The 142610-nt window shown below is 39.7% G+C and overlaps 11 protein-coding genes across 25 annotated transcripts in view; 3 read left to right on the forward strand and 8 right to left on the reverse strand.

Annotated features, from left to right (window-relative positions):
* Positions 1-28691: 28691 nt before the first annotated feature.
* LOC116192282 lies at positions 28692-32898 on the reverse strand. Of its 2 annotated transcripts, none has more exons than XM_031520786.1 (9): positions 32736-32898; positions 31632-32192; positions 30685-31214; positions 30353-30403; positions 30151-30258; positions 29604-29699; positions 29371-29469; positions 29219-29278; positions 28692-29125 (listed from the first exon to the last, which is right to left on the reverse strand). In XM_031520786.1, exons 2-9 carry the CDS (start codon positions 32155-32157, stop codon positions 29060-29062), a joined length of 1536 nt encoding a protein of 511 aa, XP_031376646.1. In that variant the 5' UTR covers positions 32158-32192; positions 32736-32898; the 3' UTR covers positions 28692-29059. The 2 variants fall into 2 exon arrangements, with proteins under 2 accessions (XP_031376646.1, XP_031376647.1); XM_031520787.1 differs by having other exon boundaries at positions 32701-32890.
* Positions 32899-42603: 9705 nt separating this feature from the next.
* Positions 42604-43296, reverse strand: LOC116206341. The gene is made up of 2 exons (XM_031539186.1): positions 42984-43296; positions 42604-42929 (listed from the first exon to the last, which is right to left on the reverse strand). Exons 1-2 carry the CDS (start codon positions 43294-43296, stop codon positions 42604-42606), a joined length of 639 nt encoding a protein of 212 aa, XP_031395046.1.
* A 190-nt stretch (positions 43297-43486) lies between these two features.
* Positions 43487-46164, reverse strand: LOC116206350. The gene is made up of 3 exons (XM_031539196.1): positions 45940-46164; positions 45535-45751; positions 43487-45054 (listed from the first exon to the last, which is right to left on the reverse strand). Exons 1-3 carry the CDS (start codon positions 46162-46164, stop codon positions 43487-43489), a joined length of 2010 nt encoding a protein of 669 aa, XP_031395056.1.
* A 2430-nt stretch (positions 46165-48594) lies between these two features.
* Positions 48595-50662, reverse strand: LOC116207629. Of its 3 annotated transcripts, none has more exons than XM_031540850.1 (3): positions 50254-50658; positions 50030-50138; positions 48595-49068 (listed from the first exon to the last, which is right to left on the reverse strand). In XM_031540850.1, the coding sequence occupies exons 1-3, from the start codon at positions 50621-50623 to the stop codon at positions 49026-49028; spliced, it is 522 nt and encodes a 173-aa protein (XP_031396710.1). In that variant the 5' UTR covers positions 50624-50658; the 3' UTR covers positions 48595-49025. The 3 variants fall into 3 exon arrangements, with proteins under 3 accessions (XP_031396710.1, XP_031396640.1, XP_031396562.1); XM_031540780.1 differs by lacking the exon at positions 48595-49068 and adding an exon at positions 49164-49470 and having other exon boundaries at positions 50254-50661; XM_031540702.1 differs by lacking the exon at positions 48595-49068 and adding an exon at positions 49630-49944 and having other exon boundaries at positions 50254-50662.
* A 21628-nt stretch (positions 50663-72290) lies between these two features.
* On the forward strand, positions 72291-86507 carry LOC116192388 (endoribonuclease Dicer homolog 1). 2 transcript variants are annotated; one of them, XM_031520928.1, is made up of 20 exons: positions 72291-73790; positions 73898-74011; positions 77268-77478; positions 77589-77983; positions 78063-78285; positions 80298-80470; positions 80559-80681; positions 80756-80916; positions 80994-81227; positions 81313-81463; positions 81552-81734; positions 82012-82173; positions 82253-82348; positions 82457-83085; positions 83406-83506; positions 83656-83846; positions 83923-84840; positions 84937-85101; positions 85197-85570; positions 85977-86136. In XM_031520928.1, exons 1-20 carry the CDS (start codon positions 72759-72761, stop codon positions 85999-86001), a joined length of 5661 nt encoding a protein of 1886 aa, XP_031376788.1. In that variant the 5' UTR covers positions 72291-72758; the 3' UTR covers positions 86002-86136. The 2 variants fall into 2 exon arrangements, with proteins under 2 accessions (XP_031376788.1, XP_031376787.1); XM_031520927.1 differs by having other exon boundaries at positions 72294-73790; positions 85994-86507.
* A 3702-nt stretch (positions 86508-90209) lies between these two features.
* On the reverse strand, positions 90210-93396 carry LOC116192389 (soluble inorganic pyrophosphatase 1-like). Its single transcript, XM_031520929.1, has 9 exons — positions 93270-93396; positions 92448-92591; positions 92311-92339; positions 92097-92162; positions 91467-91574; positions 91303-91368; positions 91060-91180; positions 90859-90940; positions 90210-90525 (listed from the first exon to the last, which is right to left on the reverse strand). Exons 2-9 carry the CDS (start codon positions 92587-92589, stop codon positions 90483-90485), a joined length of 657 nt encoding a protein of 218 aa, XP_031376789.1. The 5' UTR covers positions 92590-92591; positions 93270-93396; the 3' UTR covers positions 90210-90482.
* A 10709-nt stretch (positions 93397-104105) lies between these two features.
* LOC116198668 (probably inactive receptor-like protein kinase At2g46850) lies at positions 104106-106662 on the reverse strand. Its single transcript, XM_031528874.1, has 2 exons — positions 105757-106662; positions 104106-105341 (listed from the first exon to the last, which is right to left on the reverse strand). The coding sequence occupies exons 1-2, from the start codon at positions 106508-106510 to the stop codon at positions 104221-104223; spliced, it is 1875 nt and encodes a 624-aa protein (XP_031384734.1). The 5' UTR covers positions 106511-106662; the 3' UTR covers positions 104106-104220.
* A 2713-nt stretch (positions 106663-109375) lies between these two features.
* Positions 109376-116142, reverse strand: LOC116197866 (protein LHY). Of its 11 annotated transcripts, none has more exons than XM_031532725.1 (10): positions 115897-116142; positions 115672-115693; positions 115171-115360; positions 114972-115083; positions 114654-114715; positions 114225-114311; positions 111784-112008; positions 111490-111678; positions 110256-111401; positions 109376-110142 (listed from the first exon to the last, which is right to left on the reverse strand). In XM_031532725.1, the coding sequence occupies exons 3-10, from the start codon at positions 115207-115209 to the stop codon at positions 109726-109728; spliced, it is 2277 nt and encodes a 758-aa protein (XP_031388585.1). In that variant the 5' UTR covers positions 115210-115360; positions 115672-115693; positions 115897-116142; the 3' UTR covers positions 109376-109725. The 11 variants fall into 11 exon arrangements, with proteins under 11 accessions (XP_031388585.1, XP_031386406.1, XP_031385629.1 ...); XM_031530546.1 differs by having other exon boundaries at positions 115672-115755; XM_031529769.1 differs by having other exon boundaries at positions 115672-115774.
* Positions 116143-122466: 6324 nt separating this feature from the next.
* Positions 122467-126420, forward strand: LOC116204224 (conserved oligomeric Golgi complex subunit 4). Its single transcript, XM_031536577.1, has 2 exons — positions 122467-124240; positions 125565-126420. Exons 1-2 carry the CDS (start codon positions 122642-122644, stop codon positions 126192-126194), a joined length of 2229 nt encoding a protein of 742 aa, XP_031392437.1. The 5' UTR covers positions 122467-122641; the 3' UTR covers positions 126195-126420.
* A 417-nt stretch (positions 126421-126837) lies between these two features.
* Positions 126838-137639, reverse strand: LOC116197030 (vacuolar protein sorting-associated protein 8 homolog). The gene is made up of 19 exons (XM_031527399.1): positions 136117-137639; positions 135221-135532; positions 134777-134995; positions 134543-134663; positions 134303-134460; positions 133549-134182; positions 132891-132955; positions 132714-132815; positions 132478-132620; positions 131815-131870; positions 130914-131551; positions 130628-130818; positions 130153-130459; positions 129198-129485; positions 128986-129095; positions 128232-128559; positions 127535-127948; positions 127184-127427; positions 126838-127102 (listed from the first exon to the last, which is right to left on the reverse strand). Exons 1-19 carry the CDS (start codon positions 137554-137556, stop codon positions 127077-127079), a joined length of 5796 nt encoding a protein of 1931 aa, XP_031383259.1. The 5' UTR covers positions 137557-137639; the 3' UTR covers positions 126838-127076.
* Positions 137640-140084: 2445 nt separating this feature from the next.
* Positions 140085-142610, forward strand: part of LOC116187670 (heterogeneous nuclear ribonucleoprotein Q) — a 4595-nt gene continuing 2069 nt past the window's right edge. The window contains exons 1-5 of the mRNA XM_031516555.1: positions 140085-140506; positions 140719-141152; positions 141249-141365; positions 141456-141596; positions 141692-141868. Of these exons, the coding sequence (XP_031372415.1) occupies positions 140754-141152; positions 141249-141365; positions 141456-141596; positions 141692-141868 (834 nt within the window). The 5' untranslated portion in view covers positions 140085-140506; positions 140719-140753. The remainder of the gene's footprint in view (positions 140507-140718; positions 141153-141248; positions 141366-141455; positions 141597-141691; positions 141869-142610) is intronic.

Below are 142610 nucleotides of genomic sequence, written 5' to 3' on the forward strand. Positions count from 1 at the left end.
TACAAATCAAAATTTGAAATAAAACTGAGACTTTTCTGAAAATTTAGGTTATTTTTGTAAAGAAAAGAGAGGATGATCAAATGACGTGTAAATTTTGTAGGTCCTGTGAAGTCCACATAGGCAAATAGACGGCAAGCTTAACAGAATGGTAACGGGAGATCAAATTTGAGAGGATTCTCAAAACATATGGTTTTTTTGTTACAAAAAAATTTAGGACAAAACTGAGACGTTTTACAAAATTTAGGTTTTTTTGTGTAATTTGCCCTAATAATTTTGCATTTCTAATCCTACAAATAATTCTTTAATTTTGTTATTTGTCAAATGGTTAAATGCAATACTTTCTTTATATTTTCTTCTTGTTTTGCCAATTATTTATGTGCAAATTGACTATTCTAATCCTATTTAATGTTCCCTTATTTTAATGCAAAATCTAATTAGTTTTGCAATATAGTATAGATTCTCGAAGAAAAAAAATGAAAGAAGCAGAGCTTAATCCAAAATTTTAAAATAAGGCCACAAGGCGATCCCAATTTATTGGTTGAAACCATAAATGGAGCTAGCTGAGCTCCAATTATATCTGATCTCGTAGATAAACTAATATTTCTTAATGTAACTAAATATGTTTACTAATTCTCTGACTACTCTCCTTCCCAATTTTCCAACATAACTTCATTTTTCATTATTTATATATTGTATACAAAAAAATTCTTCGGCGACCCTCTATCGGCACTATTTTTCATTGTTTTTATATTTGAAGAGAGATTTTGTTGATGAAATTGTGTGTTTAGATGATGCGATTGGTCTAAATAGACTTAATTTAGGTGAAAAGGATTGTGCGGTTATATGGAGTACAACTGAGTTATACAAGAAGGGATATAGATGCATGCTTTTTAAGTTTCAAGAGCATTTTGGAAAAGTAAATGTGGAAAAACACAAGAGCAGGCTCTGTTATATTTGAAGAGGGGATATTGAATGAAATTGTGTGTTTAGATGAGGTGATTGGTGTAAATTAACTTAATTTAGGTGAAAGGTACGTGTAATTATCTTTTATAGGAATTGTCAACACCTCATTGTGGTCCACCGGCTCCAAGACAGGACACCAGCAAAACTCCCGATTAGGATTCCAGACCTCTAACAAAAATGGCGAGGGCAACATATGAAATTTTGTGGCATACACAGTTGATCCCGAAGAGTAAGACACGAATGATCAACATTCAAACCGAAAGCAGTGGAAAAAGAAGAATTCACATCACCGTATCGTTTTCTTCGGTGAAAACAGCTATCTTCATGGGTCCTAGAGCCAAGTTCAGTATTTTTAGATCAAGGTTTGATGAGTGAGGGACATTTCAACACAAAAATCACATCAAAAGCCCATTCGAGCAAAGAGATAAAATTCGTGGGAGATAGGGTGCCCAAACAGTGAATACAGCACATCAAGCATGGGATTTGACGCATCATATCACGATCAATCTTGAACCTAAAAGGAAGAATCTCATATGCTTGACCTATCAAATTGAGTTAAGTTCGATTTGACGGGTCACTCATCCCAAGATTCGATAGGGAGAGAGAGTTATGAATTTTTGAGCGCACCATGCGCAAAACAGTTAAATCGGGACAGACTCTGCTAGCCGAGGGAGAAATTCCATAAAAAAAATTCAATTCTTCGTATTTTCAAGCATGGCCAACGTCATTGGATTCCTAATTCACTGAAGATTCAAAAAATCAAGAAAAACGGGGTGCGTTTTAGGCTAGATTAGTACAGAATTGGAGATTTCCCCACAGATCATAACCAAATCTCCCAGTTTTGGCCATCTGTTGGAGAAAAATTATTTCGGGTATTTCGCGAGGTTGAACGATCTTCAAAATTTTCAAGGATGCGCCTAACTCATGTAGGGATCAAGGAAAAATATCACATAGACCGAAAGGTTCATGAGCAATTCAAGAAAAATTCGGATGTTCAGGTCAGCTCATGGACTGCTGGTCACAACCCTGCACTTTCTGCTTCTTCTGCTGAGCAAGGTGGAGTGCAAGAAACGTTTTCCTCCCTTTCCCTCCTTCCACACGCCATCCCTTTCCTCTGCTGCAGCTGGTATATGAAACCAGCAGCTTGTCATCATCACCACGTTCTACTGCCCCATCTCCAGAAGCAACCCTCACTTCTCTAGAACCTTTTCACCTTTCCATTCTTCTTCTTCCTTTCTTCCGCTACTCATCACACGGGTTCCCTGCCTTCTTCCTCTGTTTTCTTCTTCTGTTTGTTTTCTCGGACACACGAAAAACTCCAGCTGAGAAAACGGACCAGAGGACTCTCCCCTCAGTTCAACTCCGATCCAAGCTAAGCCCCCATTTTCTCTTTTCACTCTGGTGCTCCTCATTTGCCTTTTTCAGTGTATGGTTATTAGCTTTGACTCTTCCTTTGCGCTATCCAGTTCTTTCCATTCGCAGGATCGGTCCTCGTCGACCAGCCCATCTCTTGCCTCTTCTTCACGGCAGCAGCAACCTCCATCAGTGGGACTCTCCATCATCACCACTCAGCTTCTCTGGAGCTAAAAAACCCAGACCTTTATCACCTCATTCAAGGACCTTCCCCCTCTCAACCACCTCCTATCTTTCCTCATCTATGCTGCTCCACGTTGCTGCTCAAACTCACGCCCTCATTGCTGGTACCCGTTGCCATCGAGTTGATGATCGCCTTCGAAGCTAAGTCTCCCCCTCTCTCTCGTTTCCCTTTGTTCATTTTTTTTCTTTTTTCTCTTGACCACCACTAACTGTGCTATGTTATCTGTTCTATTGCCTTTTTTTTCCTTCTATAGGTACAGTTGCTCCCCTCCCCTTTGCAGCTGTGGTGGTTTCGGGAAGTTTAGTCAGAATTCGATTCCTGATCGGCTACAGGACTTACGAGTTCCTCTCGATACTTGCTTAGGGAGGTACAAAAATTCCGAACTTAGTGGCATGTTTAGGGATTCATTTTCGAATATAAATGTTTGCTTGGATGGTGATGACGTGAAACGAGTGTTTACGGACTGTGTGGATGAGCGAAATTACCTCGAATCCATTTTTTTATAAACTTTTAATTTGTTTCAGTTTAGTCCCTGTGACATTTTTTGCTTTCTTCAAATAATCCTAAGCTTCCAAACTTGTTTCAGTCAAGCCTTGAGCCATTTTTAACTTTCTCTATTCAGTCACATAATTTCTAGATGATTCAAATCATTCTAGAGAACTTTACTATTTGTTTCAGTTTAGAACCTGGAACGTTTTCCACTTTTCATATCAGCCCCCAACTTCCAAATTCGTTTTAAACAAGTCCTGGGCCATTTTAACCTTTTCCGAGCGGTCCCTGAATTTTTCGAAATTTTTGAATTATCCCAAGGAACTTTTCGATTTGTTTCAGTTTAGTCCCTGGAATTTTGACCGAATTTCTAAACCAGCCCAGTTCTTTGAAATTGTTACAATTCGGTCCTTGGACAAATTTGTGAAATATGTATTATGATTGTGAGTGATATATGATTACGTGTAACCATACTTTGCCCATTTGGCTTTAATCGATTGATGAATTGTAGGTTAGGTGTATTAATTTCTAAATAATACGTGTAGATTTACGTATCGGTGACCGTCTTGGGCCCGCGAGGATCCAAGAGTATTTCAGCCATCATCAACCGAATATTCTTGGTCCTCAGGGACCCGTCTCGATTTTCGTGTCACAAGTCAATTCACAAAACTATAGTACCCAAGGCAAAGGACAATAATCATTAAAAGAATTTCACATACGAGGAAAGGGACATGTAACCAGGCTAAATACATCATTCGACCATGAGCAAATGGCATAAATTGGCAAATAACTGATAACTGCGTCAATGATTTAAGAACGAGTGATCTCCCCCTTTTTCAAACAATTTTCACAAAATTACCGAGGCATGTGGTCTGATGTAGCATGGATATTCGAGGAGAACTCGCGTGTCTTGACTCAGCGATCGCCTGATTTTAGGCAACTTGGGACGAGATACGAGAATTCTCTTCGGACCACTTCTGGGCAGATCGACCGGTCTTTCGGCTCCTTCGAGGTTCACACATAACCTTGAAGGACCCAAGAGATTGGTTGGCACCGGCTACAGGCCGTGGTGGCTCGCATCGTGGAGTCTCGTTTTTCTCAAAATCGTTTACAATACAAGGGGCAATATCATCTGTTTTTAACTTACCAACAACCCTAAAGTTAGGATAATTGAAACACCTCGGGTCGTGGGCAAAGACGAGCAACCTGTGTAGGTGCAGGTTCATCTACAAAGCCCGCTTTACCCAACTGAAGTGTTTCCATTATCCTAGCGTAGCTCCGAACACTTAGAATGGGTTTATTTGTAACAAAACGCAAAATTTGACTAATCATACACTTGGCATAATCAAACATGGGAAAATGGGTAAAAGGGGATAGGCTAGGGGTTTCAGGCGAAAAAAAAAACACTCTTGGCATAATTTGTTAAAGCCGTAGCGTCACCATGATAGAATAATTTAAAACAAACCCATGCATCCTTAGCTGAATTAGCACCACACCTAAGCATGTTCTTTCGTTTGTTTAGGCTAGGAAGTTGAGGTGTCAAATAACTCTAGTCCATAATCGGCTAATCATGTAAACACTGCATTTAAAATACAACTTGTCTGTATGTGTTTGTTTTTATCTGTCTTTGTCTGTTTTCGTCTGTTTCTATCTGTTTCTATTTGTTTTTTTTCCTTTATTGTTGGCTGTTTTATCGCAGGTCGAGCTCGATCCTTTAAGATACGATTCACATAGGGTCCAACACCCCTAACCATCGATCACGGGGTCCAATGCCCCCATACACCGAGCGCGTATCTTAATTTCATTTTTGGTTTTTCCAAACCTTGCGATGAGCACGAGTGGAATAATGACCGAACGCAAACCAATCGGGATCCAATCGTTGTAATTTGTATTTTTATTTATTTGAGAAAATAGTGTAAGGATTTATTTTGTATATTTATTCATGTAAGAATCCCGGTCGGAGAATGAACGGTTCGAGTATTGAATCGGTCGAGTCGGTCTACCTACCTAAGGACGAGTAAACCCAACGCTTCGCGGTTTCAGTTTGCGCGGGATGTCGACCATTACGGTTCGATGAACCGTTTTGTGAGGATAGCGAACTGATTCCTCAATATGCGGGCCTACTCTTTTCTCGGGTTCTTAGTCCGAATCGATCGCTTCTTTCAAATTTACGGTGTCAAAATGAGCAAGACGAGTGAAACTTAATTAAGCGGTAAATAAATAAAAATGGCAAATCCTAGACAAACTAGAGTACCGATAGGGCGTGCGGGACTCCGGGTTCCACAAGACCATATTCCTTAGCAATTAGGTGTACCATGTACCCCTGGACTAGGGTAACTCATCGACTCTCGACCTTCGGGTCGTAAACAAGTAGTGGCGACTCCTTCTCACGCGTGTCCGTCACACGTCCCCATGGGAAGGTGGATACTCCCAAGCCGTGCGCATTAGCGCGCGCATGCGGGCCCCGACGAGATGCAAATTCGGGTTCGCATAGCGGCAAATAAGTAAAAGCGGCAAACCCTAGACAAATTAGAGTATCAATAAGGCGTGCGAGATATAGGCCCGCACGTAACAGAACTCCCGAATTCAGAATTTCAAGTTCCGCAAGACCATATGCCTTAGCAATTAGGTGGATCCTATACCCCTAGACTCGAGCAACTCACCAGCCCTCGACCTTCGGTTCGTAAGCAGGTAGTGGTGACTCCTTCGGTTCGTATGCGGGCCCCAACAAGACAAAATTCGGGTCCGCACAGCTTGGCAACTCTACTGGGGAGATTTAGAGGGTTCGGACTCAATTTCGTTTGTTTGTTTGCTTGTTTATTTACCGCTTTCATTTAATTTAGGGATAATCACACCAAATAACATGAACTTGCACTGTTTTCCCATTTATAATATCAACTCTCAAATATAGCAGGACGTTACTCTCGTCAGACCAAAAATGTCACCTGTTAATAATTTCATCACTGTTCGTGACATGGCAATAAACGGTAGCCTAATGATTTTTAAGCTCCAATAGAATAACGACAAGTAGCCCTCTTCACCCTGGCGATTTTTCAAAAAACCCATACTTTTTCTTTTTGGAAATTTTGACCCAAAACTTTTTTGAAAAAACCGGGAAGGGGAAGAGGGACGCGAGGGAGGAATGGGCAGGGGCTTGACCCAGCTGAGGGCTCCTCGTCTGCCCACGACTCCCCAAGCAAGGTGACCTGAGTTCGGACACCTTGCCGAAGGGTTTAAGGGCCGACGGGGGAGCCCCTAACCGGGTCGGGACCCCTTCCCTTCTTCCCTTGTTTTTTTATTAGAAAATCAAGGGACGAGGAGAGGCCCCCCCGACCTGTCTAGGGCCTCCCTCGCCGGCCCTCGACCCCTCGGGCGAGGTGGCACAGACGTCCGAGGGGTCGAGAGCCGGCGAAGGAGCCTCCAACGGCGTCGAGACCCCCTCTCACCTCTTCCCCCGTTTTTCATTTTTTTTTAAAATAAAAACAGGGGAAGAGGGGAGGGGCCCCCCGACCCCGCTGGGGGCTCCCCCGCCGACCCTCGATCCCTTTGGCAGTACAGCCACCTCGCCCAAGGGGTCGAGGCCAGCGGGGGAGCCCCCAGTTAGGTCAGGGGCCCCTCCCCTCTTCCCCTGTTTTTCTATCAAAAAACAGGGGAAGTATGGAAGGGCCCCCAACCTGGTCTGGGCCTCCCCCGCTGGCCCTCGATCCCTTCGGCAAGGTGGCCGGACTCAAGCCACCTTGCCTAGGGGCTCGAGGGCCGGCAGGGAGCCCTTAGTCGAGGTCGGGCGCTTGCCCACACCTCCAAGAAAGTTTTGGGCCAAATTTTCAAAAAAGAAAGAGTATGGGTTTGTCTAAAAAATCAGCTGGGTGAAAGATGGCCACTTGTCGTTGTTCTATTGAAGCTTAAAAATCATTAGGTCACGTTGACTACCGTTTATTGCCACGCCACGAACCGTGACAGAATTATTGACGGGTGACATTTTTAGTCTGACGAGAGTAACGTCCTGCTATATTTGAGAGTTAATGTTATATTTAGGAAAACGGTGCAAGTTCATGATATTTGGTGTGATTATCCCTTTAATTTATGTTCATTCACTTTTCGCACCTTTATTTTCTGCACCATATAGTGCATATCATACTAGCTTCAAGTACCTATGGGTCGTATCCCACGACCGGTAATAGGAAGCATAGGTTAGATAAGGGTTCCGAGTAAGGGTATGATGCTCGGCTGGGCCGATGACACAGCCCCTAAAGATCCCCCCCGATTTCAAGGAATTCGCACCGTTGAATCGGGAACCTCCATCCTTAGATAGCACGGTCCCTGTAGAACCGAACCCTGCATTATACTATGCCTCCATGCCAGCCTCCAATCTGGCTTCAGCAACTGCCCTTTGGGTCGGCCTGCATGCCATTTGAGTCTTTTCCTATTTTGAGATAGATGTACATGTACCTTGTATCTTGTATATTAAGCCGTTGGCATTTACTTTTTCACAAACATGCATCACATGTTTTTAAAATTAGGGTGTCATCCACATTGACGAGTCTTAAGTCGGTTTCCTGTCATCTTGGTAAAGGATGCCGCGATCGGCCTCTTGTCCGTGCCTCGACCGTGTCTTGCCACCGCTAAACGACATCAACTGCATCTGAACTAGTCTTGCACATAGTCAACCACGACCACATCACCTCCTTCATCGAAGACATCCCTTTACTAGTCACTCATCGGATATACTGGAACCTCCTTTAAGTTGTTTAATTCTGGGATCCTGTCAACGATGTCTTCGACATCCAAGGCACCGAAATCCACACCAATCATTAATAGATATTAGACCATCATCTAACCACGCTCAAGAATCTCACCGAGCCTTCATAAAGCGAGGTCGGCACACCTATCAAGGCATCTTCCTCTTTTGATGCAACCGCCTTGGTCGGCTCACCAGCATTAGAGTCGAGGCAATTCATCTTTGTCGGGTATAGACAAGAAGGATGAGGAACTCACCGACTAGCATCAACTCCGAGGAAACTCGTAGGCGCCCACATCGAGCTTTCGAGACTTAATCAAGAGTTGGCCCAAGCGAACACTGCCTTGAAGAGGTCTCGGCCCAGAACTGGTGCTTTCCAAAGCGGCATAGGCTCGCGCCTCGAGCGCAGTGGAAAATCAACTTAGAACTTTAATTTCAAAACCTGCATTGTACTTTGAACCTTCCTAGTCAATGTGAATGACCGCATTAGTATTTTCAATACTCATGCATCGTATGTATTCTGTTTATTTATTATTTTGCAGCTACCACGCATTCCCGCATGACAGGTAAGTCGTGCCAAATTTTGCCGGTAGACAACCTACAGTATTCACCATTCCTCTACGCCTCCACATGTCCCGACATGTTTCTTGGCATGTCCTGTGCACGTCCCTCAGTGCAACAGAGCGCGTCACTAGGTATCGTGCGAGCACATCTCTCCTTGCCCGTGCCGAATCCTCAGCATACGTCCCTCGGTGCGCTCGCACGACGCCTACCAGGCCAGTCTGCTCCCCTTCGCCCTCGCATTAAAACTGCAGATAGTCTTCTTGCTCTTTCATTGTTTTTCTTATCTCATTGCAGGAAGTACCCAACAATAAGGCAGCATGAATATCAAACGTCTAGGATCAGGAGAGCAAAACCATTTCGACTAACCCCCGGGATTTCGACAATAAGGCCCAACCCTCCCTCCGTAAAGATCGCAAGCAACTAGTCCGACAAACAAAGAATAGCCCAACCTACCCACCACAGGAGTTACTAGCACAGTTGCTCCTCAGACCGAAGAATGAGCCCACCTTACTCTCCGCTGTGGCCATCAACTAGCCACTGGGGCAACATGCACTCTCCCTTAAACTCTCCCATAAATTCATTTATATGCATTCCTAAATGGGTTCCCGCTCAGAACAAACCCCCCTGGGGAATTAGGATAGTCCCAGCGATGCCCTATCGGCTTTTATCGGGCCTGTCGAACTCGTCTGTCCCTGTGGGAGCCAGCTCCTCGAGCCTTCCCTAGGATGGCTGCGTTTGCCTACCCGTGCCTGGGGAAAGTACACCTAAGCGAGTTCTAGTCACGGTCTAATTGCTCTAGGGTGGTAATGACTAGGCCCCGAAATTGATTGTCCCCCACGCGCGACACCCCATGGGTCGCGCGCTGGATGAAGGGATTTCCCATTGGTCCATTCGATATTTCTTATCGCATATTCCACCACATAATTGCTTAATGCATCATCTCCTTTGTCATCATTCACAGGAACGCGCCGGTCACAGGCGAAGAGTGATGCACGGGTCACGCCTCTCTGAGAACTCCTTTCGAGCCTCCTTCCTTATACTTCGATGGAAAGGAGCTCGACGCGAGGTAACCCCCTACGAAGCCGAAGATGAAGGTAGTATAGCAAACAATGTAGCTTCGACGCAGCGATCTCCTTCAAAGGTGAACAATGCCCCGGGGCAAATCAGATTTTCACCTCAACAAAGGCCCACCAATGGCCATCAGGTGATGACGAGCCCTCGGGGTCATACACGTCCATCGGCTTTAACGGTGCGCGCCTCTAGAAGACACCCGCTACGGGAGCGACAAGACGCGGTTGGGTACAGAGGTCGTGCAAAACACCTGCCACCGGCGAGAGTCGCATACACCGGGACATCCTCATCCATCACTATTGCCAAGGCAACCGTGGTCATCCAATTCCTAGGGCATAATTTTGTATTTTTCTCTTTTTTAAACAATAGGGGAAAATCACTTGTAAAGTTTGCAATGGAGAAGAAACAACTGGTTCGATTTCCAAATGTACAAGAACCAAATTCCCAAGAAAATTAGCCCTCTCAAAATGGGGGTCTAGGACAAAACACACACCAAGTCTCTACAATGCAAAGCACGTCAAACCAACCTCGGTACCACAAAATTCGAGGAAACTCAAGCAAATCCAAGGGGCATAAACAAACTTTAGCCTCAAGAAAAAGAAGTGGAAAAATCTCGCTAATGAAGCAAACAAGGAAGCGTCATGGTTTGCCAAACAAGCCAGCGGCGCCGACAAAAAAAAAATCAAGAAACCCCTTCAAAAAAAGGGGGGAACATATGCGACTCAACGATGGATACAGAGCGCAAAGCAACGCCTATTCGGAAGTCGAACTCCCCGAACCCTTCGTCTTTGCAAACTCGAGAGATAAAATAATCGAGCCCGCTAGATCGAAAACCCCTTTTGGGGCAGCTTAGGCAAAAACTATGGCAAAAGAGAGGCATGATTGAAAATCCCGAGATGGGCGGTCGTGGCAAAAGGAGAGCTCATCCCCTTTAGGTTGAGAGGTGCAGCCGAATCTCGAGATGGGCGACCGTAGCAAAAGGAGAACAAAATGAGAGATAAATAAATCAAATTGTCACTCTATACTATCACACCTCGTGCGGACTAGGGATTCCCCATGGAAAGTGGCCAGCTCATTTACGCCAATGCGATCCCCGACCAACTCTCATGCACAAATCAACTGTCCAAGGTGGATTCCTCTTCACAAGAAATAGACAACCAAGCAATCTACCTGCGTAGTTTGGGACAACCTACACAATAGAAGGGCGGAGGACAAATGGGGGTACATTTCGTTGCAAGCGTGAACCCGTGTATCCTTTTAGCCTGGGATAACGTAGTCCTCAAACTTTCTCTTTTCTCTTGTTCCATTTCATAACTTCAAATAGGTTACAGTCACCCTTCAATCGGCTACCACAAAGCTCAAAATCCCAGACACTCATCTTCGGGAGTCTAGTCATAATACTCCAGAAATGACTAGATCGAGGTCTGACCGAATCTAGATAGAAATCCCCTAGCATATTACAAACGCAATCACCGTACGGAATCTCGATGAGAAGGGTCCGAAGCCGACAAGCATGTCGAACAACCGATACAGCTGTTAAGACATCATTGAGGACATCTCGATATGTCCGTACACGGCCAATGGGAGCTCCTGGGAGGCCTCATACCAAGGCCTTCGAAAATAGGACCCACTCGCACGGTTAAAACAAAACTCTTCACGGGTCGTTCATGTGACTCGAGAATGAATGACCTCGCATCACATAACGTTATTTTCACAGCCCTTGTGTGCCTATACATCGTAGTAACTCACCAATGATTTTACTGATGATATTAGGACCACAGGTACCTCGTCTCAGGCACGCACCAGCAAGAACTACAGCAAACTCTGATCCCTTGTCCAATAGGATACGTAGGTGCCCCGTCCTTGAGCTCGAGTCCCGCAACACAAGATGCCGGTCCCCAGTGAACCAAAACCGTCCTCAAGGTAAAGCCGACCACCAGCGAAGCAACCTAATCTTTCATCACAAGGCGATGGCCTCCGAAAAATTTACAAGCAACCACCCTGCGACGAGGCTGGACTCTGACAAATCAACAAGCAACCGCCCCAGCGGCAGGGCCAGCCTCTGGCAAAGCAGCATCACCTAGCAATGACAGCGATCTCTAACAAACCGCGCGCTAGCATAACAACGTCTCCCCCAAGCATCTGGCGCGCATCGCCGTCCGCACGACCAACTGTTAGTTGTGCCTGCCTTTGCAGGTGAACCACCCGCAATTCTCACTTTCCCCCAAGACAAGGCGAGTCACGGTCTTGAGAACCAGTGCAACAGTCAAAAGCAACCGGGGCACCCCCGATTGAATACAATGACCAGGGCATCCCAACCAATTGCAATAGTGGCCTGTGCGCTTGGACTTTGAAAGGCATCTCCTCCGAACGGATTCACGTTTTCCCCATGCAGCAGGTAACAATCCAACTCGAGTGGAAGGCCCTCAAGGCAACACACAACGCAATCACCAGATATATGCCCCAATCGTGCGACAAGTGGCACACCGCGCCTACCGTCGTATCACCCCAGCAAGGCCCTGATCCGAACACCAAGCAGACTAGATCATCTTCCCTCCGTGCCTGGCGCAACTCCCTAGTGCTCATCCTTCTGCATCACCCTTCCAAACAAACATCTTTAAATTCTTGTCCGGGGTTCATCCCCCGAGTCCGTCCCGAATTTTAAATTCCAGCATAGGGGTCCGCCCTCCAGGTTCGTCCTGAACTTTAAATTCCTGTCAGGGTCCGTCCACCGGGCTCGTCCCGACTTTAAAATTCCTGCACAGGGGTCCGTCTCGACTTTTAATTTCTTGCACAGGGGTCCATACCTCGGGTTCACCCCGAGTTTTAATTTCTTGTACAGGGTTCCATCCCCCGGTGTTCGTCTCGATTTTTAATTTCTTGTACAAGGGTCCGTCCCGATTTTAAATTCATGTCTCAGGTCTATCTTGCGGGTCCATCCCAACTTTAAATTCCTGCTCCAGGTCCGACGTGCCCCACACTATGTTCCCAATATATCCACAGATGAGAGGAAAGAACGGTCATTGGAGGTACCGTGATGCACGTCGGGACCAAACATGGTGTTTCTCGTAGTCTTTGGCAGCATATTCTATCCGAACAACCAACCAAAGGCAAACAGTGCCTACCATTGCCCTGTCATAAGCATAATCTGAACTCAAATCCAACGAATCAGAATCCCCCATTTTCGTCGCCCCGCGCCATTGCTTCTGCATTCCCTACACTTTCGCACCATGCCCACATTCACTACTTTCCAGACTACGCGTCCACATTTACCGCTTTTCAGACTTTGCGTCCGCATTTACCGCTTTTCGGACTTCGCGTCCCCGTTTACTGCTTTCCGGACTTCGCGTCCGCATTTACTGCTTTCCGGACTTCGCGTCCCCATTTACTGCTTTCCGGACTTCCTCGTCCGCATTTACTGCTTTTTGGACTTCGCGTCCACGTTTACTGCTTTCCGGACTTCGCGTCCACATTTACTGCTTTTCGGACTTCACGTCCGCATTTACTGCTTTCCGGACTTCACGTCCACATTTACTGCTTTCCGGACCTCACGTCCGCATTTACTGCTTTCCGGACTTCACGTCCCCATTTACTGCTTTCCGGACCTCACGTCCGCATTTACTGCTTTTTGGACTTCCCGTCCACATTTACTGCTTTCCGGACTTCACGTCCGCATTTACTGCTTTTTGGACTTCGCGTCCACATTTACTGCTTTTCGGACTTCACGTTCGCATTTACTGCTTTCCGAACTTCAAGTCCACGTTTACTGCTTTTTGGATTTCGCGTCCACGTTTATTGCTTTCCGAACTTCGCGTCCGCATTTACTGCTTTCAGTACTTCGCGTCCACATTTACTGCTTTTCAAACTTCGCGTCCCCGTTTACTGCTTTCCGGACTTCGCGTCCACGTTTACTGCTTTTCGGACTTCGCGTCCACGTTTACTGCTTTCCGAACTTCGCATCCACGTTTACTGCTTTCCGGACTTCGCGTCCACATTTACTGCTTTTCGGACTTCGCGTCCACGTTTCCTGCTTTATTCGCTTCCTTGCCATGATTCCTTTATTTTTCTCTCGCAATAGGCATGTACACTCGCACGGTTTTCTCCTATACATCCAAAAAGATAGAGCAAGCGGCTATTGGGAGAATGTCCAAACTGTCGCCGGGACCAAGCATGGTGCTTCTCATGGTCTTTGGCTATGTCCTTTATCCGAGCACGCAGCCAAAGAGGGGCTAGTTGTCAGCACCCCATTTTGGTCCACCGGCTCCAAGACAAGACATCAGCAAAGCTCCCAATTAGGATTCCAGACCTCTAACAAAAATGGCGTTGGCAACATATGGAATTTTGTGGCATACACAGTTGATCCCGAAGAGTAAGACACGAATGATTAACGTTCAAATCGAAGGAAGTGGAAAAAGAAGAACTCACATCTCTGTATCGTTTTCCTCGATGAGAACGACTATCTTCATGGGTCCTAGAGCCAAGTTTGGTATTTTTAGATCAAGGTCTGATGAGTCAGGGACACTTCAACACAAAAATCACATCGAAAGCCCATTCGAACAAAGAGATAAAATTCGTGGGAGCTGGGGTGCCCAAACAGTGAATACATAAGCTCAAGCATGGGATTCGACGCATCATATCACGATCAATCTTGAACCTAAAAGAGCGAATCTCATGTGCTTGACCTAGAAAATCGAGTTAGGTTCGATTTGACGGGTCACTCATCCCAAGATTCGATAGGGAGAGAGAGTTATGAATTTTTTAGCGCACTATGCGCAAAACAGTTAAACCGGGACAGACTCTGTCAGCCAAGGGAGAAAATCCATAAAATGTTCAATTCTTCATATTTTCAAGCATGGCCAACGTCATTGGATTCCTAATTCACTGAAGGTTCAAAAAATCAAGAAAAACGGGTTTCGTTTTAGGCTAGATTAGTACATAATTGGAGATTTCCCCACAGATCAAAACCAAATCTCCCAATTTTGGCCATCTGTTGGAGAGAAATTCTTTCGAGTACTTCCCGAGGTTGAACGATCTTCAAATTTTTCAAGGATGTGCCTAACTCATGTAGGGATCAAAGAAAAATATCACATAGATTGAAAGGTTCATGAGCAATTCAAGAAAAATTCGGATGTCTAGGTCACCTCTTGGACTGCTAGTCACAACCCTGCACTTTTTGTTTCTTCTGCTGAGCAAGGTGGAGTGCAAGAAACGTTTTCCTCCCTTTCCCTCCTTCCACACGCCATCCCTTTCCTCTGCTGCAGCTGGTGCATGAAACCAGCAGCTTGTCATCATCACCACGTTCTGCTGCCCCATCTCCAGAAGCAACCCTCACTTCTCTGGAACCTCTTCTCCTTTCCCTTCTTTTTCTTCCTTTCTTCCGCCACTCATCACACGGGTTCCCTGCCTTCTTCCTCTGTTTTCTTCTTCTGTTTGTTTTCTCGGACACAAGAAAAACTCCAGCTGAGAAAACGGACCAGAGGACTCTCCCCTCAGCTCAGCTCCAATCCAAGCTAAGCTCCCATTTTCTCTTTTCACTTCGGTGCTCCTCATTTGCCTTTCCGATGTATGCTTATTAGCTTTGACTCTTCCTTTGCGCTGTCCAATTCTTTCCATTCGCAGGATCGATCCTCGTCGACCAGCCCATCTCCTGCCTCTTCTTCACGGCAGCAGCAACCTCCATCAGTGGGACTCTCCATCATCATCACTCGGCTTCTCCGGAGCTATAAAAACCGGACCTTTATCAGCTCATTCGGGGACCTTCCCCATCTCAACCACCTCCTCTCTTTCCTCATATGTGTTGCTCCACGTTACTGCTCAAAATCACGCTCTCAATGCTTGTACCCGTTGCCATCGAGTTGATGATCGCCTTTGAAGCTAAGTCTCCCCTCTTTCTCGTCTCCCTTTGTTCATTATTTTTTCTTTTTTCTCTTGACCACCACTACCCGTGCTATGTTCTCTGTTCTATTGCCTTTTTTTTTCCATCTGTAGGTACAACTGTTCCTCTCCCCTTTACGGCTGTGGTGGTTCCGGGTAGTTCAGTCGGAATTCGGTTCGCGGACGGCTAAAGGACTTACGAGCTCCTCTCGATACTTACTTAGGGATGTACAAAAATTCCGAACTTAGTGTCATGTTTAGGGCTTCATTTTCGGATATAAATGTTTGCTTGGATGGTGATGACGTGAAACGAGTGTTTACGGACCGTGTGGATGAGCGAAATTACCTCGAATCCGTTTTTTTTATAAACTTTTTAATTTGTTTCATTTTAGTCCCTGAGACATTTTTCGCTTTCTTCAAATAATCCTAAACTTCCAGACCTGTTTCAGTCAAGCCCTGAGCCATTTTTAACATTCTCTGTTCAGTCACATAATTTCCAGATGATTCAAATCATTCTAGAGAACTTTACAATCTGTTTCAGTTTAGACCCTTGAACGTTTTTCACTTTTCAGATCAGCCCCCAACTTCCAAATTCATTTTAAACAAGTCCTGGGCCATTTTAACCTTTTTCGAGCAGTCCTTGAATTTCGAAATTTTTCAATCATCCCAAGGAACTTTTCGATTTGTTTCAGTTTAGTCCTCGGAATTTTGACGAATTTCTAAACCAGCCCGATTCTTTGAAATTGTTCCAATTCGGTCCTTGGACAAATTTGTGAAATATGTATTATGATTGTGAGTGATATATGATTACGTGTAACCATACTTTGCCTGTTTGGCTTTAATCGGTTGATGAATTGTAGGTTAGGTGTATTAGTTTTTAAATAATATGTATAGATTTCCGTATCGGTGACCATCTCGGGCCCGCGAGGATCCAAGAGTATTTCGGCCATCATCGACCAAATATTCTTGGTCCTTAGGGACTCGTCTCGATTTTTGTGTCATAAGTCAATTCACAAAACCATAGTACCCAAGGCATATGACAATGATCATTAAAAGAATTTTACATACAGGGAAAGGGACGTGTAACCAAGCTAAATACATCATTCGACCTTGAGTAAATGACATAAATTGCCAAATAACTAATAACTGCGTCGATAATTTAAGAACGGGTGATCTCCCCCCTTTTTCAAACAATTTTCACAAAATTATCGAGGCATGTGGTCCGGTGTAGCATGGATATCCGGGGAGAACTCCCGTGTCTTGACTCAGGCAACCTGGGACGAGATATGGGAATTCTCTTCAGACCACTTCCGAGCAGATCGATCGGTCTTTCGGCTCCTTCGTGGCTCACACATAACGTTGGAGGACCCAAGAGATCAGTTGGCACCAGCTACAGGCCGAGGTGGCCCGCATCGTGTAGTCTCGTTTTTCTCAAAATCGTTTACAGTACAAGGGCAATATCATATGTTTTTAACTTACCGACAACCCTAGAGCTAGGATAATTGAAACACCTCGGGCCATGGGCAACGACTGGCAACCTGTGTAGGTGCAGGTTCATTTGCAGAGCCTGCTTTACCCAACTGAAGTGTTTCAATTATCCTAGCTTAGCTCCGGGCACTTAGAACGGATTTATTTGTAACAAAACGCAAAATTTGACTAATCATACACTTGGCATAATCAAATATGGGCAAATGGGTAAAAGGGGATAGGCTAGGGTTTTTCAGGCGAAAAATAAAATAAAATAAAATAAAAAACAACAACAACATACTCTTGGCATAATTTGTTAAAGCCTTAGCGTCACCATGACAGAATAATTTAAAACAAACCCATGCATCCTTAGCTGAATTAGCACCACACATAAGCATGTTCTTTTGTCTGTTTAGGCTAGGAAGTTGAGGTGTCAAATAACTCTAGTCCATAATCAGCTAATCACATAAACACGGCATTTAAATCACAACTTGTCTGTATGTGTCTGTTTTTATCTGTCTTTGTCTGTTTTCGTTTGTTTCTATCTGTTTCTATTAGATTTTTTTCCTGTGTTTTTTGCTATTTTATCACAGGTCGAGTCCAATCCTTTAGGATACGGTTCACATGGGGTTCAACGCCCCTAACCATCGATCACAGGGTCCAATGCCCCCATACACCGAGCGCGTATCTTAATTTCATTTTTGGTTTTTCCAAACCTCGCGGTGAGCACGAGTGGAATAATGGCCGAACGCAAACCGACCGAGATCCAGTCATTGTAATTTGTATTTTTATTTATTTGAGAGAACAATGTAATGATTTATTTTGTATATTTATTCATGTAAGAATCCCGGTCGGAGAATGAATGGTCCAAGTGTTGAATCAGTCGAGTCGGTCTACCTACCTAAGGACGAGTAAACCCAACGCTTTGTGATTTCGGTTCGCGCGGGACGTCGACCATCATGGTTCGGCGCACCATTACGCAAGGACAGTGAACTGATTCCTCGATGTATGAGCCTACTCCTTTCTCAGGTTCTTAGTCTGAATCGATCGTTTTCTTCAAATTTACAGTGTCAAAACGAGCGAGATGAGCGAAACTTGAATCAAGCGATAAATAAGTAAAAGCGGCAAACCCTAGATAAACTAGAGTACCAATAGGGCATGCGGGATATAGGCCCGCACGTAATAGAACTCCCGAATTCGGAACTTCAGATTCCGCAAGACCATATGTCTTAGCAATTAGGTGTACCATGTACCCCTAGACCCAATCAACTCACCGGCCCTCGACCTTCGGTTCGTAAGCAGGTAGTGGCTACTCCTTGTCACGCGTGTCCGTCACGCATCCCCATGGGAAGGTGGACACTCCCAAGCCGTGCACATGGGCGAGAGCGTGCGGGTCCCGACGAGACGAAATTCGGGTCTGCACATGAATACAAATGAGTTATACAATGAGGGATATAGATGCGGTTTTTTAAAGTTTTAAAGTCATTTTGAAAAAATAAATGTGACGAAACACAATAGTGAGTTCCACACTTTATACATGTAATAGATTTTAAAAATATTTTTATTTCATTAATGATAGGTCATTTATTACGACGGGAGTCAATCTATACATCTATATATAAGGTGGTATCACATGCAATAAACAGTATTAGAGAAGTAAATGTGAAGATTATATAAGGACACAAATGTAAATGTCTGAGTAAGATTTACATTTAAAATATCATTTATAGGAAAAATAAATAAAGTTCTTGCATTAAATACATTAAATAGTAAAATAATTAATAAATATTAAAAACTATTTATTAATTATTTTTAGTTAGCAAAGAAGTATCGTATATTTACTCATAATAATATATTTATAAAAATTTCTATAATTTTTTATCTATTCAACTTTTTACGCTACTAGAATACCATGCATTTTGTTAATATTTAATATATTTGCAGCACCCAACAATATATTTTCACTCTAACCTAAAAGTGAATGTTTACTAATATAGAGTTAGAAAGGTCAATACCTAAATAAAATTTACTTATATATAAAATTATAAAAATAAAAATTCGAAAATAAAATTTACTTGAATTGTTTAATTTATTTTTACAGTGAATTTAAAAATAAAATTTATGGTATGTGAAATTTAGTTTAAACATATCAGAGTTAGAAAAGAAACTTACTTGCATTGATTCTTTTTATTTTTATAGCAGATCGTTTAGAATAAAGAACCTTGTATTAATAAAATTAAAGTCTATACTATTTAATTTTTGTTTATTGCATGTTAACAGTCACTATATAATTAATAGGATCAGTTTGAGAGATATATTATAATATACTTTAAATAGGAAAAAGAATTCTATAAATTAAGAATAATATACATCTATTCTATTAAATTTAGTTTAAAACTAAGAAAATTAAAACAAGAAATTTTACTTAGTGGATATAATAAGTAAGCTATGGACTTCTATAAAAATTCAGTATACAGCATAACATCTAATCTTTAAAGCATTTAATTTATACTCATTCAAGGATAATAATAGTAACGGTTTTTCAAAGTAATTCGCTATAAATTCGTTATGATCAAACTAATAGCATTCTGAAACACTTATACATATATAACCAGATATAGAGAAGCTCAAATTGCGAAAGAGGTAGATCGTGGTAATTCATATTTTCTCATATTTTGTCTCCTTCTATGGTGGAATGTATTACTTTCTCATTACTGATTGTTTTTTCTTTTTTTCTCCTTTTGCTTTTATGTCGGTGTTATCCTAGAAAACAAGAAGAATGAAGACTTCTCATAGTGGAACATGTGTTATCCTTCTATAAGGTAATTTCACTATATGCGAGTATAAAAATATTAATTTATGTTATTCTTTAAGTGTATTTATCTTCGCTAGATTCTTTCATGCAATTATCTTTTAGCTAACAAGATGGATGAAGCCTAGCTTAATATGATTTAGGTTATTTATAATTTCAATATGTTTCAACAAATTTGTACTTTCAAGAGATTTTGATAACAAAATAGATCATATCTTATATAAAGATATGATCAATAATGGTTTATTTATCTTTTCTTCTATTTTATACTTATGCAATTACATTTTAGGTAAGTCTCAAATACATATATATATATATATATATATATACACACACATAGCCCTTCAATCTACATCATGTTGCAACACTATAATAAAGATAAATCGAGTAGTAAAATCTGGAGAATGCTATATAATACTTGACTTTTAACTTTCTTTAGCTAAATATATATTATGAAGGACATATAATCAGATTATTTTCATGCATTTATATTAAAACCTGTAAAATATAAATTAACTTTCAATATTTAACCCTAAAAGACAATTTTTATTTAATCAACCCATGCAAAGCATAGGCAAACAACTAGCTTTACTTTTATATATCGATGGATGTAAGAAAGTATCATTAAGATTATATGAAATATATATATATATATATATACATATGAACGAGTGCTCATCATGCAAATAATATGAAAAATTACATCACGTAATGCAGTTTGGCAAACTCTTTCAAGTTGCAGCATAAATGAAAATAAGTTCGCTATATAGCACGAAAAACCGAAATTCTTTCATGCCACAACACGCCATCTATATTTTGTCGTAAATGAATGGAAAGCTAATGCGACAACTTTCGTGGGGGAAGTTTGGCTCAAATTGAAATTTGTGAGATTCAAAATAAATTAAATTATAATAAAATTAATATAAAATTTTTATGGGATCCCTCAAATTGGGGTAGAAGCGCCCTTGCCGACCAACCACCCCCTAATTGATGTTGCTAACCTAATCTGAGCCGGCCGGCGATCTCGATCGAGGCGTGGGTGGCTAGCGAGGGCGCCCCCACCCCCTTCTCAGATCCCAAACTCTTTTTTCTTTTTTTATTAAATGTATATTATTTATTATTTTATTTAATTAGTTTTGGGGCCCCTCAAGTAATTATTTTGAGAAAACTATCAATATGGTTCTTCAAAAATCATATTGCCATCAATTTGATCCTTCAAAGATTTTTGCCATCAATATGGTCCTTCAAAGATCTTGTTGCCATCAATTTGGTCCTTCAAAGATTTTTGTTATCAATATGGTCCTTTGAAGGTCATATTGTCATCAATTTGGTCTCTCAAATATCTTTTGCCATCAATATGGTTCTTCAAGGATCATTCCATCCATCAAATTAATCCTTCGTTAAAAAAACCGTTAGTATTGCTTAACTCCGTCAAATAATTTCTATAAAATATAAAAATAAAAATAGAAAAAAGTCTATCTACTAAAATAAAAAATCGATAATATTTCTCATTCCAACACATGCGTTGTGATTATATCAACTTCCTAATAGTCACCATAGAGTAAACTGGCAATTTTGTCCCTGACTTGCGCAATTGCATCATCTAAGTCCTTAAAAAAAATTACATCAAATTCGTCCCTGGTCACGTCAAATTCGTCCTTGGTAACATCGAATTCGTCCATGGTCACATCAAATTCGTTCCTGGTAACATCAAGTCCGTCCCTAGTCACATCGAATTCATCCCTGAGCACATCGAATTCGTCCCTGTTAACATCAAGTTCGTCCCTGGTCACATCAATTCGGTCTTTCGTCACATCAATTAGGTCCTCCGTCACATCAGTTTGGTCCTTGGTAACATCTAATCTATCCCTCCGTCAAATCTAGCGTTAATAATGGATGGAAAATATCGTATTCATCAATATCGTCATTCTATGTAATTGTTTAATTTATTGCCAAATTTGAAATTGCCTTAATTTATTCCCCTTTTTTTGTCCCCTCTTTTATCACTCCCTCTCGTCTCTGGTTCATAACTCCCGCTATCCCTCTCTCTCTCTCTCTGCTCTCTGCTCTCTCTCTCTCTCTCATAACACCCTCCAAGCGCGAGTTAAGCGACGTTGTTTGCTCTTGGAAAAAGATCATTTTCGCTCTCTCTAAGCTCTCTCTCTGTTTCGTCATGATCATTGATGGAGACTTCAGATCCATCCACGAACCAAGGTATGTCTCCGACTAACTGTCACAAGCTATTGTTTTAAGCGAAAAGATGACATTTTTGTTGATGATCGGACCATGCATTACAGTTTGGTTACTGTTTACGCATTCGAATTTTCTAAGTTGAGACATTGCTTTGGCTAACAAAACAAAATGGGGGGTTTTCTAAGTTTTGGTTTTTTGTGGTCTCTGGCAATGGAAGCGCGTTTAGGACAGTCGATGTGGTTATGCATCATGGCGGAAAGTTTGTTAGAGAGCTCATTTTGCGATATGAAGGTGGTGTTGTGGAAGTGAAGAAGGACGAATACATAGATAAGTTCACTGCTGCAGGGGTTTTAAACATGCTTGGCAACACATATAGGACCAAACCTACTGTCTGCTTCTACAAAAATCCAATCTTTAGTGATTTAAATGTTGGACTTGAACCTCGAGCTAGTGATGATGATGCAAGATTGTTGTTTTTGTAGAGAGGTTCACTTGTACTTTAAGCACAATGTAGTAGATGTTCCTGAAGAAATTTCTTTAGATGAGGTTCGAGAGCTTGAGAGAAAGAGAATGCAAGAGGAAAGTCATCAGGGAGAGATAGGTGATCAGGAAGAAGATGATGATCAGGGATAGAAAGATGATCAAGGATAGGAAGGTGATCAGGAAAAGGAAGGTGATCAGGAAAAGGAAGGTGATCAAGAAGATGACACCACAGATGATAGCAGCTACAAGCTGGGACCAAATAACAATAATTCATGACACCACAGATGATAGCAGCTACAAGCTGGGACCAGATAACAATAATTCAGAGGAGTTTGATGAGGGAAGAGTTTATTCGGGTGGAGACGAAAGAGTACAAGGAGGTGAAGGAGAAGTGCAGGGAGGTGAAGAAAACACACTGTCTAGGAAGAGAATGAAGAGAAAGTGCAAGGAGAAATCAAGCTATTCTACCTCAAAATCCATTAAGGAAAGAGGATATAAAAGCAAAGGAAGGTTCAAGGACAAGACAACTGCTGAGAGGGAGCACATGTTTGCAAGTACTTTCAGCTTTGCACAGGAGATGGAAGGAAGCACTGCATATGGAATATACAGAGGTCCTGCTACATCCTCATCTGTTGCTGCTAGTATTGTTGGTGGTGTTGCTGCTGGTGCATCCACAGCTGATGCTAACCTTGAAGAAGAGCATGTATGTGAGAGCTATGAAATAGATGAGATAAAGTCAATCCATGATGAAGATTCAGACAATGAGCGAATCAGGTATCCATGTTTCAATCTAGAAGATGAAAGTAGTGTAGTTATCACTAAGTCAATTGAGTTTGAGAGTTTGGAGCAGTTCAAAAATGTTGTGAGAGATTTGAATATCTCCATTGGGAGGGAAGTTGATTCTGTGAAAAATGATAATGAGAGGGTCAGAGCTCTGTGTGTTGAGAGGGATGTAGGTGGTAACGGTAAGGGATGTCCTTGGGTCATACTATGCTCAGAAAATAAGGCATAAAGTCTTCCAGGTGAAGACTTTCCACTCTGAGCACACATGTGGTAGAAGGATGACAAACAAGCTTGCAACAAGGGAGTGAATAGCCCCTAAGTTGGTCCCACTTGTCAGAATCCAACCAGACATAACTTTACTTGTTAAATAGAAAATTGGAAAATGAAAATAATTTTAGTAAATTGAATCTATATATAATATATTATTCCTATATATCAATTTATTTGCTTGTGCATTAATTATCAATGCATTTATAAGATGGTAGAGAAGATTATTAAAATGGGTAAATAGAGAGTTGAGGCTTCACACATGACATTACCTTGTTGATCTTGGAATGACACGTGACGTAACTTCGTTAAACCTACTTTTTCATTTTACTATTATATATTATATATAGATCATGAGATATTTTTTTATATTTTCCTCTAGGTCAGTAAGGAATTTTCTCATGAATTTATTGGCCAATAGAATTTATGGGCCATCATGTTAGATTAATTGCCCCGACTATGACCATGCATGTTCGCTTTTTATTATTATATTATTTTAGGAGGTTGATGAGTTTAATACAATAAAAGAGAAATTTTAATACATACTCCAATCGTGAAAATTAAATCTATAATCTCTTGATCACTAAACGAGGGTGTATGTCACTTTGTTACGCCCTCTTTTTTTCCATGCATGTTCTCTGTTTTTTTTTTTCAATTACAAAGAGACTTGTGGATCTAATATATTGAGATATACATGGTAGGAAAAATAAAGTGTACCAAAAGTTTTAGCAATGAAAATTAAAATAAAAATTAGTTTGCCCCCAACTTTAAGGGGTTGGTAACATTTGCCCCCAACCTTTAAAAATTTGCAAAGTACTCTCTAACCTATATGAAAATAGGCACTTTACTAACTTTGGTTAATTTTTCGGTCAGAATGAGCCACGTGCCATGTACGCGTCATTTTAGCTGATTAAAATATAATAAAATAATAAATTCTAAAAAAAAAAAAAGAATCTGAGATCGGAGAGGGGGGGTGGGTGCGCCTCGCTGCCTGACCACCCCACCTCACCAACGAGGTCACCCCACAATTTGAGGCCTAGAGGATGGCTCGAACCCTACTGCATGCCTCAGGTCCCAACTACGTCCATTCCTATTTAACTAGGCTTTGTGCACTTGATCTATGGTTGATGCGTCTGGGATTGACCGGTATAACTCGGCCTAGTTCAGCATAGAGGCACTTGCATATACTGACCTAGCCAAAGTGATATGTCATATCTATGTCTCTCGAGCCCTTCATGATTCGTGTGTATGCAACATACCATAATGCGTTTCGGTGCTACTTAGGTCGACAAACATGAATTCAGTCGTTTTCCAGTCTTAGTCAACACCTGCGCTCATTTTTTAGAGATTCTAGCCGTATGCAGTCTTAATATTCATTTGTTAATTTAGTTCCACTAAAATCCTAAGCCTCTACCGTAATTGAAAAAGATCTCCAATTTAAGATTAACAATAGGAATATTCAACACTAGTGCGATAACAAATAGTTCAAACTCCTGATAATGACATTAAGGGCCTGCGACTCGGGGCCAGTGTGGGGACCGAATCGATGAGGGAAGGAGATGACCACAGGGTGAATGTGTTAGTACAGTCGACTTCCACGATTTCTTACGTACATAATGACTGTAAAAGATCGATTAAGGATGGGTAGATAGATTCTAAAGTCGTCATATGGGCCGGGTATAAATTTTGGGTCATTTGCACAGATGGGCATGGGAGCTTATATGGAACTCCATGCGCCCACGTCGACCATTGATGAGGTGTCCAAGGAGGGATTCAAGAGTCATGGAAGGTCGACTACGATCAGGATGATGCATTGGTAGGTAACACGTGTGCTATGTTACATTAGATGTTGAGGTAAGTCGAGCTACTTATGAATGGCCAATTCTAGATTGATTCTAAAAGCATGATCATTGAGTCGACCACGTTGCTAGCGGATTCTGACTTGACCCGTAAAAAGCAGCCGACCTTGGACTTATTTGCAGAAGGCATCCTCGATCGTATGTTTCTACTTTTTTCGAGCGAAAGCGATTAGTCCTGCCTATTGCATTTGATGGAGAAACCTTTAAGCATCAACTTATCTAGGAATTCAACATAATTTGTGAAACTGTGTCGTACTATTTATATTGCGTTTGGTTTTAGAGTTTGGTAGAGTTGATGTTTGATTTTGTTTTAATTGATTTGTAATGACTGTATTGTTGAATTATAAGAAAAATTGTGAAAAAATAATGAATAGTTGAGAGAATTTAGTATTAAAAATTGAATTGAATAGTTAAAAAAGTTGAAGAAAAAGAGAAAAGTAATAATTGTATTGTTGAATTGAAAATAAGGAAGTAGAGTTAAAAATTGATTGTAAAACCAAACAAAGCTCTCTGAAATAGTGTTCAACTATAGTATTGATGTCTCTGGAATAGTGTTCAACTACAGTATTATTTTGCGCAATGCCACGGACTTGAAAATCTTTTATTAATTTTTTAGTTTATCGTGATAGTTTGCGTAATAACTAATATATATAGAGAGTATTATTGAAACTAATAACAAAACTATTTATGTGTGACACTTATGAACTCTAGATTGATACTAAATGATTCATATTTTTCAAAAGAATGCACTAATTAATATTTCATATGGTATGAAAGCTAATATTTCTTTGCATTAATCTTAAGTTGAATTCTCAATGTTTCCAATTAGACTATGATCACAATATAATAGGCCTTGAGTGGTCTTCTAAATTTAAGTATACGAACTTTACTTGTTGTAGGGGTTTGGTATTCATTAAAAGTATTTTGTGATTAGTGTAACCTTGTATTTCACAAAAAAAATAAAGATATTTTTCAGGTTACGGTCTTATTATGAAAAAAAATAAAGACGAAAGACATTTTCAAAATTCAACGTTAAATAAAAAGAGACTACTCAAATTAGTGATAAATGGAGTTTTTACTAATGGATTGGTTTTAGGTGTTTCAATGTTTGTCCCCTAAAACGAGGTCTCGTGCGAGAGTCTTGTGATTAGAGAAAATTCACTATGACAAAGCTTTAACCCTTGAATGGACTGACATTGCTTGAACCTAAATTAATCGGACCTATTGAAATTCTGAATCTGTGCCTTATGCCACTACTTCACATCAATTTGGCTTTAAAAAGCAAAAAAAAAAGTAAAATCTTTTTCCCTCACTTTCCTTTTATTTTTTTGGCAAAAAATAACAAAAAATTTAAAAAAGAAAGAAAAATTATGGGAGAGCCACATGACATAATGTGCTAGAGATTTAGTTTATTTAAGGAAAAGTTAAGAATCGTCTTCCATATCTAATCCAATTATGTACATATTTTCACTCTAAATAATTAGACGTGGATATGAACATGAATTGATTTAAGCAGTTTGACATTTATTCTCCTTAAGTAAGGTCTCAGGTTCGAGTCTTGTAAATTGAAAAAACTCATATTGTGAGAGCTTTACCTCTTAGTAAGCTGACTCAGCTCGAATTAGATTAGTCGGGGTTCAATGGATTTGCAGATACTAGAGTACACGTCGAAAAAAATTATTAGACGTAGAGATGGCCGAGAAAAAAAAATGATTAGACATACACCTCCACTAGGCATGAAATTATTAAATAAACACTTTTGATTAATTAATTGAGATAATACATGAAATCTATAGAGATATCCATATCTATATATCTATAGCATAATAAAGCCAGCAATTATCTTTCGTCTCACTTTCATGTTTGTGAAATACCCATATTAAATATACGTGAGTTGTTTCAAGCGGTTTCGACAATTATTTCTTTTAAGTGAGATCTCGAGTTCAAGTTCTGTAAATGGATAAAATCTACGCTGGAAGAGATTTATCCCTTAGTGGGTTGACTAAGCTCAACTAGATTAGTCGGGGCTCAATTGAGATTTCCAATACCATGATGCACACCGAAATGTCCATACTAGATATCATTCAATTTATTAGAGCCATAAAATTAGAGACATAACTGTAAATCCAACAATATAATTACCCCAATTCCCCTCTCTTTTTCTCCCTCTCGCTTTTCTCTCACTCTCTTTTTCTCACTCCAAAAAATAATGTGAAGCACATTTTTTTCCTACCAAATAGTATTAATATTGCAATAGTAGTTATAATTTACTATATAATTGCATTATTTATTAGTTTATATTATAAAAAAAATCACTTGAAATTGATTGTGGTGGGAGAGAAATAAAATAAGAAAATTTACGATTACGGATTAAATGAGTTTACCGAATCCTGTGCGTAGTGAAGCAATTATATTAATATTAATATTTTTAAGGTCTATTATCCTCATTTTAATTTTATTGGCCATCTATTATCCTCATTAGAATATATTTTTCCAGTAACAGGCAAAACCAGAAGTCTAGAAAGAGACTTGTGGGGAAGTCTCACCGGTGAAAAACGAATCGAGAAATTCTTAACCGTAGATTGAGGCATATAGGCAATGCCGCTGTATGAAATCTTTTTTCTCCGAGTATACCATAACAACACTTCGAAAATGCATAATTTGCAGAATCTTGCGGACTAACCAAAATCTACTACAGGTGCCTTCCACCATATTCATTAATAGCTTCAAGAAATGATGAAACATAATTCACATCAACATTTCTATGTAATTTCATCAATTCTAGGAAAGGCATTAACATTGTTCTCGTCCCTTGTCATTCTAAAACTTTCTGAGCTAAACATAATTATATAATTCACATCAATATTTCTATGTAATTTCATCCATTCTAGGAAAGGCCTTAAAATTGTCTTCAATTTCGTTTCTAGGCTTTAGCCCATCTGCGATATCATATATACTATAACCATAGGCTAATTATAGGCCCAACCCACTAAGAACATAGGAAAACGAAATAAAACATTAGCCCAGCCTTTAAAAAAAAATCCTATAGTAAACTAAGTTTCACGTGTTGCACGGATGCGTAAAGAAATAAGCAAAAGTTTAATTTATTCTATATTTATCGATAAATTTTCTATTTTATCAGGAAACTTTCTATAATTTTATTCAAGTTTTACAATGTAACAATAATTGTCATATGGTTACAAACATTAAAATCCAAAGAATTTAGTAAGCTGAGAGTAGTAAAATGAAGCTTCCGACTCATATGTGATAATCGATAAATGAGTAATCGACTAATTTTGATTAAAAAAAAAGAATTACAATATAATATATAATACATGCAATGTGATATTTTAATGTTAAAGAAAGTAATCGTAAAGATAATCTATTTTGATATATACTTGTTTGTCGAATTTTATACTAAGCTAAATAGATGTGTCCACGCTCGGGGAAAAAGGGTCAAATTTAATTATTGGTCATATCAAGTTTTTGCTAATATGACTCTATATCATCGAAACTAAGCACACTAATCTCTGTATCATCAAATTTAATTATTGGCCACGATGTGAGGATGACTTGCTCTCCAAGAATAAATTATCTCGGGTTCGCATCTCCCGTGATTTAGCCTTATTTCTGGATCGACCCAAACATTATCTTGTCAACTAAAAGAAGCAGAATCTTACTTTGAGATGTAACCATGCATTCCTCAAAAATAAGCGGCAGGAAACCCGAACCACAAGTTCCCTAAAACCCCGAATTAGTACAAGGCCAACCGTCCAACCAAACTTTTCTTGCACGTCCTTGCCCAACCGCCGATGCAGACTTATCATAATAAGTACTTCTCCACAGCATCCAACCAAACTTTTCCAGCACATCCGTGACCAACTGCCCAATGGGGATTATTATAATAAGTACTTCTCCACAACCGTCCGACCAAACTTTTCTTGCACGTCCTTCGGAGTTTCAATCTGAAAAAACAACCGTGTGTGGTAAGATCAGCAACGGAAGAAATTGCAGTCTGAAATCATTGAGCGAGATGGAAAGGGCCATTGAAAACTTACTGCATTCAAAGCTTTGAAAAGGGCTTTCACTGTATTGTGAGGATTCCTGGAGCCAACAACCTTAGAGCAAAGAGAGTCGGAGATATTATCACACCAAAATAGAAGAATCAAATCCCTCACCACCTCTGATTTCGGGAAAGATAAGAAGGTACCTTGGATTTTACATTCTTGAATCCAGCCAAATTCAAAATCGTTTGAACTGTTCTACCAGCTTTCATACCTGTCCTAGTCGAAGCGGGCCATAGGTACACCTAGAAGGAACAAATTCTCAAACTGAGAGAACTTTCGAAGAGAATTTGCAGGGGAAAGCCCAAGATAGACGTTGCATAAATGCATGAAACTCTGACATTAGTTCACATGCAAACAGAGACGAAAACTAAGGAACCTTGGTTTTCTTGTATGACGTTTGCACCGCATGGGCAATTGTATGCTCCTCGTGCCGTTCCACATGATGGAGATTCTGAAAGCATTTCTCATAGGCCTGATCAATCAAGACAGATGAGACATATCTTTAAAAGCTGCCTGCTGCATAAAACTTAGACATCCAAATCCCAAATAGCTAACTTTGATGAAGTTTACGAATATTTAAAGGTACACTAACCAGAAAAATGAACACAACTCAATGATTTATATAGAAGAATTCAATCCTTTCATCCAAAGATCACATAATATACCCCATCTTTTTCAAAACATGAAGTCGAACACATTTTCAGGTGCTCATGAACTGTCCATTTGGCAAAGACAGAACCAGACCCTTCAGTTGTCATGACTATCCACAACTTTTAACTTTGCTTCTAGTAAAGAGATTAACAATCAAAGACATACAAATCTTTTTCCTATTCCATCCATAATATGATCATCTCAAAAGAATATCATCAAGGAATAAAAGTTTCATTCATTAACGAAAGTAAAGAAACCAAATAGATGAATACCTTCTGGAGGGCGATAGGAACTGCAGGGCCTTTAGCTTTTGCAAAACCCACAACACCATGATAATTCCCACAAGCTAACATAGCAGTGTACTTGACTACTTGACCACCCTGACCATTAAAAAAAAAAAAGAATCAAGGTGTCCATCAAAATCAATAACAAGTGAACTAGTTTACTTTTCCATTAATTTACAATCTGCGATACCTTAGTAACTTTACAAGTCCGATTCACGTTGATCAGTTTCACATCAAATCCCTGCCATTAATCATCAATGAGATCAGACGTTTTATCAATAAAGCACCAAGTCAGACCAACCTGATTCAAGAGGCAATTACATTCTCTAAGGAAACAATAAGCACATGCCCCCGAAATGACCAACTAGGATCAATGCATATATGGTGGATGATAGATAATGCAAAATTGCCAGTTGAGTTCCCAAGGCCGTAAGCATCACATTAGAACCCAAGGAAGAGAAAATTGCATTTTTGCCTGTGTTTTTTCCAAGCGATTAAAAGGAGAGTGCCAAATTTACTTACTTTACGATACAGTGGCTTCCTTTTCTTTTCTATCAAAGCATTTCTTTCTTCAGCGAGGTCTCTAATCTCCTCCTCCAAAGCTTTTCCCTTTCTTCCAAATGTGTGGTCCAAATCTGCTAGCTTCTCTTCAAGTTTCCTGTCAATTTCGTTAATCTGTGCTACCAATATGTCATCCTTCTCTTTCATATCATCAAACTCCTCTTCATCATCCTCATTTGCTCGTTCAGCTTGTATACCTTCCTCTGCATTCTCAGCCTCAGGATCTTCTATAAGATCAACAGAAGGGTCCGCTTGGTCTTGTTGAATGATCCCGTAGTTAGATGGATTATTTGGATCATAAGCTTCCTTCCACTGGACCAATCTCATAGCTCTATTCAGTTTATGCTGAAGAATAAACTTGTCCTTTCCTTCTGCCACCTTTAGCCGATTTATCAACTCACCAATCACTCGGTACTCAAGGCGAAGCCGAAAATGCTTCTGCTCAAATTTGTCGATTTTGCTCATCCATTTGAAAGCCTCATGAAGTGTCTCTGATAAAAGGGTAAAGAAAACAGCAATAAGACCTAAAGACTTCAGGTAGAAAGCAAAATCTCAGGAAAGCTAGTTTGAGTAACCATATGACAAAAATGCTCACTTGTACCAACTACAACAAGAAACTACTGCAACAGTGCCTGCATTCTTTTTCCCCTTATCTGCAAATTTGAATAGAATTGATTCAATCGTCGGAATACTAGGTGATCCCGGATCCCGCAACTGGCTTACTATCTTTCACCCTTTCCTTTATTGAAGGGAGATAAATCGAATTGCCTAACTCCTACATGCTTGAAACTGAATCCCAGAGACTTGCCGCTTACAACAGAGAATCAAATCATAACGTTTAACCAGGGCTTATCAATGAGGATCGTGAACAAGAAGAAATGAAGACAAATGGACAATAAGGATTATACCACTCTCAACAAAGTTGTTAAGCAACTCCTCATGGCGCTTGAACTTCTTCTCAAACAATTCGAAATTCTTCCTCATATTTTCCGGATTGAGCCTCTCATCATCCTCATCCGAGTCAGAGTCCGTGGGCTCCTCGAACATGAAGGAGTCAGTGGAAGAAGTGTCGTTGAGCTTCTCCTTCTCAAGCTTCTCAATCAGCGGGCCCACACCCATGTAATCCTCTTCCTCCTCAGCATCGATGTCTTTGGTGTCCAGACCAGCCCTCCTCCTAGCTTCTCTTTCTCTCTGCCTATCCCTCTCCACCTCCGCGAGCAGATCCTCGACAGCTCTCGAGGCCGCATCCGGTTGGTACGTGGAGAAGCGGGATCTATGAAGCTGAGGGACGAAGAGGATTCTGCCACGGGAATAGCAGCCAGGGGAGTAAAGCAAGGGTCTGCCAGTTGCGGGCGTATGGAAGAGGCTACTTTGTTTGAAGATAAGACTGGACCACGAGAATGGCGCTTGCCGTGAAATCCTCCGGACACTCATAACTCTTCTCCTTCCACTACTTTTATTCTTATCAGCTGCTCATGTAATGTAATTAAGAAAATTATCAATATTATGAGATATAATAAAAACTACAGCACACTGCCTACACAAACAACTCCAATCCCGAACTTCATAGGGAGTCAAAAGAAGCTCGGAAAAGCATCTCACAGGGTTAACCAGTCATCAAATTGAATTATTTGCTACATTTCCAGAGCAGACATCAAGAAAAGCAGGATTAAATGACAAATGTTCGTCGTCGAGAAAAACCTAGAGGAAACGAAACATGTTCGTATCAATGCATTAGAGAATTGGGGAATGAAAATATGCATGTGATGAAGATAAAAATACGAAATGTGGAAATATCTGTAACAGGATAAAACCAAAATGCAGAGCAAACCACCGAGCAAAGCAGGAGGCTCCTATGTCAAAAATGAGCAAAACGAATCATTCAGTCAAGTAAAAGCTCAAACCTAATCCCCATTCCAAGCAGGGGGGGAAGACAAAAGCCTTAACAGTCTCTAACTAGGCCGGAACTGTACGTACTGCAAAACCATGGGATGGGAATACGGAGACTTTACTTTTCACTTCATTCGGCACGGCAGCTCAGCCGCTGCAGAGGCGGAAGAAGCTCTGGCGAAAAGCAGAGCAGAGATCACCGAGGAAGGCTGAGTAGAGGCCGAGGCGGAGGCGGAGGTTGTCGGAGGTAGAGCAGAGGGAAACCTCAGAGAGGAGAGAGGGTGAACGTGGACCGGCTAATACGGCCGAAAAATAATGGGCTGGGCCATCAATAAGATGTTAAAATTGGGCCGGTCCAGTAGAAAATTTACATGGGCTTTCAGTCCCAACTGGATATATTGTCGATGATTTGCTCGAAACTTCACGAGCTACTGAATTCGAACGTTACGTTACTGGAAGGCGATTCTCATCTGATCCGAACTCGAGCCCGAAATTGATAGTTTTGCTTTGTCGACATTCCGTTCATCTGATGCGAAGACCTTGGACATCATTCATTTAGTAAAAAAGTTTAAAACAAGAGTGCCTACCAGCTGTGCCCTCGACTACTCGCTTTACCCTACTCACCATCGGTGCATCGATATGGATATAGATATTTCGTTTAAATTCACAAACCTCCTCTCCAGTTTCCGCATCACCATGTGGCAAATCTCTTACGAGTTATGTGAGCGTGAAACCACCAATCAACCTCAAAACTAGAGCGTAGCTCATTCTAAGATCCAAAGGTCTAGTCGACTGTTGAGTTTCAGGACAAAATAGGTCAAGTGATATTAGCGCGATAAGATAATTATGGGCTCAACAATTTGGCTGCTTAGATTCTTCCCAAACGAACACAACCTACCAATTTGATGAATGAAATAGTCTGAAAGTCGGTTCGAAGGGTGGTAAGCTCAAGGCTGTATTTGGTTCGTAATCACCGTGCTTCCAATTACCTGAAAGTAGGGAGTTGTGATATGGAAAATCTTACCTTATGGAAGCCTTCTTGATTTGGAAACCAAGGTGGGCAGAGGCCGACGGATTGGCACCGATAACCCCAGAAGGTCGGTGTGGTTTCGCTCCAGAAAGCGAGGTTAGACTACTTAAAGTAAAGGTACGGGAAAAAAAAGTGTAGGAAAGTAAAGATAGAAAAGTAGTTTGCACAATTAATAGTTGTGTCGAGAGGGGCTTACAAGAGAGGACGTACTCGGTATCTATAGGCCTTAATTTAGAATAGGTACAGTACAAAAATCCCTTTATAATTTGAACTTGAGGCAAATTAAACTCTGTGATTTTTTGATGGACAACTAACACAATGTGGTTTACTTTGAGAGACAAAAGGGACCTCACCATTAGTTTTTTTCATCACTTTTGATCTTCAAATTTTACCATTATTACCCACAAACTTCTAACTTTTTTTCAATTTGATCCTAAAATTCGAAGGAAAAAAAAAAGGAGGGATAGGGCATTAGGGCCGCCAGTTGGCGACCCCGACCCCACCATTGAAGTCGTCTGCACCCACGGAAGATGCCAACGACCATGGAGATGGGGTCAAGGTCGCCGATTGGCAACCCCAGTTCCTCGATTCGACCGGATCTCAAGTTTGAGATCCCGGTTTATTTAGGGGTTGGAGCCACCAATTGACAACTCCGATCCCACCTTTGAGGTTTTCGGCATTCTTTGTGGGTGTCAACAACCTCGGTAGTGGGGTCGGAGTCGCCAATCGGCGGCCCCAGCCCCTTTCCCCTTTTTCGAAGCTCAAGACCAAATTGTAAAAAATTAAAAGTTTGAGGGTAATAATGGTAAAAATAAAATTTTGAGAACCAAAAGTGACGAAAAAACTAGTGGTGAGATCCCTTATGTCTCACAAAATAAACCACAGAGTGTTAGTTGCTCATTGAAAAATCACATGGTCCAATTTGCTTCAAACTCAAATCATAAGAGGATTTTTATTCTTTTTCCTTTAGATGCCCATGATACAAAGATTGAGAAGTATCGCATAAATTAATGAATAGTGTTTTATTTTATATATATTTCTATACTAATATATAAAGTTAGGTATAGGATTAATTGTACCGGTGGTCCAAAAGGTTTCATGAATGTTTCAAGTTGATCTAAAACGTTTTTTTGGTACCTTGTTAGTTCATTAAATTTCAAAATCATTTGGATGTAGTACATTCCGTCAATTCATAATTGACACCGTTAGCAAAATGCTGATGTGACAAGAATATTATAATAAAAAAATTAATTTAAATTAAAACTCCAAACATTTTAAAATTTCAAAACAATCTAGATTTTTTGAACATTTTCAATTTTACCCCAACCCTCTCTCTCCTCCACTATTCATCGTCCCCCCCCCCCCAACTATTCATCGTCCTGAGACCCGCCCTCTCCTTCGACCCGGCAAGTTCCCGTCCAATTGCCCCTCTCCTTCTTGACTTTCTCTCTCTCTTCATCTCTGCTAATGGGCGAGCTTCAGTCTCATCATCTGCTCGGCTGCATCAAAGCTGCTCGGGGAGCCCGAAAGGGGCGACATGGAACCCTCAAAATCGTCCGAGTGGACGAACTTGCAGCCGTTCCCGTTCTTGTAAAACCCTCTCGCGAAGCTGCCGTCCCTGGACCCACCGGCGCTGCCGCTGCTATTCCCCTGGTAGAATGAGAAGCTGCTGCCGAAAGGAAGTGAGGGGCTGCCGAAGAGAGAGAAAGTCGAGAAGGAAGAGAGAGAGAAGGTGTGGTACATTTTGAAAATTTTAAAAATTTTGAGTCGTTTTACAATTTTAAAAATTTTGGAATAAAAACGGCGTCAAATACAGATGACGAAATGTATTATATCGAAACGGTTTTGAAACTTAATGTACCAACAAGTTACCAAAAAAATATTTTGGAACAATCTAAAACATTCATAAAACCTTTTGGACTATCACTGCAATTAACCTATTTTTGATATCACCCATGACTCATTATGCAACCTTTAAATTTAGGACAAATTAGTAATTTCACTTAAATAACTTTTTACCCTTACAGCTCCTCTCTTTTTGGTTAAAAAGCGCCACTGGTATCAAAAACTTTTGCAATCATTTCATGATTGGTACAAAATTTTTTTTAACAATTTTAATATAAAATCTTTCAAAATCTTGCAATTAAGTGTCTGTCAATTCTCCATTGACGCCAGTATTTTCCAACAAGGTACACTATGTGTAATTTAAGCATATAACGTGGTGCAAATAATATAATAAAATATTCTTTTTCAAAGTTATAATTAAAATAAATCAAATCAAATCACAAAAGAAAACACTCTCTCTCCCCATCTCTCTTGGCTCTCTCCCGTCTCTTTCTCGTTCCTCTCCCCCTTCTCTCTCTTCTTTCTCTCTATCTCTCTCTCCCATGTAAAAGTTGTAGCAAGCAGAGAAATGGAGATTGAGAATATAGCAATTAAACTAAATTCCAACAGTAGAAACAATTCAAGATTCTAAAACGTAGAAGACTCTTACGTGGCATTTGGTTTGTTTGAATATTAAAATTGAAAGTGGAAGGAATTTAAATAATTAAAATTGAAATTTTTATTCAAACTTTTTATTTGATTGAATCTCAAAATTAGCACGGAATAAATCAAAAAAATTGTTTAACAGACTGAAATTGCCTACCATTTTAAGAATAAAAAATTTTAATAATATAATAATAAATTAAAAAAACCCCAGCGAAACGGCCACTGCCCCCAAGCATCAGACTGCCATCTTCCGGTAGTTTCGACATGATTTGAGCCCATCAGCTAGCTCAGTCGAAGGATGATTTTGCCAAGAATCCCCGATTCAGTCAAACTTTAAAAAAAAAAAAAAAAGATGGAGGAAAAGGACGAGAGAGGGCGCCAAGCTTCGGATGAGTTCCTCTGCTTCTGCGGTGATGGGAAGAAACAATCTGGATCGGGTGACAGGGTGCAAGAAGAGAGGGAAGAGAGAGGAAAGGGAAGAGGAGGGGAGAGAGATGAGGGCCTTTTAAATTAATTTTATTATTTTTAGTTAAAATTTGAGAGATTGAAATTTTTATTGTATTATTTGTGCCATATTAGATAATATCTAACACGTGAAGTGTCACGTTAAAAAATGCTGACGACATTAATAAAAAATTGACGGAATGTACTCTATCGTAAAAATTTGGAAAGATTTTATAATAAAATAATAAAATTATTATAAAAATTGTACCGATCGTAAAATATTGCAAACGGTTTGTACCAGTGATACTTTTTACTAGGGGTGATCGGTTCCGAATACCCTGTATTTTTCACGATACCCGGACCCTGACTTGTAAGGGACAGGTTCCAAGATTTTGGAACCGAACTCTACCATGTTGAATCCTGGAACCGGAACCTGTATTATACTATAGGGTTGGAACCTGTAAATTTTTTTCTCTGACAAAATAAAATCGAAAATTTCACTGTAAATTTTTTTCTCTAGCTAAATAAAATTGAAAATTTCACATTCATAATCAGTAATTATGCAAAATACAATAAAGATTTAGATTAATCCACAATAACAAAAAAATAATATGTTTCATCAATCCATCGACAAAATTAAACATCCATAATACGATTCTACACAACAAAGTATCTCTGTTCTGTTTCATTAGAATAGACAGTAACTTTACTCTCTTTTTTTTTAATAAATAACTAATTTCGGGTACCCTATAGGCAAGAATCGGAACCGGAATCGAAACCGATTTTCACCGGTTCATGATTTTAATACTCGGAACCTACCCTATTTTCAATAAGAGCTACCCGGACCATACCTTAACGGTTAGGTTCCGACCGGTTCCGGGTATACCCAGTACCCGTACACACCCCTACTTTTTACCCCAAGAGTCCCACCACCAAAAACCAAATGACATTGTCTTCTAATTAAAACAGCCATATAACACCCCAAAAATAAAACAGGTATATAGCATCAATTTTGCCCAGTTCATATCTGACAAAACTTACAAATTGGTCCACGAAAGATACCTCACTATACAAATCGTCCTCGAAAGATTTGTTTTATATAAATTAGTCTTGCCTTTTGAAATATTAGGACAACTTAGTCTTTCCGTTTCAGTTTTCATCTCATCATTGATGGAAAGGGTTGACATGGGCCATTATACTTTGATTTGGCCTATTAAATTCCAAGTTAGATACGAAATTCCCCAAAACAATGTCATTTTTTTGGCTAAGTAATTAATTTCCAATCAAATATTTAAAAAAAAAAGAAAAAAAATTCGGAAAACATATTAGGGGCAGATCGAGGGCCCTTCCATTCCGACGACTCTTTCTTCTAGTTCTTCCAAACCTGGAAAGAGAGAGGGAGAGGGTAGATCGAGGGCCCCATCTCGGCAACCTCCCCTCGACGAGGTCATGACAAGCATCAGGGGCCTCCCTCCCGACGACCTCTCCCCTCGAACGAGGTCGCTTCGAGAAGAGAGAAAGAGAGAGGGAGGGGGTAGATCGGTGGCCCCCCTCCCGATGACCTCCCCCTCGAGCGAGATCGCTTGGGTTCTTGAGCAGTCAATCACTAAATTCAAGAAAATCTCAAAAATCAGCTCATGGTACATCGGTTTCCAGATCTCTAGGGGCCGTTTGGTGCTCAGATTATTAGATTATTGAGATTTTAAGATTGAAAGAAAAAATTTAACCATGAAATCATTTTTCGAGGAATATAGGAAGAAAAGTGAAATTGTTATGTTAGGTAAGTATCGTGAATTACTGAAAAAATTAGTAATAATATACTATTTTTTTTAGTTATATGAGTTGATTCGCCAGACCCACCATGATATTCTAAGAATAACATGTGTCACGGAGGGAAAAACTTCCCAATCAGAGGCTGGAAAATTTTAACCCCTGAGCATTATCTCGAGTTAAAACTTTTAAGCTAAACACTCGAAAATAGGTTGAAAAATTGAGGCCCTGTTTGGATTCAGGAACAAAAAATTTTAACTTTAACTTTAACTTTAACTTAACACACTACACAACAAAAACACAAATTTTCCAAGTAAAAAATTTTAACTGTAACTTTAACTCAACACACTACACAACAAAAACACACGTTTCCCAAGTCAAATTTATAATCATATCTCATTTATCTTTTTTCACAATCAAAATCAAAATCAAAATCAAAGTTACTTTAACTCTGAATCCAAACGCACCATTAATTTTGATTTTGATTTTGATTGTGAAAAATGACAAATGAATGTGATTATAAATTTTACTTGGAAAACGTGTGTTTTTATTGTGTAGTGTGTTGAGTTAAAGTTAAAGTTAAAACTTTTGACTTGGAAAATGTGTGTTTTTTTGTGTAGTGTGTTAAGTTAAAGTTAAAGTTAAAGTTAAAATTTTTTGTTCCTAAATCCAAACAGGGCCTGAGATTTCCTCGAGAAAGTTGAAGCTTTCCTGCGATTCAAATGGACCCCCTAATTTCACGCGGGGATAATAAAAAGGAGAATACAACATTTTTGGGACTGGAAAATAAAAAGAATCAATTGCGTAAAAGACCCAAAATTTAAAGTCAATTATAAATCTATCTCAACATTCTACTGGTAGTGAAACAGAAAAAACAAAAAAAACAAAAAAAACTTAAAATTGCAAATATTTGCTAAAACATGACTCTTGACAAATTACTACATCCGCTTTTCTTGACCCATATCTTTCAAATTCGAGTCTTAGAGGAGTTATAGTGGTTCACAATTGGCACTCTCGTCTCGACCTTTTTCGATATCATCGTTGAGGTCAAATACCTCTAAAAACATTGTGATAGATCAATTAGACAATAATGATTAACTTAACAGCTCTGTTTCTCGTTGACAGGTACAATCAACCATCCTCAAGAGTCGGAAGGTAATTGCCTCTGCTAGTCTTCCTTAGGCCATCATCGAAGAAAGTTTCTTCATTCCATAAGATTAGTTTATTCGGAAATTGGTTTCACATTTGAGGAGGTGCAGAATCATGCTTATAAAATTTAGAAAACAAGGAGAAGCAGAACTCGAATTATCAAAGCATAGTCGAGCAATGCAGAGGAGCATTGAGACTCATCAAATCATGCAAGCATGGGTTAGATCTTCACCCATAAACAATCTATTCATACATATAGCAAGATGGACCCACGATTTGCACTGCCGAACTGCTTTCGTGAACTAATAAAAGTTCCAGCGACACAGACAAAAGTTTTTGTGACAATCATCAGGAAATTTAGCGCACGCCTCTTCCTGGCAGCTATATTTGAAGCAATTGGCTGCATACTGATAAATTTGACAGCATTTTGTAATCCGTACCTGGAATAACATCAGATGACACCTCCTTCCGGGAAGGAGGTGTCACATTAAGAGTAAGCAGAGAATTGAAGCACTAGTTTGCCAAGTAGTAACTTAAAATCATACATCTAGTGAAACATACAGATAGAAAGAGATCAAGCGGGGAGCAGTTTATGGATTGCCCAACGGAATCGGTTCAGCAAGATCAGTTGTGTTTTTCATTAAAAAACTTCATCATGCAACCAATAAAACATCTAAAGCTATAGAATTGGCTACCGTACCGGGCCTGAAAGCAGGTCTTACCTTTCGCGGACTTTGAACAGTCTTTTCACCAGTAAATTCCCAACAACGGGATCCATACGAGAAAATCTGTGACATATCTCTTCTTTAACAGACAACAGGGACGAGGATTTCAAGTCCCAGGATTGCCCAGAGTTCACAGTTCCCACAAGCAACAAAAGAGGCCAGATCCACATGTTATCCCAGAGAATCACAAAGATGCTCCACACATGATCGCAAAAATAAAATGGGCTTATCAAATTAAACCATACATCTACATATGTATATGTATATATATATAACATATGAAAAGGTTTTCAGAATTTACAAGTACCTTGTCAGACAATAGCCTCAATAGCTTGACTTACTCGTCCACAATAGCTTCATCAACTTCCAGAGTCTACTCGTATTACCATGTAACTGATCCCAACACACGGATAGCAGCATCTAGGGGTCGAAGTTGAGGAAATAATACGAGAACCTGTAACATTTGTAACGGAAAGTGAGTTGTGCATGATTCAAAGGATTTGGTTGATTAGTACCGAAAGCTATTAGTTCACTAGACCCATATGCAATCTGCGTCTTCCATGTTTATCTTTTCTAATTTACAGCTGATAATGATACACACTAGCACACGCAATCTAGCTACAAACTTGAGCATAATGATACGTCCCTCATACAAGCACTAACTATCATCTTTGCGAGCAACATGTTTTGAGTAAAGCCGAACTCCTGTTCTCAATCAAAAACAAGTTTTTGCAAAGTATCAAGAGGTGGTAGAATTTCTTTCTTATCAAGTGCTCTGCACCTCTCAATGTCCTCAGAGATCAGTTCATCCTAAATAAGCTGCTTGAGACATAAGAAGTAAAACCGGACTTCATGAGACTCTTAAAATTTAGAATCCAACCTATATGAAGTAATGTTGAGAAAGCAAAATTTCCAAAATGATTAACAGATAAGAGAAGATTGGTTTATTTGCGTTCTTCCCGTTCTTTATGATATGAATTACTAGATCTGGTCAGATCCATAGGTGTGGATCGATATAACTCAAACTGTCAAAGCATGGATGAACCATGAAACTACCATGGCATTAGCTTACAAAACAATATTCACTGACTTAATTCCAATACTATCATACTACCATTATCCGAGTCTCACTGATAGGCGATCAGTTCACCAGCCCAATCAGCATCAGCCTTCCCACTCGAAATCGGTATGGAAGGCATCAAAATGTGGCATCAGTAGTAAAAAAAAGCCTCCATTGAAACAAGAATCTAGCTTGGGCAAGCTTCCATGCAGTAAATGTTGAATATTTCAAGGCTTAATGTCCTATCATTCTTCGCCAAGGAAACAAAATATTTGCTGAGCAAAGAAGGCCATTTGGACAAAACTCGTGGAAAATGATGAAAGAGCTTATCTCTACATCCAAGTTATATACAATGCTTCAAATTTGGACAGCTGTTGTACTCGAGTGAAGGAATGCCACAATAATAATAATTAAATCCAAAACAAAAAGGGGGAAAATGATAAAGATCAAGAGAGAGACATCTAAATTTATTCAAGTGCCAGCAGACAAGGGATTCTGTTCCAAAATTAATGAGGAAGCAATAATTAGCAGTAAATAATTCACATAAAATATACTAAACATAGGCTTATTTTTTTGCCCACTGACCTAAATGTACCAGCAAGAAGTCCCACATACGAATAGAATGTTTGACTTTTGCCATAGAGAAATTGCTCATACATGATTCTGTTGTTTGCTATGACATGGAAGCCAAGGGTAGCAGGAAGAAGCAGCAACCCACTAGGGCAAAGAATAAGTGAAGGATTCAGATTGCTGGAAAAGGTCAGAAATGGAAATTAAAACCAAAATTTGTTGAGCAGTAACATGAAGTTGGCTCCATGGGCTATAGTGCAACATTTATGAATGTGTTTAGGTTCTAGAAAAACAATTTCATAATGATTACCTCCTTACCTTGTTATGATGCCGGTTCATTGCTATCAGCTTATAAAATCTCCTTGTACCCGATATTTTGTACCATATTTTCCAGTGGTTGTTCTTCATCAGTGGTGAGAATATGCAATCCATTTCTGTTAGTTGCCCGCGAAACAGCTACATGTAACTGGCCATGAGTGAAAACTTGCTTTGGTACGTACAGTCCGACGTGTCCGAGAGATTGCCCTTGGCTTTTATGTATAGTCATGGCATAACATACTGATATGGGGAATTGCCTGCGTTTCAGGACAAAGGGCCATTGCGATCCTGATGGTGACAAAGTTACTCTTGGGATGAGGACCTTATTCCCTATGTTTGAGCCATTCATAGTTTCTCCTTCAACAAAACATTTCCCAAGTTGGGTAATCTTTAACCTTGTACCATTACATAGGCCAACACCTTGGTTGAGATTCCTAAGAAGCATCACCGGAGCACCCATTTTTAGTCTCAGTACATGGTTTGGAAATCCTGGAAAATGTGTTCAAGAATTCTGCTGGATAGAGGAGATCTTCATCCTCCAATTGGAAGTCGGCTTTGCAAATAGTATCAGATGATAGGTAGGTCTTCTCTTCACCACGTTGCATTCCCATTATGTAGTCATTGATTTGCTCTACAGTTTCATTCTTATGAGCTAGAATAGCCTGCCGATAATTGGAGTCTCCAATATGATCCAACAAATCTGCGTAGGTGCTTCTGACAATAGCTCGAACACCATCTGAACTTGAATGGATCATCAGATCTGATGGTATAGTAACCCATTATTCTCCACAATCAGGGGAACTTTTGCCATCACCATTGTCAAGGATCCACTGAGCGAAGCTTTCTTTTTCCATTGTCGTGGAGGAATTCATGTTTCTTGACTTCAACCGCATATTTTGCTTCAATGAATGTACTTCACGAATGTCCCAAAGGTATGAAGTCTTAATGGAAGCCTCAATAGCGTCCTCCCCATCACCCTTAGGAATAACTGGCAAAATTTGTCTAAAATCACCACAGAGGACAGTAGTTATTCCTCCAAACAGTTTCGACGAACATTCATCTGCAACGCTTTTCATAATGGGACGAAGGCTTCGATCTACTGCTTCAAAGCACCTCTTATCCGCCATAGGTGCTTCATCCCAAATGATCAAGGATGTCTGCATGATTAGGTGAGCGAGCTGTGTGTGTTCATTGATAGGACATGTGGATTCAGCCATTGGGTTCAGCAGTATGTGGAATCTCAAATGGGCAGTCCAACCGCCAGGCAGAAGAAGAGCTGCAATACCCGACGTAGCCACCACAATGGCTATCTTACCCTCAGATCTGATTTTTGAAAGGAGAGTTCTCCAAAGATATGTTTTCCCTGTTCCACCTGATCCGTACACAAAGCTTGCCATTCCTTGAATCAACAAATTGAAGAACTCTATCATGAATTGCCTTCTGATCAGAATTTAGTTTATGCAACATCTGAGAGTACTCTTCTTGCATTCTCATCCTATCATAGTTTAACTCTTCACTAATGAGACGGTTGTTCATTTGCACCATTAGAATGTCATGTGGAACTGTCATGCCCTGACAGCCTTCCAATGACTTCCCTGCTTTTATGAGAATCTTTTCAATCTCCGAGAGTGCATAATTTTGTACTTGTTCATCAGTCAAATTAACATTGGGAAAGTTCAGTAGCTTACGTTGCTCATACAAAATGTCCACCGAGAGTACCTTCCAGTTCCTTTCCCAAAGCTGAGCCGGGTCAACAATCTCACAGAACAGTAAAATAGCGCAGAACAGTTGCGGGAGCTCCGTTCCAGAACCCCAGGTGGATGCTTCTTTCAAGCAATCATGCCATTCTTGATCATCTTCCAATAAACCTAGAGCATAGCATGCCTCCTTAAAGGTAGGATAACTGACACCATTCACAGTTCTAATTTCCTGGTAAGAACGGCTGCCCCTAACAACGTTCAGGAGCAAACACAAATAATACATCTCTCCCGTTGTTGGGGGAACATAGAAAATCCTACCATTGCATCTTCTTGTCCAAATTTTCCCGTTGTTGTTCCAAACAAACTTCATAGGGAATTCTGCATATGAGAGTTGCTGAGCCTTGCGGTCCTCCGAATTTAATCTCATCCGCTCAGTGAACATCGTCCTTCCAGTTCCAGGTCGATGCAAGGCGCTTTGAACCTGCATCGCTTCTGGGAAATAAATAATTTGTTGGTCAGGTAGATGGAAGGATAGACGCTCTACAGCTGGTTCACGGTAGAACATTTCAAACCAAAAAATTCGCCAAGCAGCCTCTGCAGCAGTAATGTATCTACAATCGAGGTGCGCGTTTATCTCGTCATGGTCATTCACCTGCTGCATCCTACTACTGTCAGCCTTGTCAGCATTTGAGTTGATCGAGGTGAATCGAATCGGGCCTTTCTTGACGTTTTTGAAGAGGTACTTCAATGACATTGACCGGTTGCACAGCTCCACATTCAAATGAGCATCGAATTTTACTAGGAGATTCCTACTATAGGGGACAACATAACGGTTGTCAAGCTGTGTGTCATTCTTAATAATGTACCTTCCATCATTTCTTCTCATGTATATGCGGAATGCTCCTTCATCCATCGTTGTTTTAGCATGGAATTTCTTTGGAAAATGATTGGCGCAATAATCCTTCACCATACATGGAGAGTTTCGATTTAAAATGCCGCAAGGGCCATGGACCATGAATTTCTCAACTATGTTGTACGCTGCTGGGTCCTCCTCTTTATTGGGAATCTCGGCAGAGATGATCTCATCAATCCGCGATGCTGTCTGGATTTTATCCTCTGCATGTAAGAAGACTAATCTGTGGGCATGCGGTAGGCCTCTCTTTTGGAATTCTATTGTGTAGACAACTGTTTAAGAAAAATCATGAGTCATATAACTGTGAATACCATTTAAAACGCATAATAACACTCAAACTTCCAAATGAGTTTAGAGAAGCCATTCAAATAAAATCAGCAATGCTAATCTATTTATGGAGTTGAAGGTCAACGGGGATACAAATGCAGTTTATGTTACTTTTGTCTTCAACCAATGGTTAATAGTAGAAAACGTCACACTTCACAGCCATACAATGTTAGAGCTTTAAATGAACGGCCATACAGACAGGACGCAAGAATGGCAGAACTCATGGTGATCGATCCAATAGCCTTTTAAAATCCATAAGAATTAAACCACAATTCTTTTCAGACATAATGAGCGAATGGGAACAATTACAAATGGAGCATAAAGAGAGCAGAACTTGATTTACCGTCCTTGAATCAGAAAATAACAAATAGTTTCGGTGAAGTTGTCGAAGGAACGTGAGATATTTGCAATATATCAAGATGTACCAGCAACGACTCTTCCGAATATATTGCGGCGCTTTATATCATCCATCAACTCCCACAACTTTATCGAGAAAACACGAATGACAACATCAATTCTGTCATCACTCTTCTGGCCTTCCAGTGTTTCAATAAAGTACTGGACTTCTGGCCACTTTGGGTTGCATGTGAATGTCAAGAATAAGTCGGGATGACCCATGGAGCGACATATGGCCATTGCATCCTAAGTGTGAAGAGAACAGGTGCACATGGCACCATAGATTATGTTTAGCTCGAGGATATTCTTAAGAGAATAGGTAGGAAAATAAGATTTAATATTTCAAACCGCTTTCATATAGATTGGAAAGGATAGCCTACTTAGTAATTTTTAGCTCGATATCGAGGTCCGCCTGTACGAGTAGAAGGTAGAACTGTCATTCTGCCAATGCTATCAGGCATGAGGCCTGCTTGCCTAATTGCATCTCTTAATCCGCTATACAACTCTGCCAGTAGCTGTCTCTGATAGTGTCGCATCCAGTTGAGTCTGTCTTCCTCTATACAAGCAGAAGCATCGACCAAGAACTGCTGAAGTAAACGGCCTGCCCTGAACAAAGTTTGTGACTCTCCAGAACAGCTGTTGTAGGCAGAAAGTGACATAGCGTGCACGCGAGTAACTGTCACAGATCCGTTGATTCCATAGAATACCGGAACTACGACATTCAATCTCCTATTGATTCTTTGAATTCCTACGAAACCAGCATCAAACTCGAATAAAATCCGAGAATGGACAGAGAGCACAAAAACTTCAATTTTTATTAATTGATCAAAAAATGGAATTCGGCCTAAATCTTGTCTTTTCATAGTCATAGGCTATGAGTTGTGCTCCGAATGCCGTTTTCCTCGAAACAGGGTCATCAGAACCTGCTTTTTTCGAGATACCAATTTGTCACGTCTTCTGCTGTATCATTCTCTGTTTCAAGGTAAACAAAATTAATAAAAATTGGAGTTTTTATGCTCTTTACCCATTCTCGGATTTGATTCGAGTTTGATGCCGGTTTCCTAGGAATTTGAAGAATCAATAGGAGATTGAAAGTCGTAGTTCCGGTATTCTGCGGAATCAACGGATTTGTGACAGTTACTCGCGTGCACACTACGTCAGTTGGTATCAGAGCCGTGTTCGCTCTTGGATTAGCGATGCCGCCCCGCAGAACGGCTAATCAACGTCATGTTGTGGAGGAGGACGAACTGGATCGAAGGATCGAGCAGATCATTGATTCCTGACTGGAGGTGGCGTTGGAGCGGAGGCTGGACGTGGTTGTGGATCGCCTAGCCGAGATAATGGGAACGCTGATGGGGGCCCGGCAGGAGGTCGACCCAAGGCGCGGCCGAGTCCCTAATTTGACTGCGGACTTGGAGGATGTCGAGTATAATTTCTATTCTGAAGAGGACGCGACTGACTATGTTAAAGGTGTGGAATGGCCTTGTGAGGATATCATAGATTGTCCCAATGCACCCGCATCAGAGTGGCCAAGTCTGAAGCTTTCATCAGAATCAGTATCGGCTGAGGAAAAAGAGAAATTGGCTTCTGAGCAAAAGGTCTTGGAGGCTTGCCGAAACTTCTTTCACGATAAGTATGCACCCGAACTTGATGAGGAAGATGAGTTGACTAACGAGGACGACATTGAAGCAGATACCGAAGAAGACACCATGGATTGCAATCCTGGGAACAATGAGGAATTCAAGTTTTTCATAAAGTTGTTCACGGAGGATGAAAAACTGAGTTTCTACGAGAACAATCACCACGGTGGAGACTTTTGTTGTCTCGTCTGTGCAGCCATCGCTAAGAAGATTGAGGATATTCTAGATGAAAAAATTTCCAATGCAAAGAAAGATGCATGGATTCTTACGGTGCCGATTTCGAAAATTATTCAGTTGTCAAAATTGATCGAAGTGCACGTGACTCAATCAAAAAAGCAAAGATTCAGTGAAAGTGTTTATTGGTTAAGAGGTGTACGGAATTTTATGTACGAAGAATTAAGAGAAAGAGTTCACAAAGAGAAGACATTCAAGTGAAAAGTGAGAAAGTAGCATAAGCGTATTAATCTCTCTATTCGTGAAGATCAAGATGATAGTTCGGACGATGACAATTCGAGGGTGAATTCTCTCCATTCAGGGGAGAATGATGCGGCAAAAGATGTGGCAAATCGATACCTTGAGAAAAATAGATTCTAACGATCCTGTTTCGAAGGAAACGGCTTTTGAAGCACAACTCGCAACCTATGGCTATAAAAAGACGAGATTTAGGCCGAATTCCATCATTTAGGGTATCAAACGGACATTTTTATGTTATTTAGGCGTTTTTATAATTTTTAAAAAAATTATGTCTTTCATATAATTTAGACCTTTTTAATCCTATTTAAGTGATGTTAAACCCTAATCCTATTTAGGTGATGTTAAACCCTAATCCTATTTAAATGATGTTAAACCCTAGGATTAAATAGTTGTCTTTTAATCAATTAATAAAAATTGGAACTTTTTGTGCTTTTTGCCCATTCTCGAATTTTATTCGAGCTTGATGTCAATTTCCTAAGAATTCAAAGAATCAATAAGAAATTGAAGGCCGTAGTTTCGATATTTTGTAGAATCAACGGATTTGTGACAGTTACTCGTGCTGTGCATGCTGCATCAGAAAGCATAATACTGCCTCATTGTAACCGTGTGCTGCTTGTTCCTTTTACCTGTTTCAGGATTCCTATGACTTATTTCAAGCCTAAAGCCAACTTCCCCCTATGGAAGTAGCAGAGGATATTGCAGAGCCATGAAGCTTGCATGCAACTCCGATATTATTTGGAGACGGTCTGACTTGTGCAGCAACTTCTGAGCAAGAAGGCAGGTTATATTGCCTACCATTAGTAGACCTTTTCCCGATCAATTGAAGTTAAAGTTCTCGAACTTCACTATCATGGAACTTATCTCTAGCCATCCTAAAAGACTGCACCAAAATGTTATGCTCATCCAACATCTGTAGAAGCTCTCTCATAAGTTCCTCATTGAGTGAACTCTGATAACCCACGAGCGGCAACACTGCCAACCTGTTTGCAATCTCATTTTCTGTATCGTGTATGTACAGCTGTGCGAATTGAGCCTTCATACCATCCAAAGGGGCAAGAGAACCAAGAAGGTGGTAATTCTGCCCATTCAAGCGAAATGTGTAAGGGCCACGACGCCTATTGATTTCATTGTCTACTCTACCTCCCATTAATGTAAAAGAAAAGGATGCATTATAAGCTCGAATGTTACGCCTAAAAGCTGCTGCGATTCCATTATTGCGATATTCAAGTAAGTGTTGCAGTAAAGTAGGAGGGGGCTTCAAAAGTGGCAGCTGCACTTGCCCTTCCATGCAACACATGAAGAATTTCGGATTTCTGTGCTGCTTATGTTTTCTTCACCTCTCCTCATACCAGTGAAGAGGCCCACAGAACTCACACACACATCTCGACCTTCCGAAATTCCAAGGTTCACTGACGAAACCTGTAAAACTTCTTTTTGGATAATTGATACCTGCAAAACATTTAAAGTGAGTACATTCGAATTATGGAATTTGTGACAGATATAGACGGCAAGCAACTCGTAAAGATGGGTATAAGGGAAGATAGTTTCAGCGAAGCCTGGGAGCAACAGTATATTTTAAGATGAGTTTTATGAATTGAAGGAAACGAGCTGCAAGACATGCTATTTTTTGTTCTATGTTAAAGACATGATGAACAGAATGGGCTTAATTTTTCGAGTTTCAGAATGTGGCACTCAGAGAGAAAAACTGCAGATATACTTTTGTTACAGGAAGCAAGATAAAGTCTCTTTCCTTAGACTAGTAACCAGCATGCTGTGACGTCCCGGTTCTAGCTCCCACAGAAGCAGCTGAAGTAGAGATAGATTGGAAATGACGACCTGGAACCAACAATCCTAGAAAAGACAGAGTCCGAAGAAGTTTCTAAACAATCCTCGACCCATGAAAGACTCCAATAATCAGTTATTCAATACAGTAAGTTCCTAAACATCTGTTTTACTGTATGAATGAAGTTCTACTATAAATTCATTCCTCGAACATGCAACAGCTGAGCACGCAGGAAAATAGGATGCTATATATTATTTTGACAAGATGAACTCAAAAGCAGCAGCATGGCGGGGCCTTTACTCCCCCTGTTCGTAAGTATTAGATTCCGCACATATAGATGGACATCAATAAGTCATAAAGTCTACTCCATTCATCGGCATGCGCGAGTTTACTGAGCTCACGGAACAATATAATATCCTGGAATGTACTTTTCAATCTCCTCCCGCGCTGTTACACTTATAAATGGAGGAGATTGCTCCTCAGAACCGCCGCCACGAACCGGTTTTTTCTTTTTGCTCGGCGAAATACGAGGTATCCCCAGCCTATTGTCCGCCACAAAACATTTTCGTTTAAGACTGAAAGTAATTACAATGCATCACTGTGTAGAAAGAACAGGATGGGATCAACCTGCGACGCCGAGTGAAGGGAGCACTCCTCCACGGACTAAGTATCTGCTTCCTTCGAGTCCTCGCTTGCTGATATTGGGAAACTCTATCGACGCTCTGGTATCGATCTTCTGAAAATGGGAAAGCCAAAGGACATGCAATCAGGAGAAGCACACAAATAAGCCAAAGAATTAAGCAATTTCAGCACAGATAATGTTACGAAATTCGCATGGAATCAGATCAGACCGAGGAGTTGGAGCATGGCCTGCGGCTGGACCGACCCCGCGCTGCTTCGCCTTTTCGGCCGGGCTATCTTGCATGACAATTTATCGAAAGAAGAGGAAGCAGAGCCTGGGGAAGGTTCGAAAGAAGAAGGGGAAGAAGCGGAGACCATCCCGGCAGTGGAGGAAGGCGCACGGCAGTAAGAGGAGACTGATGTGAAGGGTCTGAAGATGAGAGGAACGACAGTAGCAGCTCTTGCTCTTGCAGAGAAAGAGGGTCTTCCTTCCTTCCTTCCTTCCTTTCCATGAGCCCATACACATTCAGAATTCAGAATTTGAAGGTTTTGCCAAGTATCCACCATGGATGCATGAGAAGCTCCAACTGATTGACACATGGAATCCCCACTCCTATTACAGGCAAGAGAGGGGGAGGAGAGAGAGAGGGAACAGTTGTCTACTTATTAATCTACACAAAAAATTGTGTTAAAACGTATTACTTTTTTTAAAAAAATAATTATTATGATCGGATCATTTATCCGGTCGAATGGATATGATAACCTGCTGGGTTGTTCGGGTCAATTAAAACATTCGAAAATTTAGAAAGGGAAATTTTAAAATATAAAGAGTACTCAACGTAATTTTTATACGAAATTTCTTTTGACTTTTCTAGATAAAGGTAGGGTGAAAAATGTTTGTCAAAAATAATTGATTCGACCACATTGACCTTATCGTTTACTCCGATGGTTCGATCAGATAATTTGTTACATTATTCGGATTGGATTTAAAATACTAAGAAATGGGTTGAAAATATGACCAAATCGTTGATTTGTCTCGATGTGGACCGGATTACATAGTACCTTCTTTGGATTGGATTCTATAATATATAAAGAAAAAGGAATTTTAAAAATCAAAACTAAAAATTAAAAATCTACAATTGGGAAGATGTTTATTTATTAATATTGATATAAGATCTAAAGATGATGTGTTTGGAATATTCATGGCCCGTGAAGAATAAACTCTCAAAAGTGGAAAAATATTTCCCATTGAAAACCTAAATAAAAAAAATGCATATATCCTAATTTGTATACCTAGTATTTTCAATAAGAAATTTCTTTTGATTTATTAATACAATATTTGGGTGAAAAAGTACATTTTTTTAAAAATAATTGATCTAACGATAATGACAAGATCATTTATCATAACAGATTGGCTGAATAATCTGCTACCTTGTTTTGGTTAGATTTAAAATACTAACAAATGGGTTAAAAATGTGAAAAATTTATAAAAATGAAGCAATTGCAACTCAAAGTATTTTCGATAGAAAATTTCTTTTGACTTTTCTAAATAAAGGTTAGTAAAAATATTTTTTGAAAATAATTGATATGATTACAATGATCGGATCATTTATTCTAATAGACCAATCAGATATCCTGCTACATTATTCGAGTTAGATTTATCATATAACAAAGGGGTTAAAAATGGAATTGGTTCTCGATGTGCATCAACAAAATTACCTATAACCTTTTTATATTGAATTTAATAATAATAACAAAGAAAAGAATTAAAAATAAAAAAAGAGAAAGTTGCAAGTGGGGAGAGGGGAGAGGGTCCTCCCACGACAGTAGGTTTGGGATCTGCTTTCACTTCTTGACGGAATTATATGGTATGATATGATATGATATATGATATGATATGAAGTCATCATCAATTTAAACATATACTGCATTCAAGTGTCAATAAATTATCAATACATTAATTCTTTTGTGAGCTATTTTTTTAAGTTTTAAATAAAAAGAGCACCTTTAAATCTAATCCAGATTAAACATATATATTTATATTTATATTTATATTTAAGATATTAATGGTGTGTTTAGTTTTAGAATTAAGTAAAGTTGAGTTTTGATTTTAATTAGTTTGTAATGATTGTGTTGTTAAATTATGAAAAAAAAGTGTGAAAAGGTAATGAATAGTTGAGAGAAAATAATGATTGTGTTGTTGAATTGTGAAAAAAGTAATGAATAGTTAATAGAATTTAGTATTAAAAATTGAATTGAACGGTTAAAAAATTGAAAAAAATTGAAAAAATAATAATTGTGTTGTTGATTTTTATTGTGTAGCGAGCAGAGTTAAAGTTAGAATTAAAATTTTAAAAACATAACTCACGAACCAAACAAATTGTCATTGAGGCATTAAAAACTTGAGGGAACAGGATAAAAAAATTACTAATAATGCCACATGACTCTGTAATGAAACAACCGACACCAATTTCGTTATACCAATAAGGATAAAATTTTATTTCGAAATAAAAAAATTTAAGAAGTTCTACATATGCATATATATATATATATGGAGTTATCCATCTATAAAAGCATGTTACAAAATCTAAATACTCCCCTTATAGGTAGGTAAAAGTGAATTTCTAATATCTCATGCTACTTTTAAACTTTTTAAATTAAAAACTATGAAAAAAGAAAAGTATGAGAGGTGTTAAATTTTGTCAGCAGCAATAGCATCCACTTTCTTTTAACCTACTCAATAAAAGAAGCCACACGAGTAATCCCTTGGTGTAAGTGGTCGTTTCAATAATTTAATACTTACATTTAATTGAGTAGTTTTTAATTCAAGGAATACACCTCATGGTTGAGGACAAAGCCATAACTAATCGCAATAGTCTCATCCAATAAATTGAAGATGCTTACAATTTCACCGAAAAAATAGATATGACATATATACTGAAAAAAAAAGGATAAAGCACAACAAAGAATTGGGGATGATCATGGGTTTTCTTAAATGGGTTTTAACCCGTCTCAAATCCTATTGGACCGTTAAAGGGTTTTACACAATGGGTCACATGAAGGGTTTGGAATTTTTTTATGAAAATCCTGTAGAGTTTGGAAAGAGTTTGGTATTTTGCCACAAAACCCATCTCAAACTGGTTAAGGTATAAAATGATCAACATACCCCTAACTATTTATTAAATTTATGAAATACACTATTAATTCAATTAGGGTTCATTGCCTCTTCTCATCATTCTTCTACCGCCGCTCACTCTTAGGAAATACCTTGTTAATTAAATTGGTGAATGCTTGTAATTTTTTTGTTCGAATTTTCAAATTTCATAAAAGGACCAAGGTGTTTGTTGTGCAGATTTGTTTCTTTATGTTATTGGGGTGAAATTCGGGGAGCATATGCTTCTTGTATTATTGTATTGTAATTTGATGTCGTTATGTTTAAAAATCGTGTAATAAAATACCGAGTTTATTGTTGATGCCTTTCACTTTTTCTTTTTTTTTTTGATAATGGGTAGAAAAAGGGTTTTCAATGGGAACCCGTTAACTTCATGGAAATTATTTGGGAATTATGTTCTAATTTCTTAATGGGTTTGAAAATAGTTTGGAATTGACCCTTCCCAACGATTTTGGGAATGGAAAAGATCTAACTATCCCAAACCCGTCCCATGATCATCCCTAAAAAGAATGGCATTGGAATAATACATAATATAAGGACATCTGAGATAAAATAGAAGATAGTTGACATAAAAATTTTTGATTATTAAAGAAAAAAGGAGAACTATTAAAGAAATGGTGACAAGTCGCTTTGTAATATGCTTATGGACCCATTTCTGACGCATGTAATACTCATGCACCCTGAGGGTTGCACACCGGGTCTCCCCTTGGAATAAGTGCATCTTACCAATTGAATTGCATCTCTTTTGCTTGAAATTTCTTTACATGTTATTTTATTTAGGATAAAATGCAAAATCCTCCCTTGAGATTTGGAGAAATTGACACTTAGCTGCATTTATTTAATAAATATGAATTTAATGTCAATTGACCGGTTTGACCAAATATATATATTTTGCAAAAATAATAATTTAAATCATAATTTTTTGTTTCTTTTATCTTAAGACCATACAATTATTTATTACTTGATAAGGTTACCACTTTATATAAAATTTGCGTATGAGGCCTTTCATACATTTTAATTTTTTTTAACTTGAGAAATTAAAAAAGAATAAGAAATAAATAAAAGAGTTGAAAACATTGACAATAGAAGAAAATTAAAGAAAGGAAAGGGCGGTTGTGGTTCGCTTCCGACCACCACAAGCCCAAGCAACCTCGTCGAAGGGGGGTGGAGACCTCGCCTAACATGGTGGTGGCCCACGTCCATCTCTCTCTTTGAATAGAGAGTGGATAAATGAAGGAAGGGTAGTGGTGACTCATATCCAACAATAGGTCGTTGACAGCTTTAGAAGCCAATAACTACCTCGTTCAAGGAGGTGGTGGTGGTTGGCAATAGGGCACCGAACTATCCCTTCCCTTTTCCTTCCCTCTCTCTCTCTTCGAAGAGAGAAAGGAAAGTGGATGTTGGTGGCTCGTCATCAACCATGCACCATTGGCCAAGCAATGCTGCTGAGACTTTTCTCATTTCTCTTCAACCATTTTTTAAATACTTTTGTTTGATTTTTCAATTTTTAATTTCTAAATTAAAGAAAATATTTTATAAAAATAAGAAAGGCTTTATACAAAAATTTTATGTAAACTAGTGATCATATTAAGTAATAAATAATTATATAGCCTAAGAAAAGAACCCAAAAATTATCACCCAAATGTTATTTTCGCAAAAAATAAGGATTTGGTCAAGTCCGTCAAGTAGGACTAAGTGCATATTTTTCAAACAAATGGGTTAAGTGCAATTTCGCCAAACCTAGGAAAATCTTTACATTTTACCCTTTTATTTATTATGGATTTTTCTATCCTATAGGGCATAAAATAATCAATAATTACTTACTATATTGGTTGAATTGTTCGTTTATCGAACATATTCGATTTTCTCAATGTCTAATTTACCCCTTTTTCTAATCCTAGAAACGACTCTTACTACATATAATAATAGCAACTATTATGGACATACATAATAATTATGGAAAAAATGACTAGGAAATAAAAGATCTAAGCAAACAGAAATCACTAAGGAAAACCTGAAATCCTGAAATAACTCTAAAAATCTAAAACCTCGAAACATAACTCTAAAATCTTATAACGTTCTGATTTTTACAGTTTAGGTTTTTAGTCTTTGAGTTTTAAGCTTTTAGAGTTTTGTTAGAATCTTTTAGGATTTTAGTGTTAATTCAGTTTAAAATTAGGGTATCAGCATTTATCTATCTTCGAAATTATAGCTAATATATATATATATTTTATATGAGGGATGGCCATGGGCCTAATACAATAAAATAAAATTCCTAAATATCTAATAAATTGACACAAGTAGTCACACCTGAATATCGAACCTGAGACATCTTGGTCACTAGGCGAAGGCGTACGCCGCTGCTCTACACCCACTTTGATTATAGCTAATAAATTTAGTAATTATGAGAGGATTAATTAAAGATTAATTGTTTCCAAATTTAAAGAAGAAGGGTACTTAATTAGGTACCACAGACATGTTCGTTACATGATCAACTTGATTAGTGGTTATCAGCGACCTCTTGGGGTGGTTAATGGGAGGAGACAAGCATGATGAAATTTTTTTTTCGTACTCAATCTTTATTTATTATTAAATTTCATCATATAATTCATCTTTTCATTCAATATTGTCGTCAAGGTGACACTGGTAGTCTATATTTGGTCTTGCCATTTAAATCTATTGACACGCAAAGCTTTTACAAATAGAAAATATATAAGAAAAAAAAGACACTTATAAGTACTCCATTCAAGATTGTCTTTGACGATTAAGGTCCTCGGTTATCTACCACGGGTTATTTGTAGTAGATCAGGCCCCATTTGTATCACTGATATATTAAAAAGAAACCTCTAAAATCTCAGTGTTAGGGATGGAGGCTCTGTTAGCAACCACACCACCATCCTAGGTTAAGTGTGAGGTTGTAACATTGATATTAAATGTAGAAATTTTGGGTATCGATCTTGAGGAGTGGAGGGCTTACTGTCGGTCACTCTTGCTCTATATCATTGAGTGCCTCCATGGTTGTTGAAGGATTATTTTCTTTTCTTATTTATTTCCAATTTTTTTGGGTAAGTAAATTGGGACAGGCGCCCAATCGAAATTAAAGGTTACAATACCAAAGTGGGTTGGTTCAAGCGATTTGGTACTTGTTCCACTTAAATAAGGTCTCGGATTCGAGTATTATGAATGTAAAAAATTCAAGATTGGAGAGTTTTACCCCTTAATGGGCCGACCCAGTTTGACTGGATTAGAATAGGTTTAATTGAGTTTTCGAATACCAGGATTCACACTGAAAAAAATAAAAGGTTACAATAGCGGGGGCATGGAGGCCCCAGAAATATCGCTTAGTAATAAAGGACCTAGGCTAAAAAGAACCAAATACAATAAATGAAAACCCAACAGGAAAGAGATAGCTCTTCGCACTAGCCAGTCTGCATAATAGTTACCCTATTTATGAACTATCAAAACCTCCCAATTCCTCGACAACAGGCAAGGAGCTTCGTAGAAGAGGGGATGCATTAGCGGCGCACCAATTTGATGGCCTACTAACAACTCTTTAACGATTGTGGAATCCACTTCTAATACCAATTTCCGACATCCCGCCTCTCACGCGACTCGTAAGCTTGAGCATACTCCTTACAATTCAGTAACTAATGATGAAGAAAATCCTAACCTTGCCATGCGAGTGTGCCGCGGATTGGGCCCCTGCACATTTCAAGCGGAACAAATTCCATACGAGAGATGTCCAAATATGGCCAAGTATAGAAAGGATTAAATATGCATGTGGTTTCTCAATGAAAAGGAAGTTTCCATGAATTATGAAGATGGACGCGGGTTTTCTTTATGGAAATAAATATTCTTCACAAATGGAAGAATTGTATTGGGGTCCATATATATTGCAAGAGATGGAGAAGTTGGATACATGCAATATTGTTTCCTTAATTTTGGAGAATATCTTTCTTATTTCCTCCAAATTTCTAGGCAGCAACTCATATGCATGCAAGGTTGCTGGAGGCTCGTGGAAGGAAATGACAAATTGTTTCCTAGTGGGGCGGATCATACATGGGAATAGCTAAAGGTATATGGCTGTTAGCTCGCACAACAAAATTGTTCCGATTCTTTTCCCAGATGAGTTGGTGTGAACGAAGAAGACACAATTGGTGTCTCGATTATGGCGGCCAAGGACGTTTCCTTGGTTAGACATCATACTCTTGGAGATTGCTTGAAGATTGACAAAATAATTTATTTAAGTTAGGCAATTTCCTTTTCTTTAGCTAGTGAGACATAATTTTCCTAGTTTTAGTTATTAGTTTGGGCAACTATTAGATTGTTGCTCGTTATCATTATTTCATTGGAATAAGGCCTAGATGCAGCTCGAATTAGGTCTCTTAGGTTCGGCCTATAAGAGTAAGCAATGCCATTCATTGTAAGCCTCCCCTTGCAACATAACAACAGGACACTTATCTAATCATCTATTCTTTACTTTGTTGGACATGCACTTCAATATCTACATATCGCACCATTTCTACCTTTGATCTTCGTCACCTACCTCGCGGAACCCTTGATTCCATTCTTCTCCTCGGTCTCGGAATCCTCAATTCCATTCTTCCTCACCTACCCCTTGGAATGTCTTGTTTCGTTCTTTTTCTCACCTTTCCTCACTAGAGCCCTCGATTCCATTCTATCTCTTCTACCCATCTCGAGGCTTCTGGGCTAAGAATGGTTTCCACTTAGTCAAAGGCTCCGGCCTAAGACTCTTTCTTTTTGGCTATCTTGTAACCGAGACCCGCCAAATACGGACCTCCCGGGGATCATGATCTTATCCTTCCACGATCGGCTTTAGGGCTATGACTTCACCTTTCGGCTACCTCCAATCGAGACCCATCTACAAGGAGGCGTTCCCCAGTTACGGCTTCTTAGCTGAAGCTCATCCATTTCGGCTTCCCCAGCCAAGACACATATGTACGGCCTCCCTTAGACCGTAGCTAACACTCATCTTTTTGGGGTGCCTTAGCCAATACATATCCTTCACGGGCCTTCCCTAGGCCGCGACCTTTATTCACTTAGACTATCTTCTCAGCCGTCTCGACATCACATGAACCGGCTTTCGAGTCGTCTCATACAAATATTGGGCAATAAATCACGTGCACGTCTATAAGAACTTAAACGGCTTAACTCTCAAAGCCATAATATCGTTTGCAACATCTTCACCATCTCCTGAAAACGCAATTGTTGGCTATTCCTACAGAGCTCAAGGACCGTGGTGTAATACTTTAGCCCAATGAGGACAACTGGTGGTTTCGCTATCACTAACATCTTGGGATTGAGCTTTAGCAACCTAAATGCCACATGGAAGCTAGAGAGTGGATCGCGAATTCCAAGCGAATCAGTAATATTGTTATATACCTTTAAACTATGGGTTGTATCTCAATGCATATTCCAAATGCTCTTATTAGTGTATAATTCCACTAATATGTTCCTATTTGGAATATAGTTTGCCACATATTCCACTTGCCTAATTTCACTAATATGTCCCCATTGAAAATATAGTTTATATTTTAATTTGCCTAATTATATTCCTTAACAAATATATGGGTAAATTGCACTGGTGGTACAAAAAGTTTTACAAATATTTCAAGATTGTACAAAAAGTTTTTTTTGCTACTTGATGGTACAAAATGTTTTAAAACTGTTTATTTGTAGTACAAATCGTTAATTTACCATTGACGCCGTCAAGTGACGCTGACGTGGCTCACTACGTGTCAGCTCATTTCTAAAGTGGCCGAAACAGTAAACTAGTGTGGCATCCGGATCACTGGATCGGGTCGAATGGGGTCGGGCGAACTTTTAAATAAAACTCCAAACTTTTTAAAATTTCAAAACAACCTAAATTTTTTGGACTTTTTAAATTTTGCCCCAATCCTCTTTCTCCTGCACCGGTCATCGTCTTCCTCCTCCCCCTCCACTGTTCAAGCCCAAAGCTCCACCAACTTGAACCTGAGCCCGGTTCCGAGCTCGAGCTCTAGTTCCCAGCGCTTCTCCGTCAATCCGAAGTCCAAGGCCGCGCTTCTTGGACTCCTAAAGCCTCAGAAATCGTGCTTTGTCGAATTTGCCTGGGTCGTGTTCATTGGTGGGTGTTGTCTCTCGCTGGGGAATTGGGTTGAATTTGCTCAAGTAGGATTGATCGAATTTGCTCTGTTTCCGATTTAGGGTTTATGGAATTGGCGGTCTCAATGTGAATTCGAGTTGCGACTCTGATTGGCTTTAGAGCTGGCCACCTCTGGTCAGGACCTCCAAAGGACTTACCCTCTAGAAGAAATCGTGAGAGAAAGAGTAGGGTAGAAGTCATGCTTCGTCGATTCGAAGAATCGCCGGAACACTAAGACCGGAAAAACTCGACTTTTCCCCAAACGGTTCGGATCCACTGGGAAATTGGAGGCTTTGGTGATTGAACCGTCCTCGCCCAAGGAGTCGCCTTCGACTAGGGAAGATGATGAACAGTGGAAGGGAGGAGGAAGACGATGAACAGTGGAAGGAGAGAGAGGGTTGGGGCAAAATTCAAAAAATTCAAAAAATTTAGGTCAATTTTGAAATTTTAAAAAGTTTGGAGTTTTAATTAAAATTAAAAAAAATTATAATAATATTATTGTCACGTCAGTATTTTGCTAACGGCATCAATCACGAATTGACGATTTGTACTATAAAGAAACGGTTTTAAAACATTTTGTACCATCAAGTAGCAAAAAAAACTTTTTGTACCATCTTGAAACATTTATAAAACTTTTTGGACCACCAGTGCAATTTACCCTAAATATATATAAAATTTTTTTCATTTGTATAGATAATAATGTGGCATTGATAGAAAGTTCTGTTTAGGTATTTAAATATGTGACGACGTGAGAGGTCAACTCGAGACTTTGTTATTATATATAGAGAAAATAATCCCATATATCCTAATCTTTTCAAATTTTCTTAGATCTATCACGTACTCTTAAAATTATCTAAAAAGGCCTAACGTTTCTATTTTGTTTGCCATCTATCCTACTGTTACTTTTTTCGTCTATGTCAGCACCCCATTTCAGTCCATTGGCTCCCGCGGGGCAAAATAGTCATTTTTTCAATTCATTACATTTTCTAAAAAAAGAATGATTAATTAATTTAAATTAAATTATATATATAAGTATATATAAAAAAAATCAAAAAAATCAAATCCCGGGCAGGCCAGGCAGGGGCCGGGCAGCGCTGACCGGTTGCCCGTGACCCCGCCGGCCTAATTTAAAAAAAAAAAACAGAGACTCGGGCAGACCGGGCAGGCCGGGTAGCGCTCGCCGGCTGCCCGCGATCCCCGCCGGCCCAGAGATCCCCAAAGTCGCAATTTCCGCGATTCTCCGCCAAATCGGCCGAAATCTTAACGGAAATGGAATGGAATTGCAACGGAAATACGATTCGAGAAGCGATGAGGAGGACCCAGCAAGAAAAAACGGAGGAGGGGCTCTGGTTTCGGAGGATTTGGAGATCGGAGATTTCGGAAAACCTCGCCGGAAAACGCGACTTTTCCCCTCGATTCCGGCCGTGTCAACTCCCGTGACGCCCATCCCGAGCACGGCGTAGCCCAGGCGGTGCTTGCTGCCGTCTCCCGCGTCCTCTCGCGCCGTCGCCGCGACACCCAGAAGCGGGAACCGCCGTTTGCGGCGGCCGGAATCCTCCCCTCCGCCCATCTTCATCTTCTTCGTTCATCCCCTCTCTCACGGGCTCGGCCCATTTTCCCTCGGTTTGCGCAGGTCCAGCCCGTTCAGCCCAGTTCAGTCCATCCGAGACGACCCGACCCAATTTGTCGCCTGACCCGTTAGGTCTCACCCGGAAATCGGCCCGGAACAGGCGGATCCAGACGTAGGCCCAGTCCGGCCCAACCGTTCTCTTTCGCGGCCCGGCCCAGATCTTTGCGGCCTAACATTCACTCCCAACGACGGCCCAGTAGCAGCCCAGTTAGGCCCGATAGCCAGCTCGGCCCAGCGGCCCAATCCACCCGGCGATTTTATTTTTTTTATTTACAGAATCACCCCTCAACTTCCCGAACTAGGTATATTCTCGACTTAGTGGCATGATTAGGGCTCCTTTCCTGAATATTATTGCTTGCTTGACGGATATAATGTGAAATGAGTGTTCTTGGGTCGTGTGGGTGATCGGATTTGTCCCGAACTCGACTTTACGAACTTTCCATTTTGTCACATTTCAGTCCAGAGGACGCATTTTATTTTTTTCAGATCTGCCCCGAACTCTAAAAATTATTTTCAATCAAGTCCCGATCATTTTAATATTTTCCAATCAGTCCTTGGATTTTTCAGAATTTTCCAAGCGTCCCAAAGAACTTTCCAAGTTGTTTCAGTTTAGTCCCGGGGACATTTTTCACCCTTTTCAGATCTGCCCCGAATTTCAAAATTTCTTTTCAATCAAGTCCCGGTCATTTTACTATTTTCCAATCAGTCCTTGGATTTTTCAGAATTTTTTTAAGCATCCCAAATAACTTTCCAAGTTGTTTCAATTTAGTCCCGGGGCCTTTTTCACCTTTTTCAGATCTGCACCGAATTTCAAAATTTATTTTCAATCAAGTCCCAGTCATTTTACTATTTTCCAATCAGTCCTGGAATTCCCAGAATTTTTCAAGCCTCCCAAGGTACTTTCCAAGCTGTTTCAATTTAGTCCTGGGGTCATTTTTTTGTTTCCATATCAGTCCAGATTTTCAAGTTCGTTTCAAATAAGTCCTGAGATATTTTCATTAATTTTTACATAGTCCCCAATTTTTTTAGAATTTTCAAATCGGTCCTCGAGATTTCATCCGAATTTTCAAATCAGTCCCTGCTCTTTTAAAATCGTTCAATTTAGTCCCCTAGAATTTTCTAAAATATACGACCCTTTCCTACTTGGATCACCCGCCGACAATGTATGTGCCCCATTTAAATATTTTATTTTTGTAATTATATGTACGCAACGTGACCATGTCGGAAATTAAAGTTTATCGGGCGGTCAACTAATGGTTATCTCAACGACTCAAAATCGTAGACCAAAGCATTCGGAAAATTTCTAATTAACCTAAAATTCTACATACAGGGTAATCGAGACGTTAAATTTGGCTAAATTAAATCACTGGACTCTTTTAAATAAATTGTACGAACTGATTAATAATCTGTAATCGCATCGACAGTTCAAGAACTGTTAGTCATGCCCTTTTCAAAATTCACAATTTCAAAAGTACCGAGATACGTACAACGTGATCTTGATTTTCATGCATACACATATTTACTGATTCAAGGGCATGATTTCTGGTTCTTGTCCTGCCGACACTCTAGTGTAGGTTTGTGTTTAGAACGGGTTAAAACATGGGAAAACGGATTAATCACAAACTCGGCATAATCAACATGGGCAAATAGTCAAGTAGAGGGTTAGGTTTTGGGTTTTAAGTGAAAACACTCTTAATCTGTAAAAGCCATATTGCTACGATACAAAATAATCTAAAAATAACCCACTCATTCGAGACTTGACTATGAACATCATGTCTGTCGGGTCCGTTAAATGATGCCGAATGCTACATCCCTTCTCAATCACCCTTTTTTGCTTGTTTTAAGGTAGGATTTGTATGCCAAGATACATTGGGTAATAATCAGTTAATTCACGTAAATTCGGTGATAACAAAACCCCATTGATTGTTTATTTGAGCTTGCTTGTTACATCTTTTGCACTTGATTGTTATGCGAATCGAGCCTGATCCTTAGGACTCGATTCACACTGGGTCCAACGCCCATAACCGTCGATCACGGGATCCACTACCCCCATACACCGAGTGCGCATTTAATTTAATTTTCAGTCTTTTCCAAACTATACGGTGAGCATGAGTGAAATCATGGCCGAATGCAAACCGATCGGGATTTAGTCATTATAGTTTGTCTTTCATTTATTTGAGAGAACAATGTAAGGTTTTACATTATACATATATTCATGTAAAATCCCGGTCGGAGAGTGGACGGTTAAAGTGTTTCTTCGAATTTACGGTGTCAAAACGTATAAGATGAGCGGAACTTAATAAAGCGGTAATTAAATTAAAATGGCAAGCCTAGACAAGCTAGAGCACCGAAATGGCGTGTGGGATATAGGCCAATACGTAATAGAACCCCCGAATTCGGAATTTTCGGTTCCGTACAGACCATTGCCTTAACATCTTAGGTGTACCCCGTACCCCTAGACCCGGGCAACTCATCGGCCCTCGACCTTCGGGTCGTAAACAGGTAGTGGTGACTCCTTCTCACGTGCGTCCGTCGCGCGTCCCCGGGAAGGTGGACACTCCCAAGCCGCGTTGCATTTAGGCGCGCGCATGCGTGCCCCGACGAGACGAAATTCGGGTGCGCACAGTCTAGAATAGACAGAAAAGCTTACTCAGCTCCGTTAAGCCATGACTGTGCCTACATGGAAAAAAAGTGGGCCATCTTTGCCCATCTCTCCGTTCTCTTCTCTTTCACTTCCCACTGTGCCAAACTTTCCCAAATTCTCTATCTTCCTCCATAAACCCAGAAATTAGGCTTTCGAAATCTCTCCGATCGGAAGCAAATCTTCGAGATTGAACGTGGCGTCGGAGATTACGATTGTTGAAGGAAGTCTTTGGATTTTTTTTTTCCGAAACAGAATGCTGAGGGATACCCTCTGAAATTCCATCCCGATCGAATCCGTTCTGTTGACGATTACGATTGTTGAATCCTGTCTTTGGATTTTTTTTTCCGAAACAAAATGCTTAGGGATACCCTCTGAAATCCCCTCCCGATCAAATCTGTTCTGTTTTTTTTTCCTTTCTTTGGAAGGCCTGTACTCGAAGTTTCCCCGGGGTTGATCTGTTCCTTTTTTTTGTCCATCTTTGGAAGGCCTGTATTCGGAGTTTCCTTGGGGTTGATCCATTCTGTTTTTTTTCCTATCTTTGGAAGGCCAGTGTTCGAAGTTTCCTTGGGTTGGTAACGTGAAATGAGGTTTTTCCCCTTTTTGACATCCTCATTTTCAACAAAGGCAACAACTTTTGATAAAGACTAATTGTTGGAATTGAGGGAGGGAGCTGAGTTAGGAATTGACTATTAGTTGGAGTGGAGTGACGAAGGTAAGTTGGAGTTGGGGTTGAGTTGGAGATGAGGGCCATTTACTACAAACAATTGAAGATTTTAGTGGGATCTTCACTGTCGTGCCTTTCATTGGCAAGTGGGCCCTCGAATGTTCCCTTCATTTGCTCTGCCTTCTTTGCCAGATTATTAGAGAAGACAACATGCTTAAAAAACCTTTTTCCTCTGCAGGTTTGGTGGACCCGAGCTTGTCCCCCTATTTGTTTATTAATTCCAAAGTGAAGACAGAGTGTAAATAACCCATTTATTCACTTTGGAACTTTGTTAATTTAATATGTTATGTTAGTGTTAGGGTGTTTTTAAATGGTTATTAATCTATTGCTTTATATATTTGCAGGATGGGAACAGAGTTTGGCTTGATTTTACATCATGGAGGTTATATGCAGTTTAAGTATGAAGTGATGTATCTTAGAGGTAGTCGAACCATAATAGTTGTAGACCGTAATAGAATGTCATGGCATGAGTTGAAAGGAAGATTAGATGAGTTTGGTTACAAGGAGCCGAAGAGGATGTGGTATGTGCTTCCTAATTGTAGCTTAGGGACTGGTTTAAGAGAAATGAACACAAATATTGAGGTAGGGAAAATGGCTGACCTTGGGGTTAAATGTGGACATATTGATGTGTATGTCGAAGCAGATACAAAGGATGATAACGCTGCTAATGAGGGAGGATATGATGCTTATGATGAATGCGATGTTGGTAATCAGGGAGGAAGTGATGTTCATGCTGATGTTGATGGTTTTACGAATGTGTAGTGGGATGAAGGAGGAAATGATGCTCATGACAATGATGAAGAGAATGATGATGATCCTGAGTACCATCCACCTCGCGACTCAGATATCACTGATGCCTATTTAATTGATGATGATGAGTACGGAAGTGAGAATGATAATGAGGAATTCATGGCTGGTCAAAGAAACAAGAAGATGACATTTCAGGCTAAAAAATGACTAGCTTAGCAAACTAGTTGCCTTGGATATGAGAGTGATTATGTTAATTCGTGTGATGAAATTGTTACTCCCAACAGCACTAATGATGAGGGAGAAAACGGTAGAAAGGGAAAGATATTCAAGATTTTTAATGCAAAGCGCGATATGCAGAGTATAAATTTTAAAATAGGCTTGATGTTTGAGACACCTAACCAGTTGAAAACTACTGTGAAGAATTATGCCATTTGGAATGGATATTCTATAAAATGGAAGAAGTCTGGTGGTAATGGTAAGATGGAGGCAATATGCAAAGACTGCCCTTGGTGACTATATGCTAACTGGTTGCAAAAAAGGGAAGCATTTGTCGTGAAGACTTTGAATGACCAACACACATGTAACAGGGTTTCAAGAAACAACCAGGCAACCTATGATTGGATAGCACACCACTTTTTAGAGAACTTTCGAACTAATATGAATTGGAAGGTTATAGATTTGATGCGAGAATTAAATAAGAAGTTTGGGATCATTGTGAGTAAGGCGACTTGTTACAATACTAGGTCTTATGCACGGAAGATGATATAAGGAACTGTGATTGAGCACTATCATTTGTTGCCCTCCTATGTTGCTGAGCTGAAGAAGATGAATAAGGATATCACATTTGAACTTGTAATTGATAGAGACACATCCGATTCAGTTGTTAGATTGAAGATGATGTATGTTTGCTTCGAAGGATTGAGAAGGGGTTTTCTTGAAGGCTATAGAAGAGTGGTTGGTCTAGATGGTTGTTTCTTGAAGACTGAATTAGGGAGCCAACTTTTATGTGCAGTCGTGAGAGATGGAGACAATCAAATGTTCCCACTTGCATGGGCAGTGGTAGAATGAGAAAATGAGGCATCTTGGAGATGGTTTATTCATCTCTTAAAGACTGAATTGGGGGGCCAACTTTTATGTGCAGTCGGGAGAGATAGAGACAATCAAATGTTTCCACTTGCATGGGCAGTAGTAGAAGGAGAAAATGAGGCCTCTTGGAGATGGTTTATTCATCTCTTAAAGAATGACTTGGGACTCTCTGAAGGATTTGGTTGGACCATTGTCAGTGACCAACATAAGGTATTGATTTCCCCTTCTTCCTTTTTTTTTTTTAGTTTCTTTATGATGATTAGGGTGCTTTCATCATATATATGCAGGGGCTTGAGAATGCAGTTAGGTCTCTCTTACCTCATATGGAGCACATAAATTGTGCAAGACATTTATATGCAAATTGGAAGAAAAGGCATACAGGACTTGCATTGAAGTCTTGTTTCTGGAGATATGTTCGGATCACAACTGAGGCAGGGTTTAGAAGAATTATGAATGAGATGAGAGCACTCTCAGCACAGGCTACTGATGATTTTGAGGAGATTGGTGTCAAGAAGTTTTATAGAGCATATATCAATGAGTGGCCAAAGTGTGATGTTGTAGACAACAACATATGTGAGTGTTTCAATAACTATATATTGCTTGCTAGGAGTAAGCATATAATAGACTTGTTAGAAGATATTAGGACTGCACTTATGAAGAGAATGGCAGAGAAGAAGGAGCTCTTTGTGGGTTCTACTGATGTTTTATGCCCTAGGTTAAGGAAAATAGTAGAGGAGAACAAGGACGGTGCTAGGTACTGTGAGCCCACACATGGTGGTGATTGGAGATTCCAAGTTGGGCATTTTGGGAATGCATATGTTGTTGACTTACCTGCTAGGACTTGCACTTGTAGGAGATGAAATCTAACAGGAATACCATGCCTGCATGTTGTGAGCTGCATCAATATATTGCGGCAAGATGTTGAAGATTATGTTAGTAGCTGGCTAAAGAGAGATAGTATATGCTAGCCTATCAATAGTTAATTCCTCCACTGAATGGTAAGCACCTATGGTCTAAGCATGAATGTGATCTTGTGTTCCCTCCTCCTATTAAGAAACAACCAGGAAGACCAAAGAAAAATAGAACAAAGCATATTAGTGAACAAGAACCCAAGGGATCTAAACTTTCAAGAAAAGGAATGGAAATGAAGTGCTCAATGTGCAAGGAATATGGTCACAATATGACTACGTGCAGAAAGAAAGGAAAACAACCCAATGGTGAAACATGTGAAGTAAGTTTTTTTTTTAACTAGTTTCATTGGTTTACCTTCGTCACTCCACTCCAACGAACAGTGAATTGATTGGCAGGTTAGACAAGAGGATGGGATGTTATTGGACCAACAAGTGGATGTTCAAAACCAAGTGATTCAAGCTGATACAAAACTGGGGCAGCATAGAGCTGCAGCACGTACCATAAAGGCAGGACAATCTTTTAGTTATAGGAGTTCAAGGAAGTGCTCGATATGCAAGGCGTATGGTCACAACAAGAGTACTTGTAAAAAGAAAAGAAAACAGTCAAATGATGGAACAAGTGAAGTAAGTTTTTAAAATAAATTTTATTGTTAGTTTATATTTAACTGCTTCCTGATGCAACTCTTTGTGGGTTATATCTTGATTGACAGGTTAGACAAGGGGATTAGATGTTATTGGACTAGCAAATGGATGTTCAGAGGAAAGTAATTCAAGCTGGCACACTGCAGGGGCAGCATAGAGATGTAGCGCCTACCACAGAGATAGGGCAACCTTCTACTTATGGGAGTTCAAGGAAGAACTTTCCATATAGTACACATAACACAGAAGACAGGGCAAAAACTTCAGGTTTAATAAGTCTTTGACGCATATTACATAGTTATGTCAAGTTTCATATTTTTAACAGATGCTTGGTTTATTGCACTTGCAGATTAGAAGGAAAGAAAAAGGACCGACAAGCTCGGGGAAGAAAGGAGAGCCAAATGTTCAGGCTCAAATTTTCAGAGACTTGTCACAAGCAAAGAAAGGGGTTGGAGTATTTACTGGAGAAAGTGGAAGGAGTTATGTTTGTGTATGTCATTATAACAATGTTACTTATAATATTCATTTGAAAGATATTCTAAACCTTGTATGTGTTGCTCATGTGCCAGATCAACCATTTCGAACGTGTTACATGGGAAGGCTTGGAGGGTAATTTGTTAGTCGAGGAATCTCAGATGCATGAACCAACTCTTAGGAATGAGCAGCAACAACGGCATCTTCAGCAAAGTTATGTGCAGATGCATGAACAGAGTTCCCTGCATAGGAATGAGCAGCAATGAACGACATCAGTGGAGGCCCTTGATGTGAAAATGGTTGGGTTATGTTTAGTTGCTTGGTTTGAATATGGGATGGCTTTTCAGTAGGAAGAAGAATGTACTGCATTAGTTTTTTCAGCCCATCAACAACGTATACAAGGGCATTGCAGCAAAAGAAAATTTGCAAGAATCCGAGGCAGCACAAATTTTGCATTAGCTTACGATATGATGGTACTGTACTTTCTGGGAGCATACTAGCTCTGTAGGGAATAATCCTAGTCCTCGTAAGGGCTCATGTTTTCTTAGGCTTGTTTTGGTTAATGCGAGTGCCCAGTTCATCATCGTCTCTCTTTTTGTTTCCCCTTCTTAATATATATCTTTCATCAATTTCCCTATCTTTTGTATTTTAAAAAGCTGTAGTTATATCGCAGGTTAAGTTAGCGTCAATTGTTGAGACTCCGTGATTTGATACAGTTGAGATACCTTTACTTGCGATGCAGCGAGACAGTGGTTTGTCCCGATCCTTGGTCGATTAATTTATATCACATCTACTAGGCCTGGATCATGTGTTTTAAATGTGCATTTTGAGTAAGAGCTTCATATGTGTGTTGATATGTATCCTGAGGAAATAGAACTTGTCCCAGTAGTATGGATGTATCGACTTTGAAACTTGAAAGCATTCAATTACTTGAAGTTCGGAGGGAATCTTCATAAGCTGCGATTGGTAAATTCGATTTGGATGGAAATAGGAATGACTCTGGGGCAGGAGATACTGTCATTGCAGCTGCTGAGGATGTCGTTGTTAGAGAAAATGGTAGAGCGTGATTTGTAGCTTGAAGATGAACTCTTTCTTGTTTCGGTCTGTTAGGACTCATTGTAAATCTTCTTGTTCGTTTGGTGGTTCGATCATGGCCCATTGGGAGGGAAAACATCTTGTCTTGGCCACCATTCTGACAGTATTTACATGTATGGGATATTGTTCATTACTTCTACGAGTGATTAGACCAAACTATCACCGTCGTTTTCTTTTCTTTCGATGTCTTCTTTCTTTTTTTGGTTTTGTTTTCGTTGATTTCCCGAATAACCATTCATTGAGATTTTTAGCAAATTTTTGGCAACCTTGCGATGGTTGTGTGACAGGAAAAGCTCAATCTTGATGTAATGAGAATAATTCCACCTCTAATGTATTGCTTGAGGTGATTCACTCATGGAAATTCTATTCTCAACTTATTTTTACCAAAAGATTGTTGATATGGTGGGGAAACATAATGCCATGTTGTATGAATAACGTCATTTGCATGCACCTTATAGGATATTAGGACTGCATGGAAGTGAAGTTTTTGGTTATCAGAACAGAACTAAACATAAGGTCATGCATGGCAATATGAGCATATTCAGGGCAAATAGTCAATGACCGACAGATCAAAGAAGATATCCGACAAACCTTATATTTCATTATAAATAATGGAGTCCACTCCGTACAGAGTACAAGCCTACAGGTGATATTATTGCATTTACCCATCTCCAGGGCCTCCTCCTACTTGCCAATACAGAACTTGCACCCCAACCACATCCCAAACAAAATTCCAATCATAATACATATGCAAATTGCAGAAACAACTACCCTAACATCACAAGAATTACTATTATGTAGGTGCTTTAACTCTCCCTCCAATTCATTAATCTTAAATTTCATATACTTCTTTTTCCATTCAGACGATGAAACTTCTTCTTCAGCAATTTCTGAAATCGATTTCTGCTGAGAAACTTCAAATGGATGGTCAATCCACCTAAAATACCTACACCCTCCATTTTCCCAGTACCTTGGGCATCTAACAAACTTTCTACCTAGGTTGTTAGCTGTGAGCTATGTCTTCTGTTGGACTCGCAATCCGCAGCTACAAAGGGCCGCATTGCTCCCAGAAACGGTTGAAGATTCCCTTGAATCATATGTCTCCACTCTTCGGTGCTTTCCTTTGGAAGCTCACTCTCCTATTCCACGTCCAATGACGGCTTCCATGCCAGTCAATTCCTAACTCAGCTCCCTCCCTCGACTCCAACAATCAGTCAAGATCACATAATTTCCATCAAGAGGCCAGTGTGGCTGTGAAAACCAAAAGTATTGCTCGGGTTATGAAACTTCATAACATGTTGCTTTTCTGGGTTTTCAACTCTTTCAAGATTAAAACGCAAAGAGAAATTTATCAAAAGCTGGGAATTTTCCTCTTACCAAAAGGTACATTGCAAACAAACAGCTGAGAAGCAAATAGAGAAGAACTCGCCATGGAAATACAGAACGATGCGAGCTTTTTTTTCCTAAAGGAAAAAAACAGAATAGATCAACTCTAGGGAAACTCCGAGTATAGGCCTTCCAACGACGGGGGGGGGGAAAAAAACCAGAATGGATTTGATCGGGAGGGGATTTCAGAGGGTATCCCTCAACATTCTATTTCGGAAAAAAAAATCCAAAGACTTCTTCAACAATCGTAATCGTCAACATAACGGATTCGATCGGGAGGGGGGTATCCCTTAGCATTATGTTATGGAAAATAAAATAAAATCCAAAGACGAGATTCAACAATCATAATCGTCAACAGAACGGATTCGATCAGGAGGGAATTTCAGAGGGTATCCCTCAGCATTCTGTTTCGGAAAAAAATATCCAAAGACTTCCTTCAATAATCGTAATCGTTGACGCCACGTTCAATCTCGAAGATTTGCTTCCGATCGGAGAGAATTCGAAAACCTAATTTCTGGGTTTATGGAGAGAGACAAAATTTGGGAAAGTTTGGCACAGTGGGAACTGAAAGAGAAGAGAACAAGAGAGATGAGTAAAGATGGCCCACTATTTTTCCACGTAGGCATAGTCACGGCTTAATGGAGTCGAGTCAGCTTTTCTGTCTATTCTAGATGGAAAAAGTAACAGTAGGATAGATGGCAAACAATATAGAAACGTTACGTCTTTTCAGATAATTTTAAGACTACGAGATATATTTAAGAAAATTTGAAAAGGTTAGAATATATGAGATTATTTTCTCTTATATATATGAGTAAACTAACAATTTGCCTCTCGAGATATTAATATTACATCAAATTAGATCTCATGAAAATTTTTACATCAAATTAGATCTTGATAGATTAAGTGTACATCAAATACCATTTTCGTCTGCCTGTCATCCAATAATGAACGGAAACATCTGATGCGACATTATTTCTTACTTTTTTTACATCAACTTTGATATTGATCTATTAAATATACATCATATTACCCATTATGTCAGATGGTTACTTCAATTTTGACATTAATCAATTAAATGTACATCATATCGCCTATACCGTCAGATGATTCCGTTGAGTTTTTAACGATAAACAAATGGAAGGGGCAATATGATGTACATTTAATAGGTCAATGTCAAAATTGATATAAAATTTTTTTGAAATCAGATTTAATGTAACATCGATCTATTGATGGACAAATTGTTAGTTTACTTTATATATATATATAAATATAGATTTCTTTAAGACGTGTAGAACTCTAGGAAAAACGATTACAACCCCCTATTCTCGGCCCTTCCATGAATGAGGTGGAGTATCTATTTTGATAGAGATTAGAGTCTAGCAATAATGTCACGGTCGGGTCTTATCTAACGGTTTCATCAGTATGGTATGTTTTAAGTGGACTGGCCTCGTCCATTGATCGTGGGTCCACATTAAATTTTTACTTGTATTTGGCAACAATAATCTTTATATAATTATAATCACATACATATATACTTATATTTCATTAATTTATATAAAACATCCGTCCAACTGAGTTTGACAATTCGTATCTTTCGGCTGGAACTCGATCACCACTGAACTCGTGCGACTTCTGACGCAGGGGAAGCAGTCGTCTGTCCATGTCCGAGGGATCTTCCACTCAGAAGGAAAAAAGAACAAGAAAAAAAGAAAAAAAAGAAAAAAACCATGTCCGAGGCGATTACTTCGTGTTCCAGTTCAGTTGAAGGTCTTCATGTCACGCTAATCTCCTGACACACTCTCTCTCTTCCCACTCTCCCAGAGAATCCCTCTCTCTCTCAGGCTGTCTCCCTCTCCCTCAGCACTCATCATTCAATTCGATTCCGCAGCATCCCATTCCATTCTGCCCCATTATCCTTCTCCAGAATCGAATCATTCCAGTCACCGGCGTGATTTCTTCATTCCGCAGGGTCAATCTCTCTCTCCCTCTCGCTCTCTCGTTCTCTCTATGCGTACACTATTGCTGGTGGTGTAGCCAGCCCTGCTTCGGCCGGAGGTAGAGACTGTGTTAGTAGGAGAAATGGAGAAGGATTCTAGGGTTTCGGAGAACGCCGCCGACGGCCCTCATTCCTCTTACTGGCTGGACGCCTGCGAGGACATGTCCTGCGACGTCATGGGCGAGTTCATCAATTTCCCCCCCGCTGACACCGCCAGCTCTGATCAGGACGCCCTCGTCAACGTTAATGATTTCTTCGGCGGCATCGATCACATCCTCGATAGCATCAAGAGCGGTGCCGGAGTCCCCACCTCTCATCCTCCCCCGCCTCCTCCTCCTCCCGGTGCCCAGTTCGGGGCCGACGGGAACCCCTCTGCAGCGCCACCGCTGCTGCAGCAGCCTGAAGCCACGGTCCCGTCTGATTCCGTCTGGCAACAGCAGGGAGACGCGGTTTGCAAGTCGCCGCACAACGAAGCTCCGAGGAATGGGAACCGAGAGAGGGACCGGGACTCTGTTGGGGAGGAAAGGGGCGGCAAGAGGGCCCGGTTTGGCAGTTTTAAGAATGACAGGTTTCACTCAGGCAAGGGGCATTGGTTTCAAAGGGACAGGGACAAGGAAAGATGCTTCAACCGTAAGAGGTCGAGGGACTCGGATGAGACCGATAGAAGAGATCGGGACCATGTCCGCAGAAGAGAGCATTACTGTGCCGGTTCTCGGAGGGATGGTAGAGAGAGGGACTGGAGGGAGCGGGAACCCCGGGGTTATTGGGAGAGGGACCGTCTCGGGACCAATGAGATAGTTTTCCGCATGGGTGCCTGGGAAGCCGAGCGTAACCGAGATGGGAAGTCCAACGCCAACGGTCACCAAGACAGTGGACAGGTGCAGGACAGGCCCGAGGAGACTAAGGAGAAGCCTCCCGAAGAGCAAGCTCGTCAGTATCAGCTGGATGTTCTCGAACAGGCCAAGAGAAAGAACACGATAGCGTTCCTTGAAACTGGGGCGGGGAAGACCTTAATCGCTGTTCTACTAATGAAAAGTGTTTGTAGTGATTTGCAGAAGCTGAACAAGAAAATGCTGGCTGTATTCTTGGTCCCCAAAGTTCCTTTAGTCTACCAGGTAATGTGTGTCCCGCGAATGCTTCGGATTTTGAGTTTTGTAGTTATAATGTGTTTTCCTGAATAAGCCTCTGTGCCAACTGCCATCTCGTTCCTGTGCGCTTTCAGCAAGCAGAAGTCATTCGGGAGCGAACTGGTTTCCAAGTAGGCCATTATTGTGGTGAAATGGGACAGGATTTCTGGGATGCTAGAAGGTGGCACCGGGAGTTCGAAACAAAGCAGGTACATCTGAAGCTTGTTTTCTTGGTTGTGCCGGGCATTTTTTTCATATATGATCCAGCTAGAGTTCCAGTTCTTCAATCTTGTGCATGAGTTGCACTAGCACAGAACAAGCGTACCAATCATATTGAATGAAGCATATAGCACTGGAAAAGAAGATACTATGCAGGAAAGGAAGCTCGTTATCTAAGCCTTTCTGAATTTTATAGACTTGAAGATGTCTTAACTCCTTTCTGACCCACCATAATGAACATAATTATTGTCAATAAATCCTTTCCTAAAGCTTCGGTATGTTCTAAGCATGGGGGAAAATTGACAGTCTGTGAATATTGAACCAAAGTAAGAGACATTTAAATAAATATTCCTTAGCAAAACAAAGTTTGAATTCTAAAATAGTCACTTGGCTAAATAGGGAGAGAGAGGGGGGGGGGGGGGGGGGGGGGGGGGGGGGGGAGAGAGAGAGAGAGAGAGAGAGAGAGATATTGGCAAGAACATTATGGGGTGGATAGTAAATGGATTCGAGGAGATGAAAAAGGAAAGTTACATTTGCATACAATAGTTGGAGCAGCCATTGAATTAGCTGGAAGTGTAAAAGGCAAAATGTAGATTTATCTTTGTGAAGAGATACAATTACTTTGCTTGTATTGGAATATAACTGAGATAAACTGCATTGTCTTACAATTGTTTTGACAACAAAATCCTAAAGAGGAGATGAAACATATGATTTATCAAGAACCTGCTGTGTAATGTGTTGAACTTGCATTTGGTACACAATCCTATACTCAATATTACATCCTTTAAAAAAAAAAAAATGCTGATACTAACCTTGTTTTGTTCTCACATGAATTCCAAGACTTAAGTCCTACTTGCTTGATTTGGCTAGACTTCTGTCCATGCCTTTCAGAAGCACATCATTTACCATGCATCCTTCTGACCAGCTACACAAGAGTATTTTACATGCGGTTGTCGATGGAGCTCAACTTTTACCTGCATTTCCCGGGATAGGAAACCTATTTTTGCTGCTTTGTCGGTTCCCTTTTCTGTTCTAGGTTAAAAGGAGGCGGTTTAGAAGTTATATTTCATTCTGTATTATGTTATCAACATAACATTCTGTGGCGATTAGGCAACTACCTTCTGAGAGCATTATTACCAGTCTGTTGATTCGATTAGTAACAAAGTTCACTTATCCTTTCAGACTGGTAATAATGCTCTCACACTCTCAAAAGGTAGTTCCTTTCTTAATGACGCTCTCATGAGACTTGAGAGTTCACTCTCGGAAGGTGGTTCTCATGAGACTGGTAATAAGTAATAACGCTCTTATGAGACTTGAGAGTTCACTCTCAAAGGTAGTTCTCCTTTCTTAAGAGCATTATTACCAGTCTGTTAGTTTGTCTGTTGATTTGATTGGCAAGCATTTTTACGAGTCTGCTGCACAGGCAGCAGTTTTTATCCTGTTGCTGCCAATGCTTCCAATTATTCCAAAGGTCAGCTGGGACAATTTAGTATAACAACGATAATACCCGAAAGTAGGGCCCCTTTGATGTGCGGGTTTAAAAATTAAAATGAAGTTTGATTAATATTAGTCATATTACTTGAAACAATCTATTGGATGGTATCTATATATGAAAGAATCATTAATAAAATGTCAATTAAACTTACAGTAATCAAGTAACGTGAAAAGTTTTTCCTTTATGCAAATTAAAAAATTTCAGGATTTAAGAAGGGAATACAGAGTAAAATCTATGGATAACAATATAAAAACGGGAAGAATGCTACAATTCATTATTTAGCTAATAAGTCTCATCGGAAATTCAATTCTTCCTCCCTCTCTTCATAAATTAAAAAAAAATCGTGAATACATGAATTATGTATAAACTAAAATGAAAAAAAAATGTATATAAAAGACCCTCAATACTCTCTCTCTCTCTCTAATGGAAGCAATATTTTCTATAATCAGGATCAGTCACAATCTATTGTTATCTTTGAATCTATAATGTTGTTACAAATCCAGATGACGGGTCTCACAAAATATTCTGTAGATAATTGCATCTCATCATAAACCATGTGAAAGATGAAAATCTCATTAGACATACTACTTACAAATAATTTATGGAAAAATTTTAAAACTAAAAAATTCAAATATAATGTTAATGACACATTGGTTCATTTTGAGGCCATCAAGCTGTCACACCTACCACCGAGGACTGGTGGTCTAGTGGTAACAACCTGGGACATTTGGCTTGAAGTACCAAGTTCGAGTGACCTCCCTGTGCAACCACAGATCTCCTAATGCAAGAGTCTTCAGTGTAGCCAGGAAGGACTATAGGGGGGTTCTTACACGAACCTGGGGGAGTACAAGTAAGCAGGCCTGCTCACCACTGGCGCCTTAGTGGGGGGCTGAGTCCTGTGAGGGTACCTATGCTGGTAAAAAATCGGAGTGCGTGGGGTGGGTGACAGCCCACTACTTCAAACCTCCTTTTTTTCTTCAAAAAAAAAGCTGGTTCTACCTCACCTCTTTTTTCTTATATATATAGATATAGGCATGGAGCTCACACATCGTGCATAGTAGAATAGGAAATACCTTTCATTTTTGTTAATTTCTCCTCATCAAATAAAAAATAGCGATATTTAAGAGAATCCTTTGCTGCTTCATCATGAAGAACCATTTCCAGGCTGATCAAGTCACTGTTGTTTGCTTCTTTTTATTCATGACATCCCATTTTGATCATCCTAACTTAAACTTTCACATATCAGTTCAGCTGTTATCTCTATAGAAAGATCCAAATTTTACTTTGGTTCAGAAATTGAGAGAGAGAGAGAGAGTAAAAAAAATGTAGAGCATTAATTTCCTTTTTATAATGTGGTGACGGACTCATTGATGAGCCTCACAAAATATTATGCATAGATTTAGATTTAGATTTAGATATAGATACCTTAAGTAAACTCTTGTTTTATATCCACCACATGAATCTTATCATAGTCTTAACTTAGTTACAGACACTAACCTGCTAATTCCTTCTCTGGCATCTGAGTTGTAAGGTATAAGTCATCTATTTGGTTGCAGATAGCAGCTTCAATGTGCTCATTTATACGTTGCACCTCAAAAATGGATTGGGATGAGATCCCAACATTTCATTTTATTACCCTTTTCAGAGCTGGAATCATCTTTCTCAAGATGTTCTTTCATATCTCAGCCGAAAAGAAAAGGTCAATATTCATCTGGTGAAGTGGTTCTATAATACATTCCTTCTCATTGCAGGTACTAGTAATGACTGCTCAGATATTACTGAACGTCTTGAGGCACAGCATAATTAAAATGGAAATGATAAATCTTCTTATTTTGGACGAGTGCCATCATGCTGTAAAGAAACATCCTTATTCTTTGGTAATGTCTGAGTTTTATCATACGACGCCAAAGGAAAAGAGACCGTCTGTTTTTGGGATGACTGCTTCACCTGTCAACTTAAAGGGTACATTTCCAACTCCCTTAGTTCGTTCTCATGGCTCCTGTATTCAGTCTTGGATTTTCCCTTCAGTATTATTAACTGATTTAGGAGTTATCCTCTTATGTAACATGCAGGGGTTTCTAGCCAAGTTGACTGTGCTATTAAGATCCATAATCTCGAAAGCAAGCTGGATTCCACAGTTTGCACCATAAAGGATCGTAAGGAGCTGGAAAAGCATGTCCCGATGCCCTCCGAGGTTGTGGTGGAGTATGATAGAGCAGCTAGCTTGTGGTCCCTCCATGAACAAATAAAACAAATGGAAGTGGCTGTGGAAGAAGCTGCACAATCTAGCTCTAGGAGGAGCAAGTGGCAATTTATGGGCGCAAGAGATGCAGGTGCCAAGGAAGAATTGCATCAAATTTATGGCGTCTCCGAGAGAACAGAGAGTGATGGTGCTGCTAATTTAATACAGAAGCTGAGAGCTATCAACTATGCTCTTGGTGAACTTGGTCAATGGTGTGCTTACAAGGTGCTGCAGACTTCGGCACGAATCTTGCTTAAATTTATCAGATTATTATGCAGTGGTTGAGTTGGTTCTTTCTTTGCAGGTTGCGCAATCATTTTTGACGGCTTTACAAAATGACGAGAGGACAAATTACCAGCTCGATGTCAAGTTCCAGGAATCTTACTTAACTAAGGTTGTGTCACTCTTACAATGCCAATTATCAGAGGGGGCTGTTTCTGATAGGGACATGAAAGAATCGGACAATATAACATCTGAAGGGACAGAACCTGATGAGATAGAGGAGGGCGAACTTCCTGATAGCCATGGTTAGCGAGCCTCATGACCCTCTTATTGGCAAAATCGAATACAATAATAATTACTCAGTTTTTAGAAGCAATATAGTCCATTTCTATTTTTGCATTGTTCTTGCTATAAAGATTCACGTCCATATTTATATATATAATATATAATAATAATAATAATAATAATAATAAAGTTCCGAGCTGATTTCTCACGCTATCACATCATCAAAAATATAAAACAAGTCTCTTGCATTGCCATGTCATCATCATTTATACTAAGGAAATTTTATAATTTTTTTACCAAGAAAATATTATTGTATAGATTGTCCTTTATATTCATAATATTTTCTTATTTACTATTAAGAAAAGTGGATGATAGTGAAATATATAATATATTATATTATTCTAATTATGTAGATGTTTTGTTGTGTGTGTATATACTGATATTATAGTAGAGTATTTTAATAAAAAGGAAAGGAATACTTTTTATTAATTATTAAGGAAATAATTTGCATATAATATTATTTACTAATTTGAGATTAAGAATGAAATAATTCATATATGATGTTTCCTATTACGTTTTCTTAACTCATAGTATAAAATCCTATTAAAAGTGATATATAATTACAAATCTCATGTCTTGTTTCCTTTGCTCTCTCTCTTTGGGTTCTTCTCTCTTCATACTCCATTATTGTCAAGTTTATGTTTTCACGCGATTTTTCATTTATTTTTACGAGTAATTGCATATTTACATAAAGATAATAGTTTATTAGTTTTAATTTTTTATCTAAAATTTTGTCGTTAGTTTTATATTGTTTGAGAAACAATTCAATGTTCGAAGAATCAATATCGGAGATAAGCTATATGATTGTTTTTATTAGTATAATTTTTTTTCAATTGCAACTCTTCTATTGATTGTACTTTTGTTAGGTGATTAATATATATAATATTCTTTTATTTTTAATTATAAGTAGATAATTTACTCAATATCATCATCATTATTATTGTTCTTATCTTTGTTTAAGAATTATTTTCTCTACCTAGTTCGAAAATACAATTTTTTTAGATATATATTAGAATATTATTATTTTCTTTTCCAATCTCGCCCATCACGCGGTCATCTAGTTTGTCTAACTCCCACCTAAAGCTCAAAGGTGATGGTCTGAATCCCGGCAAAGGATCTCTTATGTCTTGCTTATTGGTCAAGAATTAAGGAAATAGTCAAGTGAAATCCTTGAGCTTTTTCTTCCTGACACTTGAATGTTTTCTTTTCTTTCTTTGGCTGCAAACAAGGAAAAACAAATTAAATAGATGGTCAAAAGCTTATCTTTTATCTTTTCAACTTGATCGCGATTTACATGCCTTACAATCTTTCATTGCTGATTTCTAGGTAAGTCTATAAAACTTATCTTAGTGGCTTCCTTTTAACAACTTGAAATGAGACAATATCGGTTTCTCTAAGTAGAGAAATCCATTTACAATTTGATTTCTCATGTCAAAATGATGGTCAATTATCTTGGTCGGTACCTTTTCAATTTGTTTCCATGTCAGCACCATTTAACAGGTTAAGGATGGAAAGACAGTATTGAACATTCAATCCCATGCATAAAACACGATTATAAAGGAAAAAGAAAATGAAGAGGACAATTCAAAAAGCAGTTGATTATAAAGGACCAAAAGTGCACTTTCTTTCATTGAAGTTTAAGAGAGAGTGAAAGTAGTGGGTTGGAGACGAAGTAGCAGTGGCTCTAGAAGCCTTAGATATTTCCTGCTTGCAGATGTCATGACCCGGACAATTTCACCACTTATCTGTCACATGTTTCCTGCTTGATCAAAAAACCCTCACAGAAGAAACTTTTGAAAAGCCTTAATAAGTTATCTGTCGTAAAAGGTCCAGTGCTTTTATTAACTTTTCACATGTTCTAATCGTGGAGTCACTGAAACTGACAAGAAAAGCTTGGGTGATCCACCCATAGTTGGACATAATGCTTTTACTGTGGAATTGTTCTCTCTTTAAAGGTTCTTCTTTGATGTAGTTGTTTCTGGTGGGGAGCATGTGGATGAGATAATTGGTGCTGCCGTCGCTGATGGAAAAGTGTCTCCAAAAGTTCAATCACTAATAAAGATACTGCTCAAGTATCAGCGCACGGAGGATTTTCGTGCAATCATATTTGTCGAACGTGTTGTAGCTGCTTTGGTTCTTCCAAAGGTTGGACCTGCCATGACGAATCCCTGATATTAATTTCAGTTCTTTATGGAGTTCTTAATATTGAATTTGTGTTTCAACCAATATCCAGGTTTTTGCAGAACTTCCATCTCTTAGTTTTGTCAAATGTGCAAGCTTGATTGGCCACAACAATAGTCAAGAGATGCGGACGTGCCAAATGCAGGACACAATTGGCAAGTTTCGGGATGGTCGAGTAAGTCCACTTTCTCAGGTTCATAGAATATCCCTCTGGGTAGAATGTGCTGATATGGTAGATTGCTTGTGTAGGTCACCCTGCTGGTTGCCACTAGTGTTGCTGAGGAAGGGCTGGATATTCGACAGTGCAATGTGGTCATCCGTTTTGACCTAGCGAAGACTGTTCTGGCATACATTCAGTCTCGGGGTCGTGCAAGAAAGCCTGGATCAGATTACATCTTGATGGTCGAGAGGTATTATATCATTGCCACCTCGATATACGCATCCTTTTATGACAGAATTTGAGAACCTGACTTTTGTTAATTTTTAGGGGGAATTTGTCACATGCTGCATTCTTGAGGAATGCACGCAATAGTGAAGAGACCTTACGAAAGGAAGCAATTGAGAGAACCGATATTAGTCATCTCAAGGATACTTCGAAATTTATATCAGTGGATGCAACCCCAGGAACAGTGTATCAGGTTGAGTCAACTGGTGCTGTTGTGAGCTTGAATTCTGCTGTCGGACTTATCCATTTTTACTGCTCTCAGCTGCCCAGTGACCGGTAACTTTAAATTCTTATATCGAGCATATTTTTCCACTGCTCTTCTTCTTTCCTTAGGACTAAATTTTCTCTTTATTATCTTCAGATACTCAATTCTTCGGCCTGAATTCATCATGGAGAAGCATGAGAAGCCTGGAGGTCCCACTGAGTATTCGTGCAGGCTTCAACTCCCCTGCAATGCCCCATTTGAAAAGCTTGAGGGTCCTGTGTGCAGCTCAATGCGCTTAGCCCAACAGGCATGGTGTCTTGGTCCTTTAAATTTTTTACTGAATACCCATTCCACCGATTAGGGAATATAATAAATATGTTGCTCCCAATGTGCAGGCTGTTTGTCTGGCTGCCTGCAAGAAGCTCCATGAGATGGGGGCATTTACTGACATGCTCTTACCGGACAAAGGAAGTGGAGAAGAAGGCAAGAGGGTAGACTCCACTGATGAAGGAGATCCGCTTCCTGGTACTGCCCGACACAGAGAGTTCTATCCTGAAGGTGTTGCTAATGTTCTCCAGGTTGGTTAATTGTTTCTTTGACATATATCCATCAATCTTCCTTGTTGATTTGTTTCAAGTGGGCAGAAAAAATTATATGCAATTAATTTCTTTTGTACGAAAAACTCGAAAACTTTTTTGTTGAATTCTGGCAGCATCTGTATGTATTTATTATTCTGAAAGATCAACAAAAATGTTGATGAAATATATTTTTCTATTATATATTATATATTTATGTATATATATATATATATATTTCTTTTGGCTGTAAACCTACTCAAATTGGCTGAACTTTCAGGGAGATTGGATCTTGCGTGGAGGGAAAAGTTGTGATGGGTCCAGAATGCTTCATTTACATATGTATGCCGTCAAATGTGTAAATGTTGGCTCTACAAAAGATCAGTTTCTGACGCAAGTTTCAGATTTCTCAGTACTATTTTGCAATAAGCTGGATGCAGAGGTACTTTGACTAGTCTTGGGAAATACTTAATTGTTAACAAGACGAAGCGTCTCTCTCTAAAAGCAATCGTCAATTGTAGGTGTTATCGATGTCTATGGATCTATTTATCGCGCGAACCATGATAACAAAAGCATCTCTTGTTTACAAGAGAGCGATTGATATCACAGAAGATCAGGTCAGTTCTTCTATTCTTTTTGTCGGTGATATATTTATTTATTTAATTGTTTGGGTAAAATGCTGAAGTTGCATCCTTAGTTGAGTTTGTGTTCTTGGTCTTGTGCAGTTGACAGTTCTTAAAAGCTTTCATGTAAGGTTGATGAGTATCGTGCTTGATGTGGATGTTGAACCTTCCACCACTCCATGGGATCCTGCAAAGGCATATCTATTTGTCCCTGTGGTTGGCGATGAATCTATAGATCCTTTTAAAGAAATTGACTGGAATCTGGTCGAAGCAATCGTGCAAACAGATGCATGGAGCAATCCGCTGCAGAGGGCTCGACCTGATGTTTACCTTGGTACAAACGAGCGCACTCTTGGTGGGGACAGGAGGGAGTACGGGTTTGGCAAGTTGCGTCACGGCATGGCCTTTGGGAACAAGTCCCATCCAACCTATGGCATCAGAGGTGCTGTGGCACAATTTGACGTCGTGAAAGCTTCCGGACTGGTCGCTAATAGAGATGCCCTTGAAATGCAAAGTTACTCCGATATGATCCAAAAAAGATTGGTGATGGCTGATTCCTTTATGAGTTCAGACGATCTAGTGGGAAGAATTGTGACAGCTGCTCACTCTGGGAAGCGGTTCTATGTGGACTCAATATGTTATGATATGAATGCTAATAACTCTTTCCCGAGGAAAGAAGGGTATCTTGGCCCGCTCGAGTACAGCTCATACGCGGATTATTACTGCCAAAAGTAAGATCAATTCGTTCCATTTTAAGGAGGCAGAATTTGTTTCGGCTTACTTGATTTCTGCTTCCTAAAACACACTGGTGTCTAACATCGTCATTGAATAGCTGCAATGCACCTTAGATGTGCCAGAAGAACAAAGAAGCTCAATTTAGTCCCGTGGGTGAAAACCTTAACTGCTGTCATTCTATGGGGTTTTTTCGTAAACCGTCAGTCTCTATTACCTCTATGATAGCAGTTATGAACCCAAGAGGATTAAGTTGAGCTTTTTGGTTCTTCTTGGGCAACTAAGGGTGCATTTGGCTATTCGTTTTCCATATTATCAGATATGGAGTTGATCTGATACATAAGGAACAGCCGTTAATTAGAGGGCGTGGCGTTTCATATTGCAAGAATCTCTTATCTCCCAGATTTGAGCATTCGGAAGGTATGTAGCTTCATCTTTTTTATTTCTCTATTTTTCTCCCTCCAGTTTTAGTTTGTTGTGATTTGTGGAACAGGATGCTTGATGTAATTTTCGTATGGGTTTATAGTTTCATAAATTTGATGAGTGATGCTTCTCATTGGATTATGCAGCGGAGTCTGATGAAACTCTTGACAAAACATACTATGTGTTCCTCCCTCCTGAGCTTTGTCTTGTACATCCACTCCCTGGATCACTAATTCGAGGTGCTCAGAGGCTCCCCTCAATCATGAGAAGGGTTGAGAGCATGCTGCTTGCTATTCAACTTCAGGACGTAATCAATTACCCAGTCCCCGCTTCGAGGGTATGTAGTTTATTGAATGGTACATTCTAACTTCTTGCAACAATTTTTATCTGATCAAGTGTTCTGAATTCGCCAGATCCTGGAAGCTTTGACAGCTGCCTCGTGCCAGGAGACATTTTGCTATGAAAGGGCGGAGCTTCTGGGAGATGCCTATCTGAAATGGGTCGTCAGCAGGTTTTTGTTTCTTAAGTATCCTCAGAAGCATGAGGGTCAGCTTACAAGGATGAGACAGCAAATGGTGAGCAACATGGTTTTATACGAGTATGCATTGAGCAAAGGGCTTCAATCATACATCCAGGCAGATCGGTTTGCTCCATCTAGATGGGCTGCACCCGGTGTCCTTCCGGTGTTTGATGAGGACACCAAGGATGAGGAATCATCCTTGTTCGACGATGAGACTTCAGCCACAAAGGGTGAGTCTAGGAGGGAGTTTAACGGTGATGTGGATTATGACGATATGGAAGACGGTGAACTCGAGAGTGACTCGAGTTCTTACCGAGTCCTGTCAAGTAAGACACTGGCAGATGTTGTTGAAGCACTGATTGGGGTATATTACGTGGAAGGTGGGAAAAATGCTGCCAACCACCTCATGAAATGGGTAGGAATACAGGTCGAGTTCGATAATGAAGAGATAGAGCATGCAATAAAGCCATCCAATGTGCCCGAGAGCGTCCTTAGAAGTGTGAATTTTGATGCATTAGAAGCTGCGCTAAATATTAAGTTCATAGACAGGGGACTGTTGGTGGAAGCTATTACTCATGCATCCCGACCATCTTCTGGAGTCTCGTGCTACCAGCGGTTGGAGTTTGTTGGCGATGCTGTGTTGGATCACCTTATCACGAGGCATCTTTTCTTCACATACACTGATCTTCCACCTGGGCGCTTGACAGACCTTCGAGCTGCTGCAGTAAACAATGAAAATTTTGCTCGTGTCGCTGTTAAACACAAGCTCCATTTGCACCTTCGGCATGGGTCTAGTGCTCTGGAGAGGCAGGTAATTGGGTTGTCTTTATCCTGTTTGAAGTGTTGCAACACCACTTTATTACTCTGTCCACCCTGATTTTGGCACTTCTGGCTCATTCTTTCCCAGATAAGAGATTTTGTAAAAGAAGTTCAGGAAGAAATATCGAAGCCTGGGTTTAACTCTTTCGGTTTGGGAGATTGTAAAGCTCCAAAAGTTCTCGGTGACATTGTTGAATCAATTGCTGGTGCTATATTTCTGGACAATGAACGGGATACGGCCGTTGTCTGGAAGGTTTGTTCACAATGAAGAGCATTCTTTTTTTCGGCGTTTGATATGGAAGTGTTGGGTGAAAGAGTTCTCTTTGTTTTATTTCTATGTTTCATCAGGTTTTTCAGCCTCTATTGCACCCAATGGTCACTCCAGAAACACTCCCAATGCATCCGGTTCGTGAGCTGCAGGAGCGATGCCAGCAGCAAGCTGAGGGCTTGGAGTATAAAGCCTGTCGTAGTGGCAATTTGGCCACAGTTGAAGTATTCATCGATGGCGTACAGGTTGGAGTAGCTCAGAACCCACAAAAGAAAATGGCACAGAAACTTGCTGCCCGGAATGCACTGGCTATTCTGAAGGAGAGGGAGACCACTTTCGCAAAGGAGAAGGGCGAAAATGGAGATGGAAAGAAGAAAAATGGCAGCCCGACATTTACAAGGCAAACATTAAATGATATCTGCTTGCGCCGGAACTGGCCAATGCCGTTCTATCGGTAAGACATTGTATTTATCTTTCATTGCATTGAATCTGAAAAAATATAAATAAATAAATAAATAAATGTTTTTTTTGGGGGGGGGGGGGGGGGGGGGGGGGGGGGTGTTGTGGGCAATTGATATTACTTTCTAAGAAGAGAAAGCGTTATCATCATACGGAACCAACCAATTTCATCTGAAAAGTTATGCTCGTCAATTCGTTGATTTTATCTTTTGATGTATATGCGCACGCTCGCTGGGACATGCATGTTTGTTTTGTTTGTGTTACCAAGTTCTCTTAAAGCATCAAATATTCTGCCCATAAATGATATGGTTCTGCCTAACATGCTGGACATTTATCAAATAACATAGCGACACCGCTGCGTGACTGGATTATCAATATAGTATGTTGTTTTACATTGGTAGGCTGCTTGCACCTGTAGGTGTGTGAATGAAGGCGGCCCTGCACATGCGAAGAGGTTTACGTATGCGGTGCGTGTGAATACGACCGACAGGGGATGGACTGATGAATGCGTGGGAGAGCCAATGCCAAGCGTCAAGAAGGCCAAAGACTCTGCCGCGGTCCTCCTCTTGGAGCTCCTCAACAAATGGTATTCCTCATGATCTATCCAGCTTTCTACTTGTTATATATTCGTGGGTGGTCCAAATCGAGAGAAAAACCAAGACTATCTATCGTTCATTCACTGACCATTCAAAATATACACTCTCACTCATATATTACAAAGTGACACCTTTACTTGCTCTATTTCACACTTGTGCCAATATACTATGCAACACTCTCAACAGTGGGAACTCGTATTTTAAGCTCGCCTATTTAAGTTGTTGACGGGTGCTTGTCTTAGAATAACGGAGGAAATGCCTTTAGTGAACTTGTGATGGTTGCATTTCCTGTTATTTTATGCAACGCAGCAACTGAATATGTTTAGATTGCTAACACCTCAATTCTCTCCTGCATGTCTTTGTTCGTCTGCATAAACTGTTTACTTCATAATTATATTCTGGACTAATTTCATTCGATACATCAAAATTTACCACAACCTCCAGTTTGATCCTCGAAGAAACTTTGCCATCAATATAGTCCTTAACGTTTTATTCCGTTTATCAAAATGGTCCGACATTAAATTTGTACGACAGAAATCTTGCATGGCCTCTCACATGGCTTAACAGTGTGAGAAAAAATAATAATAATAATAAAATCCGACCTAGGACTTATAGTATTGGTGCAATTAAAAATTGTATTCTTTAATTATCAAAAAAAAAAAGGGGGGAGAGGAAGGGGGAGCTCTGGTGGGGCAGCTTGCCAGCGACCTCCCCAGGTGGTCACCGGAGGATCCCAACACCTCCGGCGGCCTCACGTGAGGGGACATTGCCAGCGGGGGAGTCCCACCCGAGATCCCTTCCTCTCTCTCTCTCTCTCTCTCACCCGAGATCCCTTCCTCTCTCTCTCTCTCTCTCTCTCTCTCTCTAGGGAAACAGAAATAGAGCAGAGGGGGAACTCGAGTGGGACTCTTCCACCGGCGACCTGGGATGGGTCAAGTGTTTCAATAACATGCAGTCACCTCACTTGCGGAAACTGAAAGGATGAAAGGACATGAGTCACATGTTTATAATTTGCACTTATGTTGAATGTGATTATTATTTATATTTAAAGATACAAAGTTACAAGCATACTGGTGTGAGGATGAGCAGGATGAGGTGAGGGTGATGTTGGGTCAAGCATGTGGTGTGAGGGCACAGGTCTAAAAAAGGGTTAGCACAGGTACTTTTGCCCACAATAAGATTGGGGAGGAGAAGCTTTCTAGCTTTCATTTTGGTGGCCTTCAATGACGACAAGACCGTCGAGAAAGTGATTCTAAATATATGCATATGCAGCGGAGCTGCACTAAAATTCTAACCTAACAAGAGTAGGAGCCGTCTGTCTATCGTGACTATGGTAAGAATTATAAATTCCGTTCATTGAGACCATGTTAGTACTTCCATTATCTACGTATTTGAAATGTTTGTGAGTGTGTGTCGGGTGATGCATACATTGGTTCGGTCGTTGAAATGAAATTCTGATTGTGAGTCCTTTGGAGTGACAATAAGGATATGACTGATGACGTGATATCATGTCGTGTCTCTGCTTAATATGATTTAACACGAGAGAATAGTTGACATAGTTCCGATCCAAGCAATAGATGTACAATTAAATTTCATTTGGTTGCAATAATTCATGTGGTGGTTAATTTTGTTTACTTTTTTTTTCATTCCTATTTGTCTTTTTTTGGCCCCTTAAAGATTCTTAGGGACATTCTTTATAGACTATTATTTTTCAATTTGTTGTCTATCTTAGTTAATTTTCATATTTGGTTAGACCTACCTCATCATATGCACAGACCTTTCATTTAGTAATATATAACTTCCGAGATAGTAACTAGACTCCACCATGTCTATCAATTCAGCAAATCAAAGCTCCATGTCCGTCGATCCTTCGCATTCGTAATTGTCAGTAGTAATTGATCATATGCATATATTACCTTTTGATGTTGAGACTATAAGCAACAAATACTTATTTAGTTAGTTTTAGTTGGTATGCTTCTCGTGTTATCGTTCCAGAACTCTCATCTGTCTCTTCTTATCAGAGCATAGTATGATCTTCTGCCACAACAAGGCTCAATATTGCAGCTTACATTTGATGATTCTAATGAAGTTTTTAACCATAGTCTATATTGAATATCATTTAAAATAATGATAACTCATCAATTAATTCATAATAAAACTTTAAAAGGGCAACCTTTAATCCCTTAATTATAATTAATTGCTTGTTTTAACTAAATCAAATAATTATTGTGGAAGAATCGCTCATAAATTATGTACTTTGTATTATATATACAATTTAAAATAATAATACTCATCCAACAACTTAAAATAAAATTTTATTCCTCAATTATTAATTCAATTAAATTAATTAGATATTTTATAGTATATACCTTTTAAAATAATGATAACTAATTCTTTAACTTATAATAATACTTTATCCCTTAATTTAAATTAATCGGCAGCGTAGATGATCTCTGCGGTAGTGGGGCCCGTCAACGGAGCCCCACCACCCCATTTTCCCTTATTATCTCTTTGATTTCGAAGAGAGGAGATCTCAAGCGATGGTGGGCTGCATTGCCTTGATCGGGGCCGGCATCGGAGCCACTGTCGTCCCTTTCGATCAATTGGCAATCCCCCTTTTTCCTGGAGCAAATGGGACCATTTTGCAATTACAAAAAATATTGGGGGCACCACTGGAAATTAGCAAAAAATAAGACTTGATTGAGCCAATAAAAAAAGTAGGTTCCCAATTATTGAGGCTCAGTTTCAAGTGATAAGTGTTGATTTCAAAATAAGTTAAATTGCTTGGAAGTAATAATTTAAAACTATTGAATTAAAATTAATATTTGAAATAGATAATAAGTACAAGTAGTAAGCAAAAGTATATCAACCTAGTGAAGAAAATCACGTTTTCAACTGTTAAAATCAATCAAACCATGATTTAAAATAATAAACTAAACACTATTTTAGTTTAAAAACTAGTAAAATTTGCACTTACTGAATCACCAACGCATTCCCAAATGAAGCCTTAAGTACTTTTTTTTACTTAGTTTGGGAGTGTCGTTGTTGATATAAAAGTGCTGAAATATAATTGTTGAAAAATAAATATTGATTTCAAAATAAATTAGAAATATTTGGAAAGTCAGTATATGAAATTTTTAAAATTAAAATTAATGCTTGAAATAAAATATAAGCAAAAAGTATTTTTCATAAGCACCTATGAACTTACTAAAAAGATCATGTTTTCAACCGTTAAATTCAACCAAGCCATGATTCTAAAATAATTCACCAGATACTAGTTTTGCTTAAAAACAAATCAAAATATAAATTATACGACCATCACCGCACTTTTAAAAAAAGCCTTAATCTATTCAGATACTTCATTTTTTATGTTAAACGAATAAGCCAAATGGCATTTAATGAAGAAAAATTAGTTTTAAGCATTTATTTGTGGTAATCAAACACCACCTTAGTTACACCGTTATATGTGCTATCCTGAACATAGGATTTGAATTTTCAGCATTACGTGCGTCTTGCCGAATCTATCTACTATATATCTATCATCTATTGCATATAAGTAAAGTGTAAGTTTATTTCGAAGTACGGTTTAGTTCTTTTCACGTTATCACAGGCGATTCTTTCTTTCCTTTTTAAATGTTACCGCATTTACTTAGCTATGAGCTAAGTTTTCCTTAGCTATGAAGAAGTTTTAATTAACGATGAAGTTTATATCTTAAGCTACAGTGGAAAATTTAATCCAGTAAAATTCAACCTGATGGTGTAAAATAACTTTATAGAGGGAGTATTGCTCATAGATTCAAATGAACTGCAATTACAGAAGATACAATGATCGTCTAATGAGAGCATAATTTTGTTTAATTTTCTTATGATATATTTAAATAATAATAATACCCGTGCATGCACAAATTACCCTTTAGTTAATAGTTGATGCCGGCCAAGTTGGCCAATAAAATTATCATAAAACGGTACAGCAACAATGATGGCAGTTGAGGAGAAAAAACCTCACACCATTGAATTATCAACCGCAGACCAAAAGAATAAATACCAAATTGGCAGCAAACTAAGGCATAAATTTTTCATCTGCAAGAATTCTTATTCAGGGAATTGACGTACAAAACATTATAGAAACGCAACAATCTCTTAATAGGGAAGAATAAGTCCATCCTAACAGCGGCAATATGGATAATAATAAATTCCTTGTTCAATCCTCAAAACAAAACAAATCTGACACGGAACGACCTGGTTAATCTGAATGAATGTTCTCAGTACCTTGTTGGCAAAGGAATTCGCCACAAATGGGGGATTCTTCTTTTACCTCCTCAATGTTTGCAAGATGTACTCAGCATAGAGGTTCCTACACCCAAGATGGAATTGTTACATCCTCATTGACAAGGAGAATTATGACTCAGCAGTTTCAGCAAATGATCCATGTCCTTGTGCCATGTAAACTAAAACTCCATCCAGCTGCAACAAGTTCTCTTACTAAGGTTTCAGCAGCAAGAAAAAGTTTAAGCCAATGGATACATTCGCTGTATGTGCGTTGACTAATTCACTAGTTCTAACAGTGAAATGGTCATGTTTCCATCATGTAGTCATTCCATCGTACCAAACAGGGCCATATATTTCCTAGGAAGTGCAGGATGACATGTGTATCTGATGTTTAGTTGTTTAGAAGACAACAGCTTACATCGAGTATCGGATGGCTTCAACAGCAGATGTTGACGGTAAGAAATCGTTCACAGCAACCTCCTTGTTCTCATTCTTTTTGTCTGTTAGAATTATTAAGGAAAAAATGCATTGGCTTTCATTGTAATTAACTAATTATGATAGTCAGGCAGTATGGACTGGAAAGATAGGAGATCAACATAGCCGTGAACAAAGAGGATACAGTCTTCAAAAAAGCGACGGATCTCTGAAAGGCGATGTGGGGGAAGCTCTTTGATGTCAGTGTAGTGTTTGTACTCAGGGTCATCGGCGCACACTGCAATAATCTTATCATCCTTCTCTCCCTGGTTTACATGTGAAGCATATAAAGCTTTTAGATTGCTCGAATCAATAAAGCTAAATAGCAAACAAAATTTGGTAGCATTCAAGATTCTGATCCTGGGAGGACTAACTATAAAGAGCTTACCTGGTCAATCATAGGCATCAGTCCAATGGCTCGGGCACGCAGGAAACACCCTGGGAGGACTGGTTCCTGCTCCATAATAGTGTAAAATGCATGCTTCATTTCAGCATGAGGATTATGTTTGATGAACTATGATGGAAAGGCAAGGAATGAAATCACGAATATACCTGCATGAGGATTAAGACATCCATCGGATCGTTGTCCTCACATAATGTGCGAGGGACGAAGCCATAATTATGGGGATACACTACTGATGAATATAACACCCTATCCACCTGACGAAGATAACATGTTCACCAAAGGGAGGAGTTAGGGTCTGGTAAACATCTTAAGCACCAATTAACTGGTGAATCGCTTGATCACTAGATAGACTGACACCTTGACAATAAGATCAATTAACTTGTAATTCGCTTGATCACTAGATAGACTGACACCTTGACAATAAGACCAATTAACTTGTAATTCGCTTGATCACATGATAGACTGACACCCGATGAATTATGTGGTTATATCGGTGCTTTCATACGTCGCTTGGATGCGTCGGTACCTTCTGATTTTTCTTTCCACTTCCCTCTCTACTCTGCGGCCTAAGTGAATTCCAAGAATCTAAAATGATAATCACACAGCCGAACTGTCTAACAATTACTTTGGATACTGATGAACTAACCTATGATCATGAGCAGAGTCCAACGAATCCAAGGAGCGGAAACATTTCGGACATCTGTACTATAGGCTAGCAATTTCTTGCTGGGGCAAATGATGTGACTGAATCATGATTTTAAAGCGGTTAATCTTACCTTAATCAGACCAGTCTTCTTGTCAAGTTCATACTTGACCTTGCTCCCCTTGGTTATCTCAACAACCTTTACGGTTAAAAAGATTAGCAGACAACATCAGTTTCGCAGCCGAATTTCGAAATCCTCAGAAACATCAACAGAAAAATCGGTTTTTTGTTTTCCGCCATGTCGTCCTTTGCTCTAATTAAGCTGGAGCGAAGAAGGAGACACTTACGCAGTTAAAGATATTGGGAGCTCCAGGTCCTGCGAGCAATCATGTTGTAATTCTATTAGCTTCACATCCAGATATATTTTGACTTCAAGAAAGGTGGTTGTTTGTGCAAAACCAAGTATCTCAATATGTATATATACCAATCTCAAGATCATGCCAAGGATGGGCAGCCACTGATCTCCTGGACAATGTTGAGAGGATCCTCTCGTTCAGGCGAGGTGCAGGGCGATGCGGCTGGCTTCCCTCAGCTTCATTTCCATTTCCATCTCCATCGCTGCTCATCCCTGCTTGTGCATTCACAATGTTAGATAGTAAACATACCAAAGCACCTTGATCTACAAAATGTAAACTCTTTTGGACAGCGTGCAGTCAAAGACTGGATTTGGTTCGAGCTCGACACCTGACCGATGATCAATTCCACATATTGATTACGTACGTGAACTCCGAATACAATAATCTCCAATAGGTTCATTCATTCCGTCACAAAATCCATTCCTCATACCAAACACGACATTAAAACAGCCGAAAACAGTTGGTTCATGTCTCCTTTCGGTCCTCCGACTCAAGTATGAGGCCAAATGAATGTGCAACAATACGTTGATATATATACACACACACACATCTACATGTTTGTGCGCGGGTACATGGCTATGTTGCCAATGTCCCCTCTAAAGTTTCACATGCCAAACGGAACCGATCCGGTGGACTTCGGATCACCGAAGATGCCCGCTTCAATCTTTTTACAGTAATCAACCAAAGGAAAAAAAAAATAAAAGAAATCTTTTTATGGTAAAAAAGAAGAGAGATCGCGCACACGAATCAATCGCTTTAGATCCTAGTGAGGTTCTGCCCCCAGACAGGTCAGCAGAGGAGACTATGTTTATGCAATCATGGGGTCTGCTCCAATTTCCAAACGACCAGTGCCGTTCCAACCGTAAGATTGACATGGGAGGGGCTCATACCTGATGCCGTCGGAGAAGGCTGAGAAACGCGGCGGCTGAATTGATCGGATCACAGAGAGAGAGAGAGAGAGAGAGAGAGAGAGAGAGAGAGAATGGGCCGGGGGTAGGGGGGAAGAGTTTATATAGGAAGGGAGGGAGGGATCCGTTTTCTATTTTTTGTCGAGAAAATTGTACGTTCAAATGCAAACAGACAAAGCTGAGCTGTAATGTTGAACTTTTGAATGTCTGTTAGAGTTTGTTTGAGTGGGAGGTTCATAATCATTTTCTTTTTTTAATTTTAAGTAAATTTAATGTTTGGCGAGAGTTTTTGAAATCATGATTTGGGTCGAAATTGTGGTTGCAAACGTAATTTTCTCAAGCTAATTAATAGGTACTTATAAAATTTACTTCTGCTTATTTTGTTTCAAGTATTAATAATTGTCGTTTTTACTTTCACCCACCCCATCTAAGCATCCCTCCAAACATAGAATTCAATTCGTTTTTGAGGAGAATTTAATCGAATTATGTTTTTTTAATCGAAGTTAATTGATTTAAAATTAACATTGAAATTGAAATCGTGCAAAATCGAGAAGATTAACCCGAGTTCGTTTCAATTGGAAATGCAAAGTTCAATTTTGAAATTTAGAATCGTAATTCCTTCTAAAATGCATTCCAAATAGAATCATTCAATTCAGTTAACCTAAATTCGTTATTATCATCCTAGTAGTTGGTGAACTCAGTCAGAGTAGGGTCCCCGACGAAATGGGACATAATTCATGTACAATTGGATCAAATTGAACCAAACCAAACCAAAGTGAAACTGGACTGAAATCATTTCTTACAGATTTCATTTTGCACCTTCACATTGACAATTTTCTATGAAATAACCTCGACATTCAAACCTTCCCAGGTTCCATCCCGACATGCTCCGCCGCAGCAGTTCTCGTTATAGATTGGATGAAGGGTAATCAACTCTAGCATTGCACATGACATTTAGTAACTGTTCAATTGATGGCCTAAGAGATTCTCATTCTATATAGAAGGGTCAATAATTGACTTGCGTGGAGGATCCTTAATAAAAGACCCTAAGCCTCCACAGTTAAGAAAATAACGATGTGCAATTAATACAATAGGATTCTCAAATCTCTCCGTTGTCCATTGAGGCCACTATGAATAATCCCATTGTGCAGGACTATTGCTGATGTAAATCATAAAAAGCGAAATCTTCATACATTTTAGGCTTCCATTTTTGATAAACTTTGGTTATGTTTGACTGTCATATTTGGAATAGGGGTTAGGATATGATGAAATGGGATTTGAAATCCCAAGAATATATTTGGCTTAATATTTAAGGTTTCGGGTGTTGGTGGCCGGCGTTGGGCCACCACAGCCCCAATCTCTTTTCTCTCTCTCTCTCTCTACTGCGATTTTGACAGATTCCGGGCGGTGGTGGTTGGTGTCGAGCCACCACTGCCACAGCTATCTAAATGACATGACTTGAAAATTTGAAGAACCCCAAGGGCATTTTCGTCCTTTCATTAAAACTATAATCTCAATATCTATCTTTTATCCCACCTCTTAATGGGATAATTTGTTTAATACTTTATCCTATCTTATACCAAATCCAATGCCAATTCTTGTGTGTCCAAATAAATATAAGATACGAATTTTTAAAATCTTATCCCATCTCTTATCCCAACCGTCAAACATGGCCTTTGATTTTTCAGCTAGCCTAGCATCAATTCTTCGATATATTTCTTGCTGGAAGTATCTCCGATCCCATTATTAATGAGTGGGACCAACTAATCCATTATTAGGTTCAACTAGTACAGTTATTTGGGATTCATAAACCATTCTACAATGACCATTAGAAATTCTTTGAAGAAATCAATCTATCTTCATTTCCTAGTTTCGCTTACTCTCTTTGATTCTTCGATGCTCAATCAAATCTTCTTTGTCAGAAGTAGCATTGAATACCCGAACTCACACGTGACATGACATGCCATGTGGTTTTGGACCATGCTAAAATAAGATGCAAAATTGAAATACCAAGGCTAATTTTGGTATGCTTTAAACTTGAAGGTGCAAAACAGTGCTGAGTTAAACTTAAGGGATCAAAAATGAAATTCACTTTTCTAAAAATTTTCGATTACAAGAAAAGCCTACTAGTGTATAATAAAATAGAAATTCTAATAACCAATACAAGTAGTCTCACTAATTATTATACTTTTTTTAATAATTTCTTTATTTTTTTTAAAGTTTTACTTAGGAGCACACTTGACCGTGCACGTTAGTCGTTTGCACGTTCCTTCCTCAATTTTCTTCTTGTCAGGTAATTTGGTTGGTACCTCGAAGTCTCCAGCCTTGCCCTCTCCATCAATTTATAACTTCCTTTTCTTTATGTGGAGGTGAGATCTCATCTTTTTTTTTAATTTTTTTTTAAAAAAAAGTGGAAGAAAATGTGAACGTGATCTCACAATCCCAGAAGTTTCAGACCATTGTGCTACATCTTTTAATAGATGTTTCGCCACAATCAGGCTGGCGCTCAAGGATGGACGGGGTGGTTGAGGGAGGCAGTTGCCCCCATTTAAATTGCCACGGCTAAAGAAAATTTATATACAGTTCCACAAATTTTAATGAGATTAGGTGATACTCGCGCATTGCACGGTAATATTTTATTAATTTTTTTATAATTAAATATAGAAAATCAACACAATAACATGAAAAAACAATAAAAGAAATTATGTACCAAGTTGATTTATCAATATAAATGGTGAGAAATCACCCCGACTTTATAAAAGAGGCAATATATACACATATATACGGTAAATATAACTTGTACAGGTATCGTGTAAGAGTGATGTATAGGAAAAACTAAAACAAATAGAAGATAAATACATATATAAAATGAATTTTCCTGTCTACTATTTATAATAATTTTAGTGCGTTGTATTTGAAAAAAATATTACGTATCTAGATGAGTTATCGTAAATTATTGAGAAGATTTTTTTTCAAAAAATGCTCATAATTATATATTGATAAATACAAATAATATGGATATATATTCAAAATTCACTGAATATGATTAAAAAAAATAGGAAAAATTCATTTAACTAGAACTGAAAAAGTCAGATACATGAATCGGACATAAATTCTCTGAGTAACTCAAAAGGCGATTAACCACAAGTTAAGGATTCTAGAAAAACGGTACGCTTTGCGGCTTTTATATAATATATAATTGATTCCATGTATGCGCCATCTAATTCAGAAAAAAATATCTTCCTATTCGCCCCTTAAAGAACCTCGCCATTCGGATTTTGCATTCGTCCCTGCGGACACTAGACATTAGATTACATAATACTAAGCGTGCTAGTGCGTAGTCCCAAGGTGTGCTTGTTAAGCAACATCAACCAGTCTCATCAATATAGTTATTATAGTGCATTGCGCCAAATGCACGAAGATCCGTGGGACTGAACTACGATTGGATTTGAATAGAAGGGGAAAAGTATATCAGACAATGGGCGCGTCGAGAACATTTAGATCTTGGATCCTTGCTATTATAGACGGAGCACGATGACTTGAAAACTAGTCAATAGATGGCTGGTAAGGGCAGCTATGATCATGTCGACAAGGCCGATCAAAAGTCCACTGGACCAAATAGGTCCCTCTTTTTTTGGTGGATAGTAGGTCCCTGATGGTTAAAAATTGAAAATTCTTCAATTGGATCTTGGTTAATCACTGGCCTCTAACGTAAACTAATCATTTCACCTGCACGTTTTGTGAAATTTTTATTCACGGAAACTTGTACATTTTAATGTTTATATATTGAATTTTTTAAAATAATAAATAATTGTAGTATTAATTCTTTAACAATCATCAAATCAACGTTGAATAAAAAATTTAAAATTAATCAAAGTATTAAGTCATATATTTTATAAATAGGAATAATAAAATCATATATGTAGAATTTGGCATAAGAGTAACCTTCGATTTCAATTTCTAGACAAATGGCATGCAATGACAATCTCCCTAATAATTAGTCCATTTCCCATTTTTTAAATTAGATGTTATATATATATATATTTTTTTTTGTGAAAAATACGAAAACATTTTATGATGATGATGGTGGTGATGATAATCTTTTGGTGGAAGTTATGAAAACATTTGGTATACAAAGAGTTAATGAATGAGACTCTCTTAGTTAAAAATTTTTGACAAATAGAATATAATGGCAATTTCCCCAACAAATATATATTACTAGCCTTTAAGTCAAACAATTATTTACTTTTTTTTGTATTTATCATATTAAAATTGTAATTTTGAAAAAGGACCTTCAGAGAAATAATATTTTGAAACTTATTGTATGATGTTATTTTACGATTAATTGTGTCTTTCTATAATACTGATCAAAATATATAAGCAAGTATAAACTTAAGCAACTAAGCTTATTAATTTTTGTTTATATACAAATAAATTAAGCATTAAAACAAACATTATTAGTCTAATTAATAAAGATGATCGCTATTATTATGAACTTATTTTTTTTTCATATTTTTAGTTATTAGATGACATTCATTTCTTATAATTACTATTAGTTTTATTCATAATATATTATTTTTTCACATACGCAAAGTTCTTTATAATAACATATTTAGAGTTTTACAGTAAAAAAATCGATCTTTTTAAATGATTAATTTTTTATTTTGTTCATAACGTATTGATTTTCTTATACAGAAAATTCTCTGTAAGAATAGATTTAACGCTTTAATGATAGAGGACTGATTTTTTTTTAAAGTAAAGTTCTTTATATACAAAGAAAATGATTTTTTAATCATGTAAAATTTCTGAAAAATTCAAAAAATATTTAGCATAGCTAACATATTATTCTTCTTTTGAGAATAGTTCTTTATAATTATAGATTTAATGAAAAGTAAGTTTTTCAATTTAAATTTCTCGTTTTGAACTAAATATCTATTATTTTATCAATAATAAAAATTTTATATTTTTTATGAAATCATTTTTTGGCAAAGTATGGGGCCAAAGCCCTATTATGAAATCTTTTTTCCAAAATTGCTTAAGTAAATAGATATTTTATATTTTATGAAATCTTTTTTGGGTGAATTAGGTGCCGAACCCTATTGTGAACTCCTTTTTTTTTTTTCAAAATTGCTTTACAATACCTTCTTATTTATGAAACTTTTATAAAGATATTGACAACTCTACCCCATTTATTGTCTCATAGTCAAGTTTATATATATATATATATATGAACCAATATCTATTATTTTTATCAATAGTAGATATTTTATACTTTTTATGAAATCTTTTTTTGAGTGAATTATGGTTCAAAAGCCCTATTATGAAATCTCTTTTCAAAATTGCATTTACAATATCTTCTTACTTATGAAAATTTTATAAAGATATTTACAACTCTACCTCTTAGTCAAGTTTATATATATATATATATATATATATATAAAGTCGTAACCATTGCAGTAAATAGGATTATAGAAGTAAATTTCTAATGATATAGGAGTAGAAAGAACAATTAACTATGAAATAAATAAGGTTTAATGTTTATATTAAATTTAACTTGAAAATAATAAATTTAGTAAAGAAAACTTTACTCTAATTAATTTATGTGGGTAGCTTTGCCCTCATTCTGAAAATTTTTATAAGTAAAGAATTAATTTTTAATTGCTAGGTTAACTATATATAAACGAACTAAAACTCCATAACTACAAATTTCAATATATTATTAGATTAATACAATACAAATCTCCTATTATTTTAAATTTATGTTAGAAAATTAATTATTGCAAATAAAATTTATATCATATATGGCAAATTAACCATTTTATATGTATAAAACTACAACTATATGTATTTCGGATCATGCATAAACTTTACTTGAATTAATCTATGTGCGTATTTTTGCTCTCAATTTGGAAAATATTATTTCTAAAAAATTAATTTCCAAGTAATAGGTTAACTGTACGATTTACATAAATGAACTAAAATTTACAAGTACAAAGTTCAATATATTATTGATATATTGCAATGTAAAACTCCTCTCATTTTAAATTTATGTTGAAAATTTTATTATTGCGAATAAAATTTATACTATATATAACAAATTAATCATTTATGTGCATAATCAACAATAAAATTATATGTACTTTAGATCTTGCACAATTTATGAAACTAATTTACTCAAACTAATACTACAATTAAATTTAAAAAGCATAAAAAATTCATCACAGGAAAATAAAATTATAATCACATTTAAAATAAAAATTTTAACAAATCTCTGTAGAAAAATTACCTGGGTAATGCCGGGAAAAGAAGACTAGTTTATAAATATAGATTCCCTTTTTTTGCAATTAGATATTATATATAGATATATAAATATAGGTTTTTTGTAGAAGTTATGAAAACATTTGATAATGATGATGATGATGATTGTTTCGTACAAAGAGTCGATGAAAGAGAAACTTCTATTTTAAATTTTTGGACAAATGGTATACAATTATAATTTCCTCAGCACTCATATATAGAGGATTAGATAAATTGAAAACTCGATTAAAAATTTGCTAGTTTGAGACTTTCAGTGCTTGAATGATTTGAATGTTGAGAAATGACTTCACATGCACGGATTGAGCGCAAGATGGTGATTAACCATTTGATAAATAGGCAATAACTTCACCCCTAATAAAATCAACAAGTTTAGATGATTAAGTACCGATAGAGGGAGATATTAATTTACGAGCTTTTAATCCCGAAATAGAACCCCCGAATTTAGACTCTTGGTTGTCGATTGACAAATAAAAACCTTAGAGGATAGTGTCATGCCCCCGATAGGAGACCATAGGTTCTTAACCAATCTTGATTTGGTAGTGGTCACTCCTGCCCTTCGCATTTCATTTTGGAAGTCCTGCACTAGTTCCATATTTGGTATCAACACAAGCAATTTCTATATTTCTATGAACTTGATAATTGATATATTCTAGGAATGAGTAGTTCGACTCAAAACCATAGAGATGCCATGGTCGCAAAACTTGATATACCTTAAAATCTTATGCCAGAATTATTAGATTAACATTAAAAAGCAATATTATGCTTACAAAATATTTTAATTTTTGATAGACTCTTATTACTTAAAGTTTTTCAGAACAAAAGGTGAATGAAAAGATTGCCATTGTTGGAGCGAAAATGTAATATAGTATATATTATCATAGTTACAATATGTAAAATTCCACTTGATACATATTCCACTTGACCTATAAGTGATTGGGCCTATCTCCAATCCAAAAGTTCAACCTGATAGATTGTGGTATCAAATATCTTATAAAGATGTGGAATTTCTTTTATATTTCCGATGTGGAACTTAACTCATTCTTAACTCTTAACACCCGCCCTCACGTGGCTATGTGTGGTCCATCACGTGCCACGTGCCATTAAACACCCGCCCTCAACAATTGACCACGAGCCGAGTATCATCTTCCATGCTCAGGTGAGGGGGGACAAGCCAAACTAACCACGAGTTCCACACTCGGGCCTGACTTAACATGAGACGCATTCTTCATTGCTTCGAAACTGGACCTAGCCACACTTGGGGCCAACACGGGTGCATTTTTCGGCTACCCTCACAAACAAACCTTAAACCTGGCGTGGTGTTAGTCCACACACGTGCGCGCGGAAGTATAACCAGCTCCGATACCATGTAAAATTTTCATTGGGCTTATACGGGCTTGTACCCATTTCCACTTAAAAGCTCAAGTTAATAAATGGTGGTATCCAAGTCTCATATAAACCCATGAATATTCATTCATTTTTCCAATGTGAGATTAACATCCTCAACACTTGCCCTCACGTGTAAGGTGTGGTTTATTTCTGTCTACACATTGTCACATGCCCTTAAACATCACCCTCAACAACTGACCTCGAGTCGGGTTCATCTTTTATGCTCGGGTGAGGGGGACTAACACGAGGCGCTCTTTTGGCTACTTTCGATATCAGATCGGCGTAGTGTGAACCCACGTGCACGCGAAAGCGTAATCCGCTCTGATACTATGTAAAATTTCACTGGGCCTATAAAAGCGATATGGCCCATCTCCAACCCAAAAGCTCTATCTGATAGATTGTGGTACCCAATCTCTTATAAATTTGTGGAATTCATCTTATATTTTCGATGTGAGACTTAACTCTTTCGTAACTCTTAACACAATATAAATTTTGAAGACCTCTCTAGCTGATACATATATTTTCCGTTGATGAGATTAATATATCTCTTTCCCAACTCCTTCGTTTGTGTATATTTGGTGAAATATGAACAAATTGCAGATTTAGAAGTAAACAAAGCAAGAATGATGTCTATATGGATATATCTATATATAATATATAAAGTCAGGGCGATGTGTCAGAATGTGCCACACGGGTTGAAGTAGATCTCTGGTTGCAAGACATTTCGCTTCACTTCCAATAACAAGGTGATATATAAGTGGAGCAATAACGTATCGTCATCTGGCTTATGGAAACCAAAATGACATGATTCATGGAAGGTCATTAGTACATATTTATAATTTACATTTGTAATTGGTGAATTTGATTATTTAAAGTTTCTTGTTTGAATAAAGAATCTACTTTCAATTTTGTGTTCCTTGAAAGTGAAGATCAGAATTTGAGATAGAATTTCTTCGTCAACTATCCTGAGTAGAACTATAAATGTGTAATCTTCGAACTATAAGGTTACTCGATATTATCTTTTAAGGCGAGTGAATCAATATTGTATATTAGAGAGAATGTAACATGGTTCTACACTAAGTCGATACCTCATTTTTGTTCAGGATGTTTGACGAATTTCTTGTTGTCAAGAGAAGATACAATGATATAGTACTAGTATTTTTCTTTTTGTGGAAGTCACATAAAGTTATTACATTTGGCATGCAAAAAGTTATTGAATGAGAAGCTTCCATTTCATCATTTTGAACACATGGCATACAATGGTAAATGCCATGGCAATTATATATATTATTTCTTTCGTCGTCTCATTAATTAAAGTTTCGCATTGGCACCAATGTAGATCGGTTCAAGTAGTTCAGTGATTTTTTTCCTTAAATAAGATCTCGAGTTCAAGTCTTGTGAATGGAGAAAATTCACGCTGAAAGAGCTTTACCCCTTAGTGGACTAACCCTGCTCAATTGGATTAGTCGGGGCTCAATTGGTCTTCCGAATACTAGTTTTAACTTTATATTTCTCAAGCTAATTAGTGAATGTGATGTTTGATCCACGACAAAGTGCGGGTGTTACTACCTAGTATATATGCATATCAATTCACAAAAATGATCCTCTTAGGTTTTTTCTACCCTAATTGAGGCTCATGGGCATAGAAGTAAATAACACGTGGTTTGACCAAATTCTCATATTCAGCACTGTAATTATAGATAGGCACCACATAATTGGCGATAAGAATTGAATCTAGATCTCTTGATCTCAAGTCGAAAGCGATGTCACTATACTAAATCCCATATCTCAAAAATAGCCTATTAATTTCAATATCTCAATAAACATATAAATTCTCCTTTACTTTACAATATAAGATTGGATTAGATGGTAAGAATATATAAGTTAGTCACTAGCTATTTTCCTTGCAACATATCACTTATAGCGGAAATGAAATTGACCATATGAAAAGACATCCTTTGCTTTTCTTAGAAGGATTTAACTTCTATATGGAGACTCCTTAAAAGGAGGAATATTCAAAGGCCAAAATGTCAAATGACAGTTTGTCAGATGTCTGCCTGTGTCGTTTCTTACTATATAACTAGCTTCTTAATATATCAAAGAGGGTATAGTTGCGCATACTCTCGCCTGTCAACCAAGATATTACAGCTTGGATACTCGTGAAACTATCAGTGTCCTTTTATTAATTATTTAGGATTTTTATTTTATTTTATTACTCCTATGAGACTCCCAACAGAAAAATAAGTTTATTTTACAAGAAACTTATTAGTATGCTTGTTAAATAAAAAGTTTGTTATTGTTTTATACATAAAGTGATGTATTCAAATAATGAGACAATACATCAATTAGTAAGTTTATTTATAAAATAGTAAGTCTTATTTTTGAAGTCTCCTTATAAGTGAACATTTTAATTAGGAGTCTCCTAAGCTTGGCCACACTATTGCCAGAAATCATAGAGATTTTGCACTGAGGGTTTCTTCTTGGCTTTGTTGCCTTCGAGCCATAGATGGCCTATCAAGGCACATCAAAGGGCGCCACAATTGTAGTTGGCTATAAATCCAGAGAAAATATTAGGTGAGACTAAGACATACTCTTTTGTGTAAAAGTATCCAGTCTATCATATAGTCCTGTGAAACCCACAACAACCATTATTTTTATATTTTTCTCAACATTTGATTGGAACTTGCGCATTTTACCTTGATATATTAGTCTTCTAATATTTTCTCGTAAATCGGTCTTGTTGGGCTATCAAAACCCCTAAAAGCCACCAGTAGAGGATGGTGGCTCGATTAATGGGCTGATCTATGCGTAGCCCTTCGACGGGTTTCTCCGGCTAGTTACCACTACGGTGTCACTTGGGTAGGTCATAACAGGCCTCTTTATGATCACCCTTCCTAATACAAATCTCGTGCAAACACATTACAATTAGAGTTATGGTTGGATCCGATGCATTACTATAGGTATGATTTCAATCCTGTGTGTATTATTTTTCATCCGTTTGAACGAACCCAACTCTATGATTGATTTTATCTGTTATTTTATCTTTTCTTTATTGGTAATCATCTTTTATCTCAATGAAACATTTATCTGCTAGTCAACATTTGGCAACTGAAACAGAAATTATAGGCTCGTCCGATGTGATAGTACGGATAGAGAATGGAAGGGAAAAATATTCAAACCACAATATCAATGAAAATTCAGTTAGTTTCATCCCGGCGCAGCAAACGGGCTAGTAATGAGATTCAGGGCGCGGCGCGTAAACAGAATCGGGAGACATAGAGATCATCTGGAGGAGGCTCGAGTTGGAGAAGGTTTCCTCGAGTGCAGGCCCCCTCCGGTGGTTATCCTTGGCCACTTGCACCAGCTCCTTCGTTACATCCGCCATGCTCAGTCTGCCTTCTCCTCCAAATAGCAGGCACCTCGTGGCAATGTCTGCAACCGTCTCTATCTGCTCCCGACAAGACGGTGGTTGCTCATGGTACTCAAGAATTGGGTCCACTATCTCTTCGAGCATGCCATTCCTTATTTTCTGCAGAGCGATCGACAAGTTAGGGGGGCCCTGTTCCGTGGACCCAGAAATTATCTCCAGCAGCAGTAACCCCAGGTTGTAGACGTCGCTTCTTTGATCAGTTTCTGGAAGACCTGAGGTCAGCAGCTCGAACCCGAAAATCTTAACAGTGAAATCCTCATCAAGTAGTATATAGCTACTCCGGAGTTCGCGGTGAAAAATGGGTGGGGAAATTTCACATTGGAGGAAGGCAAGAGTTTTCACCGTTTCAGCAGCAATGCTCATCCTTGTGCACCAGTCGAGACGGATCCTATCTGGGTCTCCTCGGCGTAGATATTCATTGAGGAGGCCATTAGTGGGATACTCATAGACGATAAGTGGAGGGTGGTCAGGTTCAATATAGCACCCGACTATTCGGGCCATATGCATATGTACAATTGCAGAAAGAGCCTTGATTCGGTCTAAGACCGGAACAAGCTCTTCGTTAGTTTGACATTGTATCTTGTGCACTAGCACTTGTGATCCATCCCCCAGGATCCCGTGGTAAATCGTTCCTCTCCTGCATTGTGCAAGTTCCTGGCCATATTGAAATCCGCCTCCAGTGGCTTCTTGTAGCTCCTGGTAGGTGAACATCCGAGTCCTGCTGCCTTTCTGAAACGAGACGACCCTACAGAACTGGGACCCTGATTTTCCCGGCTTTCTCAGGAGGCAAAACAGTGCTAACATCGAGATAACGACAACAGCTGGGGCAACAATTCCAGCAATGACCCGAAATTTCCTTTCCACACGTGCCTTGGTGTAGCAGACCTTCCCAGATGCTGCTTGGCCGTCTCTGACGCATGCTGCAAGTAAGGCGAAAAAATTTGCAATGGCATGTTCATCATGCTGGAATGCGAAGCTAACCGCTGCTCCACCACATATATGTTTCTATTGGACTCGGACCAAATATAAGATCTACTTTATATACCAAGCAAAACAACCCATATGCATGCTAGATAAAGTTATATGTCCTAGCTTCGGAAAAATTAAATGGACTATCACCTATGGAAATTTATTAGATGGTAACAGATCGTGACCGCTACCGTGGACTTGACCAAGCACAGCTTATATTTTCATGTGAGTACTGTCTATAATCGAGCTCTTATATGATTGCTTGAATCCAAGTGATTCGGACAGCCTAATATCTGAAAAACCGGTGTTCTGAGTATGGAAAGGAAGCATAAAGAGGAAACTAAAGAGAAGAGGAGGACTTTTTACATTTTAAGCATCCAGCTCCGGAAGCGAACCCATCACCGATGAACCCATCCTTGCAGGAACACCTTAGCCCTTCCCTGATGCTCGTCGCATTGACAGTGTCTGCATTGCCTGCGCAGGTGGAGTTGGATGAATTTCTCGGGATTGCCCATTCCAACTTAACCCCTTGCGTCCCAGTGGTGGAGCCCCGTTGGACCACCCAGGACGAGAACCCTCTGCAGCCGTACTTGGAGAATGCCGAAAACCCGTCCCCAGTATGCCACATGCTGTGGTCTGACAGAGGGTAACAGCAAGCAGGTGGAGCAGTGGCATTGCTGCAGCTCGGCAAATCAACTGTCTCGCAGCTCGCCTTGCACAAAGACGAATCCTCACAGTCGTAGAGTCCGATGATGTTGTCTTGTGATATGCCAAAGTACTCATTGCCGGCAAACCCAAAGGAGTTCAAGTCGTTGTACTGGCGACAAGCGTTTGTGGCAGGGCCAGGAAAGGTGACCAGCACGCCATCCGGGAAGAAGTCGAGAATGCGATAGCTTCTGGGGCCAATTTGGAGGAAGGGGGTGCTGGAGTTGAGACACGACACGTTGAAGATGCGAGAGAGCGGGCCGGTGGAGGAGGAAAAGGGGAAAGGGACCCGAAAGCTGCCGCATCTTTCAGCGAAAGGGGATTCCAAGCCGACGATGTGAGAAACCGGGAATGTGGTTATTAGTGTACAGAGGAAAATGATGACTGATGAAGCAAAGAGGAAAGGAGAGTACATTTCCTTGTGTTACCAAAGAAGAGAAGAGATCAGAAAAGCCTAACAGCAAAACACTGTAACGGCTGTTGCAGAGAATATTGGTAGGTGAGAGAGAATGATATCGAATCCTAATTCTACCATGCGGGATGTAAATATTTTAGAACGAGGGCAAACCAAAGCAATGCCGACCTGCAGCAGAAAGTATTTCATGGAACGGTGATACCGACTGGTGGTATAATCTATAAATGTGAAAATTAAGGATCGATAATTGCATGTTAAAAATCATAACTCTAATAAGTTATGCTAATAATTGATCGTATCATGTGTCAGTTGTAATGTGATGTTACTACTTTATATTATTAAAAAAAGAAAAGAAAAGAAAGGTTTTTTCTTAAAAAGGAAGGGGTATCGGTATATGTAGTATTTGTTGAGAAAGTAGATTGCAAATTCAATGGGTTTACATATTCGGTAATTACTTGGTATAATTCACATAGACGGAATTGAAGTTTTAATATATATATATATATATATGTATGTATGTATATATCTAAATAGTCAAATTGTGTTTGATGGAACATTATAGGCGGTGTTACATTGAAGGGGCACGAGCAGTTATTTGTGCCAATGGTCATTTGACCAATGCATTGCATTGGTTATGGTTAATACGTGACCAAAAGTTAAATTGATTAATTAATTAATAATTAATTAAAAAGTTTCTTCGCAAGACACGATCCAAATAAAAGACACGCCTTTTCTCCCTGATGGTTGTCATTGAAGACAAATAAATAGTCTTTGGTGCCCAAAGTCAATTGACCAGATAATCAATAACAATTCTAGAATATTGAGTGAAAGAATTAAGGTATTTTGTGAGTTTGCTAATCATAGAACACACTAGAGTTTTGTCATATCCTTAAAGGAGGATTTGCTGAAACCTTTTAGCAACTTTGTGTGGAGGCGAATGACTCTTTTCGAAATGCATTGACCCATGTCTCGAAGCAATTGTTCAATATGGAATATTGTGTTTGTCATCTTTTCGACTTCGAGTTCATGATCGACATCGTCTTCTTTGACAATTTCCAAAGTTCGTCTTCTCCAAATCTAAATTCGTCTCCGTCTTCATCGCCGAACCATTCGCCCTAAGGTACAAATGCCCGTCAGAATGAAGTGTGGGAGAGGGCTATGGAAGTTTGGGAAGGGAAGACAATTGGTCCCAAGAAGAGGCGACATTTCGTACAATGTGGGAACGTGCTTCTTCAACTCCAAAAACTTCAATGGTGAGTGGAGTAGTGTCAGCCATTTCTTTATTAGTTCCCCCCATTTTTCTAATAGCATATTCACATGATACGAGCAATTATTAAATTGATCATCAACCTTCGTGTGACTATGCATAACTATCGATGACATTGCTACATTAGTGAGTTGTGAGGCTCCCTAGCCCAGTTATCTAAATGTCAAAAGTTGCCCACGTCAGAAAAATCACAAAAATAGAGCCTCAAAAATATAAGATAACAGCACTCACCATCCCAATAGTTCAAGTTTTTTTAATAGAGATGAATCCAAATTCATATAGATCAAACGAAGATTTGACAAGATCTACACAATGCTAGGCTCAACTCCGAGAGTCACAAAAAATACGCTTCATGATAGTCCCCTTTGCTTGGCAAGTGTTTAATGACACGTGTCGCATTATAGTGCTTGATAATTTTTTTTTTTCATGGATACACGCGCTTCCTAGAACTTTTCGCCATGCCAATTGGTGGAGCATATCTTGGTTTCCACAAAATTCATCAATATATAATAAACGAAGCCAACCTCACTGTACTGACTGCAAGTGACATTTGTCCAAGTTCATATTTCCAAGCTGGCCAATGGCTCTTCCAAGGTTGCCAAGCTCCTAATATTGTCTCGACAACCAATGGAAATATCCTAAGAATCTGTTCGGATTAGCTTCTCTTTTCCAGCCCCTAAGATCCTCGTGGAATGGTATTCTCCTTTCTTTAAGTAACTTTTGGGATGAAATAATCTGAGTAGGATTACTTATAATATTAGATTAATTACACGAGTTCACAAGATTATTGTGTTTGATTATATCACATTACCGACAATCTTGATTGTCATGGTAATATATTTTATTACCAAAATGGTAATTTCTACATAGATTATTCATTTTGGTTCCAATCTTCAAACACTTACATTCAACGTTAATGGTAATCTATATTACCGGTAATATATTTTGTAATGTACCAAATGCCACCTTAGGAATGTAGAACTCCACAAAGAAAGCCCAGTCAAATGACTGATGATGCCTCCATTTTCCTAATCGAATTCCCAAAGGCAGCCTCACTTTTTAAAATATAAAATTTCCATCGACCTTATTAGCAATTGAATTTATCTCCAATCTAAAAATTCGGCCAGACAAATTGTGATATCTAATCAATTCCACTGAGCCTATAAACAATTGAATATATCTTTAATCTAAAAGCTCAAACAAATAGATTGTGCTACCCAATTTCTTACAAAACTGAGAATTCCTTTCCAATTTTTCGTGCTACTCAATTTCTTACAAAACCGAGAATTCCTTTCCAATTTTCCGTGCTACTCAATTTCTTACAAAACCCAGAATTCCTTTTCAATTTTCCAATATGGGAGTGACTATTATTCCTAATGCAAATGCTCGACATAAAACCCTTGTATGTTGAGCTCGTAATGCAGAACGTAAGTTAGAACATGTCAAAGTCTGTTACCTGAAGGAGACTCTCCTGCGCTTAAGCCCACAAACTGCAGCTGTGTTCAATTAAAGAAATGTGCAGACGGTATCATCGTCTGCAACATTCTTCTTCGGTAAACTTTCGAGGCCCGGTGATCAGCTGTAAATAACCGTCTCAGTGAGAAGAAAAGGCCACGATCAAGTTACAGTGACAGGCAGACAAATCAGCGGAGGAATTGTCTAGAGGCCACACAAGACAAGGAGGCCTATTTCCACAAGTAGTAAATCCTTATCTAGGTCTCCGCAGAATGAAGTCCCGAGCAATGGTTGCATAGTTCAGGATAGAAACTAATTGGCGACGGCATATTATATAGTACACAGAGACACACACACGACAAGTTTCGTGAGATGTTTGCATGGCGGAAATTAGATGATGAAGAAATAGACATCGGGGAAAAATATCGGTAACCTGCATGCGACCCATGACAAAGCTTGCCCTTGTCATCGAGTATCACGCAGATACCGAATGTCAAGTCGAAGAATCCCCTTCCAAGCGTATCCTTTTTGGGCCTTTCTCTTCGCCCTGGTTGCTTACATTAGCGACCCTCATCTCCTTTGCCTCAACCGAGCACCTCTTGTAAGGTTTGAATCCAGTCCGACGAGACCTAAGCTTTCCATTGCTCAGTCCAATTGCGAGCAGCCCCTCCTCATGACCGCAAGAATGTTGTGCCTTCTCCTCTGAATCGTGATGAGCAGGACAAGGCCCGGTCTTGTTATTGAGGTCTATTGCGGGTGCATCTCCATCTCCTTCTCCCTCTCCTTCGGCAGCTTGCTCCTCATCTTTGATTTTGTCCTCATCCAGCTCCATCCTGTTTGCATTACGGGGAGGCGAAAAACTCTGGGGCAGAATATGTCTGGAGAAAAGTGCTTGAAAAGCCAACCTCCCCTGATGAATTAAATTAGTCAAGCATATAAGGGAGGAAAATATAAATAATACGACCCGGCAAAAGAGAAACAAATATAAGAGAAAAGATAAACAAATGGTATATCGATACTTGCCCCCTCGGAAACCTCCTTCCAAGAATCGTTTGAATTGCTGTTACTTCTCCGACGGTTTCCATGCTCGACTGTTGGGTTATTTGGATCAGGACCAACGAGGGCAGGCTCTTCCTTGCTCTCGTCTTGTTTTTCCAGAGCATCTGTCTCAACTTCACTGCTGGAAGGAGTGTTTGAGCCACATGAGGAACGGTCCACCGGCTTTCCTGCCTCAGTCTTGTTTAAATCAGGGGAATCAATCTCTCCTGAGCCCTTCCCACAATCTTCATCTTTTGAATCATTCTCGAGCTTCTCCCCTCCACATTCTTCGGAATCAGATAATGTTAACGCCGGGGGCTTTGAAGCTGAATTCGCAGCCTGTTCTGTATCAGGATTGTCCTGGTCCAGGTGATCTTGCGAGGACTTCTCTTGAAAACCTTTCTCCATTGGGTCCATCTGGGTTACAGGAGCTTGACCAGTATCTGCGGGAGGGACAACTGAGGAGGATGGCATAGGGCAGGTGAACCCAGCTTGCAGAGGAGCACAGAGAGGGAGCAATCCATGGGCTGCCCACCATGCAGCTGCAGCCGCAACGGTAGTAGCAGCAAGGGCCGCCATGCTGGGGGTTGAGCTCATTTGCCTAGCAGGAGAGTCCGCTGCAGCACCGTCCATGCTCGGGTAGGGCCAATATGTTGCCGCAAAACTTGCTGCTGCATGAGCTGCAGGGTTCTGTAACAGAGTGGACACCAAGAGACTTGAGAATGCGGAGGAGATGTGGAGAAATGACTGATAGTCACTGTGGTTGTGATGAACAGGAGTAAATGGCGGGTGAAAAGCTGGGAATGATTGGTGCTCAAATGTCGGGTCATTCCTATGATGATCAGTAGTTGCAGATGCTGCAGGATTTGCAAACAGGTTAGGTTGTCCATTAATATCTCTGGTAAGGTGGAGTGGCACGTCCATTGAAGGAGCCTGGGGAGACCGTCCTTGCTTTGCGTCTAAGACGTGAACAGGAACATTCCTCGGGTAGTTTTGAGCCCCTTGTATCTCATCCGTTGGCAGTGCTAGTGCTACAGTTGAATCATCCGTTCCGCACTGGACTGTTTTCTCTTGGGAAGCCTCAGCAATCTCCATATTGCTCGTTTTGCATGTGCTGTTGTCCTGAACTGCCTGTTTTGCATTAAATATAACCAATTAATTTCATGCTCCAAGCTCAAATAGCTACAAAAAGATACAAGCATGTTTTCCTGTTTCTAACCTCTTTCAGTGAAGGTACAAGCTCCTTGAAAGTGCATGGATTCCTCATTGCCAATGGGATCGTCACTGGACTCGTGATTGCTGAAGAGACAGATGAACAGTGAGTATCTTGTATCACATTGAAGACTTCAGAACAGTTATCATCCTGATTTTCTTTTGCATTTGCCGACTTTTCTCCAGCACTAGCTCTCTGAATTGGATGCAGAAGTAAAAATTGGTAAAATTGCAAAGAACTCAAATCCAGAATACAGGAATGAAAGAAAAAGAACAGAATTGCAAAAGGAAATTCAACTACTTCAGGAATTGGCTCTCTCTCCAAATTGAGTCCTTTTTGGCAGAAGGATGGTGAAACAGTGGTCAGAACTCTTCCATCTTTTGCTCCAGCTTGCAGTGCAATCGCACCTGCACCAGTCTTTCGAGGATATGGATTGCTTGGTTTCCTCTTCGGGCGCGGAGGTGGAATGTCTATATCTAGAGCTTGTCCTATTGGAATGCCCTTCATGAGCGCCTCCTTTTCCAACTGATCGCATCCTCCAACAAAGACAACTTAATTTCAGACAAACTACTACAAGCCACCACCAGAACTCAGCTGAAGGCGAATGCAAGTGCCATCACAATTGATTTTTCATCAATTGCAAGAAAAATTGGTAAAGAAAGAATTATCAACCTCTCAAACCGATAGAGGAGTGATTTTGGACATCCAATCAATTTGTGCCCCAGCATGGGTCACCTTGGTTATAGTATATGCTTCTTTATAATGCAAAAAGGATTTAACGGAACAAATTTGTGGAAACTTAGATTGGCTTTGAGGGATTTTAAAGGAGATATACATACAACTATCGTGCAATCTCAAATAAAGAAATCGAAGTAAGACATTCTCTATTTGGGAGATATAATGCTGATAATATAGACCAACAAAGGGCCAGGGAACATACATCAGTACTTTTAAGGATTTGTTATATGTGAACAATTTCATTAAACAGTCCCCAGGACAAGATAAACTATAAAAAAATTTCAATTCGAAGACCTATAGGGGAAATTCATCATTAAACCGAAAAATGTAATAATAGAAAAGGGAAACTTCACCAATAAGCTTAAGAAAATCATATAAACATGCACACTACATTTTGCATATGCCAAATAAAGCAATTTGAAGTGTGGCTACACAAAAGAGGAGGCAATTCTTGTTCATCAACGTTAAATCATGAATAATGACCACATCATGATGCAATGCTTTACAAAATACTGGATGCATTTGGACAGTCAAGCCTCTGGCCCCTCAATCCCATCACAGAAGCTTGGTTATGTTGCAAACAATAAGACCGCATCAATATGTCATTACTTCGGAAGAAATCAATAACGTCACTAATTTTCCTCTCTTCATCAAAACTCAAAAGGACCAGCTGGTCTGATGAGGGGCTCAGGAATTAGCTGAGAGACATCTTTGGTCAAGAAACTGTTTAGCCTATCCTACGCGACAGAAAGCAGGATATCTTCCTCCATCTTAGTCCAGCTATCTCATCTAACGAACTAAAAATTTGTCTAACATTGGCTCAAAATCTTAGGAACACATTAAAGAATACCCCCACAGAGTAGAACTTATTAGTTGATAAGGCATCTAGACTGTAACAATCTATAATCTGCTGTCATCAGAAGAAAGATACGATGAATATCAGCAATGAACCCGTCTAAGTCCAAGCTTCAGAAACTAGGTTGCTTCCTTGCAGAAAATTATAAATGCTCTTCCAGATGCAATCTTTGGAGCAAGTATATTTCTTCATTTATTTTCCCCAAAAAAATAGAAAGGCAACATCATCAATAAAAGAATCAGTTTAAGGATGCTAGTAGTCATCAATAAAAGAAAATACAAAATATGAATGCCTTAACACACCGCATGCAAGTTCGAAGGGTGAAGCCGCTCCATGTTAAAAGTGAGGGCAAGCTTTGAGTACAAAAGGACTTAAAAGAGAGGCCCTAGTTGTCTTAGTTCTTCATGATGGAGAAACCACAAGGGCTGACCAACCTTATGCGTCAGAAGATAACTTATCATCTGTCAATGCAGTCTGTCATTGTGTAGTTATTTGGAAACATCTCAGAACCATCGCCGGCATTCAATTAACAGGACCACAATACTATTCCCAGCTGAGTTGTATGATAAAACCAAATATAAAATATTACAAGAGACTCACTCCAATAGTATCGTTTCTAGTGTCTTAATTTCTCTAATTAACATAACCAAGAAGCTTCAGTACCTACTAAAACAAGTTTCCAAGCTTTCACATTGAATCACATGTTCAGGATGACTTACAATAAGAAAAAAATAGCACCGCCTCCAAATTCAACAGTGAGCATTGAGACAAGAACATTTCATTCATTAAATTTTTTATGATTATAAACAAAATTAGATTTTAGACGAATCCTGAACACAGTTAGCAGCTACGAGTGCCAAAGAAATTAATAATCAGCTCAGGTACCAAACATCTTCATTTTCCATGTTAGTTGTTCTGCCTCTTCCAACTGTTCGTTTCATATTTAACATAACTCAAATCCCTGTGTACTATACCACTTGACCATGAGATGACCGCAAAGCATCAAAGACAGATCCTGAATTATGCCACTGTTACAAGAGAGAATGGCCTGTCGTCGTTTTAGCAGTACAAGGAACAATGTGCATAGCCAATTATGCAGCGGCAACAAAAGAGGGTAATAGTAGTGCATAGTTTGCGTTGCGCTTACAGAAAGCATCCAAGAAGGAGAAAGCATCAATGACGGCCCCGGGATTTTGATTGATGAGGGGCGAGATGGAGAGTTGAATTCATGAGACTATAGGGCAAAAACAGATAACTTCATCAAAAATCAAGAGAGTCCAGGGAAATCTTTCCAGACTCTCATATCGACCGATTTATATGCTCGTAGCGACATCATTCTTTCAGTTATATGGTATTGCCATCTATTCACTGCCGCAGACCCATATCCACTTTATAGGCTTCCGTCCAGACAGATAGCAATTGAAATTCTTATCATGTGCCCTTATCTGTCAATCTGACCATTCTAGCCCTTTCTATAGAAAATGAGCAATAGAATACATTGAACTGCATTACCAGTACCAAAGAGCACAAACTATAGGCCTCTTATACAGCCAGAGATGAGAGGGTAGCCATTAACCTTTGAAAAGAACTTTTGAGCATGACTTCTGATCTGAACAGCAGTCTTTGTTCCTATATGTTCTGCGGAGCACCAAGCAAAAGAGAAAAAGGAGAGAACGAATGGGTACCCAATTAACAGGTATAAACCACAGGAACTCTATACTGAATGAATCTTTCTATGAAATAACCATAGTTATCAATTAATTAGCTAAATACACGAGTTGTATGAACACAGTAGAAACTAACATATAATCGCCACCTGCAAATTCGACAAGAAGCCCTATATTGGCATGTCAATCAGAGGACAGAATGAATAGGAATCAAATGGGATAAACACCTTCAATGCGCTGCCAAGCTCGTCCATAGAGCTTCAGGGCTTCCAGGAACCTGTTATGCTCCTCCTCGGTCCATCGCTCCCTTTGCTTGGTGATAGTGTAGGGCTTCCTCGTCTGGGATTCAGATATTGACACACAGAGTAGATAAACTTTTGAAGGAACCTTAAAGAATCAAGAAGAGTAAAGTAACAGAGGTATGACCTTGATGATGACGTCTTCCCCGGAGGAGTAGGTGTCCATGAGCGGATCCGGGCAGCTGCGAGTTGCTTCAAATTCTCCCGAACCAGCAACTGATAGAACAGGAACCTTCTTTCGCCTCTTCTGACACAACTATCATGGCCACGACGGTAGAAGCGGGACAGTAGAGGGGCGGCGTGGGAGAGCACTAGTACTGCAAAAGAGAAGAAACAACAGCAACTGATAGAGATCCGTCTACGCTTTGAATCATCACAACTATGCATTCCACTTCGGAACCACTCAAAAAGAAACTATCAATATGCGCGAATTGGGGGAAGTTCTTCACCAAGTTCCAGGAGGAGAGCGTTTCCCGAAACCACCGTGACCGATACAGACCAACACAGAGTGGGTGGAGAGAGAGGGAGGAGGAGGAGGAGGAGAGCGGAACACGACACTCCTTCTCCTCCAAAACCGACCCCGAACCCGAAACACACAAAACAAAACTCCTCAATTCAGAATCCTCACCAAATCGATATCTGCCGAGCCCCTGCCAAAGTATCTCACCAATCAAAAACCCTGCCCCTAACAAACTTTCTCAATGATCAGCAACTGCAGCAGCATCAACTCTCTGCTCAGCTGAGAATGAAAAGCAACACACAGTATAAAAAAAAAAAAAACAAATAAACATCGCCGTGGGGAGATTGATCTTCGCCCTACGCAGAGCAGAAAGGGGGGATTTCAGGGAATGACCTTGTGGGGGAGAGTGAAGCGGATGTGAGCTAAGCCATGGGAGCGAGTCGAGTCGAGTCGAGTCGAGGATCACGCATCCATCGGAATGCTCGCCGGGATGCCCAGACACGGGATTGGAACTCGCAATGGCGGATCAATCGGAACGAAGCAGAAGCAGAAGCAGAAGCAGAAGCAGAACAGTAGAAGCAGGAGGGAGAAGAGGGAGAAGAAAAGCAGGGGGGGGAATGAGACCTAAAGCACCAGAAGCTACAGCTTGCGGTGGACTGAGGAACAATCTCAGCCACTACTAATTCTTGTGGAATTATTTTTCTCGCAAAAATTTAATCATTTTCCAGCATTTATTTTATTTATTCTTTGATTTTTAATTCGAAATTCAGGTCACATATTTGAGGCTGCGAGGCCGCGACGGGGAGGAGGCATGTCCACGTGGAGCGAAACTAGTGGCTGGCTCCCCAAAAGCACCAACCCATGCGCTTTTCTCCCCTCAATCTATTATTTCTTTTTCTTTTTTTAATTTTGTTGCTCTTTTAATTGCCGGGGTGGGCCCCGCTCCCCATCTTCAAATCTCGACCACAAGCTCCATCCCGGGGTTAAGTCTGTAAAAGCGCATCCAACGTTGCATGGCGGGCCCGGATTACGTGGCGCCGTTGGACCAATCGGGATTCTCTGCCCCTGCTTGACAAATTTGCCCTTTTACTGGGACCGGCCAACGCATAATATCATATTATTATATCATATCATAATATCATAATATCAAATTTCCGCCGTTGGACCATTGCGGCTAGCGGCAACGCAGCAACTATTGTCGTGGGCAAGAGCAGTAAAGTAGAGGAGCAGCGACTCATTGACGTGTGTGTTGCGGACTGTAGAGCAAGACAAAAACGAGGAGGCTCGGGGAATATCTACTAGGTGAGGTTGTCAAAGGAGATCTACCATGTGAGGGGTCGGGGAGCCCCGCTATTAGAAGGGAGGGGCTCAAGGTTCGGGAACACTCTGTTTTGTGGGGGTGAGGAGTGCTAGGTTTTTTCTCCGATTTAATATATTAACATTATAATATATATATATATATATAAATTAATTATAATTCTGATTTCGATTTCGATTATGGATACTCAATAGAATCGGAATCGGCTTTCACTGGTTCCTCACAATGCTACCCGATCCTATCCTATTCTTCTTTGGATCTATCCAAAACCTACCCATTATTATAGGTTTTCGAATATACCGGGCACTCATGCAAATTCCTAATTATCACGTAATATTTTCCCTATTCTTCTGGGTTTTTCTTTCTTTCTTTTTTGAATTTTTCTATGGATAATAAAATTCAATGAAATTTTGTGGCCTGTGTGAGATTGGAGGGGTATGGGACCGTAGGGAGAAGTATGAAAAGGGCACCGTGCGTTGGCCTACGTGGATCCCATGGGTGCTACGTGGCGTTTGGTGGATAGTGCGACTCCGGGAGAGAACACCATAATATGTGGACTTGGAACTAGAACCGTTGAAATTTTGATTTTGGATTCAGTCCGATGATCTCACGCTTCCTCCTGCTTTTGATTGAAAGCAAATGGTGCTACTAAAGAGTTTGGCAACGTTAAATTAGATTTGAGAAGGGACGGATGCAATCGGGATTCGACGTGACAATCGATAAGTTTCTTGTGTTGTTTACAGTTTAGTTGTGAAATTCATGATATAGATTTATCTTGGAATGAAAAATTATCGAACCGTTTCGGGAAAATTGCACTATAAGCTACGTTTTTTTTTTTTGCCACTTTCGCTTCCTAGCATGTCTTTTAAACTTGGAGCATCGCTGTACAAAATCGGTCTATTCTATCAAATCTAACATGCGGTTTAATGTCAAGAAATTAAAAGATGAAGATGTAAAACCGAGCTGGCCTTCACGGAAGACCGTCCCTGCACATGTGACGCAATATGTGGACAAAATAAAATATAAAAAATAAAGAAAATTATATATATATTTTTTAAAAAAAATACAATACCTCAAGCGAAGGGAATAGGGGCGATTGGGCCGACGTCACTCTCTCCCCCAAGACAAGATGAGATTGTCACTCGCTAAGTAAATAATCACAATCCAAATTAGTTGAATCATTTACGAGTCCAATCATATCATAATCGATCGTACAAAATACATAACATCGACATGACCATGATAATGTGATTTTAAAATATTAACATAACGATAATAAAGATAATGACAAGCCCCCGAGCCTTAAAACATGGAAGATTCATCATTTTCTAATTTTCTAAAATTTAACCTCATCTCTGTTCTGCTCGACCTCTAACTCTCTGTGTATGTTTTGGTTTTGGCCGGAAGAGAATGGAGAAGACAGCTTAAATAAGCAAAGGAAGGCGGTGGATTTTAAGGGATGATTAAGAAGAAACGTTGAATTGGCCGATTTCAATGGAGGATATGGCACATGTAAAAGCAATTTTACACTTGGAAAGTGAAATTTCAAACATATCTCATACCAGTAGAAAATCATTTTAAAATCAATTATCAAATATCAAATTATATTGGCAAATAAAAAATATGGAAATTTACGTGTATAGCTTTATGTAAAAATTACATACATATATGATATGATGCGTGAATGTATCTTTATAAAATTAAAATTTAACTTAATATATACGTGTATAACACTACAAAATGTCGAAATTCCATGCATATACTCAGTGTTCCTTCCGTGTTTTGTCGATGTGGAATTTGCCTAGGATGTTACACTTGGACCTCCCTTATAACCAAAAAAATAAAAAATAAAAAATAGATTCTCTCTTCTGCCCAATGTATCTAATATTATTTCGATCGAATTAGATGCCGATAACTATCTACTATGGAAGGCTCAAATTGAAGCCATTCTTCTTTGTCAGGATCTCATGGTCTATGTTGTTGGTCATGCCCTTGCCCACCTTGGTTTGTTGTCGATCCTGCCAGTGCCCCGATCATCAATCCTCTTTTTGTCTCATGGAGCAAGACCGATCGATATATTCTTCGTAGTATCATTAATGCTACTACACTTTGGACTGAAATTTTTCTGGAGGTTCATGATCCTCGCTCTCATGAAATCTGGGGGACATCACACGCCACTTTGTAGATCAATGTGCGCCCAAAGAGATTGGCCTTAAGCTCACCCTACAGAATGCAAAACTAAAGCTTGATCAATCATTTGCAGATCACCTTCGTCAATCGAAGGCCTTCGCCGAGTGTGTTTCTATCAAGGATCTTATTCTTCAGGCTTTAAATAGGCTGCCTCAGGAATATGATTTGCCTTAGTTGTTTCTGTGACTCATGGTTCGATCCTCTTACGTTTATAGATCTTCGATCAAAGACTGTTAATTCAAGAACAAAGGATTCGACATAGCCTCTCTCAGCTGAACCCACCCAGCATCGGCATTTGTCACGTCCAGAATCAAAACAGTGCCCAATGTGGGAGAGGTCGTAATTCTCATGGCCGTGGTGGCCGTGGATTCGATAATGGAGGTGGCCATGGGTTTCAACAGTCCGGTTCCTCATCTCAACTCCCGGCCGAGGAAGGGGTGACCAACAACAATTTGTTCCTTCGTTGAATGAATCCAGCGTCCTTGGTTCCAGTCCGTTGTCAGTTTGTCAGATTTGCAATATCATCGGTCACAAGGCCATTCAATGTCACCAGTGGTTTTAATCATGCTTTTATACGACATCGGGACATCGAGAAGTCGCTTTCATCGCTTTCTATTGTTACCTATTAAAGAAGCAACTTGACATACCAGCTCAGAGTCTCTACATTTACTTCGTGTTTATCGGGTCCTGACTTGGCTAGAAACCTTAGTTATGTTTGTCAGTTGTGCCATGATAATGAGTGCTCTACTAATTTTGATGGCCGATCATTTTGTTTGAAGGATCAAAAAATGGGAAGGTGCTTCTACGAGCTGATTCGTTCGAGGGGGGCTTGTACCCCGATACCCAATTATTTGGTGTAATCCACAATCATCTTCCATTGTTGCTTCAAGTGCATCTATTGTCCCATGGCATGCTCGCTTAGGTCACTCCAATGGTCAAGTTTTAGGAAACCTAGGGAAGTTGAGGTTTTGTTCAGTTTAATGTTCTTTTTTGTCCAGGTACACATGTCGTCTTCTTCTCCTCTATTCTGTGATCCTCAGATCGAGTCTTCATCCTCTCCTTTGCCGGCACAAATAAAATCTTTCCTTCATTCAAGTTCATCTCCCTCTTCTTCTCCACAAATCTCCCACCATTCCATGATTACTTGGTCTTAATCCGGAATTTCAAAGCCTTGTTATCTTCTCGATTTATCTAGTGTTAAAGTTGAGACTCCTACATATTATACACTAAGGCATTGCAGGATCCTCGATGGCCAATGAATTTAATGCCTTGTTTGCAAATCGAACTTGGGATCTTGTTCCGCCAGATTCTACTAAAAACTTCGTGAGCTGTAAATGGGGTTTATAGGATAAAAGGAATGCCTAGATGGCACGGCTGAGCAGTTCAAGGCTGTTTCAAGAAGTAAGCAGGGCTGATCAGATCATGATGAGACTTCTAGTCCGGTTGTTAGACCTGTTACTATTCGTGCTATTTTGTCCATTACTTTTATCAGGTGACTGGCCGATTCGTCAATTGGATGTGAAGAATGCTTTTCTTCACGGCATTTCGAATAAAGAGGTTTGCATGAAGCAACCTCCTAGCTTCACTCATCTAGATTTTCTGAACCACATTTGTCATCTTAAAAGGGTGATTTACGATCTCAAGCAGGCTCCTCGTGCCTGGTTTTCTTGGTTCAGCGACTATCTTCTGTTTTTATCGGATTCGTTGCTAGCACAGCCGGCTCCTTTTACATATGATGATACCGTGCTGGGTATCAGATTTATTTATATTACTCTTGTGGAGGATATTATTATTACTGGTGATTCCGCTTTCGGTATTAAGTTCTATCATCTCCCAAATGTCTGTTGAGTTTGCCATGAAGGATCTGTTGAGTTGGCCATGAATGATCAGGGGATCATTATTATTATTTTGCATTGAAGCATGACAACATGTACCCGGGATTCATTTATCTCAGTCGAAGTATATTTCTGAACTTCTTCGACATTTCAATCTAGATAAAGGTCAAGCTTGTCTCGACACCTCTTGCCTCTATGATGTCGATGGCAATGGATGGTGAACTTATTTCGGATTCTGCTAAGTACATTCTAATGGTTGCTGCACTTCAGTATGTCACTCTGACCAGGCTTGATAGTTCTTTTGCTGTTAGTGTTGTCGATCAATACATGCACCAGCCATGTGTTCCGCATCTTCTGGCCGTGAAGCAGATTTTTCGGTATTCGGCTAGGACCATTTCCCATGGTTTCTGATTGAACGATCTACTCCAGCTTCTCTTACAGCATATCCCGGACGTCATTCAATTGGCTGGTTGGGCTGATACCACCCAACGTTCCACCTCTGGCACGCCAACAAGCAGCCCACTGTTGCTCGTTCTCTAGTATTGAGGCAGAGTATTGCTCAGTTGCTCACTGTGTTGCGGAGGCTGTTAGGATCTGTCACTTATTGCGGGAATTTGGCATCTCTTTATCTACTCCTCTCACGATCTTCTGCGAAAATGTTTTTGCCACCTATTTTAGTTGTGAAACCGGTCTTTCATGCTCGTACTAAGCATATCGAGCTTGATTTCTGTTTTGTTGCGTGAACGTATGGCTACTAAGGCTCTTCGAGTTCATTATGTTCCAAGTACCGATCAATTTGGCGATATTTTCACTAAAGGTCTTTCTAGATCCCGTCATGCTCTTCCTAGGTGCAATGTTCGTTATGTTCCTTCTAGATAACTCTCTCATCTCTCTCTCGTCTCCCTTCTCTCTCTTGTCTCTCTCATCTCTCTCTCTCTCGTCTTTCTCCCGCCTCTCTCTCTCCTATTTCTCGTCTCTCTCCTCTCCCTCATCTCTCTTGCTCCCTCTCGTGAGAGAGAGAGATTAGTGTCATGTATCTCACACCCCACCAAATCTCTCTCTAATCAATTATGTGTGCTAATTTTTCTGTACCAATGTGTTATATAACGACATACTTTTTGTACTTAATTGTTACAATAAAAACCTTTTGTACCAATAAATTACATCATTCAAACTTTTTGTACTAATACGTTACACTAAGCAAACCTTTTGTATCAAATTGTTATACCTCTAAAATACTTCCACTAACACGTATGATTTTTCTGTCTCTTGGCTTTCCTATCCAATTTTGTCCACGTCAACTACCTCATCAACAACCATGTGCCACGTCATTTGATACGTCAACAGGAACTAATGGCGTTATTCTGAAATTGACGGATTGTACTAAATTGTTACGTCTTTCAAACTTTTTATACCTCTGGTGAGAAAAAACATTTTGGACCAAACACAAACTTTTTTTCGGATTGTGACAGCACAGCACAGCACAGCACAAGTATCACTTGGAGTTGGAGGACTAAAACGTAGATAAAAAGTTTAATTGGGATAAATTGATAATAATGTAAGAGTACAGGGACCAGTCTCGGCAGACGCAGTTCCCTAGCTCTCCCTCGCCTCTCTTCCTGCTCGATCGATCGGATCTATCCACCGAGAACGAAACTGTGAATTTGCCTCAAAAAGTCTGTCACAGTGGCGACGGAGCTGCCGGACTCCGCCGACGAACCCCTCCATTACCGAGCTGTCCCTGTGTGAGGAAGGAAGAAGAACAACAAGGAAGAAGAAGAAGGAGGAGAAAGAGATGGCATCGCCTTCTCTAGCTTCAAATGGAGCGGAAGAAGCCAATGAAGACGGAACCTCGTCGTCGTCGATCCATTTCGGGGCACCGGAGGCGCTGTCGCACGTGCAGAGCCTGACGGACGTCGGAGCCATGACCCGGCTCCTCCACGAGTGCATCGCCTACCAGAGGGCCCTCGATGTGGAGCTGGACACCCTGCTCTCCCGCCGCTCCGACCTCGACCGCCACCTCCTCAACCTCCAGAAGTCCGCCCACGTCCTCGATATCGTCAAGTCCGACTCCGACCACATGCTCTCCAATGTCCGGTCGACGTCCCAGCTGGCGGATCAGGTGAGCGGCAAGGTCAGGGAGCTGGATCTGGCGCAATCCCGGGTCAACTCCACGCTCCTCCACCTCGACGCCATTGTCGACCGCAACAACTGCATCGAAGCGGTCAAGAAGGCGCTCGAGCACGAGGACTTCGAGGCCGCCGCCAAGTGCGTCCAGACCTTCCTTCAGATCGACGCCAAATACGGTAGAGACGCCCGGGGATGGGAGCAGATGATGGCCTCCAAGCGGCAGCTCGAATCCATTGTTAGGAAGAGGCTTTCCGCCGCCATCGACCAGCGGGACCACCCCACCGTCCTCCGCTTCATCCGCCTCTACTCCCCACTCGCCCTAGAGGACGAGGGCCTCCAGGCCTATGTGGGCTACCTCAAGAAGGTTATCGGCATGAGGTCCCGCCTCGAGTTCGAGCAGCTGCTTGAGCTTGTGCAGGATCCCCATGGCTCGCAGGCCAATTTCGTCGGGTGCCTGACCAACCTCTTCAAGGACATTGTCCTAGCTGTCGAGGAGAATCACGATATCCTCCGCAGCCTCTGTGGGGAAGACGGGATTGTTTACGCCATCTGTGAGCTCCAGGAAGAATGTGATTCTCGGGGATCCCTCGTCCTGAAGAAGTACATGGAGTACCGGAAATTGGGAAAGATCTCATCGGAGATCAATGCCCAGAACAAGAACCTGCTTGCGGTTGGAGCCGGGCAGGGCCCGGACCCAAGGGAGATTGAGCTCTACCTGGAAGAGATACTTTCTCTTATGCAGCTGGGCGAGGATTACACTGAATTCATGCTTTCCAAGATCAAGTGCCTTACTTCGGTTGATCCTGACTTGCTGCCCCGAGCCACCAAGGCCTTTAGGAGCGGAAGCTTCAGTAAAGTGGTGCAAGAGATAACCGGGTATTATGTGATTTTGGAGGGCTTCTTCATGGTGGAGAATGTGAGGAAGGCTATCAGTATAGATGAGCATGTGCCTGACAGCCTCACCACTTCCATGGTCGATGATGTCTTCTATGTCCTTCAGAGCTGCCTCCGCAGGGCCATCTTCACTTCGAATATCAGCTCCGTGATTGCGGTCCTGAGCGGGGCCTGCAGTTTGCTGGGCAATGAGTACCACGAAGCTTTACAGCTGAAAATGAGGGAGCCTAATCTCGGAGCCAAGCTTTTCTTGGGTGGGGTTGGCGTGCAGAAGACCGGAACTGACATTGCCACGGCTTTGAATAATGTGGATGTTAGTGCGGAGTACGTCCTCAAACTCAAGCACGAGATAGAAGAGCAATGTGCTGAGGTAAGTCATGTTTCTACATGTGCAAGGCACTGTCGTCTTTTGTTTCCCCAATGCTCCTTGGTTTCCTCCTCAATCTATGTCTTTCTGTTCTCTGAATCTTCTTACCGTTATGCTCTCGGATACTATATTTAGGTAAAGTTGGTTGAAGCTTTAGCGATTCCTTTACCTGAATATGTTTCCCAAGTCCAGATGCATTGATAGGAGTAATGCACTTCCCATTAGCTTATTGTAGTGGCAAGTCATTGCCTTTATATGGCTGTGAAGGCTAGTCATTTCTTTTGGTATAGATGTACTAGGAGATCGGCAACCAGTACTCTGAGGGTGTGATGAAGTCTATGAAGTTCCTTTGAATGAATCTTAATAGTTGTGTGTTCATGGCGGCTGTGAATATGATTTAAAGCTTCACAAAGTGCTGGCCTTTAATGAAGGCTGCTGAATGCTTTAAACTTGTCATGTACACAGTGGGAATACCCAAATGTGTTTAGCCATGAAGTCGATATCAATCCCCATGAACCAGCAAAGTGATTGATAGACAATTTAAGTTAGGAACAGATTAAGTGAAGGCAATGAAGCCAGATAGTGAGCATGTCTCTTAAATACAGGGGGTATAATTGACTGAGATGTTTGTGAAGATTCAGAGAGAGCACGGGGGCAAAAGGATCCTAACTAGGTACAAATAACCTCGAAGAAACCCAGTTTGAGCTGGGAGTTGGTAAAGCATTTTCAAATGGTGGTAGACTGGTATGACTATAAAGCTGCTTGAGCTGTTCTAGAGACTTTATGATGAACCTAGTAATGTCCATCAGTGAGAATAGTTCATTCAGCAGGGCCTTTAGTTCTGTTTCTCGTTGTGTCTTATTGATTTTTCAAATATTTTGTGGTCTAGAGACTGGAGAGCTGGATTTAACTATATACCGCAAGCTACATTTTCCTTCTGAATGGGCTACCTTTCCAGTCTGAAAGATTCAATAGTTCTGCTTTTGGAGAATAATTTTTCTGGAGTGAAGCTTTAAAATGGTGGGAAGTTTGCAGTATTGATGCAGATATGGGTCTTGATCTGACAACGGAAATAAAGGACAAGGGATTGAGATTGGATATTAGCTGAAACTTTGTGCCGGAAGTTATTCATATGATTTCACCGAACTTGTTTTGCATTCATTTCAGAATGCATTTCTTTCGTGTACAAGGTTTAAGTGCAACCTCACCGTCCAGTCTTTCAAGTAGTTGGTGTCTCCTGTTCCTGCATTTTCATCATCTATCGAAAAGAGCTCCGAACCTCTTTAGAGTCCAAATTGATCGGGCTGATTAATGTGGTCTTCCTCAGGTGTTCCCTGCTCCAGCTGATAGAGAGAGAGTTAAGTCGTGTGTTTCTGAGCTAGGTGAGATGAACAACACTTTCAAACAGGCTCTGAATTCTGGCATGGAGCAGCTGGTGGCGACTATCACACCCCGAATCCGCCCGGTGCTGGATAGTGTGGCAACCATCAGTTACGAGCTTTCAGAGGCAGAGTATGCAGACAACGAGATCAACGACCCGTGGGTCCAGAGGCTGCTGCTTGCAGTGGAAACAAATGTGTCGTGGCTCCAACCCCTCATGACCGCCACCAACTTCGACACATTTGTGCACTTGGTGATTGATTTCATTGTGAAGAGACTCGAAGTGATAATGATGCAGAAGAGGTTCAGTCAGCTCGGAGGTCTGCAGCTTGACAGAGATGCTAGGGCCCTGGTCAGCCACTTCTCGAGCATGACTCAGAGAACTGTGAGGGACAAGTTTGCGCGTCTTACACAAATGGCCACGATCCTCAACTTGGAGAAGGTCTCGGAGATACTCGACTTCTGGGGGGAGAACTCGGGGCCAATGACTTGGAGACTCACTCCTGCCGAGGTCAGGAGAGTCCTAGCCCTAAGGGTCGATTTCAAGCCAGAAGCCATAGCTGCTCTCAAGCTGTAATTCCTACTACCGATCATCTCCAGTTATATTGTCCTATTTCCTTTTGTTTTATATACTTGTATTTAGATAGAGGTTAATATCTCATTCGATTCTTGGAGCAGGCCCCTAGTCCGTCCAATTGTTGGACGATATTAGTTTCGTCCCAATTTCCGTCCATATGGAACAGTTTTGTTTTCATGTAGTGTCTGTACAATTCATATATACAAATTTTTTTTTTGGATTACAATAGGAGGGTTATGGCCTAATACAAGGAAATGGAAAGGAAATCTAAATAAAGGGATACGAATAATCCTACTGATGAGAATCGAACCTAAAACCTGAAGGTGTTAGCCACTGCACTACACTCCCTTTCTCATTCATATATACAATTTTGAAGTGCTTATCCATGATCGGAATTATATCAAATGATAGACTCGAGCAGGAGGAGCTTTGCATCTCCTGTGGTTCAAACTGCTACAAAAGCAAAGTTTTCCTCTACATTTTGTAATATCTGACCGATTTATACATACGAGTAGTGTTCATCTTCTTTGATGTTCCCTCCTAAGTCCTTAATAAGCCTGAGAATCTGAAAAATTACAAGCACGAGCATTGAAGAAGAATCTGGGGTATCACAGGTAAAGGTCGATCGAAATCCAAAGCCTCACATGCCATAATCAAAATTTCTCATTAATTTATTCCCGGGTTTTATGGATTTGATTGATCCCTCTGCTCTTGTTTACAAGGAGCAGCCTATCACAACTATCCGATACCGATACAAAAACTTCTACCCTACCTCTACATACAGAAGAATTCGAACCGATACAAATATCTACAAGATTAGCCTTCAGGCAAATAGCACTGCAAGGTTGAACAGGTCAGAGTCCCACGGTTTTTGTCTTTGCGTCATTGCTGCCTGGTCCTCTCCTTTCCTGCAGCAAGAGTTTTCCATGTTAGAATGGGATGCCAAAGGAGATACTAGGAAGCTTCAAAAACAGATGGTAGAGAACTACCGAATATGCTGGACTTCAATGGGAATCGAATTGATGAACCCTTCACCCTTAGCTCCTTAAACTGCCTATTGCTCCCAGTCGGTCTCTCCATCTTTGATGGATCAATGCTGCTCTCCCCAGCCAAAAGGTCGACCCCTTTCTTAACCTTGTCATGGTAGAGAGCAGGAGGTGCAAGCCTCAGAGGAGGCAAGTTCTCAATCTGGATCGGTCCGTGGTCTTTTAGAAGATTGGCCAAGAGGTCAAACTGCACCATCACAATTTTAAATGGAATTGGTTATTCGAACATGGTGAAGCTAAACGAGACGATCAAAATCATAAGGGCAAACTAAGTGGATTATTGTAGTCATATACCCTTGATATTTGCTGGATCCCGTAAGAAGTGTCCACTATATCGTTATGATTCTCATGTGCACCAACACTAGTGGAGCCTTCGGTCCTTGCACGCCTTGATGACGTCTTCCTAACTAGACCATCCTCTCCGAAGGCAGATTTACTTCTCAACTTCTCACTTTTCTTGGGCAGACAAATCGGGCACCCAGAAGGAGTACCCTTGCTGGAGGCTCCAATCTCAACAGATTCACACTGAGCATGAGTCGCATGCCCACAGTTAAAGACACGAATGGTAGAGCCAAACGACCCCCTTGTTAACGGGCAATTACATATGCAACACACTTGGCTCCTTGGGGCATACCCATGCGATGCTCCTTTCTTAAGTAAGCTCATGGTGTAAAAGGTATCATCCTCTATCAAGGATTTAGCCGTGTCCTACAGCGACAAAAGATAACAAAATGAATACCTTCGATTCGTAATATATAAATGTCTAAACAAGTTCCTAAGAAATGCAAAACGGAATACCTTCAATGCGTAATATATAAATGTCTAAACAAGTTCCTAAGAAATGCAAAACGGAAGTCATCACTCACCAATTTGACTATCACGAGGGCTAAAAAAAGATGATGCATCATGGGACAATATTTTGTAATAGAAAAAATCTAACCGTTCCTGGTGGGAGACTTAAATAAATGCAATTACTGAGACTTAAGCTTACCAGAATTCTTCTTTCGAAGCCATATGTTCCAAGCATCCCTAGTATGGTAAGTTTAAAATCACCAAACTCCTGATTACCATTATCCAAGAGAAGCTTAGACATAATAGTTGGAAGCCGTACATATCCTATCATTCCTTCAACGATCTCTTTGATGAACCGAGAGAACAACTTCCTGAAAATACGAGCACCTCTATGAGACTTCGAAATCCTCCACCTGATCAAGGGTCCCTCATCATCTATAGAGCCCAAGGGTTCAGCAAGTGTTCCAACATGATCCTCTTCTGCGATTTTTTCACCATTTGACAAACCCATCAATGGTTCGCAAAACCTGTATTCCAGGGAGAATTCTCAGCAAACGATATCCAATTTCCATAGACAACAGCGCCATTCAAGATTGACTCTTATATGGACTAATGCACAGAAAAAAGGAATGGGAGGGAGGAGAAGAGAGAGGGAGGGAAAGTGAGGGAATGATAGGATTGTCAAATAGCAAGGTGATTCGTTACTCGATAAGGTGAGGTCTTCTTTTCAAGAAGGAAAGGAAAAGGAAATCACCAACATGAATAATTTGAATAGTATTTAACAGGTTAGCTTCTCATTTGCCAAAGAACTTCACGGATAAAACAGGTCATGAGGTGAAATGCTTGGATGACTTTCTATGACTGGAGATCTGGAAATCAGAATTTGTAATGCTCCCAACCAGCAGTAGCACCCTCAAAATAATAAGGAGATGGAGTATCAGAATTCCACTTACGAATCAAGCAGTCTAAACCAGAGTATTTCTGACTCCTCGGGATTCAACCTAGGGGTGTTCCGCTGGCACAACCCAACACATGCATTCAATATCTGAAGAATGTCTTCCACCTGTACAAAACATAATAAATACAACACCAATTATACTTATTTTGCGGACCAAGATACAAGGTGCTGACAAATCCAGATTAAAAAAAAAAATTATTTACAAACCTCCTTCGTTTTCAAAATAGTACCCAAAAGTTTTGAGCGACCAGAATTACTTGATTTCATCCCAGACATGGCTTCACTCACAACAATATCAAGCTTTGCGAATTTGTCATTGAGGCTGGAAAGAGTAAGTAAGAGAGCACTTCCCACATCACCAACCCTTTCTAACAAGAATGCAGCAGCATCTGTAATACCATATTCCTGGCAAAGACGCAGACAATGCTCCACCCTATAGCTATCAAAAGTCTCCAAAAACTTCAGGACTGAGTTGCGCTCGTATTGACATAATAGCTGCAAAATCAGCGAGGAAATGATTTAAGATCTCATCAGCCACAGAACAGAGATAAAGAGGATCTGGAAAATTCAGTAATCAGCACAGATTATGGATCTATTAAGTAAAACTCTTTCTGTGACATTCACCATATCCAATTATGGCTAGAATCCTATCCAATCAACAATCCCATAATAAACATTTGACAGAATTCAAGTATTTTCACTCAGCAATCTATGTTTTCATTGATACGACATGAGATCATCAGTGCAAAATATTCTTTAAAAAAACGCTAACCCACCAAGAGAAGTTGTAACAGAAAACTAATCGTTAAAGCAGGCCATGGAAGTTCCTTACACCAAAAACAACCTTCAAAAAATATACAGCAGTGTATACTTTCCTTTTAATTAATATCAATATAATTCTTGTGTAGCACTCATAGACCGACCACAGAATGACCAGCATCAAAATATATAAAACTTAAGGACAATATTAGATGTTATAGATATGGCATGGAATAGAAAATGAAAGATATGATATCTAGTTTAGAATCCAGATACACAAATAAGCAGTCAGAAACATCCATCAAGTAAAGAACTTCAATGGCTTTTTTTGGATAAGTTGATTTCAAATGGTTAAAGACTGAGAAATTATATATTTAATAGATGTAAAAGAGCAGGTGCTTACCTCCAGGTAACGCTCAACCATATCATCAGTTACATCAATAGGATTGTTGCGTAAGAATCTAGGGAAGTCAAAGACTTTCTTCAAATAATCCTTTAGTCTTTTCATGTGAACATTTCCACTTCCCCCATTAGGAAAATTCGCCATGTCACTTTTTGTCAAATGTGTGAAGTCAAGGGATCCAGAGAGGTGAACTTCAACAACTGTCTTCAAATAAAGAAAAAGGCTACTTGGGTAGTGTTCAAGCTCAGAGAGAATCCGTTCACTCTGAGAGTTGAAGTGATCAATGACCAAGAAGAATGCGGCTTCCCTATGAAAATCACAAAAGAAATAAAATAAATGAAATTTTATAGTAAATTAAATATAGATTGATGCACTTAAAAGTAATACCTGCTTCCCTATGAAAATCACAAAAGAAATTAAATAAATGAAATTTTATAGTGAATTAAATATAGATTGATGCACTTAAAAGTAATACCTGCTCAGGTCAACAAGAGCTGGAATTCGAGAAATAACTGCTGACCGAAAAGCAGTACCATCAGCCTCATTGAGCAGTGATATAGCACTGTCGATGAAGGCAAAGGCATGAACAGGTTCATCCACATCCTTCATGTAACTATCTAAGGCAGCAAGATGATGGTTTTGCATGGTGTGTATGAAGCCGCAAACCTAAGATGGCAGAAAATCTATGAATAAATCCGGATAATATTAGATTGCAGAATAGACAACTACACAGGTCAATGATAAGCAGGGTCTGGAAGTACCAGAAAAAACTGCGCATTCTCACACATGTTTAAAACATAAGCTGCATCCCAATCACTCTCAGGCAGCGTTTCAAGAAGTGAAAGGACCTGCTTCTCCCTCTTTTTCAACAATTCCTCTTTGTTCTCGGGGACTTCAGCAGAGACAAGGTTATCGGATGTCAAGTGCTCCAAAATCCGTGTCAGTACATCTCTAGAGACCTTAGCCCACTTACGAGAAATAAAATAAGCAATAAACTCAAACAGGTATCCCATGTCATCTAGTGAAGGCCATGCATCCGCTACTTTGTCATCATCATTACGATATTCATGCATCTGGCTGATGTCCTTATTAAGAATACAAACCAGAGCATCTACCACTTCCTGTATCAGTTTCAAACCTCCAGCCACGAACTCACTTTCTGTCCCCACAAGTTGATTGGCTGAATCAGATAGAGAGATATCAGGTGCTTGAGTTTCATCCTTCGCAAAAGCACATTTCAAAACTTCTAAAGTCGCTTCAGTATCTAATTCTAAGAGATGATACAGATTAAGGTAAGGTCTATCGCTGGATGAAGTAGAAGCTTCAGATTCTTCCAAAAGAAACTGTACAAGTTCTGCTCTAAGAGAGGGCAGGCGTGTTCCAGGAAGATTTCCATGTCCTGCAAACAAAATAACAGAAGTTGAATACTGATAGTATAATACGCTAAAACAACAAGAAGAGACAAGCTGCTTCAACCATGTAAAGGAATATAGGATAAGGAATAAAACAACTGAAGCTTCATCATTAATACAAATAAGAAATGATTTTCACAAATACCTATAAACGTACATTCAGCGACCAACTCTCAACAATTTAAATTGTTTAAATAACTATTAAATATCCCACTATTAAATTTAAGGTAAAGAGCAGCTAATTTCTAACCTGGTGGAAAGGCAAAACCCGTGAAGCAATATTTCAGGTAAACAAGCATCTTGTACCTGGTAAAGCCATAAAATTTAAGGTGAACAATTAGAACGATAGAAACCAGAATGAAGAGCACAACTTTAGAGTCAGAAGGGATATCTACACAAGTTACGGAAGTGTACTCCTAATGACCTATGGTCTAATGTGCTCTCTCATGGTCTGCATTTAACTGGAAAGAACTATACCCACCTGCAGGCCATCTTTTTTACTGTATGAGGCTTCTATTGCGCATACATACAATTCTACAGAACTATATCAGAACTCATTCATAAATCTTGAGGTTAAAATTATGTCTTAGGACCGCTATCTATCATCTTTCAAGTGCCTAGCATCCATTACAGCTACAAACCATTCCCAGGGTAAGCTTAATTTATTTGGAGACTGTTAACTAGTGTTTAGTACTTTTTATGGTTTAACAAGTGATAAATGTAGGGATGGTAGGGCAATAAATGCGGATTGCATCTTATTCTTCCTGGACTCAACTTTTCTCTACTTAAAACCTCCGTATATGTACTTGATAGTTTCTAACTATTCACATGGAACACATATTATCCAATAAATAATGTATGAAGAGCTAAGATACACCAAAAAGTTCCCCGTACAAGGTAGAAAGCAACATACCCAAGGGGAACAGCACTTTCCCTTTGACTATTCCGTAAGACCACCAACAATTCCTCTAAAGGAGACCTGAAATCATCCAGGCCTCTATTGAAAAGATACACCAATGCACAGTACAGTCCATGCTCACGGCATAACTTTACCACCTACAGGATGAAAGACAAGATAAAGTACCATTCCACAGAAATCTGTCAAAATATCTTCAAAAACAGTAAAGAATGTAAACCAGCAGCAGATACCTGGTTGAAATCCAACGATGATATGTCCATGTGAAGGACACATTGTTCAACTCGTTGTAACCAACCTTTGCCACTGTAATGTTCTACCAGTGCTTGCATTATCTATATATAGTTTAAAAGTAATCAATAGAGTGATCAATTGACTTGAGATTGAAGTTATGAAATAAAAATGTATACCTCAGGAGGTAGACAACTAAGCATGTCCTTCAATATATAAGGCTCCAAAAGCTCCAAGAATGTATCTAGGAATTCAACAAAACATGTTAGTATATCAAATGCAATATATGGAGCTTCATGTACCAAAGTCAATATCCTATCTTTGCTTCCTTGATTTTTTTCTGGTGGCATCATCAATAGAAGGAGAAATATTCATGAGTACCAACACGTGTGATCCATCAATACACTTAGTAAAGCCGCACCAAATAATAGGTCCAAAACCAAAAGCATCATCTGATCATCCTCTTTTCCTATTTTAAAGAACTTCCCTGTGTTTCTCGTTTTCTTTCTTGCCATGTGATGAGTTGACAAATGATGCCTAACTAAGCTAAAATGATGTTACTTCTCAATGGGCAAAAGCTAACCAGAAAGTCGGGGATTAAAAGTGTTTCAAAAAATTAATCAAAACATGCATCCTCATTGAATACAGAAAATTAGAAGTATTAACTAGCTGTATGCCATCCCATCCAAGTGTACGAATATCTAGTCTTCTTTAAAATAAAGGGATTCTCCATTTCTCCTAAAACTACCATACTGCTCGTCCTTCAAAACAAAAATTACTTTTAGAATATCAATGTGTTTCACTTAGCTTAAATGAAAAAGATAGATAAATAAATACCTCTATGATTAACAGAAACAAATTTGGAGAATATTTCTTCGAAAAGGATGTCCGTTCTCTTGATATGAACACAAAACTCAACAGCAACACCACCAACCCGTGTGAATTGCTCTTTTATGTCATTTTGCACTGAACTGCTTCTACTACTGTGGTCATTCACCTGCTGTACTTTCTCAATCTGATTGCAAAATGCCACTGAAATATAAGAAAAAACCTCCTCTACATATGACAAAAGCAACTCCACCAGGTAAGGCATGATAGCACTTTGTACAGCATCCAATGTCCTAGGAAGATCAATGACACCATGAGCTTGGCCATCATAGAGTGTCATTCCCATGTTCAAGGCACACATCCAATCCCCTGCTTTTCGCAAAACTTGAATTCTTTCCTTCCATGGAAGGAGGCGAGAAATAAGAAGATGCATGGGTCCAAGGATGTACACAGAAGCCCCTCTAACAGCTACAGAGTTGTGATAAGCTTTCTCGGGGTTCCCGAATATATTAATGAAGTGTGTATGATATGATATGAGATCATCTCCTCTAAGATTATCAACAGCAAAACTCGTTTGGTGAATAACAGTTCCATCCTTTGCAAAAAGCCAGAGTTGTCCTGTCAATGAGAGAACCACAAGCATCTGGAGAAGTACAAAACTTTCACTCAGTGATATTATTATGCTGATACCGCAAATCCAAGCAACAGACAAAAAGTGACGAGGACAAAATACATTCACACAAGCAGATATGTATGTTCATACCTGATCATCCAACCAGGCGACTCCTATGGCTGCACTATCAAGGGACCAGTTGCCATAGACTTTCAATTCAGAGTTGACTAGCTTCGCAACTTGAACTTTCCGGTCCCAAGCAATAGCAAGTAATGAAACTCTATCAGCTGCTCCTTCCGGATTTGTTTCTGCAAAAGCTCATATTCTGTAATCTGTTCTAGCTAATATATATTGTTTTATATATCCAAATAAATTGACACCAGTTTATACCACTGGCAGGGGCACATGCTTGTGTAGTGCATTTCCAGGCAGTATAAGGCATGGATCCCTCCCGAACCCCATCTGGCTTAGGAAGTGTTGCATAAACTTTTAGAGCAGGGCTGAGTCTAACCTGCAACAAAGATATGTTACTTGAATACATCATGTAGAATACACTAAATAAGAATTAACTAACCAATGACAACAAGTACATGGAATTTGCGCAATCATCTTATGACTTCATACCACCAGCGCAGTTTGGTGGGTGACAAATACGACCACACCTTCCTCAACAAAAGAAGTGCCTTCATTGAAGAGTTTCCAACCAGTATCCGCCCCGCCAATAGTACTACTTGAACCACTGTTGTTTCCATGAGAAGATAGCAAAGCACCTCCAAAAAATTCATCAAAAATAAGTGGTGAAGCTGAAAGCACTGTCCCAGTCTTCAAACCATCAAGTAGACACTGTTCCCAATGGAGAAGCAGAAGAGAGAAAAAAAGAGCTCATTAATAACATCACCATGGCAGTTAGGTTTGAAGCAGCAAATTGGGAATCTATTATTAGTTTTGGTCTAAGGACAGAGTAGAAGAATTTTGTGAATAATATTGGATGTACAGCAACTTCGAAAGTAATCGGCCTCATCCTTGAATATAAATCAGATCAACTAACAGTAAGGAGTGTTTTCTTACCTGTGTCTTAATGGAGAATCTATTAAGCAAAGGGACCACCGAGAATGAATGTAACAGAACAAGGCCATTACTATCCCCGGTAACTGCTTTAAATTGACGAGTAACTTGGGAGTCCTGCCCCAGAAAGAATGCATGTACCACAGGTACTGTATGCTCTCCAGTAATAACTTTTGCAGCTGATCCTCTTTGCACATCCCAAAGTGTTACATGGCCATCACCATATCCAGCTAAAAGCAGATCACCTTGATGATTGAAAGACAGTGAAGTTACCGCAGCATAAGAGCGGTCTCCTTGCAAACCAAGCATCGTCATCTACAAAATTGTTAGAATGCTCAAGTTGGGTAATAAGAAAAATTAAAGAAATGAAGCATGACAGTATGAAATTAGAAGCAGACTCTAAGCACATTTCCAATTGCCACATTGCACAATATAAGATCTCGCACTACAGTCAAGCATCACCACATTTCTATTGAATATATTCAGGGTACTAAGATTAAACCCTTCTTCAGGCATATTCGATTAAACTTCTTCCAGTTGGAGAAGGTGATAAGAAATCAGCGTCAACTGCATCAACTTAAACTTTCAGGCCAGGCGTACCATTCATAGTAGCTACATGAGTATTCATATAAAAGAGCAGTTAATAAAGGTTTCTCACGTACACTCCTTTAGTGTAAGCAAGCAGAATACAGGTTTCTGATATGGCTCTCCTAAAGGCACATTCATCCATCGTATAGAAAAGGCTACCTTCTTGGGAGTTTTCTTGTCTTTATCGGGTCTTTCTGTTCTAGCCTTTTGCCTTGAGAAAAGGGCACACTCCTTTAGCGTACCGCATACGAAACATAAGTGGCAACTGAGCAAAAAATTGCTTAAAAGATGAGGAAGAAGAAACTAACTACCTTGGCCTCCATATTGTCGGGCTGATGGGGAGAGTATTTTGAGGGCAGCAGGATAATGATTCCTCTCGACATGCCGACAGCAATGTAGTTACCATGGACAGCCAAGACCTCGGGAGAGCCATGATCTCGCCTAAATGCTTGAGAGGAAAGGGTTCGTGTGATGACATTTTCGGCATTAATGTCAAAATAGCCCAATGTCGTGGAGCCCCTCCGCACCCCCTCCAGCCTCATTGGCTGAGCAGCTGCGCCCTCTTCCCAGTGCAAAGCCGTGGACGCCTGCCTTCTCTCAGCCTGTTCAGCCAATTCAAGCGGCTTCACCTTCTCAGGTTTCTTCTCACTCGTCCTCTTGATATCTGACTGCCCGATTCTCCCAATCCTCTCTTCCACCAGTTCATCAATTTCAGGGTCCTTGTCTCCAGAGTCACCAACCACTTCCTCCTCCTCGTCGTTCTCTTCCTCCTCCTCCTCCTCCTCCTCCCCCTCCGAACCCATTTCTTCCGAGTGCGAGACAGTAGCAGCTGGAGTAAGAGCTAAAGTGTCATATTTGCCGGAATCCTCGGCATGGGTCGAAGAGGTACTGATCCTGGCAGCAGCAGCCAAATCTTCAGGGGCAAGTGGTGGTGAACTCATATCCTTCTCCTTCTCCTTCTCCTCGGGTTCACGAGATTCAGCTTCTGTATCCACACTGGGAGGCAATTCTCTGGTGCTGAAACCATCTCCCGAAGCAGAATGAAAATCGCTGAAGCTGTCATTTTCTCCGCCCTCATGTTCATCCTGCAATAGCAATCTGTCATCGCGAACACCGAGTCTTTCATCCAGAATCCTCGCAGAATCTAAAGAAATCTCATTCGAAGAAGAAGAAGAAGCAGACGAGGAAGAGGAGCGGAGATGATCGGAGGCATCAGAAGAAAGACGCCCAAGTAGAGCCCTCCTCGACTTGATGGCGGCAGCATGAGGGGTCGGGACAGTGCGAGAAGCCGCCGCAGCGGCTGCAAGAGCAGCCCCAGGCTTGGCACTCGATCTCACTCCCCCGAAAAGCGGTGGCAGCTGACGAGAGGCCGGAGCTTGTCCGGAAGCAGCAGGAAGGGACCTCCGAACGTGATCGGGAGGCCTGAAACGAGGGAAGGTATCCACACCGCGGGACGGCCTCCGATGGAAACTCGAAGAAACGGACTTTCCGGCATCTGATGGAGGAAGCTTGAGCGATTCAGTTGACCTGACGGAGACGGCATCATCTTCCTGCGGAGTTGAGAAGGACGGGACAGGGGATGATGGACGAGAACCAGCAGGAGAAGAAGACGAGGAATCGGAGAGGGAGTCATTGAGGATTTCGTCGACGGTCCGGCAAGGGAAAGACGTCGAATTGCCATCATCGTCGTCGGCATCGTCGGCGTCAACATCGGGGCGAGAGTTGAGGAAGGAATCGAGGTCGAGCTCCATAGCCTACTGGGGAGGGTGAGCTTCATAGTCATCTCCCTTTCTGTTCTCTCTCTTTCTTCTCTACTTGCTCGGGGTCGGATCTCCTGCCGGTTCCCCAACAGCACTTAATTTATACATTTCTTCCCTCCACTTTGGTACTTCTTTCAATTTCATCCTTTCTCATATTTATCATACAAATTTTGCTGTAAACCTCTAGTAATAATTTATAGAGAAAAAGACAAAAACTCACATTGTGGTTTTAGATCAGAACAAATCGCACTATATTCTTTTATTTGGGATAATTAGCCTCGTTATGATTTGCTCCGTTAGACATGAGAGGTTACTGCATTAATTGTTTTCATTTTCAGTCCTCAATCTTTAACCTTTTAATCATTCTGGTCATAAATATTTTTCTTTTATCATTCATATTCTCAACTTTTTATTTTATTTCACTTTAATTCTATAAAGAAAAATCGAAGGGAAAAGGGGTTAGGGCAGCCAATCAGCGACCCCGACTCCTCCACCGAGGGCGCCGACGGATATGAATGATAAAAAAAAAAGATTTATGACCAAAATGATTAAAATGCTAAAGATTGAGGACTGAAAATGAAAAACAAAAATAACGTCGTAACCCCCTATGTCTAACGGAGCAAACCACATGGGCTAATTGTTTCAAACAAAAGAACATGGTGCAATTTGTCCCAATTCCAAACTACAATGGGGATTTTGTCTTTTTTCCTAATTTATATCTATAATTCTATATGCATACATACGATATATTAAAACCAGGACGATTATCAGAATGTGCCATGTAAGACGAGGACAATCGAGATCTTTTAGATTACCACCAATGAAGACATGACAATCGACGCGGTTTTGTACTGCCACCTCGATTCTAAAGGTCGAAAAATTTGAACTCATGGAAATTCATAATTCATATATTGATTATATTAATAATAGATTGAATTTGATTATTGATGAATTAATGGAGTTTCGTGTTTGAGAGAAATAACTTATTTTTGGCTTTACGGTCTTTCTTTCGATTTGGATTATGATATTTGTAAGATAAATGTACGTGGCTAATTCAGTTCAAGTCAGGTCAAGTCACTAATAGGTAAAACAAAAAAGTTCTTTGACTTTACGGTCTTTGACAAGGACGGTTTGAGGAAAAAAGTATTGAGCGTCTTGAATAGAAACTACAAAAATATTAATCTTAAAACGATGAGACTGATCAATCTTGAGATCGGTAAATTATATTATATATAGGTTAGTGAAAGGTGAAGGGATTTGTCTTAAAAAACAAAAGTAAAAAAGGTGATGGGGTGGGAACACGTGTCGTGTCTAAACGGACTAGTATTAGAAAGATCTAAATCCGAACACGACATATTTAATAAATGGATTAAGATTTTTCAACACGAACCCGACCCGTTTCATTACCGGTCGAGACGAGCACAATACGCCTAACCCGTTTAACTAAGCTTGTCTAAATGTGTACATATACTTATTTACACTATACGACACTATTATCTTAAGGTACATATTATTACCTACATGATATGACACTATTAACTATTAGTACACGATTGACATGATAAGACCACCATAAACGGGTGGTATAACCGAACTTAGATGATTTTAGTGTAGTTTCTTATATGTGAAACAAGTTCATTAACCTAGTAAACACATACAAATAAAATAGGTCTAGCCGTTGCTAAACGAATTCGACCCGTTTAGATATGAAACACATATAGTCTCAACCAAAATTCGCTTAATTTTGTGTCGTATCCATATTGTATTACGGTGTTGCGGCCTCTAAAGGTGATGCTATATTAGCTTGGACTAAGATTTTTGTTCAGGCTGCTGATGAATTCTCTATTCTTGAGAGAAATACAACCATATAATATTTGGAATCTAGTATATTACTCATTGTTGTTTTCTTGTTGGACGAATGGAATAAAATATATTCGTCAAAAGATTTTGTTGAATTAGAATCGATTTAACAGGTTGTTCTCACCGTGGATTGATTACTAAGATTGCTCAATATTTTGAGTTAAGAGAGATCGCATCCGTAAAATGCTATAGCTATGTATGGGAATAAACAAAAATTACTTTCATCAAGATTATATAAAAGAACTTACAACAACTCTTTTTAATTATCGCAACGATTATAGCCCACATATCCACACGTCTGTTCGTCTGGTTTTTCTAAAATCGCTGCTTTAAATGGTATGAATTGCAATTATATCAATTTTAGTACGAGTCTTAGAATGAATTTCAAACGAACTTTTCATGAGAATTAAATATTTTTCTTTTTCTCACACTTCGAGAGCATGTTCAATCGTCCAAGCTAGTCATTTTAGTCCTTCCGTGATGAAACCAATTATCTATATCGATAACCTAAAAGTGATCATTGTAGAAACCAAACCAAACCAAACCGAACCGAAAATTGATTCCTTCTTATTCAACTTATTCCTTTCGCATAAGCTGGAATATAAGCAAACCGAACAGTTTATTTGATCATTATCTCGGTCTTCTGAACCACACCTACAACAAACTCCCAAGGACGCACGGAAGAAATCAGCAAGCACATCAAAGAACGATTTGGATGAGGATGTCGAAAGTAGATGTTTGTTCATCACAAGATTAGTACATTTGTACTATGACCGGTCCGATTAGGAGAAAAAGAAGAACCGGCGGATTCCGGTTCAAAGCCCAGGCGACGTCCCACGCCATAACGGCCGCAACCTGTATGCACGAAGGCCCAAGCCCATCTTCCCGCTGGCCGTCTTCGTCTCTCTTCCTCATTTCCCCCGCTGCAGCTCCTCATTGTCCCCTCGGTGGCTGCTGCTGACTGCTCCCGCCTGTTCTCTTCCCCCGTTCTTTCTCACGCCCGGCGATCTCCAATCCACAGCGTCAACTACCGCCGTCCCCCAGAGCCGCCGTGCTGTCGGTCCAAGCTCAAGTGAATGAGGTGAGTGTCAATTCCCATTCTAGGGTTTTGCAGATTCTTCCGCCCAAATCAGTCAGTGGAGTATTCTGGAACCGTCGCATGATGGCCCCAGCAATACAGAAACACCTGCTGTCGTTTCAATTGTTGTTGTTCTCGATGGGCCTCAGTGGCTTCTGGGTACTGCGGTTTAGCTTGGTCCTTGTATTGTGAATTGGTTTGCTGATCGAATGCAGTACTGAGATGAGAAGCGGTGGAGCTTGAACCAGACATGGCGGAGGGTGCGGAGGTTGAGGACCGGGTCGACCTTGATGAAGATAATTACATGGAAGACGTCGACGAGGACATCGAAGAACAGCTGGACGATGAAGGAGAAGGAGGAGGCGCTAAGCATGATACTGATGACAATGCCGAGGAGAATGATTCGAAGAGCGAGTCTGATGGGGATGACCGGTCACCCGAGGAGGAACAGAGTCATGCCGCCGCTGAGCCCGCAGAAGTTGAAGAAGAGAGGCCTACACCTTCCCTGAATGGCGATGACATGGACAAGCATGCCGAGCTTCTCTCTCTTCCTCCCCATGGGTCTGAAGTTTTCATTGGAGGTCTTCCAAGGGATGTCTTGGAGGAAGACTTGAGAGACTTGTGCGAACCGATTGGAGAAGTATTCGAGGTTGGACATTCGGGCTGATTTCCTCTGCTGGCATGGCATATTTGCCACTGTGTCTGGGTTTTGATCATCCATATCTGCTGTCCATCTGATTTTCAGGTAAGGCTAATTAAGGACAAGGGGACCGGTGAAAGCAAGGGTTATGCTTTTGTGTCATTCAGAACACAGGAGGAAGCACAGAAGGCTATAGAGGAATTGCATAGTAAAGAATTTAAGGTCATTTTGGCGCTTCGACTTTCCTTTTTTATCTGATTCCCCATTCAAAGGTTTCTGCTTTTCATCATATCTTTGGATGCCTCATTACAGGGTAAAACGCTTAGGTGCTCATTAGCTGAAAGTAAAAATCGGTTATTTATTGGCAATGTTCCAAAGAGTTTGAAGGATGATGAGTTTAGAAAAGCTATCGAGGAGGTTGGACCAGGAGTGGAAAACATCGAGCTCATTAAGGTGGACTTTTGACTCCTGAAACATTTATCTGCTGTTTTTAGGATGAACCCGAAAATGCTGAAGTTGCTGCTACTGTTTTCTTCTACAAATTGCAGGATCCTCAAAATCCAAGTCGCAATCGTGGGTTTGCTTTTGTTTTATATTATAATAATGCATGTGCTGATTATTCAAGGCAAAAAATGTCGAATGCGAATTTCAAGCTGGATGGTAATACCCCAACTGTCACCTGGGCTGATCCAAAGAGTGCGCCTGATCATTCTGCTGCTTCCCAGGTATCTCAATACAAAGAACCATGAGCATCATCGTCTTACTCTCCTAACATCATTAATCTTAGGTTAAAATTGCCTGTACCGTTTTTGATATCATCTTTTTTTGTTTTTTTGGCATGAGTTTTTTATATGAAATGTTACATATCGAAAGCTGTCAAATTTTTTTATCTTTTTTCTGGTATGAGCAATTTCTGCGTGATTTCAAGATGCTTAGTTATGGGAAAATGAGACAGCTATGAAGGAGAGTTGTGTTTTGAGGACTTCTTTTTATAATGTATGAATAGATTGGAAGCACGACCAAGTACAGACTTGTTGGTAAAAGCAAAATGATTTTCTCTCGATATTTTGACCCGGTAGAAGTGGCTTGATAGTGCAAGTGATCTTTTAGGTAATATCAAGGTATAGTTGGATGGAAATATCTTAAATAAGTTGCTCTTCCATTAATGAGATGAGTTGAATGCCAATAGTAACATGGTATGCATTTTTGTTTCGGTCAATGGAGGCAAGGAATAACAGGCTTTGGGGGTGGATTTAACATTTGAAATGCACCTTGTAATGGAACTCTGATCTTGCTTGTGTAAGTGCTGTCAAAGCTGCGAGCTTCTTGTTATGAGAAATGCACTTCAGTAAATTGCCCATTATGTTGCTAAGAAACACGGGATTGCCTACTCGACAATGTTCTACTGAATTTTTGTACATTCTGGGTCATCAAATTGCTGATATAGATCCTTGTATGTGCTCCGTA

Source organism: Punica granatum, chromosome 1 (assembly GCF_007655135.1).
Source record: "Punica granatum isolate Tunisia-2019 chromosome 1, ASM765513v2, whole genome shotgun sequence".
NCBI lineage: Eukaryota > Viridiplantae > Streptophyta > Magnoliopsida > Myrtales > Lythraceae > Punica > Punica granatum.

Coding starts and splice junctions, on each gene's coding strand:
- LOC116206350 (XM_031539196.1), bottom strand. CDS start 46,164: ATGTCACTTTCTGCCTACAACAGCTGTTCTGGAGAGTCACAAACTTTG. Junction 45,752..45,939: donor ATAGCATTGGCAGAATGACA/GTTCTACCTTCT, acceptor CTTCACACTTAG/GATGCAATGGCCATATGTCG. Junction 45,055..45,534: donor ATTCGGAAGAGTCGTTGCTG/GTACATCTTGAT, acceptor TTTCTTAAACAG/TTGTCTACACAATAGAATTC.
- LOC116204224 (XM_031536577.1), top strand. CDS start 122,642: ATGGCATCGCCTTCTCTAGCTTCAAATGGAGCGGAAGAAGCCAATGAA. Junction 124,241..125,564: donor TAGAAGAGCAATGTGCTGAG/GTAAGTCATGTT, acceptor GGTCTTCCTCAG/GTGTTCCCTGCTCCAGCTGA.
- LOC116198668 (XM_031528874.1), bottom strand. CDS start 106,510: ATGTACTCTCCTTTCCTCTTTGCTTCATCAGTCATCATTTTCCTCTGT. Junction 105,342..105,756: donor CGGAGCTGGATGCTTAAAAT/GTAAAAAGTCCT, acceptor CCTTACTTGCAG/CATGCGTCAGAGACGGCCAA.
- LOC116192389 (XM_031520929.1), bottom strand. CDS start 92,589: ATGAGCAGCGATGGAGATGGAAATGGAAATGAAGCTGAGGGAAGCCAG. Junction 91,575..92,096: donor AGAAGACTGGTCTGATTAAG/GTAAGATTAACC, acceptor TATCTTCGTCAG/GTGGATAGGGTGTTATATTC. Junction 90,526..90,858: donor GAAGCCATCCGATACTCGAT/GTAAGCTGTTGT, acceptor TCTTGGGTGTAG/GAACCTCTATGCTGAGTACA.
- LOC116192282 (XM_031520786.1), bottom strand. CDS start 32,157: ATGAGTGTCCGGAGGATTTCACGGCAAGCGCCATTCTCGTGGTCCAGT. Junction 29,470..29,603: donor CGTCATACAAGAAAACCAAG/GTTCCTTAGTTT, acceptor TGTTCCTTCTAG/GTGTACCTATGGCCCGCTTC. Junction 29,126..29,218: donor TTTTCAAAGCTTTGAATGCA/GTAAGTTTTCAA, acceptor TTGTTTTTTCAG/ATTGAAACTCCGAAGGACGT.
- LOC116207629 (XM_031540702.1), bottom strand. CDS start 50,623: ATGTGTCAATCAGTTGGAGCTTCTCATGCATCCATGGTGGATACTTGG. Junction 50,139..50,253: donor GGCCATGCTCCAACTCCTCG/GTCTGATCTGAT, acceptor TCCCATTTTCAG/AAGATCGATACCAGAGCGTC. Junction 49,945..50,029: donor CCCTTCACTCGGCGTCGCAG/GTTGATCCCATC, acceptor GGCGGACAATAG/GCTGGGGATACCTCGTATTT.
- LOC116197866 (XM_031533502.1), bottom strand. CDS start 115,209: ATGGACACCTACTCCTCCGGGGAAGACGTCATCATCAAG. Junction 114,312..114,653: donor CTCAAAAGTTCTTTTCAAAG/GTTAATGGCTAC, acceptor TTTGCCCTATAG/TCTCATGAATTCAACTCTCC. Junction 111,402..111,489: donor TTGTACCTTCACTGAAAGAG/GTTAGAAACAGG, acceptor AATGCAAAACAG/GCAGTTCAGGACAACAGCAC.
- LOC116197030 (XM_031527399.1), bottom strand. CDS start 137,556: ATGGAGCTCGACCTCGATTCCTTCCTCAACTCTCGCCCCGATGTTGAC. Junction 134,996..135,220: donor GATTCTCCATTAAGACACAG/GTAAGAAAACAC, acceptor CATTGGGAACAG/TGTCTACTTGATGGTTTGAA. Junction 134,461..134,542: donor AGCATGTGCCCCTGCCAGTG/GTATAAACTGGT, acceptor GAGCTTTTGCAG/AAACAAATCCGGAAGGAGCA.
- LOC116206341 (XM_031539186.1), bottom strand. CDS start 43,296: ATGGCGGATAAGAGGTGCTTTGAAGCAGTAGATCGAAGCCTTCGTCCC. Junction 42,930..42,983: donor TCAGTGGATCCTTGACAATG/GTGATGGCAAAA, acceptor CTATACCATCAG/ATCTGATGATCCATTCAAGT.
- LOC116192388 (XM_031520927.1), top strand. CDS start 72,759: ATGGAGAAGGATTCTAGGGTTTCGGAGAACGCCGCCGACGGCCCTCAT. Junction 77,479..77,588: donor TTCACCTGTCAACTTAAAGG/GTACATTTCCAA, acceptor TGTAACATGCAG/GGGTTTCTAGCCAAGTTGAC. Junction 81,228..81,312: donor TCTCAGCTGCCCAGTGACCG/GTAACTTTAAAT, acceptor TATTATCTTCAG/ATACTCAATTCTTCGGCCTG.